This window comes from Eubalaena glacialis, chromosome 19 (genome assembly GCF_028564815.1).
Source record: "Eubalaena glacialis isolate mEubGla1 chromosome 19, mEubGla1.1.hap2.+ XY, whole genome shotgun sequence".
NCBI lineage: Eukaryota > Metazoa > Chordata > Mammalia > Artiodactyla > Balaenidae > Eubalaena > Eubalaena glacialis.
The window spans coordinates 23,855,209-23,961,582 of NC_083734.1; the positions used below are offsets into that span (position 1 = coordinate 23,855,209).

At 38.5% G+C, this 106,374-nt stretch overlaps 1 protein-coding gene across 1 annotated transcript; it reads right to left on the reverse strand.

Moving 5' to 3' along the window:
• Nucleotides 1-1,706: 1,706 nt before the first annotated feature.
• On the reverse strand, nt 1,707-68,502 carry APPBP2 (amyloid beta precursor protein binding protein 2). The gene is made up of 13 exons (XM_061176064.1): nt 68,348-68,502; nt 42,716-42,804; nt 38,664-38,815; nt 33,588-33,711; nt 18,517-18,685; nt 14,662-14,751; nt 13,353-13,420; nt 13,167-13,272; nt 12,339-12,463; nt 9,585-9,670; nt 7,729-7,919; nt 6,273-6,438; nt 1,707-4,055 (listed from the first exon to the last, which is right to left on the reverse strand). The coding sequence occupies exons 1-13, from the start codon at nt 68,483-68,485 to the stop codon at nt 3,802-3,804; spliced, it is 1,758 nt and encodes a 585-aa protein (XP_061032047.1). The 5' UTR covers nt 68,486-68,502; the 3' UTR covers nt 1,707-3,801.
• Nucleotides 68,503-106,374: the final 37,872 nt, after the last annotated feature.

Sequence of the window (106,374 nt, forward strand, 5' to 3'; positions counted from 1 at the left end):
GTAACTTTGCCATCCAGAAAAAGAACAGTTTGGAAGCAGCAAGGCTACAAATTCAGGGGGAAAAAAACAACAAAACTGAGTAGCAGTTAATACAGGTATCCTCTGCTTTCTGAAAGTTCACTTGATGCTACTTTGCTTTTATGAAAGACCTACATTAGCACCTGTTTTCGCTAACCGAAAAAAATCCAAAAGGATCTTCACTTTTACAAAAAAAGGTGAAAAGCAAAAATAGCATTCAGCGCTTGTTTTGCAGACAGCTGTTACAGAGGCAGTGGCACCCTGACCAAGAGTGGCACTGCCAAGCTCCTCCCCTTGAACTACGCTCAGTATCTCAGCTTCAAGCCACAACTGTGCGAGTTTCTGTGCTTTATCTCAATTTATTTTGTGCATCCATTAGCAAGACATGTCCTAAGGTAACTGCCTCTCTGCTGTTCACCTGTTTTTGGCTTAAAGAGGTTTCATGGGAACGCTCTACTTTTGGATAGCAGTGAAAAGCCTCTACCTGCTACTCAGCAAACCATTCTTTCAATCTGTAGAGTATGGCCAAGAGCTTCAATCATGTTCTAGGCATGTGTTTACTGTTCAGCATTCTGTCTGCACTATAAGCCGCCAAATGGCACTCTCATTATTTATGACTGCAGCCACTGGACCTAGTTTCCACAATATTATGAACCCTTCTCTAACAGGCTAAGAACAAAGGTCTTCGTCAAATCTTTCATTTTCACAAGTGAAAGCACACCTGTGTGGGGATTACCCCAAAGCAATAATGAGTTCATTTTTTGCTGAACAGAGACAGAAACTTGATGATAATAAGGGTCCTAATGCTTTGGGCAAAGTCAGCTTTGGGGACCCATAAAAATTATGGTCTAAAAAACCCAACCGGCTCTCCTGAAATGAACGCAGGAGTGACCGACCATCTGTGTGGCTCACGAATGTTACAGGGCTCCCTGATGCACCCAACTTGAGTAGCACCAAACTTTAGGAAAAAAACTGGGTAAGAGAGAAACATTGAAAGCCAGGAAAGGATGAGACCAAAGGCCCCTTATTTAATATTACTTTGCTGAACTTCCAGAAAAATCTTTTAAGTTGGTCTAGGATTTCTTACACACAACCCCACCATATATAAAAAGTTTGTTCAAGCAATTGGCTATTGTGAGGTAATTTTATTCTTTTGAGATTTTTTCTAACCCCAAAAATCATGATGATATTTACCTCCCTAACTTATCCTAAACATCCCTACTGAAAGGATAAATCCCACACTTAAAAATTATTAGGGTATTATTCTTCATTAAAACCAGAAATAATAGCACATTAAGTTACATCACTAACAGAAACTGGCAATCTCTCTTCTCAACCTAGAGTGTCTGCATTAAGTCAAAGTATATGGATTTACAGAAAACTACATTAAAGCAGTGGCAATAAGGGGGAACTACCAATAATGACTTTTTTTTCTTTGAAGAAAAACTGGCTGCCATTTAAAATTATCACCCTGTGATCCTAGGCTTCTAAATATCATGTTGTTTTATCACTGAGTGTGAGCTAAGTTGAGTTCAAACTGAATTAGAGAAGATGAGGCCTTAAGTCATTTGCTTGATTTTATCCTAGGAAATGCTATATGTGCACAAAACCAAAAATATAGATTAAAAAAAAAAACTTCATATGAAAACATAAGTTTCAAAATATTTATTGAAAAACAATTTACCATGACATTCCTATACCACAAACATACCACAGGACTCTAAATAACCAACAAAAGTATACAAAGCCTATCCTTAAAGTATCTTTGGAGGTATTAAATATATAGGCCCATGAGGATAGAGCTGAGTAACTTGAAAATGTTAGTCCTTGGTCACACAGACTATTTGGTAATTAATAAAGAGGTGCCTCTTGGCATTAGATTGTAATAAACTGGAAGGGGGAGGTGCAGGTGTGCCAATGTACTCTTTTCAAAATTAAAAATAATTCAATTTGAGGATTAAACCCAGGTTTCAAAATCACATAGCTATAATCTTAAGGTCTGGGCTTGCTTCATCTTTAGGTACCTCCCCTAGTCAACGCCCACTTGGGGACTTAAAAACACTGGCTCATAACTAACAAGACGGCAAATAACAGTTTTAAACAAGGTTGTATTTAGGAAGTCCAAAAAAGTGTTTAAACTCAAATTTATCTGAAATCTCCAATTACTTTTTCTGTAGTCAATGTGGTGGACAGTTTAGATATTTTCTCCCTCCCACCCCAACGTGCCTGTTAAAAGAAAACCAAAATTCAGCACACATCCACATCCACACAGACCACTCCCAGCATTAGCCAGGAGCAACATCTCTAACAGCCAAGTCATGAACCCCTGAAAATAGGGGGGAAAACCCTGATTCTTAACTATAGAGGCACCAAATAGGCCACTATAATAAGAACTGAGGTAACAGCAAAAGACCTTTCTTGTTTCTTGGATTGCTACATGTCACAACTTCTCAAATTTGAATATTACCTCAACATTAAATAACCTGACTGGCTTAAAAAAAAAATCAAAACCGAATAAACAGAAAGACAAGTTAGTGAAATAGATATATCATTAGGGGAATCTTTCCACTTGACTCTTGAATTTCAAACAAAATGACCTAGTTGCACTATTATTTACCATAAACATGAAGGATTTCTAAGAAGACTTGCTGTTTTTCGGAATTCATTTTTCCATTAATCCCCATAAACCACACAGTAACCTATAATTCCCATCTGGACATGAGCTATTTCATGACTCGTAGCCAATATGCTTGCTAACTGTGTTGCTTATTAGGGTAACATTTAAAATGAGGGAGATGGCTGCAGCAGATATTTATAGACTTGCTTATGGCATTGCCATCTGTGTACCTTGACGAAAATATGCCACTGAAATTGCCAAATTTCCCTAGTTTGGTGTCTATTACATGAATATAATTTTTGCATGATCACTTTTCATTATACATCTAAATGAAATCATTCTACTGATAAAAGTATAGGCAGGGGCTAAAATAATAATCTAAAGCCTCTGGTCCAAATAACCCCTTTCTACATTAGGCTGGTCCTTTTCAGATCCTCCTGGTCCTGTTAGCAAACGCTATGAGAGCATCTTGCATTTTTGTACCCCAAAAAAATACAACAAAACCAAAACAACCAAAGAGTTAAAACTGCTGGTTTATCAGCTTTCCTGTTACTTACAGATCAACACTGGTCCAGTTCAGATGAATCTGACAGTCCTTCCCTTGTAATAGAGCTCTGGAGTGGTTGTATCCACTTCTCTGGGTAAGGTAGCCAAACCTATCTGGATGTCCCTCTTCTATTAGTACTTGTGTTAACTTTTCTATACTGCATATAAAGATTTTCCCCATAAAATTTCTTTACAATACAGTATTGAATACCTCCTCAAGGAAGAATTATATGTTAAAAAGTTGTTAAAATCATCCTTACATAATAAGAATGCAACTCTTTTAAACTCTTAAATAGTTTTATTTAGGGGTTCTTTTTTTCTTTCAGGCTTTCTGCAAAATGAATTATTTTTTAAAAAGAAAAAAAAAATTCCTGTTGTTTGTTCTACTAGGTTGAAAATATGGGCCAGATTACTTATACATGCGGTACATGCTGAATATAACTGAATATATGCTTATTCCTACGGACACTCTGCAAGATAGGGATCACCCAAATAGGGTCAATGGACTGGACCAGTGTTTCAATGCAAATTCCAGCCCCAAAAAACAACATGGTTTTGATTTCACAGTATGAACTCCCTGGAATCTGGGAAAAGGTAAATTAGTTAACTGAGGTCCTCCCTCAGCAGCTCGGTCCCTCAACATTCTGAGAAATCAGGAAGGACTGCACCACTTCTTCAGTGGACTGGGGGCTGGTGTTGACATCTTCAAGAGCATCGGTCACTGAATACTGCCGATCTCGCAACCGGTTCCAGTTAGACAGAACATTGTGATATTCAAACACTTTCTCGTAATTTCCAACGGAGTTGTAAAGTTTAATGAGACCTCGGTAATCATATTCTAGTCCACTGTAGCCTTCACCAAAAAGTTTCTTCCCTGAAAGTAAACAGAAAAAGAAAGAAAACTCAAATAAATAATGAAATAACAAGTAGTTTCCACAACACAAGCTCAGTTCTTTAAAATAAAGTGGCTTCGTTTTATTCCCTTAAAAGGAATAGATTCAATTCTTTTATCAGCATTCACCAACATAGTCCTACCCATAATCTACCTCTAAGACTTAAAAGAGATCTAAAGAATGGCAGCACCTTCAACAGCAGAAAAATACATATGCACAAGGCTATTTATTACAGCATTGTTTATAAGTGCGAAATATTAGAAACAAATGAAGATTTGTTTCAATCAACTATGGAACATCCACTCAACTATGGAACATCCATTCAAGGCATACTATGCAGCTATGAACAGAGGAGGGAGCTCCCAGCTCTTTATGAACTGACATGGAGTCATTTATAGGGTATACTGTTAAGTTAAAAAAAAAAGCAAAGTACAAAAAAGTACCAAGAGTTTGTCACCTTCTATGTATAAAAGGGAAAATAAAATATTTATGTATCTGAACATTTGTGCAAAAAGATACACAGAAAATATGGGACTTCCAGGATTGAGCAAGGTAATATATTACGGATAATGAGCAATCTCACATACATGGATATATGATTTATTGGCAAAGGTAGCACAGCAGAGGGGAAAGGACAGCCTTTTGAAAAAATGGTCCTGGTCAACTGTATATCCATACGGAGGAAAAAAAAGGTGGGGGGTGGGGGGATTTGATCGCTACCTTGCACCATAAACAAAAATCAATTTCAGGACTGTGGATCTAAATGTGAATGGTAAAATAAAGTTTCCAGAAGATAATCTTCCAAAAGAATATCTTCATGACTTTGGGGTAGGAAAAGATTTCCTAAACAGAATATAAACAGTGTTAACCATAAAAGAAAAGAGCAATATTTGATTACATTAAAATCTAAGAACTTCTGTTCTTTGAAAGGCACCATTAAGAAATAAGAAGTAGGGACTTTCCTGGTGGCACAGTGGGTAAGACTCCATGCTCCCAATGCGGGGGGCCCGGGTTTGATCCCTGGTTAGGGAACTATATACCACATGCATGCTGCAACCAAGAGTTTGCACACGGACTTCCCTGGTGGTGCAGTGGTTAAGAATCCGCCTGCCAATGCAGGGGACACGGGCTCGAGCCCTGGTCCGGGAAGATCCCACATGCCGCGGAGCAACTTAGCCCATGCACCACAACTACTGAGCCTGCGCTCTAGAGCCCGCGAGCCACAACTACTGAAGCCCATGGCGCCTACAGCCCATGCTCTGCAACAAGAGAAGCCACCTCGATGAGAAGCCCGTGCACCGCAACGAAGAGTAGCCCCCACTCGCCGCAACTAGAGAAGGCCCGCGCACAGCAACAAAGACCCAATGCAGCCAAAAATAAATAACATTTTAAAAAAATTTTAAAAAGACAGTTCGCGCACCACAACTAAGGAGCCCGCGTGCCACAACTAAGACACAGTACAACCAATCAAAAAAGAAAGGGAGGGAGGGAGGGAGGGAGGAAGAAGCAGTAGAGTGAGAGTCATCTGCAACACATTTAACCAACAGATACATCCAAAGTATATAAAGAACTTCTATAAACCAATAAGAAAATGACAGACAAGTCAATATAAAAATGGGGAAGAGTTTTAACAGGCACAACATTCAGATGATGACCACAGTATCTTATTTTGTAATAGGGCTGAACTGAAAACAATTCAAATGTTCCAAATATCCATTAATAGTAGAATGGATTAAATAATGATATACTAATCCAATACAATATTACACGGCACTGGAAATTAACAAGCAACAGTGATATGAACAACACAGATGTATCTCACAATTGATGTTCACCAAAAGAAACCAGGCATATAAAAATATACATTGTATGATTTCATTTATATCAAGTTAAAAAACAGGTAAACTGGGTCTATGTTAAAATCAGAAGAAGGGAGAGGATGGGCTGGGGGTAGTGTTTACACAAATATTTAAAAATAACTACTTTTGCCTTTGCTTGACACTCTACTGTCTATTTCTTACTAGTGGCTTCAACATCAATAAATAATCTTTAGCAAAATGTTTCAGATGATTTTTGAGTGGTCCCTGTATATCCTTAGCAGCTCTAAACTCATTTAAGTCTTAATAATAACACTTCCCTATACAACATATAAGACATGTTGATCTCTAATCAACTAAGAAAATTTTAAAGTAACATACCAATTGCTATAGACCGCAAATAAAGTTTCTCAGCATTTTCATACTGATTCATGTCATAATTATATAAAGAAGCCAGATGTCCCACTGAAAGGGCTACTTCATAATCTTCTTGACCAAGAAGTTGCTCTTTAATCTGAATTGCTTTGATGTGCATTTCTTCCGCTTCCTGAAAAATAATTAAGCTGTATTAACCATTAGATTATACTTTTTCTTATGTCAACAATTCTTACCCCATGAGTAAGATTCTTCTAAATGCCAAAGACGTCTTATGGATGGCATAAGGTAATCTGATCAGAGAACACGCTATATTCTTCCAAAAGTTGCCTACAGGAAGCCTTACTGGTTTGGGGAAGCTATGCACATAAGCTGATGAAAGTAATAATGTCCTATACCAAAATGACAAAAGAAAACCTGTCTTTGTAATAAAAAATTGTTAGAAGAAATTAACATCAAAATATTCTAAAATGAAAATTTCTTCTTTCAGTTAATACACTCCAAAATTTAATTGAACCTTAAGAAACTCTATACTATAGTATGTTATTTTACATAGAAGTACACTTTATTTTATTTTTTGGAGTTTTGACAATTTTTATTCCAACAAACCAAACTCAGGTTAATTGAGGAATGCGTAAACTGATTTTTAGATAAAAATGAATGTCTTAAGCAGCAACTCTCATCCCTTCCTTATTGTGACCCTGTAATGGACAATAATAAGAATCTATAACCCAAAATTCTAAAAGGGAACTAAATTCAGTAAATTTTTATCACTACAATTAATAACACTTGCAATATCTTACATTTCTTGCATACCTACTATGAGTCAGGAATTCTGCTAAGTGCTTACTTAAACTACTAGCTAAGAGCTATGTTTTAAGTCTAACTATAATAACTGTTTTAGTCTTTATGGTTTGATATATTTATTTTTCTAGGGTCTGTATTTTTGAATTTCATTTATATTTTGACTGCCTTTTAAAAAAAATTTATTTATTTTTATTTATTTATGATCTTTGGCTGCGGTGGGTCTTCGTTGCTGCGCGCAGGCTTTCTCTAGTTGCGGCGAGCAGGGGCTACTTTGTTGCGGTGAGCGGGCTTCTCATTGCAGTGGCTGCTCTTGTTGCGGAGCATGGGCTCTAGGCGCGCAGGCTTCAGTAGTTGTGGCTCACGGGCTTAGTTGCTCTGCAGCATGTGGGATCTTCCCGGACCAGGGCTTGAACCCGTGTCCCCTGCATTGGCAGGTGGATTCTGAACCACTGCGCCACCAGGGAAGCCCCTGTCATTTTATACTAGCCATTTTCTCAATTCTTATGTGAAATAATGTAGGAGTATAATAAATGTATATCTTATTATTTAAGATTACTAAAGAAGCATTATTTAAGATTTATTTATTATTTAAGATTATACTTTATTACCTAAGATTATTTAGAGAGAGAAAAATATAGTAAAACGTGCTTCTAACCTTAAATTTTCTCATTGACTGATAAAGTCTTCCAAGGTTTCCATAGTGTTTTGCAGTCTGTACATTAAATTCCCCAAAAGCTTTTTTAGCTAGCTGGAGTGAAGACAGGTGCAAATCATGAGCTTCTTGAAGCAACCTCTGTTCAGTTTCTTTATTATGACAGTCAATTGCAATCTCCTCTAAAATAAGTGCTGAATAAGAAGGCAATAAAATTAGTGCATTTCTAAACCATGTATCAAAGCTAATCAGAACATAAAATTTAAAACTAAATTTTACAAATGTTAGTTGTATATACTTATATATGCTTATGGTTTAGAACCATAAACCATATCCCATACCACAGAAGTGGTGAAGATGAAAGTATTCCATTTTAATGAAAAAATACACTTTTGGGGTAATTCTATTATGCACAGTATAATGAATTTCAAATTTAAGAAAAACAATGGTATACAACAAATTATTTTGCAGAATTACTCTCTATTTTACCAGACCTGTTATGCTTTGCTGATGTGAATTTGTTGTTTAAGCAAATACAAGGAAGACAAGAACAAAGAGGCAAATTTTTTTAAGTTGTGGAAAAGTTGTCAAGGAGTACCTAAGCACTGTTGAAAATTTTGAAACCACACTTTGTAAATTATATAACCTTTAACCAAATACAACTAAAAGAACTGGTTTCCTCCTAACTCACTTGACCAATCAAACCAGGCAAGAAGATAATTTAACTTCAAAGTCCCATTCAAGACCCTCAAATTCCATTTAAAGTCTTAAAAACACATATTCTTTTACCAGGCAATTTTATTTCTAGGAAAATTGTCCATGTGCACAAAAGTAAAAAGAGATTTAGTTCACTGTAGCATTTTTAAAGAACAAAAGGTTAAAAAACAATTTAAAGGTCCAATAAGACAGGTGAGGTTAAGAACATTAGAAAAAAAGATATATACCTACATGTACTGAAATGGGAAAATGTTGATAATATATTAATTGAACAAAGCAGATTACAGAACAAAAAAAATTATTCACTCATTTCAGCATTTGAAGAAAGAAAAGTCTAAAAAAATATTCACCAAAATGTTGATTCTGGATTGATGAGATTTCAGGTAACTTAATTTTTTCTCTTTTCTAACTTTTAATTTTTGACATTAATCATGTATTACTTCCATGACTTTAAAAATGCAAACCTAGAGGGGAGGTAAAACCCAGTTCCAGAATTAAGGTAAAAGTTATCCAATATGCATGGAATTACCACATGGGTGACCCAATCATGTTGGCAAAATGAAAGCCTTGGTAGTGATTTGCAGAAGAGTTAACGAGAAAAGAAGAAAGCGGTATGTGGTAAGAGCCTTACAACATTAAGGGTAACCTGATGTGAAACTGAGTTTCAGAAGCTTGCATGATAAAACTGAAGGTATGAGAAAAACCCATCTTCAGTTTCCTACCCATGTCACTGCACAGTAATAATTTGTGATTCTTCCATCCTCTCCTCAAAAGAAAGGAATGAATGAATGAATGAGTGAAAGGAAAGAGAGGAAGGAAGGTAGGAAAAGGTAAAGAAAGAGGCAAAAGAAATGTATTCTGGCCTATTAACAATGTTATATGAGAGAAGTGAACAACCTTTCATTATGAACCACTGTAAATTCTTAGAATTGTAGGCAAATACTTTAAATCAGTGAATTGGCTATTTTAGTAATATGCAGTCTAATCCTGAGGAAATAAACAAATACCCCTATTTTATACCATATACCATCGATTTTAAAGTATCAGAGAGTAGACATCTATTATAATTGACAGCAAAAGAAATCTTAAAAAGAAAAAAAGAAAAAAAAAATATATATAGGAGACTAGATTACAAAGGGTACCTTTCACCCTCTTTGAAGAAGCCAAAAGAAGATGATCTTCAGGTAGGATGTGGGTAATGATACCAATAGCTCTTTCTGCATGAAATCTGCAATACAGATAGATATACTCTGGCATTTCTTTTCTTTTAAGTTACAAATAATTTAAGCATTTTAAAAAATCACAATTTATAATATAATACTGAGAGAATTTCTAAAACTATCTGTGGAAAAGGACCAGTTTTTTGTTTGTTTTAAAGTTCCAATCTTTTGTAGACTGAACTTTTAAACATCCAGTGGATTCCCATCTCCCTCAGAATCAACTGTGAAGTTGCTATCACAGCCTATAAGGCTCAATATAATATGATCTTTCACTGGGCTACCTCTCTGACCTCATCTCCTACCATTCTCAGAAACAATCCCCTCTTTTCCTTCCAGGCACACAGGAACTGCAGTTTTCTGAACATGTAAAGCACGTGCTCACCTATGACTCTTGCACTCGCTTTACTGTCTCTCTGTAATGGCTGTCCCCTGAATATCCACATGGCTTACCCTCACTGAAGTCTTTCCAGACCAGCCTATACAAAAGACCCTAAAAAATCTACCATCACTCTTTAAACTCTTAGCTTACTTTATTCTCCTTCATAGCATGTATTCTCACCTGACATGTTTGGTTATTTGTTCATGGCCCATCTCGTCAAACAGAAGGCAAGCTGTTTGTCTATTTTATCTGCCAGTTCCTCTCAAACAACTCCACGCCTTCTATTCCCATCTTCCAGGTAATCATTAATTTTCTCAGATCTGTCTTCCAATTCACTGTCTCTTTAGTTGTGTCTAATCTGCTGTTTAACTTGTCTACTGAGTTTTAATGTCAATGACTATTTTCCAATTCCAGCTATTATAATGTATTTTTATAATAAAGGTGCTTATTAAGATAATTCATACCAACACAATTCACCCATTTAAAGTGTACAATTGAAGGTTTTTAGTATATTACAGAGTTATGTACCCATCACAATTAATTTCAGAATATTTTCATGACCTCAGAAAGAAACCTTGTGCCCTTTAGGAGTCAATTCGTTTTCCTCCAACTCCACCAGCCCTAGGCAACCACCAACTTACTTTCTGTTTCTACATGTTCGCCTGTATCTAGATACTTCATATAAATGAAATTATACAATATGTGGTCCTTTGTAACTGGCTGCTTTCACTTAGCACAATGTTTTAAAGGTTCATTCATGCTGTAGCATGTATCAGTTGTTCTATTTTTATTTTTTTAATTGAAGTATAGTTGATTTACAATGTTGTGTTAGTTTCAGGTGTATGGCCAAGTGATTCAGTTATACATACATATATATCTATTTTTTTTCAGATTCTTTTTCTCTTATAGGTTATTACAAAATACTGAGTATAGTTCCCTCAGTTGTTTTATTTTTAAATCTGCCTTTTTTTCTTCATTTTCCCTCCAAAATATTACTGATTCCTTCTTTTATATCAGCATCAGCACATTTTTTTCTGTAAAGGGCCATATAGTAAATATCTCAGATTATGTGGCTACAATACACTCTGTCCCAACTACTCTACTCTGCTGTTATAGCATAAAAGCAACCATAGACAATACATGAGTGCATGAGCATTGCTATGTTCCAATAAACCTTTATTTTGCCTTCAGGCCATAGTTTGACAACCCATTTTATATCTTTAAACATTTAAGAAACCTTACTTCATAGTATCAGCCATAAAGTTCTGTTAACTGATACTTTTAGTGTTCTAATCTTGATCATTATGTCTGCTGACTCACCCATGGGGGAAATGTTCCCTTATTCAAATATTTTTTATGATGAGTTCATCTCAGGTACAGCTAGATCTATGGGAAGTCTGTATGGCTTGGACGGAAGGTTAATTATTTCCAAGAGTTTTGCATTTTCTCCTGAAAAGCATCCCAGGAGAACTAGCGGTCCCAAAGTGCTTCTTAATGTTTTCCTCAGTTTGGGGGTTCCTGCATGCATGATGCCCAAACACAACGTAGACGTCTATAAATTATAAATTCCCCTGTGAGGCTCCTTTTTTTTTTCAACTGAGGGCCCAACTTAAGTTGGAGAAATTTCCATGTCACCTCTCTTGCCAGTGGGCAGTTTTTTTCCCTAGTCTACTCTTTCTCCAAGGGTGTAGCCTTGATCTTGGCTTCATGTGAGGGTTTCACTTCTAAGCCACAGCTTCCTATGGGCTAAATGCCTTGTCTCTTAAACCCAGGATTGCTGTTCAACCAAGGTTACAGAAACTTCTAAGTCTTCTAAGCCTTTCCACCCCAGAACACTCATACTGTAGTTCATGCCTACCCTTTTTGGATTTTAGTCCATTACTGGCCCTTGGGGATTTCTTCTCTCTCTTACAAGCTCAGTTATGCATTTTAAAAGATGATTGTTACATTATTCAGTATTTCTGCATGTTATGAGCAAGTTTTTAGGTTAAGTCTGTCATTTAACCAGACACTACTGTATTAGTCAAAGAAAAATTACTGAAGGAGACACTTAAAAAATAAGGCACATTCTATATGGAGATATATGTCTCAACATTAAACCACATAAGATCTAAACAAATGGCTTATAAATTGATATGATTTTAAATGACTTCAAGAACATTTCAGGTATCTTGTTAAAGTTCCAGGAGGACAAATTTAATCCATAAGACACACTGAAAAGTATTGTATTAGGAAAAAACAAAGCAAAATATAGCAACAGTATTTAATCTCTCACTGAAAAGGAAAGTGGAACTTACAGTGCATTGTCAAATTTCCCAGAGCTATACTGGTGAACATAAGAAGAATAAGCCAAGTCTTCATGAGCTGTTGCTACATGGATATTTTTGCCACCAAACACTGACTGCCGAATGTCAAGGGCTGCCTGAAAGAGTCATGAGAATAACTGGTAATACTGTGAATCCTTAAAAGACACTACCCAGTTAAATTAAGCATCCTAGTAATTTAAATATATATTCTATATACTCAATCCCATCAGTTTTGAAAAAAGTCCTGCTGTATTTAAATCACAACAGAACATAAAATTCACCTGCAGCCTGATTTTCTAAAGAGTAAGTTTGACTTAAAAGGCAATGGCTTAATAATAAAAATCATTCACAGGTCTTAGGAATTACATTAGTGTTTTTCTCTATGTCCTCTTCAGAAGTAAACTATAAAATCAAGGATACCTTGGTCCAGAGCGATGGCATAACACATCATTTTCCTGAGACTGACTGAGATAAGGCCTAAAATAACTGCTATCAAGCCTCCTTGCTACTGCAAAGGCAGCTATAATGATTTGTGCTAAATCAACAACAAAGACAAGCCATCATCTCGGTAAATGAAAAATGGAAAACTACTCTTAAATACTGACCCACAACCCCCGAACTTTTTTCCTGGATGATTCTCTTTAATTCCTAAAACATTAAGTTTTAAGCCTTCTAGGTGTTATTTAGTAAAATAATGGAGTACCATATATGAGGAAGGGCTCAGAAAGAGTTATTTTTAGATAGTGGTTTATACATCACAAATTACAGGTCAGCAAGTCAATTTAGGTTGAAAGAAAAAAAGTGTAACTATTAACATACCTGATAAATTGCAACAGACTGACAGATATTATCTACATTGAGTAAGTAGAACCCATAATCTAGCAGTGTATCAGAATATTTTGGGTGTTTGGATCCAAAATGATCCCTATAAAAAGATACAAAACTATTAGGATATAAAGTAGCAATAAACAATTTGAAATGGTATTTTTAATAACAATCACCTACCGTGCCAAATACACTGCATGCTTAATTAACTGTTCTGCCTTCTTAAATTCACGTTTTACAACACAAGCCTAAAGATAAAGTGAAAAATTGTTAAATAACTCTGAAACAGTTAATTAGTGTGTTGAAACACGTATGGCTTATATTGATATAGTCAAACTATAATGGTTGAAAAAAGCATCTTCAAACATAAATAGAATGGTTCTATTTGTAATTTCTTTCCTTCCAAGTATTTGAAAATTCCATTATAAACAGATCTGTACATATCCTGGGAAATTACAAAACTTAAAATTTTGATAGTCATGCCCAGAACAAACCTGTTGTAACAAAGTTACCTTAAAAAGCTGGTATATTCCCATCCTTACATATTATTAAAACAGAGGCGGGGAGGGTTCACCGTATTATTTTCTAAGGTACTTATTTATATCCCAGTTCTACAGTGGCTTACAACTATTTTGTAGTTTTCCATCTAACAACTTTTAAATGCACAGAATTCCAAGTATTCCTATTACTTCTTAAAATATTTTGATTCATGAGAAAGCCAGTAGTCTTTAACTGTAAATATTATTTGCATACAGAAATGTAAATCTTGCATATATATTAAGCTGTCTTTATATTAAATGTATATTCAATGTTTTAAATTAATTAAAAACATATTAATGTCTCTTCTAGCTCTAATAATAACCTGAATATTTATGCTGTTTACTTGCTCTAAAATGACTTATTTCATAAATTTCGCAGAAATCTTAAACTCTTCTAAATCTATAATTTTAGAATAATTCTTCTAATTGAAATTTCCGTAAGTAAAACCAACCAAAATGGAATATTCAAATCTGAAAAACCTCTGGGTAGAAAGAGTATATCTGAAAAGTACATCAATGCTTCAAAGCCTCAGTGTACCAAAGCAGCAATTTTTAAATATTACTAAATGGCTTCAAAGACTTAATGCATTTTTTTTTACAGAGTAAGAAGAAACTAGAGGAAAAATCAAGTAAGTATCGCCTACCCAGTCAAGAAAAAAAAGCTATCACACTGTGACACTGCCAATACTGTGACTAAAAGATTTATTACCAGGCTATCTTTTAGGAGAAAAGTGACGAAAGCCCATACAACCATGACATAAGGAATTCAGGTTGCTGTAAAGGTTTAAGAAAGAAGCCAGATTTCTAAAACTGAGCAGAGAAACTTAGAAAATAGACTTTGTTATCCATGAGTATGCAATACCTAATTTGTTAAATAGTAGGTTAATTTACACAAATTTAAAGTTTACTAAATCCTATAATCCATTTAATAATTTCAACATTATATTCACCTTAGAAGCTTGTCTTAAAACATCCACCACGACTTTGACTGGTAAGCCTGTTGTGATTTCTTTCATTGCCTCAATGCACCATTTGTATGCCTAAAAAATATTTACAGAAGAGCAAAACCTGTGATATATCAAATTGACAATATTTAATGAAATGATTATGAATTTTGCCTGCAAGCTTGCAAGTACTTGAATAAGAACACATACAAAATATTTACACTTAAAATTTTCTCTCAGAGGCTGACTCTTCTTGAAAGTGTAAGTTTGTTACATTTTTCTTTGGATATGTGACACATATTCAGGAAATCAGAGGCACGTTCTTTGTGGCCCAGAAGCCTTTGCACATACCGTTCCCTCTGCCTTAAAATACATTCCCCTCCTCCCTCCGACCCCTTAAACCACCTAAGCTGTCCTTCAGGTTTCAGCCCTAGACTAGGTTTCCTGTACTTTCCTTCCCCTACTGTAACACTTATTATTTTGTATCTTAATTGCTTGTTTAGTTGAGTGCTTACTTTGTGCCAATTATTGTTCTAAGCACTTTATGTGCACTAACACATTTAATTGACATAACACCCCTTTGAGATATGTACTATTATTATAGGAAAACGAGGTGCAGAGAGATTAAGTACTAGGCAATGTGCTGGCACATAGGTATCTACTGGGGAGCACAACAGAAAATGTCCTCCGTCTCCTAGTGCTTAGTGGGGAAAAAAAGCAAAATAAATTACTTTAGATAGTAAGAACTGCTTCAAAGAAACAAAATAATATTATGAAGGGGTCACAAAAAATGTGGAGAAAACAAATTGAAAATATTAGAAAGTAAACATTTGTTTTCCTCTGTAAGCGTCCATCTCTTCCATTCCACCTAAAAGATGTAGCTATTCAGAAGCAATTTTGATGCAAAAAGGAAATATATGCGATTTAGGCCAAAAAACCTAATTTGTTTGTAAGATACTAAATAAGCTGATTTTGTTCCAGAATAAGAAGGTAAAATCTGTGGTAAGTTGTAATACTGCTTTTAAAATATTTACTGCCCCTCCTCGGGGAAAGATAAACTTCCCTTCCACATTAAAGATGAGAATGGTTATGTGAGTTCCTTTAGCCAAAATATTAATTAAAATATAAGCAGAGGTGAAACATGGCATTTCTGGGAGAAAGCTCTAAGAACCAGTGATCCCTTCCCCATAATGTTTCTGCCTCTGCTCAAGGCTGGTAATGTTCTAGATAGAAGCTGCTCCACAACACAGGGTTTTGATCAAAGTATAGATGTGATGTTAAGCAGAGCCACAGAGATCCCAAGACGGGATGTAGCATGAGCAAGAAATAAACTTTTATTATTCCAAGTCAGTGCTGTTTGGAGGTTGATATTACTTTAGCATAACCTAGCCTACATGGACTAATAACAGAATATGGTGATAATTGATGAAACTATTGATAAATCCTCAAGATTTGTGTACTTTTCTGTAGATACAATGACAAATTTATAAACTATCAAGATTATCCAAGAAACATCTATAGACTTAAATATTCCTCATGAATGTGCAAGTTGCAAAGATCATGAATAAGACACAGTATGACACCCCAGTTCAAATGTTCAGAAAGAAAATAACTGTCAATTAAATAGTAACTGCCTAGTAAAGAAAGTGGAAACTGGTGGGACTTCCCTGGTGGTCCAGTGGGTAAGACTCTGCCCTCCCAATGCAGGGGCCCTGGGTTCGATCCCTGGATGGGGAACTAGATCCCACATGAGGCAACTAAGAGTCCGCATGCCGCAACTATAAGCCCGCATGCCGCAACTAAACATGCCGCAACGAGGATCCTGAGTGCCGCAATGAAGACCCAGTGCAGCCAAAATAAGTAAATAAATAAAAATAAATATTAAAAAAAAAAAAAGAAAGAAAGTGGAAACTGGTGAATAAAAGGTACTTTTCTTCCACTGAATACATCGGTGAGTCTGGACATATTAAGGTGGGTCTGGAGCTGAGTACATGAGTAGAAAATGGCAAGACATGACTCACTTTATAGAACAGAAAGAAGGATGCAGGGCAGTATGAAAAACGAGGATGAAAAGAAACAATGAAAGAGGAAACAGAGATGGCCAAGATGAGGAGGACATATGCAGAGAGATAAAAAGATGGTGGGGCACCTGAAGAATTTTTCTTTTTCTTTTGGGCGTACCATGCGGCTTGCGGGATCTTAGCTCCCCAATCAGGGACTGAACCTGGGGCCCCGGCAACGAAAGCACTGAGTCCTAACCACTGGACCGCCAGGGAATTCCCAGAAGAACTTTTAAGGTAGGCATTTCTAATACTTGAACTGTTGCTGTTTACTTCATTCTCATTTCTAGTAAAGGCTATCCACACAAAGGCCCTCTGTGAATGGGGTTCTTTGTTTTTGGTGTGTGAAAATCATAGAAAGGGGCCAAATCCTATATCTGGGTCAATAAGCTATGGAATAGTCTGCATAAAAGGGGCGGCAAAATAATCCATCGACAGAACGAGTTCAGCAGACACAGGAATTCAGCATCAAAAATAACCGGAAGAACTTACATAAATCTCCTGAGAAAATGCAGGCATGCTGATAAGGATTTTAGATTTTAACATATACACTTAATGACTTAAAAAAATTTCCCCCCAACTTCATTGACATACAACTGACAAATAAAAACTGTATATATTTAAGGTGTTCATGATGACTTGATATACATATACACTGTGAAATGACTGTCACAATCTAATTAACACAGCCATCACCTCACACTGTTGCCTTTTTTGTGTGTGATGAGCACACTTAAGATCTACTCTTAGTAAATTTCAAATACACAATACAGTATTAACTACAGTCACCACACTGTACATTAGATCCTCAGAACTTACTCATCTTATAATGAATTGTTAAGCTTTCAAAAACAGTTAATGCAAACAATGAGGCATGCCTATTAGAATGGCGAAAATCTAAAACACTGACAACACCAAATGCTAGCAAGGATATGGAGCAACAGGCGCTCGCATTCATTGCTGGTGGGAATGTATACTGGTACAGACAGTTTGGCAGTTCCTTAAAAAACTTATACTCTCACCATACGATTCAACAAATGCATTCCTTGATGATACCCCTTAGATATTAAAAGCAAGATGATCCTAGCACTGGGATTGTAAACATCACTTCGCAATTATTCTAGAATTCTCCAGTTTCACTTCTAATGGTGACTTTCCTTTAAATATGGAACATACATGTATTTATATTACAGGGTAAAAATTGAGATAGGGATAATTTTAAAGTATGAAAGCTAAATGACAGCTATCTGACAGCATAAAGTAACTATGATATTCTTCCATAAATAAAGGAGTTACGCTTACACAGCTCACTTCTCAACTATGTATTCATTAGCACCAAAGCCTTAATTTAACAGTATAAAGCCAAGAATGAGGCTATCTTTCTCATAATGCACAGACAGAAGCAAAACAATGCAATAAAGTATAAATAAAATCTAGGTTCCCACTGAAACGAATGCTTTCAAGTTATGAGAGTTCACCCAGAGCTACACATCCAATAAAAAAGCACCTATTAAAGGTTCATTTAACAGAGCATGCCCTCAAAATAATTTAGGCAGATACATTTGGTCAAATTAAAAACAAAAACAAAAACAGGCTCTAAACTGTATATGTATGTTTAAAATCCATCTCACAGAATAATCCTTTTGCCTAATTTAAAATATTCCATTACAAATGTATATTGCTTTAAGTAAACCTAATATGTCAAAATGAGATCTATTAAAACAAATATGACATTATATGATTTATCTTTTGTTTTATAGGTACTTACTGGTCACAATGAAATGTTCTTCAAAACACTCACCTCATCATAGTGACTTTTTGCAAATAGGAGTGCACACAGTTCTCCATAGAGTGCAGCTCTGTTTGCTTGCTGGCCATGTTTTGAGAGTTTATCCATGTATGTCTGAGCTAACTTAAATGTTTCTTCACCCAAATGATATTTGCAGTTTCCATTTCGCACATGAAGCAATCTGCAGAAGCACAAATAACATTACTCTATTCTGATAGCTATTTCCAGCATGGTAGAACTGATAACCTCTTACTGATCACTATGTAGCACCCAAATGAGTTAAGGTCGTGAGACAGAAGAAATGAGGCAGCACCGGAAAACAACCGTCCGGCTGAAGCTGGGACCGACTAACGCACAGAAAAAAGTATATGCTCGTTCCAGAAAGCATATACTTATGGTTATCTCATCCAACTGTGATTCCTTATCTTCTCTAAATATTTTGTGTATTTGTGCACTTACCATGTGCTACATCTATCACTTAATTCTTTTTGTTCCAAATCCCAAAGTAATGCAGTTTCATTATAAAAAATTTGGAAAACAATGAAGACAATAAAAATCAACATGAAATTGTATTACCTACCATTACTTTCCATTCTTTTTTTAGTATATTCGTGCAACCCTTGATCAGTTACCACTCATTTTATGTTGCTTCATAAAAGTTGTTTTTACTTATCTTTCCAGTAAGATAAGTTCACTGAAAATAGTGGTACTGCCAGCTCTTTCTTTTATAACCTTTATCCTCTATGGTGGAAAAATACAGAATTCTTTACACAAAGTATCTGTAAAACCATGCTATCTAGTTTTTTTTTTTTTTATTATTATTTATTTATTTAGGCTGCACTGGGTCTTAGTTGTGGCACGTGGGATCTTTAGTTGCGGCATGCGGCCTCTTAGTTGCGCCATGCGAACTCATAGTTACAGCATGCATGTGGGATCTATTTCCCCAACCAGGGATCGAACCCAGACCCCCTGAACTGGGAGCGTGGAATCTTACCCACTGGACCACCAGGGAAGTCCCAAAACCATGCTATCTAGTGATATGTAAGAGTAGTAAAATGCTTTAGGTCAGAATGAGGTCAAGATAGCAACAGACTATACATCTGTATAGACCATACAAGACAGGAGAACAGAGTGAGGACTGGACATATATTTATGTATCTATTATAATGTTGGCTAAAACATGATGTCCATATATCATGCTAAACATGATGTCCATATATCATGACAATTTTCTGAAAATGCTCAGCCCTGAGAGGGAACAAAATATAAACGTAATTTAAAAGAAAACCAAGTATTAAAAAAAGAAAACCAAGTATGAAGAGGTTAGGAAGCATTCTTCAGGAGTATTAAATAAAACCCAGATACTTAAAATCTAATTTTTATATCTATTCCAAAAATATTAACAGATCAATGACCCAAGATGAGAAACACTCTAACAATCTTCTGATGTCTATCATTCCGTTGTACAGTGAGAAAAAAGAGAGCACTTTTAATTTACTTTTTTAAAAATTGAAGTCCAGCTGATTTACAATGTTGTGTTAATTACTGCTGTACAGCAAAGTGACTCTGTTATACATATATATATATACATTCTTTTTCATATTCTTTTCCATTATGGTTTAATCACAGGATACTGAATATAGTTCCCTGTGCTAGACAGTAAGACCTGTTGTTTATCCATTCTATATATACCAGTTTGCATCTGCTAATCCCAAACTCCCAATCCATCCCTCTCCCACTCCCCTCCCCCCTTGGCAGCCACCAGTCTATTCTAAAAGAGAGTAATTTTAAATTATCAGTACTATTCAATAAGGTGGCAAATATTACACAATGCCACTGTGTATCCTCCCAACACTCACAATACAGTTATCTGCTTTTAGAAAAGACTAAAACCCTCAAATAAAACAATACAGTATAGAAGTTAATAAAAAGTTCTGGGGACTTCCCTGGTGGCCCAGTGATTAAGAATCAGACTTCCAATGCAGGGGACGTGGGTTCGATCCCTGGTCAGGGAACTAAGATCCCACATGCCACAGGGTAACTAAGCCCGCACGCCACAACTACTGAGCCCGAGCGCTCTGGAGCCCGAGCACCACAACCAGAGAGCCTGCGCACCACAACTACTGAGCCCACGCGCCACAACCAGAGAAGCCTGCACGCCGCAATGAAGAAGAATCTGCACACCACAACGAAGACCCAGTGCAGCCCAAAAAAATCTGAATGGAGTATCTTTCATATTACAAAATTTCAACTTAAAGAAGAAATATATATAATTATCAGGCAACTCTAGAATGGTGAGTTGATTAGATTTATATTTTAAAGCAGAAATATAAAAGTAGAAAAAATATGTTTTGTATACAGGCAACTTTTCATGCTAAAGTAAGTATACTCATACAGAATAAAGAATATCACTTGACAGTCAAATTGCTGATCTAATGACCAAGCAGTCTGCAATGATCCCTGTCACTATGAAAAAAAAAGTGAAATCTAGTAAAAGATTATAGTAAAAAGAAATATGCACTTCAGATGATAAAGTTTTCAGAGACTCTCATAGTCAAGTATTGACTGAACACCTATATGTGCCAGTCATTTCTATTTCTCTAGGTGCAAGGGATATAGTGGTAAACAGGAGAGAAAGAATCCATGACCATAAGAAGCTTCATTCTAATAATGGAGGCACTATACAATGGGGGAAAGACAGCCTCTTCAATAAATGGTGTTGAGAAAACTGGACAGCTACATGCAAAAGAATCAAACTGGACTACTTGCTTATACCATAAAAAATAAATTCAAAATGGATTAAAGGCTTAAGTGTCAAGTCCTGAAACCGTAAAATTTCTAGAAGAAAACATAGGTAGTAAGCTCTCTGACATCGGTCTTAGTAATTTTTTTTTTTGGATATATCTCCTCAGGCAAGGGAAACAAAATCAAAAGTAAACAAATGGGACCACATCAAACTACAAAGCTTTTGCACAGCAAGGACAACTATCAAAAACCCAAAAAGGCCACCTACTGAATGGGAGAGGATACTTGCAAACAATATATCTGGTAAGGGGTTAATATCCAAAATATACAAAGAACCCATACAACTCAACATCAACAAAACAAACAACCCGATTAAAAAATGGGCAAAGATCCTGGGTATTTACCCAAAGAAAACAAAAACACTAATTAGAAAAGATATACGCACCCCTATGCTCATTGCGGCATTATTTACAACAGCCAAAACATGGAAGCTACCTAAGTGCCCATCAACAGATAATGGATAAAGAAGATGTGGTATATACACACAATGGAATATTAGCCATAAAAAAGAATGAAACCTTGCCATCTATGACAACATGGATGGAACCAGAGGGTATTATGCTAAGTGAAATAAGTCAGACAGAGAAAGACAAATACTGCATGACTTCACTTATAGGTGGAATCTAAAAAACAAAACAAATGAACATAACAAAACAGAAACAGAGTTACAGACAAAGAGAATGAACAGGTGGTTACCAGAGGGGAAGGGGGTAGGGAAAGAAATAGGTGAGGGAGATTAAGAGGTACAAACTTCCAGCTGCAAAATAAATGAGTCACAGGTATGAAATGTGCAGTACGGGGAATACAGTCAATAACTGTAATATCTTTGTATGGTGACACATCGTAACTAGACTTATCTGGTGATCATTTGAGTTGTATAGAAATATCGAATCACTATGTTGTGTAACAGGAACTAACATAGTGTTGCAGGTCAATTATACATCAAAAACAAACTCATGGAAAAAGAGATCAGATTTGTGATTAACAAAGGTAAGAGGTGGGGGGAGGGGGAATTGGACGAAGGCAGACAAAAAGTACAAACTTCCAGTTATAAGATAAATAAGTACTAGGGATATAATTTATAACATGATAAATTAACACTACTGTATGTTATATATGAAAGTTGTTAAGAGTAAATCTTAAGAATTTTCATCACAAGGAAAGAATTTTTTTCTATTTCTTTAATTTTGTATCTATATGAGATGACAGATGCTCACTAAACTTGTGATAATCATTTCACAATGTATCTAAGTCAAATCATTTTGTTGTACACCTTAAACTTACACAGTGCTATATGTCAATTATATCTCAATAAAGCTGGAAGAAAAAAAAAGCTTCATTCTAGTGGGGAAAAGTGTATTAGGCAGACACACACCAATTAAGACAAAGATAAATGCTATGAAGATGATAAAAATAGGGTGATATGATCAAAGCCTTCTTAAAGGAAGGGCTTAGGGTAGACAGGGAAGAATTCTCTTGCGGAGGTAACATTTGAGTTGACACTTAATGATGAAGAGGCAATCATGTGCAGATCTGGGGGAAGCATGTTCCAAAAAGAAGGAATAACGAGTGCAAAGGCCTACGGGAAAAAAAATCTGGCATAATCAAAGAACAGTAATAAGGCCAATGTGTCTGGAGTATTTTTTTTTTAATAAATTTATCTATTTATTTATTTAAATTTTTGGCTGTGTTGGGTCTTCGTTGCTGTGCACGGGCTTTCTCCAGTTGCAGCGAGCGGGGGCCACTCTCCGTTGCGGTGCACAGGCCTCTCACCGCGGTGGCCTCTCCCACTGCAGAGCACGGGCTCCAGGCACACGGGCCTCAGTAGCTGTGGCTCATGGGCTTAGCTGCTCCGCGGCATGTGGGATCCCCCCGGGTCAGGGATGGAACCCGTGTCCCCTGCATTGGCAGGCGGACTCCCAACCACTACGCCACCAGGGAAGCCCGTCTGGAGTATTTTGAATAACAGATTATATAAAGAGAGATGAGAAAGTAGAGAAAAGAAAGATTTTTATAGGGTCTTACTGGCCACGGTAAGTCATTTTGGTTGCAAAAGTGAGATTACTTGATTTATGCTGTAGAACAACACTATCTAATAGAACTTCCTGAAATGTTCTATACCTGCTCTGCTCAATTTGGTAGCCACAAGCAGCTACTGAGTATCTGAAATCTGCCTAGTGTGACTGAGGACTGACTAAATTTTTAACGTTAATTAATTTTTTTTTAATTTTTAAAGTTTATTTATTTATTTATTTTTGGTTGCATTGTGTCTTCGTTGCTGTGTGCGGGCTTTCTTTAATTGTGGCAAGCGGGGTCTACTCTTTGTTGCGGTGCACGGGCTTCTCATTGCAGTGGCTTCTCTTGTTGTGGAGCACGGGCTCTAGGTGCGTGGGCTTCAGTAGCTGTGGCACATGGGCTCAGTAGTTGTGGCGCATGGGCTTAGTTGCTCTGTGGCATGTGGGATCTTCCTGGACAGGGGCTCAAACCGGTGTCCCCTGCACTGGCAGCATATTGTTAACCACTGCGCCACCAGGGAAGTCCCATAATGTTAATTTAAATAGTCACATATGGTTAATGGCTACCATACTGAACAGTGCAACTCTAGAAAGATTGCTCTGGTTGCAGTGTGGAGAATGGATTACAGTAAAGCCAAGAGCGGAAGCAAGGCAACCAGGACAGAAGATATTACAACAGTCCAAAAAAAAAACCCTTGAGAAAAAAAGGATTGGTATAAGAAATACAGATTTGATAGTTATCCAAATGGCTGAATGAGAAAAAAGTTAAATTTAGAGAATGAAAAGAACAGTGCTCACCAATCATTTCTATAATATTAAGAACTGCATTTCTAGCAAACTTCACTATAGGTATTCTGCCTAAAAATTAGTTTCTGGAAATTATTTAGTAATTGGTGGGGGTAGCAAACTACATGTTTTATGCCAGAAAAGCAGAACTTGATATTTTCTCCAGTCTCCGCTGATGATCTATTGAAACAAAAGGGCAAATTCAACATATGGAGACTCTTCAGGGTCTGTGTGTCCATCTGGGCTGACAATGAGCAGGATGCAGGATCCAAAAAACTTTTGGTCCAACTGAGGATCTAATTTTGCCTCAACGTTCAGCCTAACAAAAAGGCAGGTTCTCAAGGCTCTCCAAATGTAGCACTACCATGTAAGCACAGTATTTTATTTTAATAGTTTTTAAAGATAGATTTTATTTTCTAGAGCAGTTTTAGATTCACAGCAAAACTGAGAAGATAGAGATTTCCCATATACCTCTAACCCCACAGTATTTTATTTTTATGACAATGTAAAATCATAGCTACTTGATCACTAGCTATTATCAAAAGCAATTACTATGGGACTTCCCTGGTGGTGCAGTGGTTAAGAATTCACCTGCCGGGGCTTCCCTGGTGGCGCAGTGGTTGAGAATCTGCCTGCTAATGCAGGGGACACGGGTTCGCGCCCTGGTCTGGGAAGATCCCACATGCCGCGGAGCGACTAGGCCCGTGAGCCACAACTATTGAGCCTGCATGTCTGGAGCCTGTGCTCCGCAACAAGAGAGGCCGCGATGGTGAGAGGCCCGCGCACCGCGATGAAGAGTGGCCCCCGCTTGCCGCAACTAGAGAGGGCCCTGGCACAGAAACGAAGACCCAACATAGCAATCAAGCAATCAATCAATCAATAAATTAAAAAAAAAAAAAAATTTAAAAAAAGAATTCACCTGCCAATGCAGGGGACATGGGTTCGATCCCTGGTCCGGGAAGATCCCACATGCCGTGGGGCAACTAAGCCCGTGTGCCAAAGCTACTGAGCCTGCAATCTAGAGTCCACGAGCCACAGCTATTGAAGCCCGCATGCCTAGAGCCTGTGCTCTGAAACAAAAGCCACCTGAATGAGATGCCTGCACACTGCAACAAAGAGTAGCCCATGCTCGCCACAACTAGAGAAAGCCTGCGCGTAGCAACGAAGACCCAATGCAGCCAAAAATAAATAAATAAATTTTAAAAATAAATTTAAAAAAGCAATTACTATTTAATTAAGTTATTCATTGTTTGAAGTGGAAAATACACAAATCTAGAGGTCACTAGTTTATAAATATATTTACTATAAGATTGAGCAAGATGACTAGTTAGATCCTCATTAGATAGACATGACAAAAATAAAATCTTAAAAGTAAACCCAAAGGAAAAAATCTCTCTCCTGCTTATGCAAGCATATTTTTCTATGAACTACTTAAGAATTTTACAAATAAATGATAAACTGAAAGGGGAGGGTTGGGTAATTTAAAAAAAAGACTGGTGGGCTTTTTAAAAAATTGTGGTGAAATATATAACATGAAATTTGTCATATTAACCATTTTTAAATGTACAGCTTGGTGGTATTAATTATATTTACCATGTTTACAATCATCACCACCATGCATTTCCGTAACTTTTCATCACCCCAAACAGACACTATAATATACAATAGCTTCCCATTATCTCCTTACCCCCCAGCTCCTGGTAACCTTTAATTTCTCGTTTCTATCAATTTGTCTATTCTAGGTATTTAAGTAAAATCATACAGTATTTGTCTTTATATATCTGTCTTATTTCACTTAGAATATTACTTTCAAAATTCACCTATGTTGTAGCATACATCAAAACTGGCTGAATAATATTCCACTGTATATACAGTTGACCCTTGAACAACGTGGCGGGGGGGTTAGGGACACTGACCCTCCAGGGCAGTAAAAAAAAAATCCACATATAACTTTACAGTCAGCCCTTTGTATCTGTGGATTCAACCAAGAGTAGACTGTGTAGTACTATAGTATGTATGTACTGGAAAAAAAAAAAATCCGTGTATTAAGTGGATGCTCGCTGTTCAAACCCACGTTGTTTAAGTGTTCTTTTGTGGATGGATACTTGGGTCATTTCCACCTTTTGGCTAATGTGAAATATTCTGCAATGAACACTAACACACAGGTATCTGTTTGTGTCCCAGTTTTCAATTCTTTGTGATATATATACCTAGGACTGAAACAGCTGGGTCATATGGTAATTTTTTTTGCTCAGCTTTTTAAGGAACCACCAAACTATTCTATAGCAGCTGCTCCATTTTACATTCCCATTAGCAATGCATGAGGATTCCAATTTCTCCACATTCTTATTAACACTTATTTTGTTTCTTCCTTCCCTCCCTTCCTTCTTTGCTCTCCCTTCCCTCCCTCTCTCTTTTTCCTCCTTCCTTCCTTCTCTCCCCCCCCCTTTCATTTTCTTTTCTTTTCTTTCTTACATTACAGCCAAACTGGCAGATGTGAAGTGGTATTTCATTGTTTTTGATTTGCATTTCCCTAATGACAAATGCTGCTTATTGGCCATTTATATATCTTCTTTGGAGAAATGTCTATTCAAATCCCTTACCCATTTTTTAATTGGGTTGATTGTTGTTGTTGAATTGTAGTACTTGAAATATTCTGGATACTAGACCCTTATTTGATATACGATTTACAAATATTTCTCCTATTCCATAGGCTGTCTTCTCACTTTCCTGATAATGTCCTCTGATGTACAAAAGTTTTTAATATTGGTGAATTCCAATTCACCTGTGAACAGAGATAGTTTTACTTCCTTCTTTCCAACATGGATGCATTTTATTTTATTTTATTTTTGTCTAATTGCTTTGGCTAGAACTTTCAGGACAAAGATGAATAGTAGTAGTGAAAGCAGGCATCCTTGTCATGTTCTTGATCTCAGGGAGGAAGATTTGAATATAATGTTAGCTGTGGGTTTTTCATAAATGCCTTTTATCATATTAAGGAAGGTTCCTCTATTCCTAGTTTTCTGAATGTTTCTATCATGAAAAGGTGCTGGATTTTGTCAAATGTCTTTTGTGTCAATTGAGATGATCATGGTTTTCACCCTTCATTCTACTAATGTGGTGTACTGCATTAATTTTCTTACGTTGAATCACCTCTGCGTTCCTGGGATAAATCCCACTTAGTAATGGTGCATAATCTTTCTATATTCTATTGCATCCGATTTGCTAGTATTTTGTTGAGACTTTCTGCATTTATATTGATAGGAGATATTAGTCTGTAATTTTCTTTTCTTTTTTCTTCTCATGTTTTTTTTCTGGTTTTGATATAGGTTAATGCTGGCCTCATAGAGTAAGTTAGGAAGTGTTCCTTCCTCTTGATTTTTTTGAAGACTTTGAGAAGAATTGGTGTTAATTCTTCTTTTATTTTTTAAAAAAATATTTATTTATTTGGCTGCATCGGGTCTTAGTTGCAGCACGCACAACCTTCATTGTGGCGGCGGGATCTTTTGTTGCGGCAAAAGGGGTCTTTGTTGCAGCACACGGGCTTCTCTCTAGCTGTGCTCAGGCTTAGTTGCCCCACAGCACGTGGGATCTTAGTTCCTTGACCAGGGATCGAACCCGCGTCCCCTGCATTGGAAGGCAGATTCTTAACCACTGGACCACCAGGGAAGTCCCTACCTTCTTTTAATGTTTGGTACAATTCACTACTGAAGTCTTCTGCTCTTGGACTTTTCTTTTTTGGAAGGTTTTTGATTACTGATTCAATCTCTTTGTTATAGGTTTGTTCAGAATTTTAATTTTTTGGGGGGGTCAGTTTAGGTAACTTGTGTATTTCTAAGAAATACCTGTCTGGTGTGGTTTTAATTTTAAGTGGGGAAGCAAAGCACTGCGAGATGTAGCAGATACTGCTGGCTCCCTAACCAAGTCATTTTTCCCATCTCATGCTTGTTGGCAGAACCCTGATTTTGTTAGGCACTGACCCCTTTCTCATAGGACTCATAAGTAAATCATGATTAGTTTAAGCCAATCCTAACATGGTGATCCCATTCAGATTGCCACTGATTGATTCAGAGGTCAACAAATGACCTAGCTCTGGTTAATGAGACTCAAGGGTACGTCAGCTAGGTGGTTTCTGAGAAAGGCTCCTTTGTCATTAGAGATAAAATATGGTCTTTCTTCTGCTGGACAATGTGGAATCTGCATGTGATACCTCAAACCACAGCAGCAGTCTTACAACCACTGGGGACAGAGGAGCCAGAAGATGGAAAAAACCTAGTTCCCTGATAACCTCTATGAATTCTGAATTAACCCAACCTGGAGGTACTTGACTTTGTATTGATTATCTTTTTAATCAAATTCTTTGTATTTTTAGGGTGCTGTGTTTATGTAGAGGGCTACTATCTTATTTGCTATACATGGGTTTATGACCTTTTTGTGGATTGTACATTTTATTATCAATATCCCTTTTGTATCAACTAATGGTTTTTATCCTGAATTCTGCTTTTATTGTTAATATTATTGTCTAGGGGTATTTTCTTTTAACAATATATAGCTGGGTTTCATTTTTTATTTTTTATTTATTTATTTATTTATTTTTAAAGAATTGCTTTATTTTTTTATTTTTGGCTGTGTCGGGTCTTAGTTGTGGGATCTGCCTTGCAGCATGTGGGATCTTTCATTTGCAGTGCATGGGCTCCAGAGCGTGTGGGCTCTGTAGTTTGCAGCACACGGGCTCTCTAGTTGAGGAAGGCGGGCTTAGCTGCCCCGCGGCATGTGGGATCTTAGTTCCCCGATCAGGGATGGAACCCGCGTCCCCTGCATTGGAAGGCAGATTCTTAACCACTGGACCACCAGGGAAGTCCCTGGGTTTCATTTTTTAACCTTCTTGGCAGTCGCTATCTCTAGATAGGGGAATTGAGCCCATTTACATGGTCATAGTTATATTTGGTTTTAATTGTTTCACATTTTTCAGTTATCATACTTACTTATTTCTTCTATTCTCTTTGCTTATCTATCTACCTTGGACAAGTTTCCAATCATTCCTACCCCTACTCCCACTATTCTAATTTGGAATGTCTATCGTATTTTTCCATTAGTCAATTTATTATATACCCCTCCCTAGCACTGACAATGTTTGAACATTAAATGATAGGCATCCATATTCCCCTTACCAAGATGAGACCTTTATAATACTTTCTTATACTACTACATTTTCCCAAATGTGTATTTTTAAAATAGGCTATTATATAATATATGCCCAACAGCAAGCAACCTGAACATAATAACATGAGCCTCAATTTTCCATCCAAAAAGGTTTTTTGCCAACTTGAATACATCAAGTTTTAGGGATATATATGATAACATTTTGAAATTTATAATATTTAAATCATCTTCATGTTATGTTATAAATACATATTTAAAATCTAAACTAAATTTTCAAAAATTAATTCTCCTTCTTGTAATTTATGAAATGTTACCCAAACTATTCACATGCATCTTAAAACATTTATCTTCATCATCACCAAACTACTTCTTAGTCATCTAACAGTTTTTCAGAGCAAAACATTTTCACTTGCTTGAAAATCAGCACTTTTGAGTCTGCTTTCATGTCCCTAGAAATGTTATCCAAAGGTACCAGCAACCATTTGCAAAGCACTAAGACAGTTGGGCGTTCCCATTCCACCTAACACAAGTAGACACCCATAATCTCCAAAACCAAACCACTTAATGCATCACATTTCAAAGTAATATTCAAGAAGCCAGTTAATAAAGATATCTAACACAACTATAAGGTTATGACCCCTAGAATAATTCTAAATTTTGTGTTAAATTATGTTAAATTCCATTACTTCCGTAAAAAGAAAATTCTGCCAGGTGACCTCCATGAGCTTCCTGGTATTGGCACTGGCTGAGTTTCAGGCTAACATTTCTTTCCCAAACAGTACTTTGTTGTTCAAAACAAGAGACTTGAAAGAACATCACATAACATGAGGGACTTTGTAAGGCAACTCTTTTTTCAATTTTCAGGTGGAAAAAACACAAACAAACTTATCTTACATTTAATAGTATGTGGTAACTGAGAATTTCTGTCTTGTTATTTCTAAAATTTCCCTTTCATTTCCAGTTTGAAAAAAAATCCTTACATAAGACATATTACAAATTCACGATTTGTTCTTCATTCTTTCCACGCCGTCTAACTACATATTACAATATTCACTGCTTACCACTGTTTCTACACCATCTTCCCCTGTCTTGAGATTTGTTACTATTGAACTTTTAGTTGGTTAGAGATATTCCTTGACTATTTTCCTCAGATAAAGTACCTGGAGGTATATTTGGTATCTACATATTTGAAAAATTTGAATTTTATCCTAAAAGTTTGTGAAGTGTAGTATTTTCTCAGTAATTGAGATACTGCTCTTGTCTCTTAGCTTCTAACTCCTATTTATCCTTGGATTTCAAGAAATTCACCTGCTTCGGGCTCAAGGTTCTTTTTCAATCTAGATTCAAGTCTTTTCCCTCCAGTTCAGGAAGTTCCATTTTTCACTTAAAATCCCCAAAATACACCAAAATAATAATTGTGGTTATTTCTAGGCAGCAGGGTTACAGATATTTATTTTCTTCTTCATAGTTTTCTGTATGTTTTCAATTTGTTTGGTAATAGACACGCACATGAGCAGAACAAACAAAGCTATTAAATAGAAAGCAAGTAAAGTAAACGAAACTAGGCAGAGTCTTCAAGGAATAAAACAAAGACTGAGAAATGGTACCAGGTTTAACAAGAAGAGTCTCTGACATTTGCTCTATACTGCTTCCATGCCAGCCCCAGATTAGAAACTGGTTTTGTGCTATTAAAGTTAAAAACACACTGTTACATTAGGCTCAAAGCTCCTGGGATTGGCTAAAGGATTTCATTAGTATCTGTTCTCCAAAACAATCCTCTCCCAAATCAATTAAAAGCTAAGTAAGAACAATTTAATATTTTTTCAAAAAATACTACTATAATAATAAAAATTATCTTTACATCTGTAATGGCCAAGAATTTAGCAAGCAAAGCTGTGTAGAAGCAAATTTTATTTTGAAATTTAAAATTCTTAAGAACAAGATGTCTAGGTATATAGGCAGTAAGCTGGTATACATAGTTTTGTTTCTTGGCACAGGTATTTTCCTATTCACATGTGCTTGTTCTGAAAACAGCCCGAACACTCACAGTATTGACAGTTACCTGTCCAATATTCCCCTCTCCTCCTTCCTTAATGTAGACCCATGAGTTCATTTGGGGCAGCAAAATGCACAGTTAAAAATGTTTTGCTCTCCAGACCACCTTATACTGGTTGGAGGATGTGCAGAATGTGTCCCAGTTTCCCAGTTTCAAAGAGAGGTAGTAAGTAAAGAAGATAAGGCTAGGCCTCTGGGAAAGCTATATTTTCTGACTGAAAAAAAAAAAAAAAGAAAGGAAAAGGAAGCAGACTCAGCGGGCATGAGCCCTTTGCCCTTCTCCTTGCCCATAGCATTTGCAAACATAATGACGTGAGCTACATGCTAAAGATGACAAAATAGGAAAAAGAAGAGGAGCCCTGGTCCTGTGGGAAAACTAAATCTTTTGGTTATATTAATGCAAAATTTATATAAGAGCCTTAAAATCAGACAGGAGAAATGTTAGTTATCTGGATGGAATACATCTTCTGACTTTGTGCATAAAAAGCAAGCACTTACAAGAAGAAAATGTTTTACCTTTTGGTCAAAAGACTGCTTGCAATGAAAGAGCAATCTACAATGAAATCATACAAAATGGGTTTTCTGTTCTAAATTAACTAGTTCATACACAACGAAACATTTAGCTAGCCCCTAAAATCCCTATGAGATAGTCTAGTTTTCTATTCCTAGGATAGGCAGAAGTGGGGAGGAAAGATGACACAGATTATCAGTACTACAAATAACAGGCCCAATACCAATCCTTTTATAGTTTCCGCACACAAGTGTTACTATAATTTATCATGAATATCTGTGGGAAATTATCCTAAGCTTCTAAAATATTATTTATAATTAAGTTTGCACATTATAAAATTAACTTCAGGATTTGAATGTTTGTCTAACACAGGTAAGCCCTGTATAAAACGGGGTAATAACCTCAAAAGATTGAGCAGAGAGAGCTTTAGTCGATGGTAGCATAAATCAACAATGGTTTTATATAGAAGAACCTGTATTCTAGCTCTGAAGAGGTGCAGATTTAATTAACTTATCTCTAAGGTACAAAAAAATATGACCCCTTACTCAATAAAAATAGAAGACTATAAATTCAGTAAACTGACCAGATTCTAGTTAACTTAGGACAAAGAATTATTTTGTTATTTTTTAAACTTTATTTCGATTTCCCTTTAGTTTCATAAAAAAATTCTTTTTAAGAAATGTCAAATCAAATGGGGGGGACAGAGAGAAAACCTACGTGAAAATAGCTAAAACTAAATGTTACATATATAAAAAAAATAAAGACAGTAAAATCAAAGAGTTACTTCTGGATTTGTTTGCCTTTCATTTAAGTACATCTGTTAAAAAATGTATTTTAAAGAAAGGTTAGGGGGACTTCCCTGGCTGTCCAGTGGTTAAGACTTCGCCTTCCAATGCAGGGGTGTGGGTTTAATCCCTGGTCAGGGAGCTAAGATCCCAGGTGCCTCGCAGCCAAAAATCCGAAACATAAAACAGAAGCAATACTGTAACAAATTCAATAAAGACTTTAAAAATGGTCCACATCAAAAGAAAAGAAAGGTTAGGGACGTCCCTGGTGGCCCAGTGGTTAAGACTCCACGCTCCCAATGCAGGGGGCCCAGGTTCAATCCCTGGTCAGGGAACTAGATCCCACATGCCACAACTAAAAACAAAAGATCCCGCATGCCACAACTAAAGATACCACACACCTCAACGAAGATCTCGCAAGCAGCAACGAAGATTCCTGCGTGCCGCAACTAAGACCCCATGCAGCCAAATAAATAATAAAGATTTAAAAAAAAAAAAGGTTATTTAGAAGTAAAATATTAATCAAGTTATGTACAATTCCAGAAATGTAAATGGAGCACAGTAAAAACAAAACAAAACAAAACACAAACACACACACACAAAAAAACCCAAGAAGGGACTTCCCTCGGGGCACAGTGGTCAAGAATCTGCCTGCCAATGCAGGGGACACGGGTTCGATCCCTGGTCCAGGAATATCCCACATGCCATGGAGCAACTAAACCTGTGTGCCACTACTGAGCTCGCATGCCACAACTACTGAAGCCCGTGCTCCGCAACAAGAGAAGCCGCCGCAAGGAGAAGCCCACACACTGCAACGAAGAGTAGCCCCCGCTCACTGCACTAGAGAAAGCCTGCGTGCAGCAACAAAGACCCAGCACAGCCTAAAATAAATAAATAAATAATTAAAAAAAAAAAGCCACTAATACCATTACAGCATGTAATTAAAGGACTGTTCCAACTTACCTCACACAACATTCTACTGCACGAAACCAATGAAGCATCTCATCATGTAGAGTGCACAACTGAAGGCAAGACAGGAAAACTTTCTCAGCATCACTGTACCAGCCTGCATCTGAAAGAAAGCCACCTAAGGGACAAGAAAAACCAAAAACTTTAGATAATTTAATAAATCACTTGAAAGCTAAAATGACATGCTTACAATGATTATTACCTAAAATGAAAAAACCTCTGTTTAGTCTGAAACAAAGATACTAATTGTGAAATTAAAAAAAAAAAAGGAACTTTCAAACTAGGGAAATTAGATCAAAGTTGAGACCCTGAATAAGGAGTCAAGAGTTTTTGTTTTGTTTTTTACTTTTGGCTGCATTGGGTCTTCACTGCTGCGCGCGGGCTTTCTCTAGTTGCAGCGAGCGGGGGCTACTCTTCGTTGCGGTGCGCGGGCTTCTTGTTGCGGTGTGCGGGCTTCTTGTTGTGGTGGCTTCTCTTGCTGTGGAGCACAGGCTCTAGGTGCGCGGGCTTCAGTAGTTGTGGCACGCGGGCTCAGTAGCTGTGGCGCATGGGCTTAGTTGCTCGGCAGCATGTGGGATCTTCCTCGACCAGGGATCAAACCCGTGTCCCCTTCATTGGCAGTCGGATTCTTAACCGCTGTGCCACCAGGGAAGTCCCAGGGGTCAAGAGTTTTAGCCCTCTAGAAGTACTTCATCGCCTAAGAGTTGACATTTTCCAGCTAATTAGCCACTGTATTTAGTGATTTGTCTAACATTTTCATCATGCAGGGTAAACATAACTTTCCAATCTCTCCATACCCAATCCCAAAGAGGATAAAGACATCTGAATAAACTTAATCTTCTTAGCATAACAGCACATCATAAAGGATACACAGATAAAAGAGACAGTAGTGCTTGCTCATCTTAAATTTTTTTTAGCAAAAAATTAAACTGCTGTCCTCCAACAGTCGTAATGCATGGGGCATCTGGGCATCATTTCCTTAGGATACTGTCCATCTTTTTAGAGGCTCTTGACCCCCTCCTAATAGTTTAATACACTTTTTGATAGTGTCAACTAATCTTAATAGTGTCAATAGTATCTGGGTCAAGAAAAAATATATTTTGCTCAGACTGGTGTTTCATGTTTAATTAAAGCTATATGAAATGAAACAAATATTTTAACTGGAGAGAAGTGTGCTTTAGAACACTTTTTTTATCCCCCCAAATATGACATTTTAGGGTCCTCATTGAATGACTGGAATAATGAGATTATAATATTCATATGAAGCAACCTCCTACTCATTATCTCAACATATTGTGCACTGTGCTGGGTTATTAGGCTATTACCTCTCAGCTTCAAACCAACCCTTCTAGACTGTTTTATGATGCTGGGCTAGGACTCTATAACCACATTTCTCCTCTGCCAGCTGGCTCCCTAGTAGTCTCTACCAAAGAAGGCACTAGAGAGAAAGGCTGTAAGACTGGAAAAGTAAGAGACACTCCCCGATAGCTTCCAGTTTCTGCCAGCAACGCCCCTGCTAACAGCAGTGTCCCAGGGTAATGTTTCTTTACTCTGGCAGTGGCAATTCATCTCAGTAAGCCAATTCCAGCTGCAGTTTTCCAACACTTACAGAACCTGATTCACAGCACCCCATCAGAGAGACACTAGTACCAGCCAGTCAGGTGTCCCTCCTAGAGGTCGAGATTCTAGACCCACGAGCTCCCTTCTTAGAACTCTGAGGCACCTGTACCAGGCAAGCAGCATCCCAGCTCTGCGAGGCACCTCCTCAAGCTTCTTTTTTTTTATTCTTTTGGCCACACCATGCGGCTTGTGGGATCTTAGTTCCCTGACCAGGGACTGAACGCTGTGAATATACTAAAGACCTTTAAATTATATACTTTAAATGGGTGCACTGTATGGTATGTGAATTATATCTCAATAAAGCTGTTATTTTTTAAAAGTTTCCATCATGTATACTTCTGGTATGAAGTTTTTTCACTGTTTTGGTAATTTTAGGATCAAGACTAATAATACAACTCAATCTGTTAGGACTTGGTTCTAACTCCAAGATACTTGTTCGATCTGGCTCCTTACAGTGGCCAGACTGGTACAAGTGAAGAGACAACAGAGGATCTCAATGAACATTAGCCTTCCTGCCTTTCATCTTCCTTGATACTAAATATTTCCCACATAGATTTTTACATGACCACCTAGGACTAATGGATGTCAACATTAACATTCATCTAGGTCACAAACACTCTATTAAGAGACATTCTTTAGTCACAATTCTTTGTTGCAATTTATATTCCACAGGACTATCAAAGGATAAATGCTGAGGGTTCTTTTCGGAAAAGAATGTTAAGTTCCTCCAAGCAAACCCTCTATGACCACTACAAAAAAAATTTTTTTCGTAATACTGAAGGAAATGATCATGAAAACTTGGCAAAGAAAGTAAATGTGCACGTTCCAAAGAGAGAGAGAGAGAAAACATGCACACACACACATTAATGTGAGAAGTTAAAAATGAAAGGTAGGGCTTCCCTGGTGGCGCAGTGGTTAACAATCTGCCTGCCAATGCAGGGCACACAGGTTCCAGCCCTGGTCTGGGAAGATCCCACATGCCGCGGAGTAACTAAGCCCCTGCGCCACAACTACTGAGCCTGTGCGCAACAACTACTGAAGTCCGCGCACCTTCCACCTGTGCTCCACAACAAGAGAATCCACCACAATGAGAAGCCTGTGCACCGCAATGAAGAGTAGCTCCCGCTCGCCACAACTAGAGAAAGCCCACGTGCAGCAATGAAGACCCAACCCAGCCAAAATAAATGAATGAATGAATGAAAGAAAGAAAGGTAGTCTGTGATGATGGAACAGTCCTGTATCCTGATGGTAATGCTGGTTATATGAATCCTTACATGGAATCAGTCGCACAGAAAAAGCATACACAACAACTCAAAAAACCAAACGATCCAATTAAAAAATGAGCAGAGGGGTACTTCCCTGATGGCGCAGTGGTTAAGAATCCACCTGCCAATGCAGGGGACACAGGTTCAAGCCCTGGTCCGGGAAGATCCCACATGCTGCGGAGCAACTAAGCCCGTGCGCCACAACTACTGAGCCCACGCACCACAACTACTGAAGCCCATGCACCTAGAGCCCGTGCTCTGCAACAAGAGGAGCCACCACAATGAGAAGCCCGCGCACCACAACAAAGAGTAGCCCCCACTCCCCGCAACTAGAGAAAGCCTGCGTGCAGCAACCAAGACCCAACGCAGCCAAAAATAAATAAATAAATAAATTTATAAAATAAAAAAATGGGCAGAGGATCTGAATAGACATTTTTCCAAAAAAGACATACAGATGGCCAACAGATACATGAAAAGATGCTCCACATCACTAATCATCAGGGAAATGCAAATCAAAACCACAATGAGATACCACCTCACACCTGTCAGGATGGCTGTCATCACCAGAAAACAACAATTAATGAGTGTTCCTGAGGGTGTGGAGACAAGGGAACCCTCCTGCACTGCTGGTGGGACTGTAAATTGGCACAGCCACTATGGAGAACCGTGTGGAGGTTGCTCAAAAAATTTAATATAGAACTGCCACATGATCTAGCAATTTCACTTCTGGGTATTTATCCAAAAAAGGCAAAAACACTAACTCAAAAAAGATATATGCACCTCAATGTTCAGTGAAGCATTATTTATAACAGCCAAGATATGTAAGCAACCTAAATGTCCATCAACAGATGAATGAACGGATAAAGAAGGTGTGAGATATATTTATACACATAACAGTGGAACATTACCCAACCACAAAAATTAAACATAAAAAAAAAAAAAGAAAAGAAATCTTGTGATAACACAGATGGATCTAGAGGGTATCATGCTAAGTGAAATAAGTCAGACAGAGAAAGACAAATACCATATGATCTCACTTATATGTAGAATCTAAAAATCAAAACAAACAAACAAAACAAAATGAAAATAGACTCGTAGATACAGAGACCAAATAGTTGGTTGCCAGAGAAAGGAGGTGGGGTGTGGGGTGAAATAGGTGAAGGGGATTAAGAGGTCTGAGCCTCCAGTTAGAAAATAAACAAGCCATGGGAATGTAATACACAGCCTAAGGAACATGGTCAATAATATTGTAATAACTTTGTACAGGGACTATACTTGTCATGGCAATCATTTCATAAAGTATGCAAATTCCAAATCACTATGTGGTACATCTGAAACCAACATAATACTGTATGTCAACTGCATTTAAATAAAACACACACACACAAATGAGTATATGTAAAAACCAATGAAAGTTAAATAAGGTCTATAGTCTAGGTAACAGTATAAACCAGTACCAATTTCCTGGCTTTGATATTGTCTGTAAATCTACAATCATTTCAAAATAAAAATTTTTCCAAAAACAAAGTAAAAAGGTAGCAATAACTTGAATAAATAATTGCCTGAGACATACTTATCTATGTAGATTTGTAAAAGCCATACTAAAATGTTATGCAAACATTAAATGATATTTTTCTATGTGTGTAGCATACAAAACCTTTTCAGAATCCTTTTCCATTTATGTTTTTAGTATTCTCATACCCATGAGAAAATGGAGATTTACCCTCATTTTAGAGATGGGAAAACTGAGGTCCCAAAAGGATTAAGTCCCATGTCACAACACACGGTAAGCTGGTGAAAGAGGTTGGTAGCAGCTGGACATGGTAGAAAGGTAAGTGGTTTGGAATCACAGCGCCACAGGATTCTAAACTTAGCTCCATTACTATGTGACTTGAGCAAGTTACTCAACTTTTCTGAGTCCGTTTCCTCATTTCTAAAACTCTATTAATACCTTCACATCACTGGAATGTCATGAGGATTTTCTCGAGAGACAGCATTTAGATACATAGTATAGTACTTAGCACAAAGTTAATATTCAATATATCACATCTAGTTCTTCTGATGTTTTTCTCATAACCTCCCACGTTGACTTTGGGAATGTCCTGTGAGAATCCTTTAATGCCAGCAGGCTTAATTCTGAGTCATGTTACAGGACAAAACACCCCTCTGTTTTACCATTACTTACCTAAAACAAAGCCAACCTGAATGGCTTTTTCCTTTACTGCAGCATCTGATTCCGCTATGTAAGAGCACCGTCTACTGAATGAGTAGGCTAAGACTGAAGCAACTTTCACACCATGATCCATCAAAGCCTGGAAACAATGATGAAGCAAATGTCTGAAAGAGAAGGAAAAGGTCATTTTTGTTTTTATAAAGGTAACATATTTTGTCCTTTTAGAAAGTGCTAACTTTCATGCACATTGTTCCTTCCTGCCTCAGGAAATTTGCACATGCTGTTCCTTCTACCTAAAAAAGCTCTTCACCACCATCACCTAGTTCTCTCCCATAAATCGGTTAGACTTCAGCTCAAATGTCACTTCCTGCAGGAGATCCTCCCTGTCTCCTGTCTCCCTCTCTTCACCAGCCTGAAGGGGCCATGGTAGGCCTATCCCAGAATCCCCAAGGACCTTGTAGGTTATGTTAAGGCATTTACTCTTCTATCTAGAAGAGAAGAGGGAGCCACCAAAGTGTTGCCAGCCTGGAAAGATAAGATCCAATATGCTGGTAGGTCTGGGGCTCAGAGAATTATGAACAGCAGCAAGCAGCTTACCTGGGACACAGATGACCCTTGCTCAACAAACAGTGGCCTCATCCTACCTCCCCAGGGTACCTCCAGTAATTCCCTATGGTAGTGTTTTCCAGAATGGGGCATGACTATCACTGGGGGCTCTAGGCATAACTTTAGTGGCATATAACCAAATATTTTTCAAAGATTAACATATTTATTTCAATGGGGATTCAAAAATAAAACTTGCAATCTAAAAAAAAAAAGTGCTAACTTGCTTTTTTGAAATAACAGTACCATTCTTTTCAAAGATGGAATAAGATAAAAAGCAACTGTTTGCCTTATGAATTATGAGGTCATAATAATTCACAATTTAGCCTAATATCTTTTACTCAGTGGATCACTGAGTGATTCTGTATATGTAAACTGATGACAATGGAGGATGAAAACAACTTCTAACATCAATCTTAAAAACCAAATTGTCTTGTAATTCAACAATGACCCAATTAAAAAATGGGCAATAGATTTGAATAGAGATTCCTCCAAAGAAAATATACAAATGGCCAATAAGCACAAGAAAAGATGCTCCATATCATTAGTGATTAGGGAAATGCAAATCAAACTCACAATGAGATATGACTTCACACTATCTAGGATGGCTATAATACTACTTTTTTAAAAACAGTGATGGCAAGGATATGGAAAAATTAGAACCCTCATACGTTGGTAATAGGGACATATTGGGTGGGCCAAAAGGTTCATTTGGTTTTTCCTGTAAGATGGCTCTAGCAGCACTTAGTTGTCTTTAGCTTCATTCAAAACAATTTTGTTAGACTGTATGGGACAGCTGTCGTATCAGCGTGCATTTAAAAAAACACTTATCAAAATTGGTGAATTTTTGTGTAGCCATTTTAATATTGAAGATGGAAGAAAAAAAGCAACATTTTCAGCATATTATGCTTTATTATTTCAAGAAAAGTAAAAACGCAACTGAAACACAAAAAAATATTTGTGCAGTATATGGAAAAGGTGCTGTGACTGATTGAACATGTCAAAAGTGGTTTGCGAAGTTTCGTGCTGGAGATTTCTCGCTGGACGATGTTCCACGGTTGGGTAGACCAGTTGAAGTTGAAAGCAATCAGATCGAGACATTGATTGAGAACAATCAACGTTATACGGTGCGGGAGATAGCTAACGTACTCAAAACATCCAAATCAAGCGTTGAAAATCATTTGTACCAGCTTGGTTATATTAATTGCTTTGATGTTTGGGTTCCACATAAGTTAAGAAAAAAAACCTTCTTGACTGTATTTCTGCATGGATTCTCTACTTAAATGTAATGAAAACGTTCTGTTTTTAAAACAAATTGTGACGGGTGATGAAAAGTGGATACTGTACAATAACGTGGAACAGAAGAGATCGTCGGGCAAGCGAAATGAACCACCACCAACCACACCAAAGCCCGGTCTTCACCCAAAGAAGGTGATGTTGTGTATATGGTGGGATTGGAAGCGAGTCCTCTATTATGAGCTCCTTCTGGAAAACCAAACAATTAATTCCAACAAGTACTGCTCCCAATTAGACCAACTGAAAGCAGCACTCAATGAAAAGAGTCCAGAATTAGTCAACAGAAAACACATAATCTTCCATCAGGATAATGCAAGACCGCATGTCTCTTTGATGACCAGGCAAAAACTGTTACAGCTTGGCTGGGAAGTTCTGATTCATCCACTGTATTCACCAGACATTGCACCTTCAGATTTCCATTTATTTCGGTCTTTACAAAATTCTCCTAATGGAAAAACTCAATTCCCTGGAAGACAGTAAAAGGCACCTGGACAGTTCTTTGCTCAAAAAGATAAAAAGTTTTGAGAAGATGGAATTATGAAGTTGCCTGAAAAATGGCAGAAGATAGTGGAACAAAATGGTGAATATGTTGCTTAATAAAGTTTTTGGTGAAAATGAAAAATGTGTTTTTCACTTTTACTTAAAAACCAAAGGCATTTTTTTGGCCAACCCAATAAAATGGTGGAGCTGCTGTGGGAAACAATTTAGGAGTTACTCAAAAAGTTAAACCTAGGTTTACCCTAGTTGTATATACATACAAGAGAACTGAAAACATACGTCCACACAAAATCTTGTCCATGAGCATTCATAGCAGCATTATTCATAATGGCCAAAAGGTAGAAACAACCCAAATGTTCATCAACAGATGGCTAGATAACCAAAACATAGTATATCCACACAATGGAAAACTGATACAAACAACAGCCATGAATGGACCTTGAAAACATTATAGGTAAAATCCAGTCACAAAAGACCACATACTGTATAGTCCCATTTATATGAAATGTCTAGAGCAGATAAACCCAGAAACAGAAAGTAGATTAATGGTAGGCTAGAGACCAGGGGTAAGGGGAAATAGGAAGTGACTGTTAATAGGTACAGGGTTTCTTTTGGGGATGATGAAAGTATTCTAGAATTAGACAGTGGTGATAGTTGCAAAAATTTGTGAATATACTAAAAACTAATGAATTATACAGTTTAAAATGATGAATTTATGGTATTATGAATTATCTCAATAAAAAAACTGCTTTAAACAAAATTGTAAATAACCAAGTCACTGCTTTGCATAAAGGGGGAAAAAAAGTCAAACTACATGCGTTTAGTTTCACAAATATATTAAACACTTACCAAGGGATTTGGACTTGGTAAAAAGATAACCTGAGAGATGAAAGAGAGGTAGTCCACTAAATCTTTATAATGGCCATCTTTAGAACTGCATAGAGAAATTCAAATCCTAGAAAGCTAACCTTTTCTAAGAGTAAAGAATTTTTTTTAAAGTTTTTCTATGGCCTTCCTGTCCCAAAATGAAACTCTCATCTATTATTTTTTAACAGATTAATTTTAATTATTTAACTAACCAAGAAATTTCTCTTAGGCTTAGTACACAGGTCACATCCAAAGGTATCCCTAAACAATGAAATCATGTTAATTTGTTAACACGTTACTTGTTGATTATTTTATCATCTCTTTCTAAAATACAAACTCCATGAGGAAGAGACCTTGTAAAACTTATTCACTGCTGTAACCCCAGCATCTAGAATAGTACTTGACATATACTACGCATTCTAACAAGTATTTACTTAACTTGGCAACATTCATATTACAGATTAACAATATTTTGTAAAACTATATTCTTATTTTCCCAGAAATGTAGGTTAGGAAAAAGAAATGGTATTTCAAGCAAATTTAGGGAAGAATGATAAAGAGAACAGCAAGGACAATCAAAGGCCATGTCACCTACATCCACATAAAACTCCTACTACATAATAGCCAGAACGGGGAAGATGAATTCAGTCTTTCTTGAACACAAAAAGCAAGGGTGGTACTGATGGTTTCAAAACAATATGAATGTACTTACTGCTACTGAACTGTACACTTAAAATATGGTCACAATGGTAGAATTTAGATATGTACAGTTTACCACAATTGTTACAAAATGAGTTTACCTTTTATCCAAAGCTCTCAATACTTTAGCAAAAACTTCCAATTCACAAAATTCACTGCCCAGTTGACATAAGCGTCCCTGTTGGTACAGCTGAAATTAAAAACAAACAAAAAAGGATAATGTTTAAAATTTTTAATTTAATTTCAATTTCTACTTTACTTATGAATATAATTTGATGGAGTTAATATTTGATGAATTTATGACTATTACTCAAAGTTAAGATTACCCAGTAATATCAGGGAAGATGCTTATGCTAAGACAAATGTAACATTAACTTAACAAATCTCTATAATTCATATAGAACACTTTAATAGTTGTATATAATATTTAGAAATTAATATTTGTATAACAGTATATGGTACATGCTAAGTACTAAAAAGTGCTATATAACTACTTTATTTATTAAACACTAAAAACAGTTATATTCAGGACTTCCCTGGTGGCCCAGGGGTTAAGAATCCTCCTGCCAATGCAAGGGACACGGTTCGATCCCTGGTCCGGGAAGATCTCACATGCCGCGGAACTAAGCCCGTGTGCCACAACTACTGAGCCCGCGTGCCACAACTACTGAAACCTAAGTGTCTAGAGCCCATGCTCCACAACAAAGAGAAGCCACCGCAATGAGAAGCCCACGCACCACAACGAAGAATAGCCGCCGCTCGCCGCAACTAGAAAAAGCCCACGCACAGCAACGAAGACCCAATGCAGCCAAAAAATACACAAATAAATTGATTAAAAAAGAACAATTATATTCAAGAAACTAAACTTTTTTATTTTAACTTCTTTTTTTCTAAAACAAAACTGGGTAAAGTAAATTATCAAAATGATAGCAAGATAATGTCCAGAAGCCAGAACTGGTCACTATGCCCCACTAAGGGCTCTTCAGACCACAAAAACCTCAGTTCAGTTCCAGGCATGAAACATCACAAGCAGACTAATAGTAGATTATATCTAAAGTAATCCAGCATGGCAGGATTTCTAATCATGTCACAATCATTTACTCCTTTTGCCTGACTTTTTTTTTTAACATCTTTATTGGAGTGTAATTGCTTTACAATGTCCTGTTAGTTTCTGCTGTATAACAAAAGTGCATCGACTATATGAATACATATATCACCATATCCCCTCCCTCTTGCATCCCCTCCCACTCTCCCTGTCTCACCCCTCTAGGTGGTCATGAAGCACCGAGCTGATCTCCCTGTGCGATGCAGCTGCTTCCCACTAGCTACCTATTTCACATTTGGTACTGTATATATGTCAATGGTACTCTCACTTCGTCCCAGGTTACCCTTCCCCCTCCCCATGTCCTCAACTCCATTCGCTATGTCTGCATCTTTATTCCTGTCCTGTCCCTAGGTTCATCAGAACCTTTTTTTTTTTTTTTTTAGATTCCATATATACGTGTTAGCACACGGTATTTGTTTTTCTCTTTCTGACTTACTTCACTCTGTATGACAGACTCTAAGTCCTTCCACCTCACTACAACAGTTCAATTTTGTTTCTTTTTATGGCTGAGTAATAGTCCATTGTATATATGTGCCACATCTTCTTTATCCATTCATCTGTTGATGGACACTTAGGTTGCTTCCATGTCCCGGCTATTGTAAATAGTGCTGCAATGAACACTGTGGTACATGTCTCTTTTTGAATTATGGTTTCCTCAGAGTATATGCCCAGTAGTGGGATTGCTGGGTCATATGGTAGTTCTATTTTTAGTTTTTTGAGGAACCTCCATACTGTTCTCCATAGTGACTGTATCAATTTACATTCCTACCAACAGTACAAGAGGGCTCCCTTTTCTCCACACCCTCGTGAGCATTTACTGTTTGTAGATCTTTTGATGATGGCCATTCTGACCCCTGTGAGGTGATACCTCACTGTAGTTTTGATTTGCATTTCTCTAATGATTAGTGATGTTGAGCATCCTTTCATCTGTTTGTTGGCAATCTCTATATCTTCAATGAGAAATGTCTACTTAGGTCTTCTACCCATTTCTGGATTGGATTGTTTTTTTGATATTGAGCTGCATGAGCTGCTTGTATATTTTTGAGATTAATCCTTTGTCAGTTGCTTTGTTTGCAAATATTTTCTCCCATTCTGAGGGTTATATTTTTGTCTTGTTTATGGTTTCCTTTGCTGTGCAAAAGCTTTTAAGTTTCATTAGGTCCCATTTGTTTATTTTTGTTTTTATTTCCATTTCTGTAAGAGGTGGGTCAAAAAGGATCTTGCTGTGATTTATGTCATAGAGTGTTCTACCTATGTTTTCCTCTAAGAGTTTTATAGTGTCTGGCCTTACATTTAGGTCTTTAACCCATTTTGAGTTTATTTTTGTGTATGGTGTTAGGAAGTGTTCTAATTTCATTCTTTTACATGTAGCTGTCCAGTTTTCCCAGCATCACTTATTGAAGAGACTGTCTTTTCTCCATTGTATATTCTTGCCTCCTTTATCAAAAATAAGGTGACCATATGTGCGTGGGTTTATCTCTGGGCTTTCTATCCTGTTCATTGATCTGTATTTCTGTTTTGTGCCAGTACCATACTGTCTTGACTACTGTAGCTTTGTAGTATAGTCTGAAGTCCAGGAGCCTGATTCCTCCAGCTCCGTTTTTTCTTCTCAAGATTGCTTTGGCTATTCGGGGTCTTTTGTGTTTCCTTACAAATTGTGAAGTTTTTTGTTCTAGTTCTGTAAAAAACGCCATTGGTAGTTTGATAGGGATTGCACTAAATCTGTAGATTGCTTTGGGTAGTAGAGTCATTTTCACAATGTTGATTCTTCCAATCCAAGAACATGGTATATCTCTCCATCTGTTTGTATCATCTTTAATTTCTTTCATCAGTGTCTTGTAGTTTTCTGCATACAGGTCTTTTGTCTCCTTAGGTAGGTTTATTCCTAGGTATTTTATTCTTTTTCTTGCAATGGTAAATGGGAGTGTTCCCCTAATTTCTTTCAGATTTTTCATTGTTAGTGTATAGGAATGCAAGAGATGTGTGCATTAATTTTGTATCTTGCTACTTTACCAAATTTGTTGATCAGCTCTAGTAGTTTTCTGATAGCATCTTTAGGATTCTCTATGTATAGTATCATGTCATCTGCAAACAGTGAGTTTTACTTCTTTTCCAATTTGGATTCCTTTTATTTCTTTTTCTTCTCTGATTGCTGTGGCTAAAACTTCCAAAACTATGTTGAATAATAGTGATGAGAGTGGGCAACCTTGTCTTGTTCCTGATATTAGAGGAAATGGTTTCAGTTTTTCACCACTGAAAACGATGTTGGCTGTGGGTTTGTCATATATGGCCTTTATTATGTTGAGGTAGGTTCCCTCTATGCCTACTTTCTGGAGGGTTTTTATCATAAATAGGTGCTGAATTCTGTCAAAAGCTTTTTCTGCTTCTATTGAGATTATCATATGGTTTTTATCCTTCAGTTTGTTAATATGGTGTATCACATTGATTGATTTGGTATATTGAAGAATCCTTGCATTCCTGGGATAAACCCCACTTGATCATGGTGTATGATCCTTTTAATGTGCGGTTGGATTCTGTTGGCTAGTATTTTGTTGAGGATTTTTGCATCTATGTTCATCAGTGATATTGGCCTGTAGTTTTCTTTTTTTGTGACATCTTTGTCTGGTTTTGGTATCAGGGTGATGGTGGCCTCATAGAATGAGTTTGGGAGTGTTCCTTCCTCTGCTATATTTTGGAAGTGTTTGAGAAGGATAGGTGTTAGCTCTTCTCTAAGTGTTTGACAGAATTCACCTGTGAAGCCATCTGGTCCTGGGCTTTTGTTTGTTGGAAGAATTTTAAGCACAGTCTCAATTTCAGTGCTTGTGATTGGTCTGTTTTTATTCTCTGTTTCTTCCTGGTTCAGTTTTGGAAGGTTGTGGTTTTCTAAGAACTTGTCTATGTCTTCCAGGTTGTCCATTTTATTGGCATATAGTTGCTTGTAGTAATCTCTCATGATCCTTTGTATTTCTGCAGTGTCAGTTGTTACTTCTCCTTTTTCATTTCTAATTCTATTGATTTGAGTCTGGCTAATGGTTTATCAATTTTGTTTATCTTCTCAAAGAACCAGCTTTTAGTTTTACTGATCTTTGCTATTGTTTCCTTCATTTCTTTTTCATTTATTTCTGATCTGATCTTTATGATTTCTTTCCTTCTGCTAACTTTGGGGTTTTTTTGTTCTTCTTTCTCTAATTGCTTTGGGTGCAAGGTTAGGTTGTTTATTTGAGATGTTTCTTGTTTCTTGAGGTAGGATTGTATTGCTATAAACTTCCCTCTTAGAACTGCTTTTGCTGCATCCCATAGGTTTTGGGTCGTCGTGTTTTCATTGTCTTCTGTTTCTAGGTATTTTTTGATTTCCTCAGTGATCTCTTGGTTATTTAGTAGTATATTGTTTAGCCTTCATGTGTTTGTATTTTTTACAGTTTTTTTTTCCTGTAATTGATATCTAGTCTCACAGCGTTGTGGTCGGAAAAGATACTTGATATGATTTCAATTTCCTTAAATTTACCAAGGCTTGATTTGTGACCCAAGATATGATCTATCCTGGAGAATGTTCCATGAGCACTTGAGAAGAAAGTGTATCCTGTTGTTTTTGGATGGTATGTCCTCTAAATATCAATAAAGTCCATCTTGTCTAATGTGTCATTTAAAGCTTGTGTCTCCTTATTTATTTTCATTTTGGATGATCTGTCCATTGGTGAAAGTGGAGTGTGAAAGTCCCCTATTATCATTGTGTTACTGTCGATTTCCCTTTTTATGGCTGTTAGCATTTGCCTTATGTACTGAGGTCTTCCTATGTTGGGTGCATAATATTTACAATTGTTCTATCTTCTTCTTGGATTGATCCCTTGATCATTATGTAGTGTCCTTCTTTGTCTCTTGTAATAGTCTTTATTTTAAAGTCTACTTGTCTGATATGAGAAGTGCTACTCCAGCTTTCTTTTGATTTCCATTTGCATAGAATATCTTTTTCCATCCCCTCACTTTCAGTCTGTATGTGTCCCAAGGTCTGAAGTGGGTCTCTTGTAGACAGCATATGTACGGGTCTTGTTTTTGTATCCATTCAGCCAGTCTATGTCGTTCGGTTGGAGCATTTAATCCATTTACATTTAAGGTAATTATCAATATGTATGCTCCTATCACCATTTTCTTAATTGTTTTAGGTTTGTTCTTATAGGTCTTTTCCTTCTCTTGTGTTTCCTGCCTAGAGAAGTTCCTTTAGCATTTATTGTAAAGCTTGTCTGGTGGTGCTGAATTCTCTTAACTTTTGCTTGTCTGTAAAGGTTTTAATTTCTCTGTCGAATCTGAATGAGATCCTTGCTGGGTAGAGTAATCTTGGTTGTAGGTTTTTCCCTTTTTTTTTTTTTTGATATTTACTTATTTATTTTTAGCTGTGTTGGGTCTTCGTTGTTGTGCAAGGGGGCTACTCTTCTTTGCAGTGCATGGGCTTTTCATTGCAGTGGCTTCTCTTGTTGCGGAGCACAGGCTCTAGGTGCACGGGCTACAGTAGTTGTGGCACGCGGGCTCAGTAGTTGTGGCTCACGGGCTCTAGAGTGCAGGCTCAGTAGTTGTGGTGCACGGGCTTAGCTGCTCCACGGCATGTGGGATCTTCCTGGACCAGGGCTCGAACACATGTCCCCTGCATTAGCAGGTGGAGTCTCAACCACTGCGCCACCAGGGAAGCCCCTGGGTCTTCACTGTTGTGCACAGGCTTTCTTTAGTTGTGGCGAGCAGTGGCTACTCTTCATTGCGGTGCACAGGCTTCTCATTGCAGTGGCTTCTCTTGTTGCGGAGCACGGGCTCTAGGCGTGTGGGCTTCAGTAGTTGTGGCACGCAGGCTCAGTAGTTGTGGCACGCAGGCTCAGTAGTTGTGGCTCGCGGGCTCTAGAGCACAGGCTGAGTAGTTTTGGTGCAAGGCTTACCTGCTCTGTGGCATGTGGGATCTTCCTGGACCAGGGATTGAATCTGTGTCCACTGCACTGGTAGGCAGATTCGTTACCACTGCGCCACCAGGGAAGTCCCCCCTTTCATCACTTTAAATATGTCCTGCCACTCCCTTCTGGCTTGCAGAGTTTCTGCTGAAAGACCAGCTGTTAACCTTATGGGACTCCCTTGTATGTTATTTGTTGCTTTTCCCTTGCTGCTTTTAATATTTTTTTCTTTGTATTTAATTTTTGATAGTTTGATTAATATGTGTCTTGGCGTGTTTCTCCTTGGATTTATCCTGTATGGCACTCTCTGCACTTCCTGGACTTGATTATTTCCTTTCCCTTGCTAGGGAAGTTTTCGACTATCATCTCTTCAAATGTTTTCTCAGACCCTTTCTTTTTCTCTTCTTCTGAGACACCTATAATTTGAATGTTGGTGCGTTTAATATTGTCCCAGAGGTCTCTAAGACTGTCCTCAATTCTTTTCATTCTTTTTTCCTTATTCTGCTCTGCAGTAGTTATTTCCACTATTTTATCTTCCAGGTCACTCATCCGTTCTTCTGCCTCAGTTATTCTGCTATTGACTGCTTCTAGAGTATTTTTAATTTCATTTATTGTGTTGTTCATCACTGTTTGTTTGCTCTTTAGTTCTTCTAAGTCCTTGCTAAACGTTTCTTGTATTTTCTCTATTCTATTTCCAAGATTTTAGATCATCTTTACTCCATTACTCTGAATTCTTTTTCAGGTAGACTGCCTATTTCCTCTTCATTTGGTCTCGGGGTTTTTTTTACCTTGCTCCTTCATCTGCTGCATATTTCTCTGTGTTCTCATTTTGTTTAACTTACTTTGTTTGGGGTCTCCTTTTCATGGGCTGCAGGTTCGTAGTTCCTGTTGTTTTTGGTGTCTGCCCCCAGTGGGTGAGGTTGGTTCAGTGGCTTGTGTAGGCTTTCTGGTGGAGGGGACTGGTGCCTGTGTTCTGGTGGGCAGGGACGCGTCTGGCCGTGTGTTTTGGGGTGTCTGTGAACTTAGTATGATTTTAGGCAGCCTCTCTGCTAATGGGTGGGGTTGTGTTCCTGTTTGTTTGGCATGGGGTGTCCAGCACTGGAGCTTGCTGGCTGTTGGGTGGAGCTGGGTCTTCATGTTGAGATGGAGATCTCTGGGAGAGCTCTCGCCAATTGATATTACGTGGGGCGGGGAGGTCTCTGGTGGTCCAATGTCCTGAACTTGGCTCTCTCACCTTGGAGGCGCAGGCCTGACACCAGGCCGGAGCACCAAGACCCTGTCAGTCACACTGCAAGGTACCTGGGGATATTCTTGCCTTTGGGGAAGTCTGAGGTCTTCTGCCAGCGTTCAGTATGTGTTCTGTAGTTGGTCCACATGTAGACGTATTTTTGATGTATTTGTGGGGAGGAAGGTGATCTCTACGTCCCACTCCTCCGCCATCTTGAAGGTCCCCCTGCAATAGGAGACTCCACTGAAGACACCAACCTCCGCAAGAGCTAGAGGTGCAGAGGCATTTTTTTCAGAGGATTTGCAGAGCTTGCTTTTTTTTTTTCTTTTCCTTTGTGCTTCGTCTAGTTTCACTTGTTCACAGGGTGCTTCATGCAGAGGCCTCACACCCAGCACTTCAGATCAGAGTGCCTAGTGAGAAATGGCTGCGCTGACACCTCAGCTCAGCGGGCCGGGCCGTGTGCGGAAGCACTGCCCCTGACACTGCAACTCAAGATCTGCCTGATTTTTTTAAACTTCCATTTAAAATAGTATTTTAATAAATGTGTTAAACGTTTATCCCAAATAATACATGTACACAGTTAAAAATAAATACTACTGCCCCTCTTTCCCCTGCCTCAACTTCACCAAATGTTACTGAATTTATATATGCTATATAAATACAGTGCCTTAGAAGGCAAGAATTTTATTATATCAACTCACTTTACATTAGTAAGCACTTAACACTTAGCTCATTTGACAAAAACATGGGTTTCAGAAAGAGGACATGATCCTGAATTCATCTGCCAAATGGGCCAGTTAACTTTGCACAGGGAAAACATACTACAAACTCATTTAGCAAACTCTTGGGCATAAATCGCTAGTCATAATGGAGGCCAGGTCAGATGAGGTAGATACAGGAATACAAATCAATAATGACTGCTGGAAGGGAGAGGGGACAGGGACTGCCACGTGCTCAGGAAGGGGAGGCAGAAATGTTATCTTCAAACAATGACTGGATATTCATCTTAACCATAAACTTTTATAAGGAAAGATTTGCTATTTTTGGAGATGATTATGTTTTCTGAGGTTAGAAAAACAGTAAGAGTGGGACTTCCCTGGCAGTCCAGTAGCTGGGACTCCATGCTCCCACTGCAGGGGGCACAGGTTTGATCCCTGGTCAGGGAATAGGATCTCGGAAGCCACACAGTGTGGCCAAAAAAAAAAAAGCTTCTGGGAATGTATATGATAAAATTCCCTTTCATCACATATACCTTCACAGTTAACCAATGAAGAATAACTCAGGGAAAATAAAGCTGAGAATTAATAATCACATCCTATTTGGGGGCTTAACAATGTGATACATTTCTGATTTGGGGCAGAAAAACAAATGCACTTATCAAAATATATACATACACATACTCCAAAAACAGTACAGGACCAAAAAAACCTTAGTTTCTTACCAAAGTAACTCATCATTAGCAAACTTAAGGCTTAGAATTTCTTTTGTAAGATAGAAGAAATGGAAAGTTGTACAACTTTTTTTGCCTACACTTACTAGTCAAATAAAGACAATTAAACTAAACTTTATATGTTCTACAACTCATAGTATCCCTTTAATACTGAAAATTTCCTAACAAATGGATTTGAAACTAAAATTTAGGAAAGCAGTAACCTTAGTTACAATTTTAAATATAAGTATGCCTATTAACAAAAACAAGCTTTTTTTTTTTCTCTCAGCTGTTTAATTTTTCTAGCTAAAAAGGGGTCCGCATTTAAATTCTGGGGAGAGAGTAGTGATTTAACTGTTTCAAATCATCCTTTCCTGTACAGCAACTATAATTCAAAAAAAGAAAATCCTTACTAGGCTTATCCCCAAAAATGAAAATTTCTACATTTTATGAATGGGATTTTTGAATACCAATCCAGAATAAAAAGAGCATTTAATCCTTACAGATATCTTATATGTATGTGCCAGGCACTGTTCTAAGTGCTTTTCATAAGCAACTCACTCTGTCCTTCCACAGATGAGGAAACTAAGGCATATAAAGTTAAATTACCTGGTCTAAATCACACAATTAAGAAGTGGCAAGGCATTTGCAACAACATGGATGCAACTAGAGATTATCACACTAAGTGAAGGAAGTCAGAAAGAGAAAGACAAATACCATATGGCATCACTTATAGGTGGAATCTAAAGTATGGCACAAATGAACCTATCTACAAAACAGAAACAGACTCATAGATATAGAGAACAGACTTGTGGTTGCCAAGGAGGACAGGGGGAAGGAGAGGGATGGACTGGGAGTTTGTGGTCGGTAGATGCAAACTATTACATAGAGAATGGATAAACCACAAGGTTCTACTGTACAGCACAATGATAGTCAATATCCTGTAATAAATCATAATGGAAAAAATATAAAAAAAGAATGTCTCTATGTGTATAACTGAGTTACTTTACTGTACAGCAGAGATTGGCACAACATTGTACATCAACTATACTTCAATTAAAAAAAAAAAAAAAAGAAGTGGCAAGGCAACAATCTGGCTCCAAGCAGTCTATGCTTACATCCATGTTCCTAATAACTTACAGTACAATGCTTTTAGACGGTATTATATCAGGAAGTAAGAAAGAGCATAAAATGGGCAATTTAAAACATTTTTATAGAAATAATAGAAGAGGGACTTCCCTGGCGGTCCAGTGGTTAAGACTCCGTGCTCCCAATGCAGGGGGCATGGGTTGGACCCCTGGTCAGGGAACTAAGATCCCTCATGCCACACAGCACGGCCAAAAAAAAAAAAAAAGAATAAATAATAGAAGATTAATCCCTTCATAGAGTCACACATCTTATGGAGTAGAGCTTAGAAGAAAGAAAACTGAGGCTCTAGGTTCTTTGGTAATGATACTTATATCAAATTTTTTAAAATTTGACTTATTTAAGTTCATTATTACATGTGTTTTAATATTAAATTCTGGGCAGGAAAAGAGATGCAGACGTAGAGAACGGGCTTGTGGACCCGGGCGGGGGGCGGGAAGGGGAGGGTGGGACAAACTGAGAGAGTAGCACTGACATATATTCACTACCATGTATAAAATAGATACCTAGTGGGAAGCTGCTGTACAGCACAGAGAGCTCAGCTCGGTGCTCTGTGATGACCTAGAGGGGTGGGACAGGATGGGGGGCGTTGGGGTGGGAGGGAGGTTCAAGAGGGAGGGTATATATGTATACATATAGTTGATTCACTTTGTTGTACAGCAAAAACTGTAAAGCAATTATGCTCCAATACAAAAAATTTTTTTAATAAATAAATTCTGCACCCACTGGGTAATGAGGCTATTAAAGGACTAGCAACTTCCTTTAGCTACTGGTACCTTCAGGAAAATAAGAAAAAACAAGTTTATTTTTATAAGTAGGTAAATTATCTCCCAAAAGATATGAAACAGACAATAAAAATATTATGTAAAAACATAAACAATATTGTACAGGTATGAAGATTGACCAATCAATGGAACAAAACGCAAAGTTCAAAAGCAGATATTGGTATACATAAAAAAAATTAACATATGATAAAGGAAGCATTTTAAAAATCACTGAAAGAAACAAAAAATTAGTTAATAAAGAGTGCATAAAAATGGGGAAACAAAGTAAGGTACCTCCTGATAAAATAGAACAAAAATAAATTCCAGATTTATCAAAGTTTTAAATATTAAACAATTAAATCATAGCAGTGTTAAAAGCTACCTGGTAACACTGCCTTTCTAAGCATTATATACCACAGGCAAAAATCATAAAGGAAGAGATATGTGATTTGATAAACACCAAAAATGTCCATGAATGTAAAATACTGTAAATAGGGCTTCCCTGGTGGCGCAGTGGTTAAGAATCTGCCTGCCAATGCAAGGGACACGGGTTTGAGCCCTGGCCTGGGAAGATCCCACATGCCACGGAGCAAGTAAGCCCGTATGCCACAACTACTGAGCCTGCGCTCTAGAGCCGGCAAGCCACAACTACTGAGCCCACGTGCCACAACTACTGAAGCCTGTGTGCCTAGAGCCTGTGCTCTGCAACAAGAGAAGCCACTGCAATGAGAAGCCCGTGCACCGCAACGAAGAGTAGCCCCTGCTCACCACAACTAGAGAAAGCCTGCGCGCAGCAGCGAAGACCCAACACAACCCAAAATAAAAGAAACAAATAAATAAATTTTAAAAATAAATAATAAAATACTGTAAATAAAAATTAAACATACAATAAAAGTAAGTAAAATATTAGTAACACACTTGTGTAGGATTTAATATCTTTAATACATAAAGGGGTGAAACTCCTGGTGATATTTTAGAAGCAAGGGCTTTCAGAGACTAAAGTAAAATTTTCTTTCTTTAAAAAATATTTATTTATTTGTTGTTGGCTGTGTTGGGTTTTCGTTGCTGCGCGTGGGCTTTCTCTAGTTGCAGCGAGTAGGGGCTACTCTTCGTTGCAGTGCGCAGACTTCTCATTAAGGTGGTTTCTCTTTGTTGCAGAGCACGGGCTCTAGGCGGGCAGGCTTCAGTAGTTGTGGCTCGCGGGCTCTAGAGTGCAGGCTCAGTAGTTGTGGTGCACGGGCTTAGTTGCTCCGCGGCACGTGGGATCTTCCCGGGCCAGGGCTCAAACCCATGTCTCCTGCATTGGCAGGTGGATTCTTAACCACTGCGCCACCAGGGAAGTCCCCTAAAGTAAAATTTTTACAGAAAACTGAAGGCAGCTATTGCAAGGGCAATACAAGACAGCCCCCAACCCAGAGAACTCTTTGGGAGATAAAGATAGGGATGAAAGCCTGCCTTACCCCAAGGGATTTTGAATTGACGTGGCTGCTTTCACAGCCAATCCAAAATTACCAGGCTGAGTGAACAGTTTAGTGTTAATATCAAATTAGCATACAAAATAATCTAGGCTAAAAACATGGAAACAACCTAAATGTCCATCAAAAGATGAATGGATAAAGAAGATGAGGTATATATACACAATGGAATACTACTCAGCCATAAAAAAGCATGAAATAATGCCATCTGCAGCAACATGGATGGAACTAGAGATTATCATACTAAGTGAAGTCAGTCAGAAAGACAAAAAAAAAATACCATATGATATCACTTATATGTTGAATATAAAATATGGCACAAATGAACCTATCTACAAAACAGAAACAGACTCTCAGACATAGAGAACAGATTTGTGGTTGCCAAGGGGGAGGGCGGAGGGAAGGATTGGGAGTTTGGGATTAGCAGATGTCAACTATTATATATAGGATGGATAAACAACAAGGTCCTACTGCACAGCACAGGGAACTATATTCAATATCCCATGATAAATAATAATGGAAAAGAAAAAAAAAAAAACAAAACAAAACCAACCCAAAATAATCTAGGCTAATTCTCCAAAACAAAAACTCAGAAAGGTTTAGAAAAAGATATAAAAGAAATCAAGTTCAAAACTATGGTCTAGGGACTTCCCTGGTGGCACAGTGGTTAAGAATCTGCTTGCCAATGCAGGGGACACGGGTTCGAGCCCTGGTCTGGGAAGATCCCACATGCCACAGAGCAATTAAACCCGTGAGCCACAACTACTGAGCCTGTGCGTCTGGAGCCTGTGCTCACAAGAGAGGCCACGACAGTGAGAGGCCCGTGCACCGCGATGAAGAGTGGCCCCCGCTCGCCACAACTAGAGAAAGCCCTCGCACAGAAACGAAGACCCAACACAGACAAAAATAAATTAATTAATTAATTTTTTTTTTAATTGGGGAATTTTTGCCATTTTAATATTGAAGATGGAAGAAAAAAAGCAACATTTTCAGCATATTATGCTTTATCATTTCAAGAAAGGTAAAAACGCAACTGAAACACAAAAAAAGATTTATGCAGTGTATGAAGAAGGTGCTGTGACTGATGGAACGTGTCAAAAGTGGTTCACAAAGTTCTGTACTGGAGATTTCTCGCTGGATGATGCTCAACGGTGGGGTAGACCAGTTGAAGTTGAAAGCAATCAAATCGAGACACTAATTGAGAACAATCAACATTATACCACGCAGGAGACAGCCGACATACTCAAAATATCCAAATCAAGCGTTGAAAATCATTTGCACCAGCTTGGTTATGTTAATCGCTTTGATGTTTGGGTTTCACATAAGTTAAGCAAAAAAAGCTTCTTGACCATATTTCCACATGCAATTCTCTATTTAGACGTAATGAAAATGTTCAGTTTTTAAAACAAATTGTGACGGGTGATGAAAAGTGGATACTGTACAATAACGTGGAATGGAAGAGATCGTCGGGCAAGCAAAATGAACCACCACCAACCACACCAAAGCCCGGTCTCCATCCAAAGAAGGTGATGTGTATATGGTGGGATTGGAAGCGAGTCCTCTATTATGAGCTCCTTCCAGAAAACCAAACAATTAATTCCAACAAGTACTGCTCCCAATTAGACCAACTGAAAGCAGCACTCAATGAAAAGCGTTCAGAATTAGTCAACAGAAAACACGTAATCTTCCATCAGGATAACGCCAGACCGCATGTCTCTTTGATGACCAGGTAAAAACTGTTACAGCTTGGCTGGGAAGTTCTGATTCATGCGCTGTATTCATCAGACGTTGCACCTCCAGATTTCCATTTATTTTGGTCTTTACAAATTTCTCTTAATGGAAAAAATTTCAATTCCCTGGAAGACTGTAAAAAACACCTTGAACAGTTCTTTGTGCAAAAAGATAAAATGTTTTGGGAAGAAGGAATTATGAAGCTGCCTGGAAAATGGCAGAAGGTAGTGGAACAAAATGGTGAATATGTTGTTTAATAAAGTTTTTGATGAAAATGAAAAATGTGCCTTTTATTTTTACCTAAAAACCAAAGGAACCTTTAGGCCAACCCAATAAATGCTTTCTTCTGGAGGTAAACCAAATATTTTAATTTCTTGCTTCTTATAACATTTTAATTGCTCAGCTGTTCCTCTCATTGGTTCTATGTCATACTTTAAAAAAAAATACAACTGACCAACATGATTTTTGTATCTTGCAGGGCAAAGTGCTTTGCTTATTGGTAAGTAAGCAAAAGGTTAAGTGGACATGTTCACATTATTTAAAGCACAAGAAACAGTTAACTCTCAAATGGGAAGGCAACCCTTTCCTAACGTTTAAATACGCTGTCCACATATAAAGATAATACTAGATTTGCCACCCATTAAATGAGAAATTGATTTTTTTCCCCAATCATTACAAGAATGAACTTATGTCTAATACACAGATTCTCTAACTCTGTCTCTCACGTGACGGGTCAATGGCATAATTTTCAAGATAGCATGATTGTGTTAATGGTGGAAGATGCTACCATGGTACAAATGGAAGGTCAAAACAAAAAACTAGCTGGATGTAAAATCTAACCAACAATGATAACCAGCCACATAAAACTCAATACGATTCAGTGATCTCTACATTTGGGTAAGAAGTTTCTCAACTTCTCTTAAAGCTTCACTACCAATCTTGGTGAAAATTAGGAGTGTATCCATGAAGCACTAGAAAGAAGATAGTATGGTTATAACAAAACATTCTGTCTCTATAAGAAAACTCATTCTCTACAACTGAAACATTGTAAATCAACTATACTGCAATTTTTAAAAAATTGTAAAAACCAAAAAACACCCAAAAAACTCATTCTGTATTCTAGATAGCCAACTTTAAAACATTTTCCCCTTTGATTCCAGAATTGCATATACATTTTTTAATTAGAAAATATAGAAAAGAATTTATAAAAAAGAATAATATTCATTCAATTTTACCATCTAGAGAAAATCACTGTCAACATGATGACACATTTCTTTTCGGTCCTCTTTTTCTTACTGATTTGCAGGAGTTTTCAGTATGTTTCATAAATTTGAATTCTCCATTATGGATGTTAAAAACTTTTTTCTTCATTACACATTTTTAAGTTATTAAACTTGGTTCCAAGACACAAGAGTTAGAGAGAAATCATATCTTTAAAACTCTGAATCTTCCAATCTAAGAAGAAAATATGTTTCTTCTACACTTACTGAAGACTTTCAGATTTCTGTACACCTCTTTCTGGATTTACTCCATGGCATGTTTTCTTTTGATGAGTAAAACATACTTTCCTATATTGTATATAGAAAAATTATCATATTTTTAATTATAAATGTGTAATCATCCTCCTGCTGAATTATCTTATTGTAGTTTTTCACTTGATTTTGGACTTTTCTTACTCTAACTGCATTGGTTAGCCCTTCAAGAATGTTGAATATGTAGTATACAGCTCCAGAAATAAGTCTGAAAATCACTTAAATACCAATAATATCAAATGTTATTTGAATATACCCAAGAAAGTATCTAAAATTGGCGGGAGTTTTGTCTGCTGAGGGAGGAGGCATGTGAACAAAGAGAAAAGTGTAATTTCTTAATTCTTTTACGGTTTTTAGTCTATCAACTTCTCTCTTGGATCATCTGTATCTTCCTAGAAACACAATTTCAGTAAGGTTTTCAGACTGATTAGCACAGAATTACATAAGCTATTGTACATCTAAAGAAGCTATTCTATAACTTAAAAAGCCATATTTCCCCTTTCCACTGTATCTATGGTTGTTTTTACTTTCTCATTCCTAATTTTGAGAATGTGAGCTTTCTCTCACACTTGTTGATCTGGCTAGCTAGTGAATTAACTACTTAGTTGAATTATTTACTTTTCTTTTAAACCAATCACCTCAACTTATCTTTTTTTTTTTAAGACTTTTTTAAAAATAAATTTATTTATTTTATTTATTTATTTTTGGCTGCTTTGGGTCTTCATTGCTGCACATGGGCTTTCTCTAGTTGCGGCAAGCGGGGACTACTCTTCGTTGCGATGTGCAGGCTTCTCATTGCGGTGGCTTCTCTTGTTGCGGAGCACAGGCTCTAGGCGCGCGGGCTTCAGTAGTTGTGGCTAGCGGGCTCTAGAGTGCAGGCTCAGTAGCTGTGGTGCAAGGGCTTAGTTGCTCCGTGGCATGTGGGATCTTCCTGCACCAGGGCTCAAACCCTTGTCCCCTGCGTTGGCAGGAGGATTCTTAACCACTGAGCCACCAGGGAAGTCCCTCAACTTATTTCTTGGTCACGCTAATATTTTAGAATATCAATTTTTAGGCTATTCCCCTCTTAGTACAACTTCATGTCCCAGATATCTTATTCTTAAAAATTCAATTTTACTTCTTTGATATATCAAAATAATATAGTCATAAAAATCCAAGCAGTATAAAAAAAAGAGAGAATAAACAAAAACAACATAACATAAGTACTTTACTTGTTATCTTTTTTTTAAAATAGAGATCTTTATTAATGTTAAGTGTAAAACACAACTTACTAAATTAAAATATTAATAATGTTCCTGGATTTTAGGATATTTGGAAGATACTTTAGGAAATAATTTTGTTGATCCAAGTTTCTTTAAAAAAATCTGTCAAAGGATGTTTGAGTGGATTCTTTTTTCCTACTCTCAAATGTCTTGGAAGCTAAGGAAACATTTTAAATTATTTTAATTTTAAAACTTTTTAAAGGTAATATAGTGTGCATGCTAAAATTGATCATTTGAGGAATTTATTCTACTTAGAATATTACAATAAGCCAATAATAACATCAATAAATGGATATCATTTATTTAAGAAAAGAGAGAATATATGTACAAAGTTAAAAATGACTATAATCCTATCCCTTGAATAAACACTATGAAATTTTGTGTTCCTCTAATTTTTTTCAACACATAAACAAATGTACACATATACAAATGTACACATATATTCCTCCATTTAAAAACACCAGGATTATATTATTCATACTACTTTGTAACAAGCTTTTTATTCTCCCCATGTGCTCTCTACCTCAGTATACACAGCATCCTCATTCTTTCCTTTTTTTTTTTTTCTGGCCGCGCTACGCGGCATGTGGGATCTTAGTTCCCCAACCAGGAATCAAACCCATGCCCCCTGCAGTGGAAGCACGGAGTCTTAACCACTGGACCACCAGGGAAGTCCCAGCATCCTCATTCTTTCTAACTGCACTATGATATTCCATTCCTGATTGATTTGCATATAGTTGTTTCCAATTTTTGCCATCATAAACCATACTGTACTTAATATCCCCAAATAGAATTTTCTGCACAGTCAACAAGCATTCCTGTAGGAAAAAAAAAATTTAATGGTATTGTGGATTAAAGGGTATGAGTTATTTGAATCATTAAACCATGACAATCTAGTAAGTGAAGATGAATGTTAATTTTTAAACCTTTTTATTGAACTATAACATACACAGATGAGTGCACAATTCATATTTAAAATATAAAGCTCTAAGAGGTACAAACTATTATGTACAAAATAAGCTACAAGGATATATTGTACAACACAGGGAATATCACCAATATTTTATATGAATTATAAATGGAGTATAACCTTTAAAAATTGTGAATCACTATACTGTACACCTGTAACTTGTATAATATTGTACAGCAACTATACTTCAATAAAAAATATATATAATTTAGGACTTCCCTGGTGGAGCAGTGGTTTAGAATCCGCCTGCCAATGCAGGGGACACAGGTTCGAGCCCTGGTCCGGGAAGATCCCACATGCCGCGGAGCAACTAAGCCCGTGCGCCACAACTACAGAGCCTGTGCTCTAGAGCCCGTGAGCCACAACTACTGAGCCCACGTGCCACAACTAATGAAGCCCACGCGCCTAGAGCCCATGCTCCACAACAAGAGAAGCCACCGCAATGAGAAGCCCACGTACCACAACAAAGAGTAGCTCCCGCTTGCAGCAACTAGAGAAAGCCCACGTGCAGCAACGAAGACCCAATGCAGCTAAAAATAATTAATTAATTAATTAAAAAATATATGTATATAATTTAAAAAAGAAAATGAAAGAATAAAATGTAAAGCTCAATAAATTTTCACAAAGTGAACACACCCATAACCAACATGCAGATCATAAAATAGAGTATTATCAGAATCCCAGACATCTCCCTCTGTGCCCCTGCACAGTCACTATCCTCCAAGGATAACTGCTCCTGACTTACAATACTTGTGATTAATTTTGCCTGTTTTTGAACTTTAAACAAATGAAATCACACTACATATCCACATTTTCCAAACTGCACCAAGGTTCCCTGGGGCACTGCAAGATATTTTAAGTTTGAAAGAAACAATATTCCACACCTGTATTAAACCATGCTAAATACTAGATTGCTATATTCCTTTCAACAACATCTTATCTTTGTGAAGCAGCATTTTCAGTGGTTGCTATAATAAGAGTAATGTGCAAAAATCATTATGGAACAGAAAATGGAATGGTGGTGACCAATCTGATTCCAAGATGTGAGAAGCTGTACAGTGCCCAACAAACACACAACCCAGTAATAAGTAATTGTGGTTATTTAAGAACGAAGTACACTATTCTTTGTTCTTTCAATTTTTGTGCACTATTCTTTTAATGGCTCTTAAGTTGTTAGGACATAAGTATTATTAACTGTTTATATCTACTTAATGAACAGAACTGTTAGGTATTTCTTTTGGCCTAAGGGTGCTATGAGGGGAGAGAGTTTGGGAGCCTCTGATACATACTCCTATGACTGATTTCTTTCACTCAATATCAGTTGTGAGATTCATCCATATGGTTTCTAACAGTTGCAATTCATTCATTTTCATTGCAAAATATTCCACTATATGGCTACTCCATAATTTATTTATTAATTCTCCTACTGATGGACATTGGGATAGTTTCCACTTTTTGGTTATCATGAATAGTATTGCTATGAACTTTTTTTTTTTTTTTTGGTCGCACTGCACAGCTTGTGGAATCTCAGTTCCCCAACCAGGGATTGAACCTGGGCCATGGCAGTGAAAGCACCAAATCTTAATCACTAGATCACCAGGGGACTCCCTGAATGTTCTTAAGTGTATATATCTTGAGATGGAATTATAGGGTATATATATGTTCAGTTTTAGTAGATGATGCTAGTTTTCCAAAATGGTATATCAATTTACATTCCCACTAACAGTACATGAGAGTTCTGATTGCTCCATATCCTTACCAACACTTTTTTCTTTTTCATTTAGTCATTCTGAGGAAAGTACAGGAGGACAGCGATTTCCCTGAAGACAAAATGAGGTTGAGCATTTTTCCAAATGTTTGACAGGTCCTTGGAATGTCCCCTTTTGGATGTCTATTGAAGTTATTTCTCCATTTAAAAAAATGGGTTATTTTCTTAATTTCTAGTTCTTTAGATGCAGGATGATTCCTTTGTCAGATATATGTGCTTCAAATATCTTCTACTCTGTGGTATGGCTTTTCCCTTTTTTTAAAATAAATTTATTTATTTATTTATTTTTATCTTTGGCTGTGTCGGGTCTTTGTTGCTGCATGCGCGCTTTCTTTAGTTGCGGTGAGCGGGGGCTACTCTTCGTTGCTGCTGTGCACGGGCTTCTCACTGCAAAGGTTTCTCTTGTCGTGGAGCGTGGGCTCTAGGTGCGCAGGCTTCAGTAGTTGTGGCACGCAGGCTCCAGAGCGCAGGCTCAGTAGATGTGGCGCACGGGCTTAGTTGCTCCGCAGCATGTGGGATCTTCCTGGACCAGGGCTTGAACCCATGTCCCCTGCATTGGCAGGCAGATTCTTAGCTACTGCACCACCAGGGAAGCCCTGGCTTTTCCCTTTTAATGGTATCTATCTATTTATTTATGGCTGAATTGGGTCTTTGTTGCTGCGCGTGGGCTTTCTCTAGTTGCAGGGAGTGGGGGCTACTCTTCATTGCGGTGTGCGGGCTTCTCGTTGTGGTGGCTTCTCTCGTTGCGGAGCACGGGCTCTAGGTGCGTGGGCTTCAGCAGTGTGGCGCGCAGGCTCAGTAGATGTGGCGCACGGGCTTAGTTGCTCCGCAGCATGTGGGATCTTCCTGGACCAGGGCTCGAACCGTGTCCCCTGCACTGGCAGGCAGATTCTTAACCACTGCGTCACCAGGAAAGCCCCAGCTTTTCCCTTTTAATGGTATTTTTTATGAAGAGATGTTCTTGATCTTAATGTAGTCCAATTTTTCAAGTTATCTTTATATTTAGCTCATTTGTATCCTATTTAATAAATCTTTGCTGACACACTGAAAACTTTTTTTCCTAAAAAACTGTTTTTTCACACTTAGATCAGCAATCCACCCAAAAATGGTAACTATGTATGATATAAGGTAAGATCGTGATCCTTCTCCCCCTACATGGATATCTAACTGACCAACACCATTATTTGATTCTCCTTTGTCCATTGTACTGCTGTGTCACTTTTATTATAAACCAGGTGACAGTATACATGTGTCAGTCTGTTTCTGGACTGTATTGCTCCATTGGTCTATTTGTCTACCCATGTGCCAAAACCATCTTATCTTGTTACAGCTTGATATTTGATGGTGTAAGTCCTCCAGATTTTCTTTCTTCTTCATGGTTGACTTGGCTTGACACTGCATTTTAATTTGCATTTCATCTGAACATCTTTTGATATTTATTATGATTAGTATCAGATGTTTTCTTCTTGTATGAGCTAGCTGTTCAGGTCTTCTGAAAACAAGTTGGTTGTTCTTTACATACTAATTAGTATTAGATCTTTCTGTATTTAGGAAATTCACCCCTCATGTGACAAATGTTGCCATTTGCATAGTCTTTTTAAAAAATGTGCTTACAATTTTCCCCCTATTTTTTATTTATTTATTTATTTTAATAAATTTATTTATTTTTGACTGTGTTGGGTCTTCCTTTCTGTGCGAGGGCTTTCTCCAGTTGCGGCGAGCGGGGGCCACTCTTCATCACAGTGCACAGGCCTCTCACTGTCGCGGCCTCTCCCGTTGCGGAGCACAGGCTCCAGACGCGCAGGCTCAGTAGTTGTGGCTCACGGGCTTAGTTGCTCCACGGCATGTGGGATCTTCCCAGACCAGGGCTCGAACCCGTGTCCCCTGCATTGGCAGGCAGATTCCTAACCACTGCACCACCAGGGAAGCCCTCCCCCTATTTTTTAATGTACTCAAAAGTATCAATTTCTTTTTTTCCTCCTGGGTTTTGGTTTCAGGCTTAGAAAAGCCTTCTCTATGCCAAGACAGCATTAGTGTTGGCAAGATGAGTAACAGAGGACTTCACGTTTTACATTACTCATTTTTATAATGTTTGACATTTTTTAAATTTGTAAATTACCTCAATAATTTCTTTAAAAAAGAATTTCAGTCATTTCCCACTGTAAGATATTGACCCAATAATTTATTCTGATACTTTTATGATTTCATTTGCCATATTTAAATCTTTAATTCACCTGGAATTCATTTTGGTATAAGGTGTGAAGTAGAAGTTTAACATTCCCCCCAAATAACCAATTTTCCCCCATTTACTTAAAATACAGCACTGTCCTATAACTTTATTATGTAATATATTCTTAAATATGCTTTGGTTTCTATCTAGTCTGTCTACTATGTTCTATAAATCAATTTCCCTCCTTGCTGTTCTTGTGCCAATACCATGTTGTTTTAAAATATACAGCCTTCTAATACACTTGACTATCCTAAATACTGTACATCTTAAAATTTTCCTTGGCTCATTTATTCTCATGTAATTAATTCCTCCATATAAACATATTTAATCAATTTCCTATACCCAATAAAATTCTGAGATTCTGATTCAAGTTGTAATAAATTCACAGCTTAAACTGACATGAGTGGACATATTTATAACATATTACCTTCCATCCAGATACATGGTATGGCTGGCTATTTATGTTTTTTTATGCCCTGCCTCCCCTAAAGTTTTTGCTCTCAAATTATTAATCCTAAGAGTTTTTTATGTGAAAAGAATATTAACTCTTTGGCTGTCAAATATGTTGCAAGAATATTTTTTCAATTTGTTACCAGCCAATTTAAAAAAATATTAGTTGAGACTGTATATAACTAAGAATAGAAATAAACACAGAAAAAGAAAAAATTAATTCAACTCTAATACTAAATCAGGCATTAATCCGTATGGTTTTCAGCCTGAGACTTATAATAATAATTTTTAAAAATCCCAAATTATTAAGTTTAAGACTAAAAACAATAAATAGAACACATTATGGCAACACTTCACTGGGTCAAAACTTAACTCTATGGAAAATTCTGTAATTGGAACAGGATAAAATAGACCATTCAGCAGTTACAATAAAAAGAAAAGTTCATAAACTTCACTCTTTGAAGAACCCAGCCCTTCACTCTATTTGCCTTCAGTTGGTCTACAATTTTACAATTCTTTCTATTCACTTTATCTACTTCTATACCCAAATTGTTGAGTACCCTTAGAGAAAACCCATTCTGATTCAAAGACATTATCCTGTAGGATACTGTTTTATGGAACCATCTATATCTCCTATCATTTTTTTTTAAACATATTTTTACTGAGCCTCCCTTTCTATATAACTTAGCAGCCATTTCCAACTTCTGTTTAGCCTTTCTACATAAAAGCCACCACTCCTATCTCTTATTCTCAGCAGATGATCTTACCTCCTAATTCATAACTACCATTCTTTGCAAACTTAGTTATGTAGACACTTTATGTCTTTTACTCTTTGCGTCTGATCTTAGAGGAAAAAGTACTCCTTCCTCAACTCCAATGTAAGACTAATACCTTGGACTTCCCTGGTAGCGCAGTGGTTAAGAATCCGCCTGCCAATGCAGGGGACACGGGTTCGAGCCCTGGTCCAGGAAGATCCCACATGCCACGGAGCAACTAAGCCCACGCACCACAACTACTAAGCCTGTGCTCTAGAGCCCACGAGCCACAGCTACTGAGCCCGCGAGCCGCAACTACTGAAGCCCGCGCACCTAGAGCCCATGCTCCGCAACAAGAGAAGCCACTGCAATGAGAAGCCCGCGCACCGCAACGAAGAGTAGCCCCCGCTCGCAGCAACTAGAGAAAGCCCATGCGCAGCAACCAAGACCCAATGCAGCCAAAAATAAATAAATAAAAATAAATAAATTAAAAAAAAAAAAAAGACTAATACCTTAATTTATGCAGGGTGAAGGAAGGGGCAAGGCTCATTAATTTAAGGCTCCTACGCAAGGACTCTGCTCCATAATTTATTTCCCGCCTTACTTGTATATTCAACCTCTCATTCCGTTTTGGTTTCTGCCATTCAGCCAATAAATATATTCTAACATCTTCCATTCTTTAAAAACAACAACTTTCACATTTTACCCTTTCTACATATCAATACCTCTCTCCCTTCCCTTTTTTAGGGAGCAGTCAGCATGTCTACTTCTTCACCTCCCATTCATTCCATAACCCCATTTCCTAAAGCTTTATGACTGTGCCTTCACCTGAAGCTACTGACAAAAACTAACATAGTGACGCTGGACTATGGTGAATCAGGATGGGGAAATTTTTGATTGCACAAATACTATTATTTTGTCTATGACTATGCCTATTGATGGAAGTTGGGACAGCTGGAGGGAAGGATCTGACTGTGAGTTTCTCCTTGGCTCTAAATTGGAGAAAAGTGGAAAGTGTAAACATTAAGCAAGAAAGCAAGGTACACAGGAACTAAATACTAGGTATGAGACCTAGACTAAATTACTTAACTTTCTCACCTATAAAACAGGGTTATACCCCACTTTACAGTTTAACTGTGAGGCTTAAACAAAATAACTGTGTAAAAGCACTTACAGTTCCAGGCACATGTTAAACACCTTCCTTCACCTTAGCACAGTGCCATATTCCCTACAGGCACACAACTATTAAGGAGTACAAGTGTACCAAAAAAGACACCATATTAAAACGTTGTGGACTACGTGAAACAGAAAATGTAGCAACAGCACCATCTGTTCATACTCACTATTAATAATCCACAAATGAAAAGCTTCAATTAGAAATGAAAGTTACAGAAGATATCCAAGTACTTTGAGGGAATTCAACCACTAAATATACTTTGATTAAATTTCCAATGATTTTCTCTAAAAAGTGTAAAAGATTACACGCGATTTATTAAAATAGATAGAGTTAGCATACACAAAAAGCTGCAGTTTCCCGGGTTGAGAAAGAGATCCAACTCATCCTTCCTGGGAGGAATGAATCTTAAATATACAAAACTTCCTTAGATATGCACAAAAGTAAATCAATGTATCAAAGGGATCTGGAATAAAGGGAGATTTTTCTCTAACTTCCCCTCCCCCCAAATAATAACATAAATGACCAAAATGAACATTCCCCAAATATCTAGGGGGAAAAAAATTTAATTGTTAGAATTGGTGTAAAGCAGCTGAATTTAGTAGAATGCAGCAAGTCAGCTGCTTTCTGAAAAAATATTCGGGGTGGAGAAAGCGGGCAACCTTCCCGATGAAACAACTGCCATAAAACACCATACATATATAAGAACATACACATCTGTTAAATATCAGTTTACAATGTTCCAGCCAACTTACAAATCAAGAGGAAGTGTTTAGATCTAAAAAATAAATCACACTTTACTTCTAGTCAAATTTTGCGTGGGTGGCTACAGGAGAAGAGGCGTTATCCACGCCGATTCAAGGCAAAGAGGACTGAATAATAAGTCCACTGTTCACATTCAAATGTGGGGGGAGAGGAAAAGGGAGGCTCCGAGTCCATAAAGTTCTCCTCCCTCTCTAAACACTGCAAAACTGTCCACGTCTAAAGACACTTACCCCTGAAACTACTTGGAGACTGACTTGGAAACTTTTTGTTCAGATTTCTGAGGGGGAGCGATTTAGGAATGCTGCAAGATTACAACTTGCAAATATATGAACATACTTTAAATTCTAAAGTTCTTTTTTTTTTTAAGGATTTTCCCCCTTTCAAGTAGTTTATCAACACTCCCATGTTAATAAAACCCCCTATTCAACCCCTAGTATAAACAAAAACCAAAGCTTTAAAGGATATGCGAATAAGGCACACGACTACTTCCAATAATTGCTCAACTCCCTCCCAATTAGGAAGAAAAAGGTAAAGCTAAGGAACAAAAAGCAGGGGGGAAAAAAAAAAAAAAACTTGGGAAGGAGGGCGGCGAGAAAAGAAACTAGAAAGGAGGGGAAAAGAGCAAAGAAGAGTCCAGCTGATGGTGACACTTAATTGGGAAGGGAGGGCAGAAAATATCCCGAAGACACAGGCTAGAAGGGAAGGACTGAGTGGGACAAGGGCGTAATAGAGGAAGTCCACGCAAAAGGCCTACCCAAAGGGGCCCCACTGTAGGAGGGAACACCAAAAGGGGGAAAAGACTCATTAGGAAGACGTATCCATCAAGGCCCAAGAGCTTGCGAGACAGAGGCTACCAGATGGGGTGTTTCTATACTGGTCACCCCGACACCGCCCCATATGTCTCGGAAGACGACCCTGCTACAAGGGGTAAGGGGTTAAACGCTGGGGTTCGCGGACGTGGAAGGGGGTGCGGCCCCAGGGGTTGCTGCAGGAGAGCTGAGCGCTGGCCCACGGTCCGTACCTTATAGTAAACATCGAACTGAATGTTCTCGGGTAAGGAGCGGATGTCTCGGCGTGAGCGGATGTAGTTGTCCACGACAGCGGAGATGGCGGTGTTATAGAGGGTCTCTGGGATCCACTCTAGTTCCACGGCCGCCATCTTCCTTCCCTCCTCCTCCGCCTCCTCCGCCTCCTCCTCCCGAAGGCCCCCGCCTCCCTCCGTAGCGAACTCCTAGGCGGCCCCGGAGGATTCCGAGGGGTGGCGGCGGCCACGCGGGCACACAGCAGAAGGGCGCGGCTGCCCTGACTCCTCCGGGCGAGCTGGGGGCGGCGGTAGCGGGCGCAGGCCCGTGTGGAGAGCGGGCCAGGGATCCGGGGACAGCCGGGCCGCGGCCTCACATTCCGTGTTTGCGAGCACCCTGGGATCCGTCCCAGTGCCTCTCTCTGCAGGGGCGGGACTACGTGTGCGGCGTCATGACGTCAGCATACGCCGACGCGCTGGAGGGAAGGAATGCGGCAGGCGAAAAACTTGGGAAGAAAAGATCCGTGATCCCGCCCTCGGGGAACATACTTTCCGAGGGCGCTGGAGTTCAGTGGATGGGGGTGAACTTTTTTCACTGCGACAAGTTATGACAGGTTTTTAAGCAGCTCCTTCCGAGTCACCGGCCGCATCAGTCCTTTCAGCCAATCCTACTTCGGGGGTTCTTAGGCACGGACCCTTTCCAGGCTCAGGTAGAAGTTTGGATGCAGAGTTATCAATCCATTAAAAATCATGCATTCAGAGAATTCACATTACTCTGGAAACCCTCCCTTAGACTCCGGTCCCTAAGCCAAGTTAGGAACCTTCGGCCTAGGAACTAGGGATCAGGATGGGAGACTTGCATTGTGTAACCATTTGCCCTGTCTGAACTTTACTATGTTTCTTTTTCTAAATGAAACTTACCAAAAAAAAGGGGCGGGGGAAGAACTGCTTTAGAAGAATTTGGTGGGAAGGTTAGCCTTATTATGGAATTACAAATAGTGGTGAGAGAAAAAGGGCTAAATGGTAACTGTGATATGACTGTGGTAAAACAGAAATGAAGATATCTGTTTCCTTCCGTCCTCAGCCTGAATATCTGCTACTTATGTAACTTAATTTTCCAAATCTGCGATTTCAAGAACTTTATGCAACATCTTTCTGCTCTAGGAATTTAACAAGGAAATTACTGGCCATAATTGGTGACACTGTCAATCTCGTAGTCACGCTGTAGCAATGTAAAACCTGAAAACAATGATGATAATGTGCTGACATTTAGAGCTAAAGGAATAGGAAGTGGCTCTTCCAGTTCACCCTGCTATTTCAATGTTAAATGGTTAAATAGTTTGGTAAGAAGGAAAGAAGGAAACACACTTAGTCCTCTTCTCAGTCTATACCGGTTCTTACTCTGTAGTCCATGAACCTGGGAAAGCTGTGGTTGGCCTTAAGGTAGGGTTGCCAGAATTGGCAAGTAAAAAAATACAAATGCCCAGTTACATTTTAATTTCACATAAACAACGAATCCCTACCTTAAGGCACTAAATCCAGAATTAGAATCCATCTGCAGGCCAGGACCTTGTTAACCGGATGAACAGAGAAACTAGTGGAAACTAGGCCATTTTTGTTGCGGACTGTCCTCAATTGAGGGAAGAAAGCTTCTCCCTTGTACTCTAGAAAATTAACGAGTCCCAGCAGAGCTGGTATTTGAACTCAATAATTATATAAATACTGCCTTTCATATTCTGGATGATAGCATAACATCTGAGTTTTCAGTGGTCAGGGTCAGATCATGAAGGGGCTAATGTGATTGCTAATGACCTTGGACTTCATCTTGGAGATGATAGGGAATCCTTAAAGGATTGTAAGGAAGCAAAAGATTTGTGTATCAGCAAGAAGACAGTAATCATCTATGACCAGCAGAGCCGGAGGAAGATCTCGAATCATGCACTCCCAGCTACAGGAGGATAGAATACAGAAGAGGGCTGCTAAACTGTCATGGCCATCTATACATTTTGGCGGACAGAGGTCCTTTGTATCACAATGTTATCCCTACAGTCCACCAAATCTCCTTTAAGCCTTGACTACTGGTGGCCTCAAATTTGGCAGAAAGCCTTCCACTATACAGAGCTATATGAGACATGAACTTGGTCCAGAAAGAATCCTGAAAATCCTAAGAGGCAATACACATTTTGACCATTTTTCAATGGCAGGTTCTCCCTTCATTGAGATGTGGGGGTCTAAGTATTGAGCAATACCTTGCTCTTGACTCTGGTTGGATTGTGTCTGTTTCAACAAATGGAGTACAGCAGAAGTGATGCTAGGCCAGAAAAAGCCATATGGAGTCTACCTTGTTCTCTGGAATACTCACTCTTGGATTCCTGAGCCACCATGTAAAAAGATGAACTACCCTGAGGCCACCATGCTCTGAGTAAGCCCAAGCCACATGAAGAGGCTACATGTAAGCACTTCCGGTCAACAATCCCAGCTGAATGCAGCCTTTGAGTCATCCCAGCTCAGGTACCAGTTGTTTCAGTGAAGAAACCTCCAGATGATTCCTCATCTCTAAGACATTTGAGTTACCCTCAGCCACTCCATTCTTTCCAGATGAGGATCCAAGCATCAAGGAACTGATTGAGACAAGTATCCCTGCTCTGGTCTGAATTCCTGACCCACAGGAGCATAATAAAATGGTTCTTCATTTATATCACTAAGGTTATAGTGGTTATGCCACAGCAGGTCACTGGAACACCCCATTCCAATCCCCTAAAGTTCCCAGGAACTCATCACTTTAGACTCCATAGTCAACCTATTCCCTCTCAGGGCTATACATTACTAAACATATGAATTCATTCATGAGAATGAGACAATTCATAACCTGTGTTGGACAGTTTTCTTAACTTTCTGACAATGGCTCTGCTATACTACTTATAAGAGTGAGCTGCCTAACCAAAGAGAATCAGAATGGAGACAATGATTCTTGTCCAAAATTTGAAGAGCGTTTTTCAGAGCCCTCCAAGTCTAAATCCACATAATCAACACCCATCAACCACAGGCCAACAATCACATGGACCTCCTAAATAGAGTCATCAAGGCACACGTGTGGCAGCACACATCACATAGGCAGAATGACTGGGTCCTGATACTTGCAACCATCAAAGAACAGAGCAAGGCTTTGCCAACCAGTTCTTGTCACTTAGGGAAACAATGAAGATAGGAAATCCTGCCCAGTTCTCATCCCTCAGTACCATTACCCACATCTGCAGAAAACTCAGGAGTTTTTTGGACATGTTCATAGTTCCTATCCATCTTGTCTTGACCCCTTTAAATTCACCCTGCTTGCTACATGTGGCTTCCTGTCTCCAAAGTTAATCCAAACAGCTACCTACTAGGATGCTCCCCCAATTCTTGATCTCTACTGTCTTCATTAACATACATAACACCCCCATTTGGCCCTAAGAGCAATAGAAAATAAAACCTATCATTTGCCAGTCCTTTTTTTGAGGAAATCCACTTGGAACCTGCCCTGTATGCAGTCCGTCTACTCACCCTGACAATCAGAAGTAGAGAATTAGCATAGAAGGTCTGAGTGGTTTTGTATTTGTGCTGCTAGTGCTGGTCCAGTGCATGGAATAAAGGCTTAAGGGTCATTCTTGGAAAGACAAACATGTAATCAATAATCACAATATAATGTGAGAAATACTGTGATAGAGTTTGCACAAGATATCATGAGAGTAGTGAGGAGATAATGAGATGGTTTTGGATGTAATAGTCATATAAAAGTTCCAAAATAGGTCAATTCTCAAAATATTTTCAGTTGCAGTGAAGTTCATAGGAAAATATACACCTGAAACTAACACAACATTGTAAATCAACTATACTCCAATAAAAATTTTTTAAAAATAAAGGCAATAAGAGTTTAAAAAAAGTTCAGGACTTCCCTGGTGGCACAGTGGTTGGGGATCCACCGGCCAATGCAGGGGACATGGGTTCGAGCCCTGGTCAGGGAAGATCCCACATGCTGCAGGGCAACTAAACCTGTTAGCCACAACTACTGAGCCCACGTGCCACAACTACGGAAGCCCATGCGCCTAGAGCCTGTGCTCCGTAACAAAAGAAGCCACCACAATGAGAAACCCGCGCTCCGCAGCGAAGTGTAGTCCTTGCTCACCGCAACTAGAGAAAGCCCACGCGCAGCAACAAAGACCCAACGCAGCCAAATAAATAAATAAATAAAATCCTTTAAAAAAAAGTTCATAGGAAAATAACACGAATAGATTTACTTGAGCAATTACAGTATAAGTGAGTTCATTTCACCTTGACACTATACCTCCAAGTTCTAGGAAATTTTCTAATTTTCAGAATGTAAAAAAATACATGCAAAATTGTGAAACAAAGTTGTGGTTCTTTATTTGTGACAGTGAAAAGTTTTAATTTTTCAATGAGATGGAAAATGGGAACAAAGTAAACTATACACAAAGTGATATAGTCATATAACTCTTGAGCCATCTTGTATAGATATTATCCTACCTAAGGGCATTCCAATCGCATACAACTCCCCACCAAACTTTTTAGTCAAAATATACAAATGATACAGATTTTTAACCTAGAAGACAAAATATGTGGTGAGGTCATTTACTGAACTTAACAACATACTGAGGAGTTTGTGTCCAGTTTTGGATTTTTTAAGGATGAGGTTTCTATGAGATACACAGGCAGACTTGGGAAAGATTTCAAGACTGGGGGGGAGAAACTTGATAATTTTTGAGGATAGTTAAAGATAAGAGAGTAAAAAGAGTATACCAAAAGAGAGGGAGAATGTATAATTCAAGAGAAAAGAAAAAGTTAAAAGATCACATTATAATCTTCCATGTAACATCTCTTATAATGATATCTTATCTTATAATTTAATTACATCATGTGTGGATGCCTTATCTCCCCAACAGGCCTCTAAGCATCTTGAGGACAAGACAGTAAATGTTGTGGGGACTTCCCTGGTGGCACAGTGGTTAAGAATCCACCTGCCAATGCAGGGGACACAGGTTTGAGCCCTGGTCCGCGAAGATCCCACAGGCCGCGGAGCAACTAAGCCCGTGCGCCACAACTACTGAGCCTGTGCACTAGAGCCCACGAGCCACAACTACTGAGCCCACATGCCACAACTACTGAGCCCACGTGTCTAGAGCCCGTGCTCCGCAACAAGAGAAGCCGCCGCAATGAGAAGTTCGCGCACCGCAATGAAGAGTAGCCCCTGCTCGCTGCAACTAGAGAAAGCCCGTGCGCAGCAATGAAAGACCCAAAACAGCCAAAAATAAATAAATAAAATAAATAAATAAACAGTAATTCCACATTTCCCCCCTCTTCCCAGCCCCTGGTAATTTCTAATCTGCTTTCTGTCTCTGTGAGTTCACCTATTCTAGGTACCTCAAATAAGTAGAATCATACAATATTTGTTCTTTTGTGTCTGGCTTATTTCATTTAGCATGTTTTCAAGGTTCATCCATGTTGTACCTTGTATCAGAATTTCATTCCTTTTTAAGGCTAAATAATACTCAATTGTATGTATATACCACATTTGTTTATCCATTCATCTGTTCATAGACATTTGGGTTGTTTCCATATTTTGGCAATTGTGAATAACGCTATGAACAAAGTATACAAACATCTGTTTGAGTCGTTTTCAATTCTTTTGGGTGTATACCTTGAAGTAGAATTGCTGGATCATATGGTAATTCTACTTCTAACTTTTTGAGGAACTGCCAAACTGTTTTCCACAACAGCTGTACCATTTTATATTCCCACCAGCAATGCACACACGTTCCAATTTCTCCACATCTTCACACTTGTTATTTTCCATTTTTTGGATAATTAGCCATCCTAATGAACACGAAGTGGTATTAAAATATCTTTGTATTTTACAAAAATTCACATTAGAGTGATCAGCTAGCCCAATAAGAAGACAAAGTGTATTAAATACATAGCTGAAGACACTAAAGATATGTTGGAGAAAACATTTAGGCAATACATATCAAGAGCCTTAAAAAACGTGCAAATTCCAACTTAATTTATAGATGTTTCCTCACATATTTAAACTGACATATGTATAAAGATGTTCATACAGTTTGTTTATGGGTAAGATATTCATTTTAAAATATGAACAACAACCCTTCCCCCCATTGAGGCAGTGGATAGAATGGTTCTATGCTCATTTGTTTTAAATGAGAGGACACAGAAGAGGGAAACAAGGATCCTTTTCTTTGCTTGTGCATTTCAAAAGTCTAGGCCCTGCAGGGGAATAGAAAGAACTTATATACATAGACAACACAGTAGATTTGATGAAAACAGTTTCCCCATCCCTTACACAAGCCCTTTTTTGCCGGAAAGGAGAAAGGAAGAAGGGGGAAAGCCCAAAGTGGAAAGTATAGGAAACTGATTATGCGGGAAGTGCCCTGTACCCTGTGCCTTCACCGCCTCCACCCCTCAACCCCACAGCCCTGCATGGGTCCTAGAGTAGCAACGAAAAAAAGATTTGGGGCGGGGGGGCGTTGAATGCAGAAGGTCTACTTTCATAAGTATTAGAATCCATAAAGGAAGTAAGAACACATAGTAGGAAATGCTGCTTAATAGGCCCAGGCAGATGGGCCTTAGACAACATCACAGGGCACCCCAGCATGATATGGGAGTGGTATAATGACTACCTGGGGATAACCGGCATTTGTGAAGGGCTTTGAGCAACCCAAGAGTTGCTCAGAACAGCAGAATGATTTCTGTGTACCCAAGATCCTGAGACAGCCTTACAGAGCTGGCCACTGGCAGCCTGTCACAGGGGCTGACAATTCCAATGTAACAGAGAGTGCCCTTAATGGAGGAGAGAGAGAAATCTGTCTCTCAAGAAGCTCTGAGATCCAAAAGCAGTGATGGGCATGGACCATCTTGGAAAAGCTGATCACTAGCAGGATAAAACAGCTCCAACCATTTTTGGTCCTTGGATCACACGACTCAAGATTCAAATTCCAAGGATAGAAGGTCATACTGGCTAGCTTGGGTCACATGTCCAACTTCGGCCAGAGGAGGACAAGGCAATATATATGACTATTCACCAAGATTATATCAAGTAGATGGTGACCTAAATAGGAAGGAAATCCAAAAAGGAGGGGATGTATGTATATATATAACTGATTCACTTTGCTGTACAGCAGAAACTAACACAACATTGTAAAGCAACTATACCCCAATTTAAAAAAAAAATGTGGGGCTTCCCTGGTGGCACAGTGGTTAAGAATCTGCCTGCAATGCAGGGGACACGGGTTCGATCCCTGGCCCGGGAAGATCCCACATGCCGCGGAGCAGCTAAGCCCGTGCGCCACAACTACTGAGCCTGCGCTCTAGAGCCCGTGAGTCACAACAGCTGAGCCCGCGTGCCACAGCTACTGAATCCCGTGTGCCTAGAGCCTGTGCTCTGCAACAGGAGAAGCCACAACAATGAGAAGCCTGCGCACCACAACGAAGAGTAGCCCCCTCTCGCCGCAACTAGGGAAGGCCCGCACACAGCAACGAAGACCCAACACAGCCAAAAAACAAACAAAAAAAGAAAACAAATAAATTTATTTTTAAAAAATGTGTTCAATGAACATACATTGTATTCCAGACCATATTCTGGATATGGGGATCCAAAAATAAATAAAACAGGTTAAAAAAAAAAGACTATCTCAAGTAGAAAAGTGGTAGTTACCTAAGAAAATAACATCAGATGATATTACCAAAAGATGAGGTCAGAGATAGCTGGCAAGCAAAAACTACAGATGTATACCACAGCTGAAGTCACCAAGTGGATTTACTCTTCAAAGATACAATAATTTTTGGGAAATAGCAACTTCATTAAGGCATAATTTATATACAATAAAAGTTATGTATCTTAAGTGTACAGGTTGATGACTTTTGACAAATGTACACATGTATGTAACCACCACCCCAATCAAGGTGTATATCTCCATCTCCCCAGAAGTTCCCTGGTGCCCCATTTGCAGTCAATCTCCCCAGCTGCCCCACTCCAGGCAACCACCAATGTGATTTTCTAGTACTATTGATTAGTTCTGTTTGAGAATTTCTTATAAATGGAATAATAATCTAATATTTTAAAAATTTCATTTTATTTCCTATTAGCTGCTTAGCTATAGCTCTTTTTATTACTTTTTCAGTGATTCCTCTAAGGTTCATAATATGTATTCTTAACTTATCAGAGTCTACTTACAGTCAATACTAAATATATCTCTTCCCATTTCCCACTTTCTACTTAAGCCTTATCCTACTTATCTGACACTTCCTGCCTCACAATGAAATAACTTTATAACAAATAAAAATTTACAAATAAATTCACCTACCCTCTTATACTTTATATGAATATCGTCATATCCTTTCCTTCTCCATTATAAGCCCCTCCTTACATTTGTTTTGTTTTAACAGTTACTGTCTTTTAAGTGAATTACAAGAAAGAAAGCAGTCTTTTATATTTTCCTGCTTATTTACAACTCCTGATGCTCTTACCTTCCTTTCTGTAGATTTGACTATTTGGAAAGTATTTAATACTCTATTAATTTACATTCCTGACAGCAGTGGCAGTGATTTTCCTATACACAAATCATAGCAAGTTAGGAAACATAATGGAAAGAAAGATTATAAAAGCAATAAAAGGGCTTCCCTGGTGGTGCAGTGGTTGAGAATCTGCCTGCTAATGCAGGGGACACGGGTTCGAGCCCTGGTCTGGGAAAATCCCACATGCCTCGGAGCAACTAGGCCCGTGAGCCACAACTACTGAGCCTGCGCGTCTGGAGCCTGTGCTCCGCAACAAGAGAGGTCGCGATAGTGAGAGGCCCGCGCACCGCGATGAAGAGTGGCCCCCGCTCGCCGCAACTAGAGGAAGCCCTCGCACAGAAACGAAGACCCAATACAGCCAAATAAATAAATAATAAATAATAATTAAAGGTGCTAATAATTTTTAAAAAAAGCAATAAAAACTGAATAAAGATTAAGAATATAGAATAAAGAATAAGAATAAGTGATAAAGTCAATAAGAAATGTGAAAGACCTATGTGAGAATAGCCACAAAACAATAAAGGGATACAAAAGAGGCTTTTAATGAAAGGAGGGACATGCTTTGTTCCCAGAAAGACAATTTTGTAATTATGTGATTTCTAGTTAATTATACTTAATTTCTACTTAATTCTCAACAATTCCGTGTCATTTTTGTGGTCAATATAATACAGAGCTGGAATTTACCTTTAAAAAAATTCATGTATTAACTACTGGTATATCTGATTTTGCTCCAGCAATCATGGTTTACATTTTCCACCCATTTTCTTACCTTCTTTCTTTTCTCTGTCTGTGACTTTGGCTATATAGGTTTTTTTAAAAAATGTAGTACTGGGCTTCCCTGGTGGTGCAGTGGTTAAGAATCCGCCTGCCAATGCAGGGAACACAGGTTCGAGCCCTGGTCTGGGAAGATCCCGCTTGCCACGGAGCAGCTAAGCCCATGCACCACAACCACTGAGCCTGCGAGCCACAACAACTGAAGCCCGCGCACCTAGAGCCCGTGCTCCTCAACAAGAGAAGACACCGCAATGAGAAGTCCACGCACTGCAACGAAGAGTACCCCCTGTTCGCCACAACTAGAGAAAGCCCGCGCGCAGCAACAAAGACCCAACGCAGCCAAAAATAAATAAATAAATTTATTTTAAAAAAATGTAGTATTGCATTCCATTTTTGCAGTACTGCATTCTATTTCCATTCTTATAGTGGTGAATTTTATCTTTTATAAAATAGTAGTTATTACTATTTTCTGATTGTAAAAGGAAGACATGCCCATGAAAGAATATTTGGAATAAACAGAAAACTAGGAAAAATTTTACTGTAATCCCACTATGCAGAGATAACCACCGTTAATATCTTTAAACTTCTTGTATATTGAAATTAATTTTTTTTTCCTAAAAGTAAAGCACGCTTCCTGTAACAATTTCAAATAATACAAAGACACTAGAGTGGACATCTTTTATTTTTGCTTGTCCAGTATCTAGTCCTTCTTCTTCTGGAAATGATACCCTGATTTTGCTTTGGGGAACTATCTCTCCCCCACTTTCAGTCCATGTGTTTCAGATGAGTCTGATACAACCCCTCAGCTCTAAGGGCTAGCACAAGACTCAGTTTTGGCCAGAGTAATGATGGCCCGGGAAAGGCTAACAGGAAACAATTCTGCAACTTTGGTTGAAATTACATATTGGGAAAAAGAAGTTCATTTCTACTATGACCCACATCTAACAAATAGAATATGATGAAAATGGTGCTATGTGACTTCCAAGAACATAACTTCTATTCTGCACTTTCCTTCTTGAGTCATTCATAGAATGAATCGGGAAGCCAGCCACCATGTTGTGAGGATACTCAAGCAGCCTCATGGAAAGGACCCTGAAGAGAGGAACTGAGGCATCAGCCATGTGAGTGAGCCACCTAGAAAAGAAATCCTCCAGCCTCAGTTGAGCTTTCAGAGGACTGCAGCTCTACCTGACTTCTTGGCTGAATCTTCATGTGAGATCCTGAGCCAGCACAGCTCAGCTAAGCTTCTTCTGACCCATGGAAACCTTGAGAGATACTAAATGCTTATTGTTCTTTTAAGCCATGAAGTTTTAGGGTAATTTGTTATGTAGTAATAGATAACTAAAACAAGGTTGGTTTAGGAATCTAGACCTAAGCCAATCAGAATGTGGCATTCCCAGGTAAACTTTATCCATTTAGGAATAGGCAATTTACTAAACTGTCCCAACTGGACAAAAGGGATGGGCTTCCTTTTTTTTTTTAAAACAGTTGGGTAAGCAACTGTCTTCCACTACCCATAAACATGAAAATCTATATTCAGATTGTAATTGGCAGCCATCCTGTTGTCATAAAAGAGGCCAACTTTAGGATGAATATAATCTTGCGGGTGGCAAATCAGATAGACCAAATAAATTGGGTCCTTGATAAAATTATTGAGCTACAGAAACAAATAACCATAAACCCCACCTTAACTTTAGCCTTCCAGTTATATGAGCCAACGCATTTCCTTATCATTTTAGCCACAAAAGCCTTCCTTTCGTTAGCATATGCTTTGAAATGAACATCTCCCGTTATTTTCAAACTTTCTTAGTCATGTCGTTTTAGCTGCCTCTTTAGCTGGGTTTTTTTTTTTTTTTTTTTTTTTTTTTAAGGAATTCCTTTTATTTTTATTATTTATTTATTTATTTATTTTTGGCTGTATTGGGTCTTCGTTTCTGTGCAAGGGCTTTCTCCAGTTGCGGCAAGCAGGGGCCACTCTTCATTGCGGTGCGCGGCCTCGCGGCCTCTTTTGTTGCGGAGCACAGGCTCCAGACGCGCAGGCTCAGTAGTTGTGGCTCACCGGCCCAGTTGCTCCGCGGCATGTGGGATCCTCCCAGACCAGGGCTCGAACCCGTGTCCCCTGCATTGGCAGGAGGACTCTCAACCACTGCGCCACCAGGGAAGCCCTAGCTGGGGTTTTGTTGTTGTTGTTTTTTCTTTTCTCCACACACCTATGCCTCTGATTGGAAGAATTTACTATATTTGCTTTTATAGTGATTGATCATATATTTGTTTTTATTCTCACTATTTTGGCTCATGCATTCTATGTATTTTGCTTTATTCTTTAGTAATTTTGAAGTCTTACATCAGAGGTTGCAAATTGATAGCTTTATATTCAACCCAAGATATGGTTGGGGTGTTTGTCTTATAGGGTATTTAAAAATTTTGAGTCAACATTTAAAAGTCCGGAATTTGGGGACTTTCCTGGTGGTCCAATGGTTGAGAATCTGCCTTCCAATGCAGGGGACATGGGTTGGATCCCTGGTCGGGGAACTAAGATCCCACATGCCGCCCTGATCTCAGACTTCCAGCCTCTAGTACTGTGAGAAAATTAATTTTTGTTGTTTAAGCCAACCAGTTTATGGTACTTTGTTATGGCAGCCCAAGCTAACTATAATATACTATTTTTTCAAGAAAAAAAATGTACATTACCTCTCTGGCCCCTGTGGACATTTGGGTTTGCAATTTCTGTTTAAATCCTTTTTCACTTGTGGTTGCCCATAATTTGTTAAGAATTATGATATGAGCCCATATTTTTATGACCATCAAGATACATTATCTATAATTTTGCTACCCTACACAGGATACTTTTAACAAGATTTCATTCTCCCCTACTTTATACCTCACTTCCACTTTTATCGTGATTCAGTTCAAGATTGTTATTAATTTTTCTTATTTGGTCTCTTTTACTTTAAGATCTCTTCCGAAGAATTGCATTAAACTTCAAAATCACTTTATCAAAAACTATTTATACTTAACTGTAAGCTTTGTTGATTTCTTTGCTTATCACAGTTTCTAATAAATCATGCTTGCCCTTTTTGTCCTCTTTATTGTGATTCATTTTTTATTTTGCTGCAGTACTTCCTTAAGGAAAAAAATCTCTGTTGATAGATGGTTTGCACTCCCTCAGAACTTGTATCAGTCACTGACCTGTTCAATTTCCCCTGAGGAAGGCCTCCCATGCTAAGCCTACAGCATCCTGCTGGCTTTACCCCCAGGGTAAAGCCATGGGCATGGACTAGGCCTGCAAGTGAAGACCCTCCAAGAGCAAGAAAGCAAGGGAGGTGGTGGAGGCTCAAGGAATTTCGCTGATGTGAAATACCTTTCACCATGTCTATTGTGACCCCCCCAGTCTAAGCCACTATAATTTCTCATCTGGATGACTGAGACAGTCTCCTAAAATGATCTCACTGCATTCACTCAAAGTAAAAACAAAAGTCCTTACAATGGCCAGCAAGACTCCATATGATTTGAAGGTCCCTCCACCCCACCTCACCTCCCTGACCTAATCTCCTACTGCTTTCCTCCTCACTCTATTCCAGACAGAGTGGTCACCTTGCTCTAATGTTCTCTCTGCCTGGAACACTCTTCCCACAAATAACTTCACTATTAACTTTCTCACCTCTCCAAGTCTTCACTCAAATGATGCCTTTCAAATGAGGCCTTCCCTGATCACCCTAAATAATGTTGTAACTAGCCCTCCAACCAATTTGCTCCTGATCCTCTCCATCCTCTGCTTTATTTTTTCCCATAGCACTTACCATCTTCCAACATACCACATATACTAGTAATTATTATGTTTATCATTTATTACCTCTTCCCCTGCTGGAACATAAGTTCTACAAGGGTAGCGATTTTGTCTGTTTTGTTCACTATTCTATCTCTAGTGCCAAGAACAGTACTCAACACATAATAGGTGCTCAATGAATATCTGTTGAATATAATGAGTAGGTTATATATTTTCTTTTTTTTAAATAAATTTATTTTTTTATACATTTATTTTATTTATTTATTTTTGGCTGCGTTGGGTCTGCGTTGCTGCACGTGGGCTTTCTCTAGTTGCGGTGAGCGGGGGGCTACTCTTTGTTGTGCTGCGCGAGCTTCTCATTGCGGTGGCTTCTCTTGTTGCGGAGCACATGCTCTAGGTGCGCGGGCTTCAGTAGTTGTGGTACGTGGGCTCAGTAGTTGTGGTGCACGGGCCCAGTTGCTCCGCGGCATGTGGGATCTTCCCAGACCAGGGCTCGAACCCGTGTCCCCTGCACTGGCAGGCGAATTCTTAACCACTGCGCCACCAGGGAAGCCCTATATATTTTCTTAGATTAAAAAATTCTTACCATGTAATTTTCAAAAAGAAGTAGAAAATAAAAAGCATAATAAATTGCCATGTACACATCATCCAGCTACAACTGTTATTAACATTTTGCAATGTTGTTGAGTAGGATATATTTAGATGTGGCTTATCTTTCAGTAACCAAAAATAAAGATGATAGCAGCTTATATTTTTTCCCAAATAAAGGTAATCTGTGGGAAAGCCCTCTTTTTCATCCTTAAATGAGTTCATCCCAGACTTTTAAAAATTGCCTGTATAGGTGCTACTCTCCTCCAAACCTATCATGTGACTCAGCTCCACTAGAATTACTTGAAGGCTAAGGTGTGAAAGGGGTTCCCCTTTAGTTTCTGGAAGCATGATAAAATTTTTCCTGTTTACAACTCTTGAATCATTTCATCAGGAAATTGGAGAGATAGGAAGTAGAATGTGTGTGATTTGTTCACCACCTTGGCCAATTCAACATCTGTTTGTTTTTTTTTAATGTGTGCATGCCCTCTATTTTTAAGATATTTTATTTATTTATTTATTTATTTATTACTTATCTGTTTTTTTGGCTGCGTCGGGTCTTAGTTGCAGCACGCAGGATCTTTGTTGAAGCATGCGGGATTTTTCGTTGGGGCACGCGGGTTTCTCTCTAGTTGTGGCATGCGGGTTTTCTCTTCTTTGGTTGTGTGCACGGGCTCCAGAGAACATGGGCGCTATAGTCTGCGGCAAGCTGGCTGTCTCGTTGAGGCACGCGAGCTCAGTAGTTGTGGTGCGCGGGCTTAGTTGCCCTGTGGTATGTGGGCTCTTAGTTCCCCCACCAGGGATCGAACCCATGTCCCCTGCATTAGACGGTGGATTCTTTACCATTGGACAACCAGGGAAGTCTCTCAACATCTGTTTTATACTAATTTTTTTCTAAACAGTATTTAAAATAAAATATTCCTGACTTCTATTAAAAAGGTACTTTGAACAGCTGTGATTTTTTTTTTTTTTTTGCCAGAAAGTTCCCTCTTGCCAAAACTCCATTATAGCAACAGTAATTTTTTTTTTTTTTTAAAGAGGCATAAACCAGCAGGAATACAGAAAACAAGAAGGGAGGCAACAGCAACAATACTTTGGCTGCTGGAATGTAGATGAAATGGATGAGTATTAACTGACTTAGTAAGACCTAAGAAAGCACAATCTTCCACCAGCAATGGAGAAAGTAGAGCATCAATCTGATTTATGTCAGAGAACTCATAAAAGACTCAGGAATTGTTGGCACCAGGTACCTCTGGAATTGGGGAGAAAGGAGTGGCTAAAAACAGGAAGACTGACTGAAAATATGATTAGGAAATGTTAGGCTCCTAGATGCTAACCTTCACACATGCTGACAAACAACTCTGCTTCTTCCATCCTGGCGGGAGAATGGAAGCTTATTCTTTCGAGAGGGTAAAACATAGGGCCTCTGGTCTGGGGGATACCAGGTTCAGTTGAAGGTAGGAGTTTCATGTTAAAAACAGGTTTAGTAAGTGAAAAATTTTTGTAATAAATGTTAAGATGCTTCCCCTACTTCCTAGCTTTCTTCCTGCCTCAGCTTCCAGAATGCTGATAGCCGGGTCTATACCCTCCATGCAGGAGACGAGGTTTCTCTAGGGAGTCTGATCAGCCCAAAAGAGCTAAAGAAAGTAACATCAAGGTTCCTCAACAAAACAGTTAATTCAGATTACCATGTATTGGGTTGGCCAAAATATTCGTTCGGTTTTTTCCATAAGCTAGATCTAGTAACGATTAGTTGTGTTTAACTTCATTCGAAACAATTCTGTTAGATTGTATTGTGACAGCTGTCATATCAGCATGCATTAAAAAAAAACTTATCAAAACTGGTGAATTTTTGTGTAGCCATTTTAATATTGAAGATGGAAGAAAAAAACAACATTTTTGGCATATTATGCTTTATTATTTCAAGAAAGGTAAAAACGCAACTGAAACACAAAAAAAGATTTGTGCAGTATATGGAGAAGGTGCTGTGACTGATCAAACATGTCAAAAGTGGTTTGCGAAGTCTCGCTAGATGATGCTCCACAGTCAGGTAGACCAGTTGAAGTTGAAAGCGATCCAATTGGGACATTAATTGAGAACAATCAACGTTATACCACTTAGGAGATAGCCGACATACTCAAAATATCCAAATCAAGTGTTGAAAATCATTTGCACCAGCTTGGTTATGTTAATCGCTTTGACGTTTGGGTTTCACATAAGTTAAGCAAAAAAAGCTTCTTGACCACATTTCTGCATGCAATTCTCTATTTAAACATAATGAAAATGTTCCGCTTTTAAAACAAATTGTGACGGGTGATGAAAAATGGATACTGTACAATAACGTGGAATGGAAGAGATCGTGGGGCAAGCGAAATGAACCACCACCAACCACACCAAAGTCCGGTCTTCATCCAAAGAAGGTGATGTTGTGTATATGGTGGGACTGGAAGCGAGTCCTCTATTATGAGCTCCTTCCAGAAAACTAAACAATTATTTCCAACAAGTACTGCTCCCAGTTAGACCAACTGAAAGCAGCACTCAATGAAAAACATCCAGAAATAGTCAACAGAAAACGCATAATCTTCCATCAGGATAATGCAAGACCGCATATTTCTTTGATGACCAGGCAAAAACAGTTACAGCTTGGCTGGGATTCATCCACCTTATTCACCAGACATTGCACCTCCAGATTTCCATTTATTTTGGTCTTTACAAAATTCTCTTAATGGAGAAAATTTCAATTCCCTGGAAGACCGTAAAATGCACCTGGAACAGTTCTTTGTCCAAAAAGATAAAATGTTTTGGGAAGATGGAATTATGAAGTTGCCTGAAAAATGGCAGAAGGTAGTAGAACAAAACGGTGAATATGTTTTTGTTTGTTTGTTTGTTTTGGTTTTTTTGACCACACCACGCAGCATGCATGTGGAACTTCCCCGACCAGGGATCGAACCCGTGCCCCCTGCAGTGGAAGGGCAAAGTCTTAACCACTGGACCACTGGGGAAGTCCACAAAATGATGAAATATGTTGTTCAATAAAGTTCTTGGTGAAAATGAAGAATGTGTCTTTTATTTTTACTTAAAAACTGAAGGAAGTTTTTGGCCAACCCAATAGTAAAGGCCCACAGTGAATAAGTTCCACCTGCAGACAGAGCCTAGAGGCAGCTCAATTAAATATGAGCATACAGCCATGCATCTAATGTAAAACACAGTAACCAAAGCAAACAGAAAAAGCCACTTGGAGGAAACCTGTATGTTGAGGGAGAAGAAAACACAAAAACTATGTCTCATATCTTCAGAGATATTTTATCTGTTAAACAAGAATAAGATACAATTTTAAAAGAGACTTAAATTCTAAATTTTAGAGAGCAATAAGAGCTCTTGGAAATTAAACACATGATCACAGAAGTTAAAATCTCAGTAGCAGTTTTGGAAGTTAAATTTGAGGAAAGCTCCCAGAAAGTTGAAAAAAAAAAACCTGATAGGGAATAGAAGAGAAAAATATAGGGGATCAGGCTGAAATGGATGATATTTTCAAATATTAGGAGGTGAAAAAAAAGGAAAGAAAAAAGAATAGAGAAAAATAGAGGGGAGAAAATAATCCAGACATAATTTAGAATTATTTTCCCAAACCACAGGACATGAGTTTCCAGACAGAAAGGGCCTACCAAGTGCCTAGCAAAATGGATGAAAAATGAACATCCACCAAGGTTCATCTGAAATTTCAGAACACCAAGGACAAAGAATAAATCTTTCCAGCAAGATTTTAAAAAACAATCAAAGAAGCAATTATACTCCAATAAAGACGTTAAAAAAAAACAAAAACAAAAACCAACAACAACAACAACAAAAAAAATCAAAGTGACATCAAACTTCTCAACAGCAACACTACTGTGAAAATATTTATTAATGTATGGTCTCAGGAAATGCCTTTGACAGAAAATTATTTCCAACCTAGAATTCCCTACTCAGCCAAATTATCAATTAAGTGTGAAAGTAAGGTAAAAATATTTTCAGACATATAACATCTCAGAAAACAATTGCTCCTCATTTACCTATTCTCAAAAACAACTAAGGAATGGACTCCGCAAAATGAAGGAATAAACCAAGAAGGAGGAAAAAATATGACACAATATTGAGGGTCCAACCAAAACAGAGCTAAAAAGTAAAACTCTAGGATGATAGCAAAGTAGCTCCAACAAGACAGTGGCACAGGCCTGAAAAGGAACCAGTATAGACTAGAGCCGATCAGAAGACTCTGGAAAAGATGTCTAAAATAAGATTAAATCAAAAGAATATTACTGCTAGAATACTACTGTTTTTAAATGTTTCGGGAGATTTATATAGCCAGAGGAAGTTTGGGGTTAAATTAATAATAAATAAGTAGAAAGCTAAATAATCTAAAAAACAAGATAACCCTACAAAAGACAAAATGTGAAAGAAATGAAAAGGACTCATAGTATAAGACTAAATTTGATAAGACTAGCATTTACATAGCCATAATAAAATAAATGCTATATGTTGATCTATTGAAATTATAAACTAAATGTACAAGAAGGATAAGGAAATGGGAAGGGTGCATATGTGACATGGTAGGGGATGGCAAAAGAGTTAAATCCTCATCTTTCATGAAAGGAAGACAATAGATAATGCCTGAATTTGAAAAATAAGAAGCAGCAATGCATGTTATTTTAGAGATAGGGAGGTAAATTCCCAAAAAATCACTTGAGAAAGTGAAATTTGGTTGCCACTTGGGAAAATATTTCATTAAAGGGTGGACAGATAACAAAGGCATCAAACTTCCCAATAGGAACACTGTTGTTGAAAACCTTTTAATTAGTGCATACACTTGGTGAATGACCTTGAGGGAAAAATCTATTTCCAATCTAAAACAATCTGAGAACAGAAAATAGAAAGGAGGACTGCTGTTTGACATAATAAAACTATAATAGAACAGCTTGACTCAAATTAAATGAATGTATAACTTTGAGAAAACTAATTACAAAATATTTTACATAATTCTATTAAGGGTACTATATTAATAATTAACTCATATGACTAAATTTGTTGGAATTCTTATATGGAAATTAAAAGCTAATTTTTCTCCTTGATACAGTAACTAAAAAATGATTAAGTTAAAATGTGAAAATGTTTACTATTGAATGAATTCAGTGAATTCTTTTGACCCACTTAAAGAAAAGAACATGACATTCATGAAGTAATAACTGAAAAACCTTTAAAAGAACTGTTGTGTAGTTCACATTAATTTAGCTTTTCTTTTTTAATATGCCTGCATTACAAGAAAAAACTTCTTTCGAGCCTGAGAAAAAGGAGTGAATTCTTCTTTGCCCTTCAGGCCCTCTCCTGCAATATACTGAGGCCATATAAGTGGTTGGAGTTTAGTGGGAGCTGGGAAAGGTTGAAAAGGTCTGCCTGACCAAAGGTACCTTTTCCACCTGGATGTCAAGATGTCAGAAAAATCCTCTTATTAGTTATTCTTTTTTTATGTGGACACTAGGGCCTCCTGTTAAAATAAAAATAGTTTAACTGGGAGTGAATTTACTAAGTCATCATCACTTATTAACAATTTATTTTACCAGTTTATCTCTTAGCATACTCCTGGTGTTGAAGGACACAGAAATAGTAAGCATTGAACAGGAGAGAAGAATGATCTAATCAACAATGTCCAATAGAAACATAGTACCAGCCATATATGTTAATGTGAAATTTTCCAGTAACCAACAAGTAAAAAGGAACAAACCAACAAGTAAAAAGGAACAAACCAACAAGTAAAAAGAAACAAACCAACAAGGAAGGACCTACTATATAGCACAGGGAACTATACTCAATATCTTGTAATAACTTATAATGGAAAAGAATCTAAAAAAGAATATATATATAAAAGAATATTTATATTCATATATGTATATGTGTGTATAGATATATCACTTTGCTGTACACCTGGAACTAACACATTGTAAATCAACTATATTTCAATAAAAATTTTTTAAAAGTAAAAAGAAACAGGTGAAATTATTTTTAATATATTTTCTTTAACCCCATATATATATATAAATATTATCATTTCAACATAGAATCAATTTTAAAAATTACAAAGAGATATTTTACATTCTTTATTTTACTAAGTCTTTAAAATCCAGTGTGTATGTTACACAGCACATCTCAATTTGGACTAGACACATTTGAAGTGCTTAATAATCACATGTGGCTAGTGGCTATCATATTGGACCAAGAGGATCTAAATCAATGGTTTTCAAAGTGTGGTCCCTGGACCAGCAATATCACCATCACCCTAAAACTTGTTAGAAATAAAAATTCTCAATCCCTGCCCCAGACCTACTGAATCAGAAACTCTGATGGTGCAGTCCCGCAATCTGTGTTTTAACAAGCCTTTCAGGTGATTCTGATACATGTTAAATTTGAGAACGACCAGTCTAAATAACAGGGAACTGGTGGGAGAATTTTTTTCCTTTACTCTATTAAATAGATATTACATTCAACATGGATCAAAATTTTTAAAATACAAAAGCATATGGGGACTTCCCTGGTGGTCCAGAGGTTAAGACTCTGCACTCCCAATGCAGGGGGCCCGCGTTCGATCCCTTGTCAGGGAACTAAGATCCCACATATCGCAGCTAAGCACGTGTACCACAACTGCTGAGCCCTGCTGGCTGTAGATCCTTTGCGCCTCAACTAGAGAAGCCCGTGTGCCAAAATGAAGACTCAGCGAAGCCAAAAAAATATATACAAAAGCATATACAGGGTGGACTTCCCTGGTGGCGCTGTGGTTAAGAATCCACCTGCCAATGCAGGGGACATGGGTTCGAGCCCTGGTACAGGAAGATCCCACATGGTGCAGAGCAACTAAGCCCATGCGCCACAACTACTGAGCCTGTGCTCTAGAGCCGGTGAGCCACAGCTACTGAGCCCACATGCCGCAACTACTGAAGCCCGCGTGCCTAGAGCCCGTGCTCCGCAACAAGAGAAGCCACCACAATGAGAAGCCCATGCACCGCAACCAAGAGTAGCTCCCACTCACCGCAACTAGAGAAAGCCCACTCACAGTAACGAAGACCCAACGCAGCCAAACAGTAAAACTGGGCCTAATGAATCTAAACTGCTGCCCTAAGAATACATTATTTATGCTAGCTTTTGTATAAACAAAACCTAAAACCAAGTCTTTCTTAAAGATTTTAAAATTATAAACATTATGAGTCCTTCTCATTACACATACGCACACACACACATACACACAGACAGTACAGAATTATATGAAGTAAATAGGACAGCTCCCCCATTTCTGAAACTGCCCTGATTACATTCATTCCTGAGTATTTATGCTTCAACTTTTCCTTCTTTTTCATGAAATATAGTACATTTTTAGTATATTCTCATTTCCCCCAAAACCACCCAGAACCTGTTTCTTTTGCTTGCAATCAGAAGAATTGTAATCGTGTAAAACGGATATACCATAATTTAACCTGTCTTTTCCTTGGACATTTAAATTATTTCCAGTTTTTAATATTATTAATAATATTACAACAAACATTCCTTACATCTCTGCCTACCTGTGTGTTATCTTTAAGATAAATTCCTAGGGGCTTCCCTGGTGGCGCAGTGGTTGAGAATCCGCCTGCCAATGCAGGGCACACGGGTTCGAGCCCTGGTCTGGGAAGATCGCACATGCCGCGGAGCAACTAGGCCCGTGAGCCACAACTACTGAGCCTGCGCGTCTGCAGCCTGTGCTCGCAACAAGAGAGGCCGCGACAGTGAGGCCCGCGCACCGCGATGAAGAGTGACCCCCACTTGCTGCAACTAGAGAAAGCCCTCGCACAGAAACGAAGACCCAACACAGCCAAAAATAAATAAATAAAATAAATAAATAAAATTAAAAAAAAAAAAAGATAAATTCCTAGAAACGAAATTGCTGAGTCCAAGGGTACGTGCATATAAAAGCTTGATAAATACTGCCAAATTTCCTTCAATAAACGTCATGCCAACGTACACCTTCAATGTACACTGAATAGTGTTGTTGGAGACTTTGGATGCTCCTTTCCCCAACTACAATTCCAATTCTGATTAATGAAGAACATACACCCCCCCAAAAAAATTGGTCAAATGGGAATTGAAGTACAATTCCATGAATATGGACTAGAGCCCAGCGCTCCAACGCTAAGCTGTAATTTAGCTTAGGTCTGAGGCTGAAATAAAGACTTTTATTCCCGGCCTGAATCCAGACCTTGTGACCCACACACTCAGGCTTTCTTGCAGAGAAATCAAAGTTGAAAAATGAAATTCCCTTCCTCTTATAAATGAAAGTTCCAAAAATCTATCCTCCCCAATTTCCACTGGTCGTGATGAATCTGGTTTCCAACAGCAGGAGCTAAATCTCAAATCCCTATCCCAGCCAAAAAGTGAAGCCCCTTTGAAATACCTCCAAAGTAGAATTACTCCTCCCTGTAACAGATGAAGGAGATATTCTATTTGATTCATTATGAAGAAGGACTTACTGAGAGGCGGTCCTGAAGGATTCTTTTGTTGAGGAAGAGAACTGAAGTCTTTTTCTCTTGGTTTGAAAAATACTTGGCTGAAGATTGGAAGGGCTCATCTCTGCTTTACTGTTGGTCTGTTGGTCCACTGTATGGATGTTGCCCATCCACAGAGACCTGATCCCTGTGCCATTGGTTGTATTAAGCTGTATTTCTTCAGGAAAGTAACTAGAAAGGTGAGGTGTTGACTAACTGTTAACGTGGTTACTGATACCAGGGTATATTTCTAAAGTATAAATACATGGTTTTAGGGTACCTCCCTGGTGGTCCAGCGGTTAAGAATCTGCCTTCCAGTGCAGGGGACGCGGGTTCGATCCCTGGTTGGAGAACTAAGATCCCACATGCTGCGGGGCAACTAAGCCCGCGCACCACAACTAGAGAGCCCACGGGCCACAACGAAAGATCCCGCGTGCTGCAACTAAGACCCGATGCAGCCAAAAATAAATAAATAAATATTTTTTAAAAATGTATATATATGGTTTTACTTCCCTGATTAAAGACCTCTGATGATTCATCGTTGCCCAAATCATAAAGTCTACACTTCCTGATTTGGCTTTTAAAGCCCTTCACAGTCTAACCCAAACCTACATTTCCACCTTTCACTATTCCTACCCTACCTCCTACCTCACTCCCCTATTTCTTGAAATCTGGTCTTCAACTATGCCAAAAAACTGGCCACTGCCTAATCGGGCAACACATGATGAATCATGCTCCCCATGTTCTTGTCACATCTTATCAATATTGAGAACACCTATTTACCTTGAATTACTCAGAATATATCCCGCCTGGACTGTCAGGTAGCACAAAGTTAAATTTGATGGCTACTCACTGAACTCTTACTAGCCTAATTGTCTTTTCCATTTCTTTGGACCAGATCTCTGTCCTTATATTTGACTTTACTTTTTTAAATTACAAAATCAGGGGCTTCCCTGGTGGCGCAGTGGTTGAGAATCTGCCTGCCAATGCAGGGCATACGGGTTCGAGCCCTGGTCTGGGAAGATCCCACATGCCGCGGAGCAACTAGGCCCGTGAGCCACAGCTACTGAGCCTGCGCGTCTGGAGCCCCTGCTCCGCAACAAGAGAGGCCGCGATGGTGAGAGGCCCGCGCACCGCGATGAAGAGTGGCACCCACTTGCCGCAACTAGAGAAAGCCCTCGCGCAGAAATGAAGACCTAACACAGCCAAAAATAAATAAATTAATTAATTAATTAAAAAACAATTACAAAGTCAATGGAATATGGAAAAGAAAAATATTATTAGTTTGTTAAAAAGAAATAACGTTGTTATTTAAAAAAACCCACAAGTACTTAAAGGTATAAACTATACAACCCTCCATTCTTCCCTAATCCCACTCCCCAGATGTAGCTGTTGTTAAGCTTAATAAATATACTTCCGAATTTTTTATATAAGCAACTGAAACTCTCATACATTGATGGTGGGAACATAAAGTGGCACAACAATTTTGGAAAACTATTTGGCAGCATCTACTAAAACAATATACACAAAGACACACAGTAGTTTTACTCCTAGGTGTATATCCAACAGAAATGTAGGCAATATGTAGAAAATACATAAAAGAAACATTCATAGAACATTATTCATAATAACTCAAAACTAGAGACAACTAAGCTGTAGAACAGACAAATTTTGGTATATTTAATAAAAATACCAGATAGCAACAGAAGTTAACAAACTGTAGCAGCATTCAATATGAATCTATCTCACAATAATAACCAAAGAAGTCAGACACAGAAGAAAATATACTCTATGATTACATGCATATAAAGTTCAAAATGGGCAAAACTAATGTATAGTGATAGAAATCAGGATGTAGTTACCTCAAGAGAGGTTGCATGTGGCTAGGAGGGTGCATGAGGGGGCATCTGAGCTGTTAATGGGTGTAATTGCTTTCTAATAATTTATTGAGCTGAACACCGATGCAGTAAAAATATATTGATCTTATTATTTTTAATGGCTCCAGCATCTTCCACTGGATAAATGTTGACTAATTCACTGATTTTTTTCTATTAATTGGACATTTACATTGAACTTAGGTTTTTATTCCTATTATAATGTTGCAATGAACAACCTTGTAATATATCTTTTTCCATTTGTATAAATATATCTGTAAGATACATTCCTAGTAGAAGAATGATGCTTTAAAAGGAATGCACGGGAATTCCCTGGTGGTCCAGTGGTTAGGACTCCACCCTTTCCCTGCTCGGGGAGCTCCAAGGCACAGCCAAAAAAAAAGGAATAGACGTTGTAAAGGTTGATGGGCATTGTTTTATAACCCTGCAAAAAAGCTGTACCAATTTGCATTTGCACCAACAGGACATGATTGCTTAATTTCTATAACCTGGAAATTCACTGGGTAGTATTGGTCTTTTAATTGCTGCCTCTCTAGTAGGTAAAAACATTTCTTCATTGCTGCATTCATTTGTACACTTATTTATTTATTTACTTACTTGCTTACTTCTTTATTTATTTGTTTATTTATTTATTTATTTATGTGGGGGGCGGGGGGAGACCAAGCCATTTTATTGAGGGGCTTCCAGGGAGGGTCGAAGGGCTGGGAGGACAATGAGATCCGACATCCTTCTCCAGGCCGGGATCTCCCCAGCTTCACAGTCGCTGAAAAGCCACTTTTACTCCTTCAAAATTATTGGTGAAGTTGAAAACTTTTTCATGTTATTAACGATTTTTTCTTGTTTTGTTTTTGTTTTTTGGTGGTTTTCTTTTTGGCCACACCGCGCAGCATGCGGGATCTTAGTTCCCGGACCAGGGATGGAATCTGTGCCCCCTACCGTGGAAGCTGGAGTCCTAACCACTGGACTGCTAGGGAAGTCCCTGTTTATTATTTTTTATGAGCAGCTTATTTATGTTTTTCTCCTCCTTTTTCCCGTAGAGAGTGGTTTACTTACTAATATATGTGTTAAGAATACTAACCCTTTATCAAGTGGTGGAAAATATTTTTCCTGGTTTGTCATTTGGAGTTTGCTTTCATTTATGGAGATTTTTGGCCTTAGAAGAAGCAGTTTAAATTTTCAGGTGTTCTGTTTTGTTTTTAATGTTTTCTAGTATCTTGTCAGACTTGAAGTCCAGTAGGCAAGTTTTTCAGAATTTGTCTTGTGTTGACTATTTTGTACCAGTTTTTCCTGGAACACAGTGTACACTTTGGGATGTTCTAGGGGAGGAGATCAAGGTATTAGACAAATTCTGCCCACACATCCTGGGCCAGCCTCCCAGACACTGGTCTGGAGCAAATAAGACAAGCAGTCTAACTCCTCAAGGCCTTTATGAATGCTTCTTTGATCCTGGCCTCTGAAGCCTTTGAAATGGATCAAGGCAGAACATTCACTTTTTAGTCCAAAAGCCACATTATATACTACATGAGATGTCACACCTTATTTCCTGCTCAGTTATATTTTCAAATTTAGTTTATTGGATGACACCACCCAAATAATACCAGGCCAGCTATTTTTAAAAACGGTAACGTTTGGACTGTAACAGAATGATGCTTTGCCCTTATATTTAAGAGAAATTCATGTTCCCCCAATGAATCTCTCCTTTTTTCCACCCAAAGAAGCATTAAAATCCCCAAATTTCCCCTTTACCACTTCTCCTTATTCAAGGCTCTAGCTGGAGAAGTCTCATTCAGGTGCCAGCTTATTGTCAGCGTTCTTTCTTTGACAACTGCAACTCTATCCATCTTTCACTAGACCCACTGCAGTTCTTCCAGCCCCTCGCAGAATGTTCCAACCCAATTCTGTACTTTTCCTGAGTTCTAGAAGAACACATGAAAATATTTCAACATAATCACCTTGTCCACAAAACTTCATTTCCTATGCAATAGTGATTTTCCATAATCTAACAGAAATCTAAATCTATAGGCTGGGTGCCGACCATTGGCCATAGCAGAATTTTCTGTGTTGGGGTAAGAGAGTGGAGACAATGAGAAAGGGCTTCCCTGTTTTAGATTTGCCATGAATCTTATCAGTCCATTCCAGATATTCAGAGCACATCACCTGTGGAATTAAAACTCAATTGGGAGAAGATCCACAATAAGAAGTCATAACACTGGGACTTCCCTGGCAGTCCAGTGTCGTTAACACTACACGCTTCCACTGCAGGGGGCGAGGGTTCATCCCTGGTTGGGGAACTAAGATCCCGCATGCCACGTGGTGTGACCAAAAAATATATATAGGTGTGTGTATATATATATACATATATATATACACATATATATGTATATATATATGCACCTCGCATATAAACTTCCACTTCCCAGACAACAGCATCTGAATTACTTTTGTCTCCCTGCAAAAAAAAAAAAAAAAAAAAAAAAAGAAAGAAAGAAGAAAGCTTGTAATGGTTATTCCAAAGACCCAGGCTAGTGGACTTTTTTTTTTTTTCTATCCATCATCCAACCTCTTCTGTAGTGAAAGAAAGTAGCTCACCTCCCACTACAGAAACCAAAGAGGCAAATTCTCCCTACCCTCTTCCCCTTCCCAGCAGTCAGAACACAAGACCAAACAAATGTTCCTACCCAGGAATTTGAGTCTTGAGTGAGTGATGAAAAAACAATGGTCAGAATTCACTCACAAGAGGGGCTACAGTGGCAGTGTCTTGCCATGTCAGGGTCAGTAAACACTTCTTGATAAAAGACAGCTGTGGTGACTCCTGCTTCTTAGGCCTTAGTTGTCTTGGCCTCTGTTGGTTTTCTGAGCCTGCTTCGCCAGTATAGCTTTGATTCTGTGAGCCAATCACAAGACTACACAAAGTGAGGGATACCCCTAAAAAAGGAGGATTAACGTTAGCCAAAAATAGCAACAGACGGTTTACTACATCTTCTTTCTGCTTCCTTTGTGTTTATCTCATATTTAAAACCTACGAGTTTCCATTTCATCTTTGCTTCCTGTATTCCTGGCACAATGCCAAAGTGAGTCTTAGGATGTGGCCTCCATTTTCCTTTAGGGATATGATTCCATGTATTTATAAAAGGCATATCTCCAAGCAAAGTTTACAGTTTTGTTTTGTTTAATATTTATTTATTTATTTATTTGGCTGCGCCAGGTCTTAGTTGTGGCATGCGGCATCTAGTTCCCTGACAAGGGATCAAACCTGGGCCCTCTGCATTGGGAGCTCGGAGTCTTAACCACTGGACCACCAGGGAAGTCCCAAAGTTTACAGTTTTGCACTCCCCACATTTCCTCCGCGGCCTCTGCAGCCGTTTGCTACTGTGTACGCTGCAGTGGATGCTGATGCTGCTTCAGCTCTATAGTTCCTTACAGCTGTGGTTCCTGGTTCTGGGTAAAGTCCTCCATTGTGTGCATTCCTGGACTGGCTGGAAATAACCCAGATGTCCAAATGAATAAACAAATTGTGGTGTATGCCTACAATGAAATTAAATTCAGAAATTAAATGCAACAAACTATTGATACAAGCGACCACATGAATGAATCTCAAGATTATTATGTTATTATTACAAGACGGTTACAGGGATTCCCGGGTGGCGCGGTGGTTAAGAATCCGCCTGCCAATGCAGGGGACAGGGGTTCAAGCCCTGGTCCGGGAAGATTCCACATGCCGCGGAGCAACTAACCCCGTGTGCTACAACTGAGCCTGTGCTCTAGAGCCCGCGAGCCACAACTACTGAAGCCCGCATGCCTAGAGCCCGTGCTCCGCAACAAGAGAAGCCACCGCAATGAGAAGCCCCCGCAATGAGAAGCCCGCTCGCCGCAACTAGAGAAAGCCCACGCGCAGCAATGAAAACTCAACACAGCCAAAAAAAAAAAAAAAGAAAAGCACTTACAAAAAGCTACATACTGTATGTTTGCATTTATATATAACTGTAGGAAAGGCAAATATAAAATATAGTGACAGGGACTTACCTGGTGATCCAGTGGTAAAGAATCTGTCTTCCAATGCAGGGGATGGGGGTTCGATCCCTGGTCAGGGAAATAAGATCCCACATGCCACAGGGCAACTAAGCCCATGTGCCACAACTACTGAGCTCACGCGCCTCAACTAGAGAGCCCGCGTCTCAACTAGAGAGCCTGTGTGCTGCAAACTACAGAGCCCGCGCGCCACAACTAGAGAAAAGAAAACCCGCATGCCACAAATAGAGAGACGCCCGCGCACCACAACAAAAGATCCCTCACACCAGAACTAAGACCCGATGCAGCCAAAAAAAAAAAAAAAAAAAAAAAGTATAGTGACAGAAAACAGATCAGTGGGTTCCTGGAGCTGTGGATAGGGGGGATTTACTGCACGAGAAGATAAGGGAACGTTTTTGGGGTGGTTGTGGTAGTGGTTACATGGGTGTATACATTTGTTTAAACACACAGAACTGTATATTTAAAATGGGTGCATTTTATAGTATATAAATTATACCTTAATAAAGCTAGTTTGCAAAAAATGTTAGCACTGAACCACCTATATTTTTTCTCTACTTTCAGGCACTATTAAGGTTGAATTGTGTCCCTCCAAAAGATATGTTGAAGTTCTATCCCCCAGTCCTTCAAAATGTGACCTTATTTGGAACCAAGGTCTTTGTAGATGTAATCAAGTCAAAATGAGATTATACTGGATTAGAGTGGGCTCTAATCCATGACTGTTATCATAATAAGAAGAGGAACTTTGGACAGAGACACAGACAGGAGAACACCGTATAACAACGGAGGTTGACATTGAAGTCGTGTGTCTACAAACCAAGGAACACCAAGGATTGCCAGCCACCACCATAAGCTAGGAAGAGGCAGGGAAGAATCCTCCTAGAGCCTTCACAGAGATCGTGGCCCTGTCGACACCTTGACTTTGGACTTCTTGCCTCCAGAACTTTGAGAGCATAAATTTCTCTCATTTAAAGATATCCAGTTTGTGGTAATTTGCTACAGTAGACCTAGGAAACTATTACAGGAACATAGAATTATTTTCATAATATATTATTCTAACTCCTGCCTTGTGGGGATCTTCTAAGAGGGAGATATGATTCCTTGAGCTTGAGGTCTGAAAAATTCCTCTTAACCCAGCACCTCCTTGGTAGAGTTGTCAAGGAACTAGCCTTCCACCGTCAGCCCAGCATCCAACCCAGTCTCACACATGACCATTTGTGGTGCTGTGGTGCTGTATGGCTCCTGTTTCATGGATCTCAACACTTGTGGTTTCCCTTAGCTTCATATACATCCTAAGCCCAGCTTCGTACACATCTAAGCATGCTACTTGTGACATATGTCATTGTGTGAGTGATGGGCTATAAAATTTCAGATGTTACTGTGTATTTCCTTATCCTATCTTTTTTTTTTCTTCTTCTTCTTCGAGAAGAGATTTTTCCACAACCTACAATTAGTTCTGAATTTCCCACAGCTTTGGGAAAACGGGGGTGGAGGGTGGAGACATCACTGTGCAATGTCAGGAACAAAAGTCAATAAATTTTTGTTTGTTTTGTTTTGTTTTTGGCTGCGTGGCCCAGCATGCAGGATCTTAGTTCCCCGACCAGGGATCAAACCCGTGCCCCGGCAGTGGAAGTGCAGAGCCCTAACCACTGGACCATCAAGAAATTCCAATAAATTTTTCTTTGTAAGCTCAAAATCTATTTCTATGTCATAAAGCAAAAAATAGTAAAAAAAAGTAGATAAAAAAAGCTAGCAGAGGACTAGACAGGTAGAGATTGAGAAATTGACAATCTCTCCTCACTCCCACTCCCTCTCACAGGAGTTTAAACTCCAAAGGGAAGAAGGACCAAGTAGGAACAAAACTAAACACACTGTATTTTAAACATGAATTGAGGTATAATTGAATTTAATTGTTTGCCTTAAATTGGCAAGGATGGGGACTTGAGGTCAGAAATTACGATTGAATTACAGAAAATAGTTCTATTTTATACACACCCTACACTTGTAGGACCCTAAGGGCGAGCACCTTTTTAATTGTGCACGCTAAGTATCTCACTTACCTAACCCGAGTACCAGCCCTGTTCTTTGATTGTTGCTTTCAGAGGATACTTTTCAATGATTTCCTGAACTTCGGGTTTTTCTGGGGAAGATTCAGCTACTTCTGGGATTACTACTTGACCACTCGTTTGTTAAATCTTTTGGGGTCCCAAACATCCCTGGTGTCCCTGAAATAGTAACATGTGATAGAACGCCTGTTTTCCAAGACTGTTATATCTGTGTAAAAGTTTTTTCATATTTCCCTTTCACTGAAAGAGCACAGCCTTTGTCTCTGATATAGGCCCTTCTCCTCCCTCACATCCTGACAACCTCTAGTCTACCCTCTGCCAACTCCGTATAAAAAGTGCTGTTTGTTTCTTTGTTTAAAGTTTCCTGTAAGGTGCTCTTCTTTCTGCCAGAGGTCCTTCTTGCATCTCTTTCAACCTAATTCATAAAGCTGAGGATTCCAAATGCAGATTCTTTTTAAATGAAATTTCATAAACCTAAAGGCAAAAAGTGTCACGCATTTTTCTCCCACCTTTTTTCAAGAAGCCACACAGAGTTCTCATGGATTCTTCTCATCCACTGTGGTTGAACTGACATAATGACCACTCAGGATTCCTAATTAGCAAAGAATGGGAAAGTGGCGGTGTATCAGTTAAATTCCTTTGAATTTAAATACATAAAATGACTGCTACATGCTAAGGGGAGAAAAAAAAAAAAGAAATGGAATTTGATGTTGAAGTAGCTCACAAATCTTGGAAAAAATAGTAGTCTTTTTTTGTTGTTGCTGTTTGACCATTTTTAAGTGTACCACTCAGTGGCACTAATTACAATCACAATATTGTGCAACTGTTACCGCTATTTATTTCCAAAACTTTTTCATCACCCCACACAGAAACTTTGCACTCATTAAGCAATAGCTCCATATTCTCCCATTCTCCCAGCCCCTAGTAAACTCTATTCTACTTTCTGTTTCTACGAATTTAACTACTCTAGGTAACTCATATAAGTGGAATCATACAATATTTTTCCTTTTGTGTCTGGCTTATTTCACATAGCTTTCAAGGTTCATCCACGTTGTAGTATGTATCAGAACTTCATTCCTTTTTAGCTGAGTAATATTCCACTGTTTATATACACCACATTTGTTTATCCATTCATCTTTGGGTGGACACTTGGGCTGCTTCAATTTTTGGCGTGGTGAATAATGCTGCTGTGAACATGGGTGTACAAATATCTGTTTGAGTCCTTGTTTTCAGTCTTGTGGTATATACCCAGGACTTGCTGATCATATGCTAATTCTGTGTTTAATTTTTTGAGAAACCACCATACTGTTTCCCATAAATTCATTTTTAAGTAACATTTGTTTTTTACTGATTCTTTATGTGATTTAGAAAGTAGTTCTTAAGTGTGATCATATCAGGAAGCTTAGAATGGATAAAATAATCTTGCCTTTTCCTATTTCTGCAAAAAAAAAAAAACCTGAGAATTTGCTAGAGATTGCATTGAATCTGTAGATCATTTTGAGTAGTATTGACATCTTAACAGTATTGTCTTCCGGTCCATTACACAGCATATCTTTCCATTTATTTAGGTCTTTAATTTCATACAGCCATGTCTTATAGTTTTCAGTATACAAGTCTTACACCTCCTTGGTTAAATTTATTCCGAAGTATTTTATCCGTTTTGATGCTATCGTGATTTGGACTTTTAAGATTTATTCTCTCAGCAACTTGCCAATATGCAATACAGTATTACTAACTATAGTTACCATGCTCTACATTACATCCCTATGACTTATTTGGAATTGTTTTCTTAATTTCCTTTTTATATTTTTTGTAACTGGTGTATAGAAATACAACTGATTTTTGTGTCTTTATTTTGTATCCTGTTATTTTACTAAAATTATTTATTAGCTCTAACAGTTTTTCGTGTGTGTGTGGATTCTTTAGGGTGTTCTACGTATAAGATCATATCATTTGCAAACAGAGATAGTTTTACTTCTTTCTTTCCAATTTGGATACCTTTTATTTCTTTCTCTTGCCTGTTTGCTCTCCCTAGATTGGAAAGAATTGGAATTAGAGCACCCCAATCACCTCACAGAACTTCTCTTTAGGATGTTGCCATAAGATATCTCCATTCTAAACTATTTCTATGTGTCTCCATTCAAGTCTGCAATTCCTGGGAGATAGAATCTGCATATGCCCATGACTTCTGGTGGCCTAATCCTTGTGGGTGAGGTGTTGTAAGATTAGCCTAGCTTGGGCCATAGACCTTCTCTCTGCCTAGAGAGTAAGTCGGCTACCAGAAGAAAGCGATGGCAGAAATGCCAAGAGGATAAAAGCAGTACGTACAAACAAACCACCAATCTGGTCTGCAAAGGTTGATCTAGGTGTCTGTTTTCTTACTGATTTGCTGGAGCTAAGTAAAAAGTTCCATGCTGGTAATTTCCTGTCCACTCAACGTGGATGAGGATTTCTGCAAGGCAATAAGCAAATTTTCTGTTTGGGATCAAAGCATTATACGTAATGTCCAAGAGAGAAGGGGGAGCTCAGGTACTCCTAACCAAACAGAACATACTTATGATCCTAAGAAAAATCAGGGTCATCAAGTCGTTCCTGTACTGAGACCTGGAACTCAGATGACATCTGTGTCTCTGTAGTTCACAGTAGACAACAGAAATCTCTCTTATATCCTGACCATATGTAATATCTTTCTTGTCTACCTGCAAGTATCAACAAAGGGCCCGGTTTCTTCAAAAGGGGCACACCCTCTCTGAAACTAGATGTCAATTTTATAACTTTGGATCATTCCCCAATTAGGCAAGAGTGAATCTTGCAACATAATTTTACGATATATATTGTATTTTGCAAATGCCCCCTGGTAGACAGAACTAGTATAACAACCAGTTACAAAATGTCACTGGGGATAATAGAGTGGGTCCAGGGGGTGAACAAACCCTCCACTTGGGTCTACTCACAACACAAATCAGCCTTAAAGGGCCTCAGATGACTCCACCACCTTTTCTCTTGTCTTTTCTGCTTCCCTCCAAATTAATCATGATATAATCATTAAAAGGAAAATATTTGTTGTTGTAATTCATGTTATCATGCTGTCCAAGCTGTTGGCTATTGTGGTAAGCAAGATATTTGGGGAAAGTATATGGAGTAAAGGTTCAGGTGCTAGGCAATGACGGGAAGTTAGTAATTAATATATTCACTCTCCAAAAGCATAGAATACTCATACCCAACAGGAAAACCTCTAAACCAAAAAGTCCATATATCATGTGAGAAATCAATAGGTGCCTTATTGTTTGCAAAAAATATAAATCATGACTTTTTCTCCCCATCCATAATAGTAGCAACGAAGAGCTCTGGAAATCTTTTAAACAAATGTAAGAAGCATTCCATGACCTCAGACATAGAACATTTATAGATAAGATCCTTGAAATCTTGTCTTGAGAAATATCAGAGTAAAACTGAAATCCAATTTCTGGGTTTAGGCAGAAAAATTATCTGAAACTTATGCAAGTACTTGAAACTCCAAGTTATTTGTGACTTGACCTTCATGAATCACATGGCAGCCCATTACAGCTCTTTTCTGTTTCTTCCCTCCTGTTGCTCTATGCTAGGTTTAGTGAAGTAGTATATTTTCTCCCTCTCTGCCAACCAGGAACTTCATATTTGAATTTCAGCTAGAGGAAGTGGCACAAATAAACACCCATTACAAGTTATGTCATCAATAATGGTTTCTGATGAGAAAGTTTTAAAAATCAGAAGAGAGCCTACGGCAGACGCGCTGGGCTCTCAAATGAGGTCCCCGTGACCCATCTCTGCTTTCAGAAACAGCTGTGGTGGGTAGTTCCGTGTGAGCTCAGATGCACCTAGCACTAACTAACTAGATAGCCCACGACTATCTACAGTGCACCTTGCATATTCTGCCACAGGACATTCTCCAATGCCGCAGGAATCAGCTAGACCCATAGACAAGTATAGGCCGGGGCAAATTCATCCAAAGGGGTATGGGAGTGGATGATGATCCAGCCTCCCATCATTCAGATGGACCATTCTGGGAGGCATTCTATAGTTTCTCAGGAGGCTCTGGCTAACTGGAGCCCCTGTTGCCCACAGCAACAATCTAGATAATGACCCTTATATGATCTTTTCCTTCTCTATTTCATTCTCCTCAGTCCCTCCTGTGATCATCTTCCAAATAAACTACCTTCACTCAGTTCTTTGTCTTAGGCTCTGCTTTCAGGTGAACTCAGTAGTCATCACTGGTATTCTCTGTACAGGGACTTAGATATCTTGGCACCTGGTCCCCCTAAGGAACTATGGCTGGGGACATGTGGGAACAAACTGATGGCTGTGAGTAGGGGAGAATTCTGCAGAGAACAGAGACAGATAAAGGAGGAGAGAAAAGAATCCAGAACTAGAAAAGGCAGAAGAGGAAAGGCTTTGATGGAATGGGGAAGAGGGTGAATGGGGATCCTGGACCATCCAAAAGGGAACATCGACCTTCACTCCAGGGAGGAGGCTAGCTCAAGACTGTGCTGAGGCTATGTTGACATATTACCCACCTTCCTATTGTCCTCCTAATTCTTATTCTGATAGCTCCAATGATTCTGTGAGCCCCAACATAAGCAGGAGCATGCAGTCATGGCTATTGTCTCCATTCCAGAGATGATATATGACAAATAAGAAAATTCTAAGGAGAGAAGGGAGTGCATGGTCCAGGCCCTATCCCCAAGGATCCCTAGTTCATTCCTACCCTTCCTTAGCCCCTTGTCTCCCTGCTTTTCTTGATACCCCCAGCTGACTATAGGGTATATTTTCATGGTAGATTAGAGGATGTCAAAGGTCAATGAGATCTTCACTTTCCTCCTGTATATTTGATTCTCAGGTTCAGGAGTTGTGGCCCAGCCTCAGTGCCAGGGTCACTTGGGAACCCTCACAGGATCACACTATTATATCACTTTCCCCATTTCACTCTCTAATTTGTCCAGAGGAATAAGTTCCCTCTTCTCACGCTTCTTGGGAATGGGGTTCTAGATCCTCTTACCCATTCCTTAAACTTATGAAGAAAAATTAAAGTTCATTAGGAGCAGGAGGTATCCTTTACTGTGGATATCTTTTTTTTTTTTTAATAAATTTATTTATTTATTTATTTTTGGCTGCATTGATGTTCGTTGCTGCACGCGGGTTTTCTCTAGTTGTGGTGCACGGGCTTCTCATTGCGGTGGCTTCTCTTGCTACAGAGCACGGGCTCTAAGGCTCTAGGGCGCCGGGCTTCAATAGTTGTGGCATGTGGGCTCAGTAGTTGTGGCTCATGGGCTTAGTTGCTCCACGGCATGTGGGATCTTCCTGGACCAGGGTTCGAACCCGAGTCCCCGACATTGGCAGGTGGGTTCTTAACCACTGCGCCACAAGGGAAGTCCCACCGTGGATATCTTTATGGCTTCCACCTTTGCCAAGGGAATCTGTGTGAGAAGGTGTGCCTTCAAACTTTAGGCAGTTTACCAGACAGCCTTAGCTTTCACTTTCCGTTTGCAAAGAGCCTTAAAGTCAGCCAGAAATTAGTAACTAGGACCTTCTCCATTCCCTTGTCTCTCCTGTGCATGTGCAAAGCGTTGTGCATTCAAACAGCCTTTTAGAACTGCTGGAATATGCTAGAGCTTTTCAGAGCTCGCTATGGTTATCTAAGTTCTCCAAGATGTACTCAAATTCCCAGCCTGTCTCTTGCTAACCCCAACTGAAAGCATAGCCTTAGGCAACTCCTACGTTGCCAGCAGATGGCTATTGTTTTGATAATGCCCTGGGAGCAGGGTATTTTTTTTCTGTTGAGCTGAACTCTGAGTCAAATCAAATAGTCAAAACTACCTAAGAATAGAGATTTTCCAGGGAGCTGCAAGTTCAGACAAAATATTGACTGTGCTCTGGGGATGTTGCTTTTAACTGTGCTCCGCAAGAGGTCAGTCCTCTCCATTGGCTGTGAGACTGCTGGCTTTTTGTGGCTACCGTGGAACTGAGCTGGGGAGGGAGGGTGAATGGGAATAGTATTCCATTCATAAGTTAAAATATCACAGATCCCATTTTCTAACCAAAGTTCAGTTGTTTCTCTTGGATAGATGATTTTCAGTTTTTCTGTGGCTTTGATTGGTTTCCAAAGTTCTAAAATGGTTGATTTTAATTGTTTTGTCGTATTTTTATTGTTTTTGTGGGAAAGTGAGTTCACTGAACTCCTCAATCTGCTATTATGGAAGTTGACCTCCAGGCAAGCTCATTCCTAAACATAGTTCTTCTCACATATCCTACATCTCTCAACAGAGTCTTTATTTAAAGTTTGTCCTGCTTCAAGGTCAGTGTGATATAAGCTTATTCTGACATGGAATATCCCAGTTATCCTTAAGGTGTATGGTTCTCTTAAATGGAACTTCCAGAGGTCATTGGAACATATTTCATCAGGAGCATCCCCCTAGCCTGCTGTGTAGTACAAGACAAGTTACTAACAGCAGCACCCTGGACAGAAGGTGATAACTTGAGTACTGTCAAGTTCTCTGTACAAGTGCCCTGGCTGGAACAAATGCCAGTAGATTCTTTTACTTCTGTTTTTCATCTGTCTTGTCATCCAGGATGTGTCCTTGATCCATCGTTGCTACCTGTAGGGAAGGGAAAGCATCATGGGCTATTTAGGATGAGGTGCTAATCCTTCCTACTTAGCTCTGGACCTCTCACCTGGCATTAGTGGAGCCAATCAATAATGCCTTTTCTCCAGATTTCTCATTCATTCTCCTAAGAATCAGTTCATATTGTCTCCATGTCATTCATGCCTTTACTGCTGGGACATGAACTGTGCCTTTTTGGGGTCCCAGTTGATAATCTGCCAAAGCTTTCTGTCTTTAGTGAGTTTTTGTTATCCTCCAATGATTGAATGTGAGTGAAAGAAATAGACACCAACTCCTCTATCTCCATGCAACTGATTTAAATAATCAAAGGAAAATTAATATCAATGATGAAAATATACATCATTGTTGAAACAATGGAGGGGAGACATAGATACACACCACAATCATTTCTGCTGGATAATAGTCACCTGGGACTCAAGGTAAGGCTAAAACCCATATGTATCATTTCCAAGAGACAAGTGCAGTACCACGAAAACTGAGTAGAGGAAATCCTAGCAGATCCCCACTAATCAGAGAAATAAGATCTCCTAGAAAAAGCTGTGTTTTGGAAGGATGGGGCCATTTCTATTGAATACTTGGAATTTCTTTTGACACTACAGATCAATAGCACCTGAAGGCAGTTGCACATAGTTTAGGAAAGAAAAGGAGGCCATGAAAACAGAAGAACCTGTGGAGAGGTCTTTCCCTGACTGTACATCTCATTAAAGCAGGTAGCACATCTCAATGCTGGGAGAAGTTTTCTTATTTTTAGGGGCAACTGACCGCATAAGGCAACTCAACTTACAACACAGCCAGGGAGGCAGCCATACACCTGTACCTAAAGCAGAAGCCAGGCCAATGAATCAGATACCAAAAAACTATTACCAGGGACAGCAATTTGAACAAACAATAGGTAAAGATCTACCAAGACAAACTTCTAGATAAGATGACCATGACTCTAACTTCCTCTCAACCCTGTGCAGGAAGCTGACACTCTGAACTTATTATTTAAACCCACATAATGAAGGACTCCAAGAGCAGCCGGATAAATAGAGAGACCCAAGGAAAATAAATGCGTAATATTTTTAGTCAATTATGAAGTCTTTCTAAATCAGAGGTTGGCAAGG

Excerpts from the sequence above, each read along its gene's own strand:
- APPBP2 (XM_061176064.1), bottom strand. The coding sequence starts at position 68,485 with ATGGCGGCCGTGGAACTAGAGTGGATCCCAGAGACCCTCTATAACACC. Across the intron at positions 13,421-14,661 it reads TTTTAAGACAAGCTTCTAAG|GCTTGTGTTGTAAAACGTGA; the intron begins GTGAATATAATG and ends CTTTATCTTTAG. Across the intron at positions 9,671-12,338 it reads GGGAAATTTGACAATGCACT|ATTTCATGCAGAAAGAGCTA; the intron begins GTAAGTTCCACT and ends TCTGTATTGCAG.